This window comes from Puma concolor, chromosome C1, assembly GCF_028749965.1.
Source record: "Puma concolor isolate L17-30 chromosome C1, mPumCon1.1.hap2, whole genome shotgun sequence".
NCBI lineage: Eukaryota > Metazoa > Chordata > Mammalia > Carnivora > Felidae > Puma > Puma concolor.
Genome location: NC_141674.1, coordinates 18,840,937 through 18,982,445, shown reverse-complemented (window position 1 = coordinate 18,982,445; position 141,509 = coordinate 18,840,937). Strand labels below are relative to the sequence as shown.

Sequence of the window (141,509 nt, the reverse complement as noted above, 5' to 3'; positions counted from 1 at the left end):
AGCCACCCAGGTGCCCCATGTGGCCTTATTTTCTCACGTACATGATCAGGAGGTTGAATCTGATCCTCCATAGCAGCGGTAATTACCTTCATTGAATGTCAACCGTGTGCCAAGCATCGATCCAGATGTTTTACACATGTTCATTCCATCGAGTTTAGTAATAATAATTGCTACATTTACTGAGCACTTACTATGGGCCAGGCCCTGCCTTTGTGCCTACCCAGCATTAGCTCATCGAATCTTTGCCTCAGCCCTGCCTGCTATGTATTTTCCCCATGATTCAGATGAGAAGACTGAGGCTCAAAGAGGCAAAGCAACTTGCCCAAGCACTCTTCAATGGTCCCTTCCAGCTGCCACCCCCGCAAATTCACACGGAATGTAGGTACATTCTAATTCTGTAAGTTCTGTAAATTCCAATTTCATACAACTTTCCGTTTCGTCTGCCTCCCTTTCTCCTTCTCCATATTTGCTCCTGGGCAGTCCTGCAGGATGTTACCATCATGGTGGCCCTTGGCTTTGGCTTCATCAACTCGTCTTTGCGGAGATACGGCTGGAGCAGTGTGGCCTTCAATCTCTTCTTGCTGGCCCTGGCAGTGCAGTGGGCAGTCCTACTGGATGGGTTCCTGGAGCAGCTCTCCCCTAAGAAGGTGGTCATCAAACTGTCCAGGTAAGCAGACAGTGGCTGGATCGTTTTGTGGATCCTTGAGGTATGGGGCCCAAGAGGGCTGGCTCTAGAATAGCTGGGATGTCCCCTTGAAGCCATGCGATATTGGGATATACCCTCACAAATTATCCACTCTTTATCTAAAATTCAAATTGGGGGCGCCTGGGTGGCTCAGTCGGTTGAGCGTCCGACTTCAGCTCAGGTCACGATCTCACGGTCCGTGAGTTCGAGCCCCGCGTCGGGCTCTGGGCTGATGGCTCAGAGCCTGGAGCCTGCTTCCGATTCTGTGTCTCCCTCTCTCTCTGCCCCTCCCCTGCTCATGCTCTGTCTCTCTCTGTCTCAAAAATAAATAAACGTTAAAAAAAAATTAAAAAAAAAATAAAATTCAAATTGAACTGGGAATCCTGTATTTTCTCTGACAACCCCGGGCTCAGATCTACAGCCCTCCCCAAGTCCTTTCTTTATTATCGACTGTGATTTTGTAAAGTTACACAAGCAGCATGGGTTCAAAGAAAAATGAATAGAGATTACAGAAAAAAGAAAAAGAAATATCACAGTCTCTTGAAAATACAAAAGTACTGCTAGTCCTCAAATGTTGGTGAGCAAGAAATAGCCACGCCTTTCAATTAAGGTTGATCCATTTGGCTGTATTTGTATGAAACTCTTAGAAGTAGCAAAATGACCCATGTTGCTAGGAGTCAGAATAATGGTTACATGGGGAATGCGATGATTACTGAATAGGAAGGTGCAGTCGGTAGAGCATGCAAACCTTCGTCTCGGCGGCATGAGTTCAAGGTCCACGTTGGGCATGGTGCCGAGCCCCCCGCCAAAAAAAAGACAAAAAATTTTTTAAAATTAAAAAAGCCGTTAGCCCATGACAGGAGAAACTAGGTAGAATTTACCTTGAAAATTGGTTTTTGGTTTTCTCCACCTCTGAATCTCTGTCCTGCCCAGATGATGATGGTAAATCCCATCTTGGGGGACCTGTCAGCTCTCCAGGCCACTCCACCCTCCCCTCTGAAGCCCTGCATCTCTGAGCACCGCTGTTGAACATCTCCCTGTGAGCCAAACACTGTACCAGGCAGTGCACAAACATGGCTTCGTTTAACCCTTCCAGCAGCTGGCTAACTGGTGTACAGGCTCCAAGAGCATAAGGCACTTACCAAGGGTCACACAGTTAAGGGGTGGAAAATGGCTTTAGCTTTTAACTATCCGTATGCAGCCCTTCCCACACACTCCAGGGTGGTCAGAACATGAAACATACAGAGCCCGGTCGGTTCTCTACTGACCCTGATAAAAACCTCCACATTTTTTTCTTCTAACAAGTTTTAGGCTAATCCCCACGGGGATTCAATCTGTCCCCACCCCATCCCCCCAAGAAACACCTGGGAAGAGGCAAAGGGCACTCTCCGGAGGAGCTCTGACAGCGGTGGCCCTGGTCTGGCGTTTCTGCTGCCTTGGCTTCAGGTCGCACAAACCTTCAGCCTCCTGCACCTACTGTCCAGGCATCTCTGGGCTGCTCCTTCTAAGGTCCCCCGCCCACAGGGACCAACTTGTTCTTGACTCAATCCAGGAAGACAAGAAGAGGCCCTTTGCAGCCTGAGTGAACTCCCCTGCCCCGCCTCTGACCTCTTGGATCCTCCCAGCTGTGACCCCCACCCCCCACCCCCACTGGGACTGACTTCCCAGATTGGAACAGAGAGCTTCTTCCCGGGGCTTCTTCCAGGGGCTGGGCTGGTGCAGGGGACGGGGCCAGGCTTGCCTCCGGTATAGCGCCCTCCCCTTCCCCCTGGGCCTCCCCTGCGCTGTGCAGCCTGACTTGGCACTGAGTTGCTTTGAGTCACCGATGACCAGTCCCTTCAGGGCAGGGGCCTGTCCCACTCAGCTTTGTCCTTTGTTTTCCTCACGTAGTGAAGACTTAGTAAATGGTTACTGGAACAAAATGAAAATAAAAAGAACCCTGAAAGTTATGATATTTTTAATGCTGTATTTTGAAAGGTTCAGGAGGCCTCCACCGGAGGATAGTGGCGATAACCAACCCTCTTATTGTGCTTGAAATATATCAACTCAGTTTACCCTTAGAATAGCCTCATAGGCCTTGCCTCCACCTTATAAGCGAGGACACAGAAGCACAGAGTGGTTCAGTGATTTGCCCAAGGTCACACAGCCAGGATTCCAACCTAAGCTGGCTGGACTGGAGATGGCACTCCTAAATACTGTACTTCCCAGTCTCGACACCTCCCCAGTGCCAACTGGCCCCTGGGGTCTGGAATCCTACCACTGGCACATGTCCTCTTGCATCAGGCCCTTGCCAGTTAAATGAGTGCTCACCCAAAAGACATAACACGGCCAGTCGTGGTGAAACTTTGAGTAACTCCAGTTCTAAATAATTCCTGATCCCTGTGAGACTCCTTCCCAGGCCCTTGGTCCTCTCCTGATCTTCCCTCTGAAGTCCTTGAGCCTTAAGCAAGACACTATGTTGGCAGCAAATGCCGAGGAGGCTGTGTCCAGACTTCAGAGCACAGGCTTTGGATCCAGGCCAGCTGGGTTTGAGCCTCAACTTTTGTTGTTAACTAGCTTTATGGCCCAAAGAGTCACCTCTTCTAGTCTCAGTGTCCTGTTCTGTAATGTGAAGGTACTGACTGGTACCCTAGCATTGTTTACCGAAGGCCACTTAGAAGATTAAAACTTATTCACTTATTTATTTTAAAGGTTTATTTGAGAGCGAGCGAGTAGGGGAGGGGCAGAGAGAGGGAGAGAGAGAATCCCAAGTAGGCTCCACACTGCCAGCACAGATCATGACCTGAGTTGAAATAAAAAATTGGACGCTTACCTGACTGAGCCATCCAGGTGCGCCAGAAGATTAAAATTTAAACGAGGGGGTGTAGTCGCAAGGCTGTTATACATAATGCTTAACAAATTATGTTATTTTGTACTGATGGTGGTTGGTGGTAGCATTAGGGAGGGGAGGGAGTCTCTGAGCAAGGTGCCCAGAGGAGGGTGAGTTGGTTTAACCACCATGGATTGTTCTGCTTAGTGCCACCTCCCCCAGGAAGCCCTCCCTGATGAACCCAGTCCACACTGCTCTCTCCCTCCAGTGAGCCACCCCCCTAGCCACATGATATCACGGATAGTCTTTGTGGACAGACTCACAGTGTCAGCCCCATCTCCTCAGCTGGATCATAAGTACCTTGAAAACAAGTTGTTTTCTCCTCTTGAATCCCCACACTGAGCTTGCTCATTTGTCAAGGCAAGGAAGGAATCAGCAATAGTGCTAACAATGCAGGCTCCTACTCCCGAGTTAGTCCTTTGTGCCAATCACGGTGCTAGACACACATGCACAAATTTTCCTTCTAATCCCCACAGCACTACCATGAGATAAATATCATCGGTCGTATTTTACAGAGGAAGGAACAGGCTCAGTGAGATTAAAGAGCTGCTCAAGTGGAAAAGCTGGGACTGGAAGCCAGGCTTGTCCTACTTCTAAACCCAGGCTCCACTACCAAGGAGAGGGTGGCGGGTGCTTGAATGACAGGCAGGCCAACAGGTGAAGAGCGCCCTCTATTGAGCATCTTTGCGAGATGAAGGCAGAAGAGAAGCTGGGGGCGCAGCGCCCCAGTTGTCAGACCCCAGAAGGGGGCCCTGAGGGAACAATCAGCCCCTGTAACTCACGACGACATTCCTACAAGAAATTCCTACACCGTGAATCGGAGTGTCCTCAGTAGGGATGAGTATGTGTGGATCAATTTCTCAGATATTGATGCCCCCTGATGGGGGAAGGAGCCCAAGGAGACCCTAGATGGGGCATCATCAGTCCCCGCGTGGGTGGAATCTTGTCTTCTTGTTCTCCTATCGCGTCCTCAGCTTCTTAAACAGCACCAGGCTGGTTGAACGAGGGAATAAGTGAATGCATGAATGAGAGGATTCTTTTCAGTCATCTCTCTCTCTCCCCCCCAGTATTAAGCTGGCCACCATGAGCGCCATGTCTGTGCTCATTTCAGCGGGTGCCGTTCTAGGCAAGACCAACCTGGTGCAGCTGGTGCTGATGGCACTGGTGGAGGTGACAGCCTTTGATGTCACGAGGATGATCCAAAGGAAGTACTTCATTGTGAGTAACAGCGCTGCGAGGAGGGGACTTCGGGGAGGAGGGGTCAGGAGATGTGGGGGGTGCGGAACACCACCTCCATTTGGTGGGTTTTCTGGGATTAAAACAAAATACAGGCCCAGATGGGGGTCCGAAGTGTGGTCTATGCTAAACGTTTAAACATAGCAACCTAATGGCTTTAACCAGAGGTGGTACAGTTGCTGGTGATGACAGGTCTAAGGTTTGACAGGGGATGTGGGTGACGGAAGTGTAATGCAGGAGAAAGATATTAGAAGAAAGAGGATCAAGGAACAGATAGAGGGGGTTGGATGGACCAAGATGATGACCTGGGGGAGTGATGGAGAGAAAGACTGTAAGGCAGGTGCTGAAATCCTCAGCGACCAAGAGGCAGGTAGATAATCAGCAAGGAGCATAGTGTCCGCTGGCAGGTCTTTTCAAGGGAGCTGGAGACATTTGGGGAGGGAAAAGGAACAGTTTAGAGTGGAAATTTAGATAGGAAGTTCTTACCATTTATTAATTTTCGGTTCTCCCCATCTGTCTATAGGACTTCATTTTAACCCCTACTTCAGTGTATATTTCCTATAAATAAGGGCATTCTATTACATAACGGTTGTTCAATTAACAAACTTTGGAAATTTACATTAACACAATATTATCTTATTCAAATTTCACCAATTTTCCCAATAACATCCTGTTACAGCAAAGTTTAAAAAATATAAATATATATATATAAAGTTTACATATATATAAAGTTTAAAGTTTATATAAATAGAAATATATAGTTTATATATATAAAGTTTAATATATATAAAATATATATAAAGTTTAGTTTATATAAATATATAAATATATATAAATATATAATATTATATATAAAGTTTGAAAAGTTTATATACATAAAGTTAAAAATATATAAATATCGTATTTTTTTCTTTTGGGTCCATGATCACACTTTCCATTCACTTCTCATGTCTCCTTAAACTTCTTTGATCTGGAACAGCTTCTCAGTCTTTATCTCTCATGAACTGGACATATTTCGAGGTTATAAGCCATTTATTTTGGAAGGCAGCTATGTTCACCACTATCTCACCAATACTGCACCTAAGCCAGTTATTTTGTCGAATGTGGCTTTGTGTAGTGTTTCCTCACGATTAGTTGAAGAATATGCATTTTTGGCAGAAATTACACGGGAGTGATGTTATGTCCTACTCAGTGCGAAGAATCAAGAGACACATGCTGTCAATTTGTCCCATTACTGAGGATGTTAACTCTGATCACCTGTTAAGATGATGTCTGCCGGGCTCTTCCACTGCAAAGTTACTGTTTTCCCCTTTATAATTAATAAACATCTTGTGGGAAGATAATACCCTGTTTCTTATCATGTTTTTCACACACTGATTTTAGCATGTTGATTTTTTTCTTTTGCCTGAAACAGTACGATGATTGCCAGTATTTTTTTCTTTTTTTAAAAGACTTTAAGTAATCTGTTTACTTAAATTATGTATTAAATAATCTCTATTTAGAGATCTCTAATCTCTAAACCCCAAGGTGGGGCTCATACTTAGAACCCCAACATCAAGAATCACAGACTCTACCAACTGAGCCAGCCAGGCGCCGCCCCCCCCCCCCCATATTGTTTTTTCTGATTCCATCTTCCCTTCCACACTCATTAGTTACCGTTCTGCTGTAAGAAAGAACTTTCTCTTCTTCTCCATTCATGCTTTTATTTGCTTGTTTATTTATTTAGATCACTATGGGCTCAGGGATTCACCCAGGCATACTTCATTTTCTGCCGCTTCTCTCTGCTTACTACAAGGATTAATTCCCACCCCTTACTTTCAAGGAAGAAAATTGCACTGGAGCTTTTTTACACAAAACGAAGGGAATTTAACATAAGGACCACCAAGGGCAAGGGGTGGCAGCCAGTCTCAGGACTGGAACTGGATCTGAGGAGTCTTTAAGACCCCAGGCAGTTCACGCTCTCCATCTCTGGGTTCTGTTCCTCCCTGTACATCCAACTTCTGTGCACGTCAGCTTTCTCTTTGGTGGAGACCACGTATCTCTCCTACCGCTCTTGTTCATGCGCCTCTAAGGCCCGGATCCTACAGGAAACAGCTCTCTTTGCTCTCAGCTAGTCCCAGGTCTATGGTCCAGTAAGATAGAATCTGATTGGCTCCCGCGGCCACATGTCTATTCTGGGCCAATCAGCTGCAGCCAGCGTGGGTGGTCACAGAGTAAACACGTGGCTAGTCAAGAGAAGGGGTGAATTCCCAGAGCTGCAACGCGCGTTGTGTGCCGTTCGTTGTTTGTAAACCTGTGCCTGCTTTGCCAGGGTCCCCGTAATGATTGTTTTAAAAGGCCGCAGTTTTTCAAAGCCATCTCCTCTCCTCTCTTCTCTGCGGCTTTGAATCGCTAGGTGAGATGGTGCACAGGAGGATTTAGTACTGATTTTGAGAGGTGGCCGCTTCACCTCGGAACTTCAGTTCAGCCTGGGTTCTTGAGTGGAAAGACTCAGGAGGAAACCAGAGGCAGCAACCAGAGCTGTTTCAGTGGAGGCAACTCGAGAAATGGGTACAGTATTCCACGCCAACAATCCCCACTTGTGGTTCCTGGATTCCTGGGGGACCTCACACAATTTTTACAAGGCACTATCACAGACTTTCGTTTTCATGTATAAGTGAAATGTGTGAAGGTATCCTTCCCGTTCACTCGTTCGTTTCACATGTCTATTCCATGTCTATTATGTACCAGGCGTCTTTTAGGCAATGCAACTGTTGGGGACCTTCCATTCCAGAGGGAGAGGCTGCCAATAAACCATCAAATAGGCAAACGGTATCGCGTGTTAGAGAGTGTTAAGTACTACAGAGAAAAAATAAAATGGGAAAGGAGATATGAAGAGTTGAAAGAGGGATAAAATGTTAACAAGGTGGCCAGGGAAAGCTTCCCTGAGTAAAAAAAAAAAAAAAAAGAAAAAAATTTGAGTAGAGACATGAAGGCAGCAAGTGTACAAGCCACGTGGGTGTCTGCCTATAAGGGCAGGTCAAGGGCAGGGCGGTGGGAGTGGCCTGCCTCTTCCAGGAGTATTTTATTGCCCACGCTGTTTAGAATTGTTGGCGCGTGGTGATAATAAAAAGACAGGCTTTTAATTGCTTTTATTATTGTTTTAAATTCTCTCCAGACAATGCACCCTCTGCCTGCCTGCACCCATGGTGGCTCACTCCTTTCACCTGGCATTCCAGGCATTGGAAAAGCCAGTGTGAAGTGGGACTGACATGGGAGCATATCTGTGGGTTTGAGAAAGAGTGAGAGTGTGTCAGGAGTGGAGCAGGAGGTGAAGCCGGGGAGGTTAGGGAGCGAGCAAGTCACAGAGGGTTCTATAGGTCAGAGCAAGAACGTGGACGTGGACATTGAGCGAGACAGGAACCATTGGAAGATTCTGAACAGAGATGGCCATGCGCTGACTGAGTTGTTCACAGGGTCGCTCTGGCTGCCATGTGGAGAGGAGTCAGTAGGGGGACGGTGATTATTGCAATAATTGGGGGTAGGGGTGATGGTGGGGCCAGTGAGGCATGGTGGTAAAAACTCTGCCAGTTCTGGATATTTCTTTGAAGGCACAGTTGACAGGACTTACGAGTGGTCCACTAAGTGAGTTATTAAGGATGACTAACTTTGATGTTCATAAAGCAAACTTAGCGTACGTCTAGCATTTACTAAAGACTTTTAGTTCAGCATTATAAAGTCTGGCTGCTTTATGCTGCAAAATTTATATTGCTCACCTCTCCATCAATTCTGCCAAAAGTAGGAAGCAGTGGGGGCGCATGTCCATGTGGCTTTTTGCCTCACCTAAGTGGATCCCAGCCAAAAGCATGTAAGAGCTACTGATAAGGCCAACCAGCAATTTCCTTGGAATAAGTACATGGTTACTCCCAGGTCTCCTCTGAGAGGGGAGCTGCTGGGCTGGCTAAGCGCCAAACGCTGGTCTCATGACTCCCAAGTCACACCTTAGGGTGAAGCTCAGAACTGTCTCCCGGGGATTGGCCCCTGGGCGGAGGCTGTGGGCATTCACTGCCTTTGTTGCAGAAGGACAACCACGTCAACATGATGCACATCCACGTGTTTGCAGCCTATTTTGGGCTGATGGTGGCCTGGAGCTTCCGGAGGCCTCTGCATGAGAGAGTGATGGAGAAAGATCAGACAGCAAAGAGCTCCAGTTTGTTTGGCATGCTGGGTGAGGACAAGGTGGGGTGGGGTGGGGTGTGGGTGGGTGGGTGGGTCTCACCCCTGGAGTGAGCCAGAGGTTCCCAGATGGCTCTGGGGAAAAATCTCTCTCTCCTTTACCAACCCACTCAGGGTCCTCGGAGCCCCTCCATGATGACTCATTTCCCTGAGTGGTGTTGAATGGATTCACAATCCCTTCTAGGGCAACGCCCTTCATTAATATCCAGAGGAGAGGGAAGACTCATGTACTTGAGTTTAAATCAGTTTGCCCAATCCTTTTGTCCTCCAGTTAAGGGAGGGAAGTGGATTAGTGGAGAAAGCGGAGGCCAGCAGTGGAGAGAGGGACAGGGAGGGGAAGAGGACGGTCATCCTGGTGTATCCTGCAAAGCTGCAGCGGAAATGCTGAACCCTGACTCCCGGGAGAGGCTGGGAGGAAATCAGGCAGTGAGCTGGGCAGCAGGTGACCCAACAGCCAGCTATGAGGCCGAATGAAATTGGCACATTACGTTCTCAAAATAAGCATTGGGCCATCACAAGTCGGACTCAGGAGGCCTGGGGGTTGGTGATCTCAACTCTCTGGGCCTTAGGTTTTTTGCTTGTAAAGTGTGTTAGTTGGGCCCTATCAACCTGAGAATTCAGAGGAGACATGACTTGCCCAAAGTCACATAGCTAGAAAGTGACCAGGCTGAGACTGACTTGCCCACTCCAGGAAGCACCCACAGGCTCAGGCTTTGGAGTAGGAGTGCTGGTTCTGGGAAGTGACCCTTTCTGGCCCCCAGGAACCCTCTTCTTATGGATATTCTGGCCGAGTTTCAACTCTGCTCTGCTGCTGGACTCTCCAAACGAAAGGAAGAATGCCATATTCAACACCTACTATGCTCTTGCGGTCAGCGCGGTGACAGCCATCTCGGTGTCGTCCTTGGCTCACCCCCAAGGGAAGATCAACATGGTGAGGAGGGGGCTGTCCCTTGGGGAGCACTTGGGTCTTGCAGGCTGGACACATCTTCACGCTTCCTGTCCCAGAGCTAGCCCCACCGGGTGACAGAGTCTTATCTGCAGTATCACGGAGCATCGGAGCATCGGGGAAGGGCACTGGCTTATCAAAGGGAACTACAGTGTAGAGACCATGAAATGATCAAAGGCTGTCTTCGGGGAGTGATTAAATCTATCAGTGTTGACATCAAACAGACATAAGTTTGAAACCTGTTTCTGCTAGTTACTAAAGCCAGCCACCATGAGGAAGAGTCAGCAGAGAAGAGCTAGAATAGAATCGGTCAGTCTCTCCCCTTCCCCTAAGAAATTTCTAGAATGGAATGAATAGAATCAGAGGTAAAGGAGTATGTTACTTTAGCCATGTGATCTTGGCTAAGCCACTTAAACCTTTGGAGCTACACTGGCTCATATGTGAAGAGGGACTTACAAGAACATGCTCATAAAGTGCTCCATGGCAAACATCACTGGCTATTACCAATGTGGCCAGGGAGTCTGTGTGTGTGAGTTTGGGGGGGAAGAGACGTGTGAAGAGGTAGAGCTAAAGACAAAACGGTTTCCCATGAAGATCAGGTATGGGGCCAACCAGCCAGGGGACATGGGAAAAAGTCTAGAGAGACAGCAAGGCCTGGGGTGGACAGAATGTGGCCATCCATGACAGGTTAAACACTAAGAGGCATGAGTGTCCTTCTGGGAGAGCCCCATGGTGACAGGGAGTCTAGGCTCAGACAAGGGGGGGACATCTAGGGAGGCAAGTGTGGCCGGAAGGTCAGAGAAGCCAGAAGCTGGTCCCAGGGCCCAGATCTCCCAAGACCTGGTTTGAGTGGAGGGGAGCAGAGGGAAGTAGCAAGAACCCACCCTGTTCTAGAGGAACAAAGGACATAACCGAAATGTGACCCAGGAACAAGGGCTAGCTTTTTTTTTTTTTTTTTTTGAGAGAGAGAGAGTGTGTGCGTGGGGGACAGAGAGAGAAAGAGAGAATCCCTAGCAGGCTCCACACCAGCAGCGTGGAGCCCAACATGGGATTCGTACTCGTGAACCGCAAGGTCATGACCTGAGCCGAAATCGAGAGTCGGATGCTTCACTGAGCCACCCAGGCGCCCCACAAGGGCGAGCTTACTGACGTTAGGTCCAGTGGTACAGAGTGGCAGAACCACTAAATAGCCAATAATAATGATAAAAATAGTAAAAGCAATAATGATGGGTTATATTTCTTGAGCCTTTACTCACGGTCCCTGCTAGCTAGGCCCTGGGCTCAGAGTTGTACATGTGGTAACTCATTTAATCTTACCGTAACCGTATTAAGTAGGTACTGCTAAAAATCCATTCTTCTGGTGGAAAAGCTGAAGCACGAATGCTTAGGTGGCCAAAGACACATCACTAACAAGCGCGAGGGTGACTGGGATGCGCTTTGAAGTTCAATGCCTCCCAGTCAGGTTGCCTGCCCCCTGAGCCTGAGAAGTGGAGTAAGATTAAGACAATTGATGAAGGTCATGGACTCTCAATGGAGAGGAGGGGGTGTGAAGCAGGGAAGATATTAGGGTGTTGCTTGCTACCAGCTTACCAAGCAACCCTGGGCGAGATGTTGTCCTCTCTGTGCCTCGCTTCACTCGCCCACGAGCTGTTTCTTTGCAGAATCATATCCACAATGCGGTACTCGCCGGAGGTGTGGCTGTGGGTGCCTCGTGTTATCTGATCAGCTCTCCTTGGCTTGCCATGGTGCTGGGCCTTACGGCTGGACTGATCTCCACCGGAGGAGCCCTGTGCCTGCCGGTAAGAACTGGGCAACCAACACCCTGATGTGCCTTAGACCAGCAGGGCCCCGGGAGCATGGTGGGGCCATGCAGTGCCATGGGCTGCATTAGGCAGGCACGGGCACCTTCTCAGGCTGGCTTCAAAGCTTGGGTGAGATACCCACCGAGGTTGGATGGGACATTTGTTAGGATCTGGGGAGCAACTAACAGAATCCACTCAAGTTTGCTCAGGCATAGGGGGGGATATTAGAATATGCTGCTGGGAACCCAAGAATGGCTGACACCAGGGACAGGAGTGTTGTAAGGAGCCCAAGAAGTCCCAGCTCTTCTTCTTTCTTTGCTTCTCCTGAATATCCGCTCTAACCTCACTCTGTAGACTTCCTTCCCCCTCTTCTTCTCCTACCCACATGGTGGAATGTAGTCTTGCTGTTCGGGAAAGCAGCCAGGTAGAATCTCTCGGCCCTATACCCAAGTGTTCTGGAGAAGGGACTCCTTGGTTTAGCTTGGACAGCGTGCTTATCTTGGGCTGGGGTGTAGGGGGGGCTGGAGCATAACATACATACGTGGCCGCTGCCCATGAGCCACATGAATGAGGGGGGGAGGGCAGCAGCCAGAAGAGGGACGCTGGGCCAATCCAGGCCATGTCCACTTCTGATTGTTTAGTTCTTCTAAGCAGATGGACTTTTCTTCCTTCCATACTCAGCAGTTACTAATAATGCCCGGATACCCCATAATAGCCACTTTGTTCTAATACGCTTCTAAGAGAAATATTTAGGAGCAACAACCCTTCATGGGTTTGAAGGCTTGGGAGGAGAAAAAGGAGTAGATTTTTAAGAAGCTGAACTTGGATGAACAGTGGATATTCCGGGAGGCAGTTTCAATCCAAGATAGGGGAAAACGTACCGACAATTTGATCTGACCAGCCGTGAGTAGTCTGCTCTTCACCTTTGGAACTGGAATAAATGTCTTGTAGCTCTTCTGCTCTGAGGCCCGATTCTGAGAGGAGGAGCATACAGCCAAAAACTGCGTAACGAGTTCTCATCAGGCTGGGTGTCCATTGCTTCCTCTAGGCCTGTTTCCTTGACTCTGTCACTGGGGGAATGATTCAGAGATGATTCACTCCTTCGTTCGTTCGTTCATTCAGCATGTATGTTTTCACATTGATCCTGCTTCCCGGGCTGTAGGGCAGTGAGGGAAATGGACAAATGAACACACAACCACGTGGCAGCTGCTGCGAAGCCCATCTAAGCCAGCCTGGGATGGATCAGGAAATGCCTCCTGGAGCAGAGGGTGTCTCAGCAGATGTTGACAGATGACTAATATTAGCCAGGCAAAGCGAGGGGCAACGTATTCCAGACAGAAGGCACAGTGTGTTCAAAGGCTCAATGGTGAGAAGAGACACCAAAGCATTGAGCTCACCTGGGAGTGTGGTGGCACCACAGTCTTGAGAGACGAGAGATACTCAGGTATATCCCCTGGGCAGGTTGAGGAGTCTGGGTTTTTATTCTGACGGCAAAGGGGATCCTCAGGAGGGAACTGGCCTGTCTAATTTGCATTTGTATCCGCGTATGTTGGCTCATGGCCCCCTGGAAGGCTTAAGCAGCAGAGGGGAAGGAGTGGTGAGGATAAGTCTGGAGGGGTGGTCACATTCTTTTCTTCTCATTAGCCATGCTGTCTTTGGGGTGGCGGTTAAGTTTGGACTAGACCAGTGGGTCTCAGTCACCCACCATAGTCCCCTCCAGGGACGCTTGACAGTATGCGCGGACATTATTTGGTTGACACACTGTGAGGGGATGCTCCTAGCATCTAGAGGGAGAGCCCAGGGATGCTGCTTCACGTGCTACGACACACAGGACGGACTTTTCACAACACAGGGTCATCAGGCCTGCGCTAGACCCTTGCTTCCCAGAGGCTGGTCAGCGGGCCCGTAGCCTTGGCATCACCCGCAACTTTGTTAGAAATGCAGAATCTCAGGCCCCAGGCTCACCGTATCTACCTCTGCGGTCTAACAAGCTCCCCACGTGATGCCCGGGCACCTGCAGGTCCGAGACGCGCTTCCGTAGGGGAGCCCCAATGCCTACCCCCTTTGGGTGGCCCTGGAGGCCAAGGATCTGTGGAAAACCCGGGGGGAGAGTCCCAGTCCTGCACGTACATCTGCTTATGTGACGCTTGTTCTAGATGTATTTTAACCACGTGCTGGGGATCCACGACTCCGGTGGCGTGTACTACACCTTCGGCTTGCCGGGGCTCCTCGGAGAGATCGCCCACATCGTGCTGATCACGTATCAAGTCGACCAGACCAAGAGTGCCATGTGAGTCACTCGGCTCGTCCCCTTCACGCCCCCATTCAGCTCGGGGTGAAACGCGCCCCCCGCCAGCGCCCTTCGCTGAGGCACACGTGTTCAGAGCCGGGCACTCAGCAGGCCTTAGCAAATATTTGTCGGCAGATGGATTAGTAAACCCTGCAGAGCCCCTACCTCTCCAGGCCGTGGCTGCTTTCCAGGAAGGACAGCTTAGGGGCGGGGCAAAGGCAGACAGGTGTGAGGCTCCCCCAGATGACCTGACAGAGCAGGTCCATCAGGCCAAGCCAGCCGAGTCTGTTTTACAGCCGCTGGTGGTTTGGGTCTCGGGGAAGATTGTGTTGTGCAGTTGGACTTGTTCTGACCTTGTACCAGCAGGCACGCTACCTGATCTCTCTAAGCCTCATTGCCTGATTATGAATGCAGACACTGATGGCGCATTCCCTCCTAGGGTTGTTGGAGGCGACTTGAGGCCAGGCGCCTTGTGGTTAAAAGGATTTAATACTTTTTTCTTAAACATTTTTTTAATGTTTATTATTTTTGAGAGAGAGAGAGAGAGAGAGAGAGCGCGCGCGCACAAGCGGGGGAGGGGCAGAGAGAAGGGTAGATACAGAATCCAAAGCAGATTCCAGGCTCTGAGCTGTGAGCACAGAGCCCGACGCGGGGCTCGAACCCATGAACCACGAGATCATGAGCTGAAGTCGGATGCTCGACCGACTGAGCCACCCAGGCGCCCCAGGATGTAATACTTTCATGTAAGAAAACACTAAGCACAACCCTCCCTGAGGCCTGGGGAGAGGAGGAGCTTGGCCAAGGTCTCACTGTGAGGCAGGAACGTGGGTCTCCGGACTCGGCTCAGATCCTATGTCCTCCAGACAACGGATGGCGGCGACTAGTTTCACATACCCGAGCCCTGGCCATCACCTCCCGGGGCTTGCGTGACTATCTTCCAGGCATGGTGCACATAAAAGGAAAAAGTGACTTGGGCATGATACGGGGATAGGTTTTTCCGGATGAACTGATATAGTGATCGCAGTAATAGTACTGATAACAATCGCCGCTGTTGATTGACAGCTTTCTAGATGCCAGGCACTCACTACGCGAAAATCATCGTATGCATCATCTCATGGAATCCTCACGACCGCCCTGTGAGGTATTATCATATTCCAAGAAATGATACGTGTGGGGTAGTGATCTGCCCTAAGTCACTTGGCTGGAGCCCATCTCCAGGTGGGGAGACACCTCACTGGGGCTCCGATGGTGTGTCTGCCACTGTTTTAACAGCTGTGCAACTCAGCAAATCCTTTCCCCTCTCTGGGCCCCTGAGTCCCCTCTGTAAAGCTCAGGTGCCTGCTGGGGCCGGGCCGATAAGGTCAAAAAATGGGAGCAGCGAGGGGAGGCTGGAAAACAGTGGGAAGTTGCTCCTCAGCACCAGGCGACCATAACTGCGCGGGGACCAAGGCTCAGTGTCCCCAGATGTGACTTTTCAAGAGAAGCCAAAACTCCAGAGCTATGCACCTGCACTCCCAAGCATCGGCAAAAGATTCAAAATCGTCAAGACACATCGTGTGGCCCAAATTCTGCTCCAGGGCGGCCAATCTGTGACTTCAGAGCCGCCGGCCCTTCTAGCTTCCTAAGTCTGTGATTCTGTGGCTCTCCTAGAGCAGTAAATCCTACCCTACCCCAGACCTGCATGGTTAGAAATCTGGTGATGAGGTAGGCGCCTGGGTGGCTGTTGCTTTTAAGTGCTCAACTCCTGATTTCGGCTCAGGTCACGATCCCGGGGTCATGGGATCCAGCCCGGCGTGGGGCTCCCCGCTCAGCACAGAGCCGGCTTGAGATTCTCTCCCCCGCCCCCATCTCTCTTCACCCCGCAAAATTTATTTTTTTTTCTTTATTTTTTTTTTTTCAACGTTTATTTATTTTTGGGACAGAGAGAGACAGAGCATGAACGGGGGAGGGTCAGAGAGAGAGGGAGACACAGAATCGGAAACAGGCTCCAGGCTCTGAGCCATCAGCCCAGAGCCTGACGCGGGGCTCAAACTCACGGACCGCGAGATCGTGACCTGGCTGAAGTCCGGCGCTTAACCGACTGCGCCACCCAGGCGCCCCTTCACCCCGCAAAATTTAAAGAGATCTGGCGATGGGAGCCCGGCAATCTGTCTTCCACCCAGCCCTCTAGGTGATTCTCCCATAAACCAGTTGGAGACCGCTGGCCTATAGCAAAGAACAGGAAAACAAAGGCCGGTTGACCAATGGGGTGCTGCTAAAGGGTTAACAAACAAAGCCCTGACTGCAGTGGTACAAATACTCCCTTCTGTGGCCAATTGCAAGCCATCAAGGGGCTGTCACTGAGCGGGTACACTTAGGAAGGGTTGAGAACACGGCCTGTGCACCCACCCTGTGAGCGGGCTCTAGCACACCTCTGTGAGTCAACTCTGACTGCAAAACCTTATCACACGCAGGGACCAGGCAGCAGAGAGAGGGAGAGAGGGTCTGGAACTGAGACTATGTCTTTGGGTTTGTAGTGGTGGGGTAATGAGTCGGGGGAGGTCTCCGGCTGGGCAGGAAGAGAAAGCATATATTAGAGTTTGTGCTTGGGCGGGTTGTAATATGAATTTTGCACTCCCGTGAAAGCTGACTGGTGGAGAGAGAGGAGTAAACAATTTCAGCTGTTAGTTGGGCCCAGTGATAAATGAGTGCCAAGTAGACAAATACTGAATCCAAGAAACACAGTTAAAATCAGTGTTCTATTGTATGAATGCAGCACAATTTATGTATCCACTACTGATGAGCATTTGGGTTCTTTCCAGTTTGGAGCTATTACGAATATTCTAGTGTTGCCGCCATGAACATTCTAGCACTTTTTTTTTTTTTTTAGAACATACAAATGCACTTCTGTTGAGCAAATGCCTAGAAGCAGAATTGTTGGATCGCAAGCAGAATTGTTGGATCACAGTATTCCCATGATCCCTTTTAGAGGAAACTTCCAGTTTTCCACCATAGTCTGTGCCGGTTTCTTCACCTGTGGCACCCGAGAGTTCCCCTTACCCTATATATTCTCTAACACCTCATGTTTTTCTTCTTTTTAATTTTCTCCATTTAGGCATCAAACTTCTCTTTTTTTCTTTTAAAGTAGGCTCCACACATGGTGTGGAGCCCGACGCAGGGCTTGAGCTCACAACCCTGAGATCAAGACCTGAGCTGAGATCAGGAGTCAAACGCTTAACCAACTGAGCCACCCAGGTGTCCCTAGGCATCAAACTTTCTCATTTTATTATTATTATTTTAAAAATGTTTTTAATTTTTAAATGTTTATTTATTTTTGAGAGAGAGAGAGAGAGAGAGAGAGAGCACACATGGGGGAAGGGCAGAGATAAAGGGAGACACAGAATCCAAAGCAGGCTCCAGGCTCTGAGCTGTCAGCACAGAGCCTGATGTGGGGCTTGAACCCATGAACGAAGAGATCATGACATGAGCCAAAGTCGGGCACTCAACAGACTGAGCCACCCAGGCACCCCATCTATTATTATTACTTTCTTTTTTAATGTTTATTTTTGAAAGAGAGACAGAGAGCATGAGCTGGGGAGGGGCAGAGAGAGAGGGAGACACAGGATCCGAAGCAGGCTCCAGGCTCCAAGCTGTCCGCACAGAGCCCGACACGGGGCTCGAACCCACGAAGTGTGAGATCATGACCTGGGCCGACGTCAGATGCTCAGAAGTCAGATGCTCAGCCGACTGAGCCCCCTGGGTGCTCCTAGGCATCAAATTTATCATTTTCTGATTATTTTCTTACTGTTTATTTTTCAGAAAGAGAGATCACACGTGTGTGAGCACTAGTGGGTGAGGGACAGAGAGAGGAGACAGAGGACCCAAAGCAGGCTCTGTGCTGACAACAGACAACCCTATGTCGGGCTCGAACTCAAGAGCCGTGAGATTGTGACCTGAGCTGAAGTTGGATGCTTAATTGAGCCACCCACTCAAACTTACCATTTTAATTTTAATTTCCCTGATAACTGATTAAATAGGGCACGTTTCATATGCTTTTTGGACATTCGATTATCTTTTTTTGTGAAATGTCTCTCCAAGTTCTTTAGTTCTTTTGCCCATTTTTTTTTGTTGTGCTGTTCTGTCTTTTTCTTACAGATTTGTAGGAACTCTGGTTATAGAGCCTTTGTCACATACATGTGTCATGAATATCTTCTCGCATTTTGTAGGTTATCTTTTGCCTTCTTAATGGTGTCTTTTGATGAACAGAAGTTCTCCATTTTAATACAGTTCAATTTATCATTGTTCCCTTTACATTTGCATGTTCTGTTTAAGAAATGTTTCTCTATTGTAAGGTCATATAGATGTCCTGCTAGGCCACTTAGTAGTTTAAAGCGAGGTCTCGGGGTTGTCTTGAAGGAGGGAGGACAGGGAAGTATGTTCAACAGGGGTGGGCAGGGGAGATGAGCCTTATAGCCAAGCTATGCTCCGCGTTGCCCTGATGGAAAGAGAACTCATCTTTAATTGCCTATGAGGAAACCTGGGGCTCAGAAAGGTTAAGTGACTTGCCTAGGATTATGCAGCTAGTGACAGTCCTTGAACATGAACCTGGGCTTTCTGCCTCCTGATCGAGTTCATCACCCGTGGGTTCTGAGAATTGAAGTAAGCCGAAGAGGATCTTAGAATCCCCCCTTCCCTTCTTACATGTCTGCGGGGCTTTGCGGGAATGTGACGGGAATGTGTTGCCAGGGGAGAGGACGTTTGTTCTTCTGGTAGCCCTTTCTGACAGCATCATTACTGATGCAGACAGTCCTTTTTGATCTCTGCAGTCTGATGCCTGAATGTGACTGTATTCTGCTTTGTCATTTCTAGGATTAACTACCAGTTGCTCTTGGACATTGGGGCACTGAGCTTGGCCATGGCTATGGGTCTGCTAATTGGTCTTTTGACAGGTAAGTATGAGACCACCCTTCTTCCCCAGGGTGCAGGGCACAGGCCCCAGGGCCAGAGTGCACCTGCCCATGGCTGGATGTGTATACCCATCCCCTTCTCTGTGAACCCCCTCAGCTCCGGCCAAATGGGGCAAAGCACTCAGACCTTGATTAACAACAACAAGAGAATCACATCATTTCAGCATGGGAAAGGCCCTCAGAGGCCGCTTGCTGTAGGTGTGGACTCTGAGGGCCAGAGAAAGTTAAGAGACTTTCCTGAGGTTGTAAGTAGGGGTGAGTGGCGACACTGCAACCTTGTGTACCCAGGGCTGGTGGCTTCACCCAATTTTGTGCATAAAGCCAAGGAAACCCTTATGCCAAAAAGCTTACCTTTATTCCCTGAGAATACTCAAAGTATTATTTCGTTCAGCAAATATTTATTCAGTATCTACTATGAGCCAGACACTATTCTTAGGCACTAGGGACACAACAGTGAACAAAACAAGTTCCCTCATCCCATGGGGTTGATATTCTAGTGGAGGGGGGGGGGCAATAAATAAACGAAGAAGTAGAGTATTTGCTATGTCGGAGACTCAGGGTACAGGAGCATAGAGTCAGTGTGAGGGTGGGGTACTCTTTTAGAAGGGGATGAAGGGTGAGGCCCCTGGGTGGCTCAGTGGGTTAAGTGTCTGACTCTTGATATCTGCTCAGGTCCTGATTTCATGGTTGTAGGATCCAGCCCTGGGTCAGGCTCTGTGCTAAACGTGGAGCCCGCTTAGGGATTCCCTCTTTTCTTCTCTCTCTCTCTCTGCCCCTCTCCTGCTCGCACTCTCTCTCTTTCTCAAAATAAATAAACATAAAAAAAAAAAAAAAAGCATGGGAAGGAAAGGTCTATCTAATAAGTTGACCTTTAAGCAGAAACCTGAACAGAGAGAGGGAACAAGACCTACCACCCACGTGTTTATTTGGCAGAAGAGCATTCCATGAAAAGGGATAGCAAGTGCAAAGGTCCTGAGGCAGGAGCAAAGAATGCTCGGGGTGGCTGATATGGATATAGTGAAAGGGAGAGTGGGAGGGGTTGAGAACAGAGTGGTAATAAGGAGCGAGATAATTCTGAGATGGGAAGCCATTAGAAATCTTTAAACAGAGGATTGAAGTATGCTTTTGCTCCTGCAATATGACAGAATAGCGAAGAACCTCAGGGAGTTACTAATTTGCCAGTCTTGTTTATATGCTAGGTGAAAAGATGCTTTCTGTCCAGAACTGCTCACCTTTATTCAACAAGCAAACAGCTTTATTGGTTAGACATTCATATATTGTTTCCCTAAGCAGGGAATGAATGCCAACTAAGAGAGAAAATAGCATTAACAGACGTAAAAGAGTTGTATGGCCTTGGGCATATCAGTTTACTCTCTCTGAGCCTGGGCCTTGGGAGGCTTTTCTGTAAAATGAAAGGACCGTGGTAGCTGATCATTGGGCTTCTTTTATGCTCCAAAGCAAATATGAAGGTACTTTTTGGAATTGCCTGGGTGATTTTAGACAGCAAGACTGACTAGAGTCACTTTAATATACCAACTGGCCTCAACTTTCATCAGAGTCGAGGAGATTAAATACAGATGAGAAAAATGCCTCCCTCTGTAAGTTTGCGTTCCATCTGTGGTGGCAGTCCAATCCTGAGTAGGGTTACCAGATTTAGCGAGTGAAAATACAAGGCACCCGTTTTTTAAATTCAAAATTAACTGAGCATCCTAGATTACTTTATCTGGCAACCTTCACCCGGACTATGACACCATTCACCATCGTCACTAGTATTCACAAAATGACACTGATGTGCACTGTCTTGTAAAACCCCTGGGAGGGCCTTTTTTTAATGCTTCACTGGAGTCAGAAAATGGAGGAAAAGACACTCACAGTGTTCCTTTAGGAGTCAAGACCAATGAGCGTCCGTCTTTCCATGTAGCTTTGAACATAGGAAAGCTGGTGAATAAGAAAAACGTGAACAATGGAAGGGGAAAGAGGCCACTAAGCAGCCAAGATAGCACCTGACTCCCTAAAGCCAAGCATTTCACTTGTCAAGAGGGCCCTGATTTGGGGCCTGTCTACATTTACTTAAGAAACAATCCTGTGGGGGCACCTGGGTGGCTCAGTTGGTTAAGCGTCCAACTTCGGCTCAGGCCATGATCTCACCATTCATGAGTTCAAGCCCCGCATTGGTCTCTGTGCTGACAGCTCAGAGCCTGGAGCCTGCTTTGGATTCTGTGTCTCCCTCTCTCTCTGCCTCTTCCCTGCTTATACTCTCTCTCTCTCGCTCTCAAAAATAAATAAACAGTAAAAAATTTTTTTAATAATACTAAAAAAAAGAAACGATCCTATCAAGCATGGTTATTGGGTTTCTGAATTCAGGCAGATTAGAAAAGGCAGGTTAGAGGTGGGATAGTTTTCTCAAAGTAAGGCACACTGGTAGAAGTTAGAGGTCAAAGTAGACAGCCTAACAGAAGAAAAGAAATTCTTTAAGCCAGACACTAGAACATGTAAAGCTTGGGCTGCTGAGAGAAGAAGCCAACAACCCCAACAGCTATATACTTTCTCTGCATTATATAGTGCATTTCATAAATGGATGTTCCTAGCAATATTTCCAATAAAAAAAAAAAGTCTGTGTTTACTACTGTCTCATAAGACACGAAAATATAGCATATTTTGAATGGATTTTCATCAGCTATCTGGAAAGTTCATGTAGGTGTTAGAGATCGTTTCTGAGTAATTCTAGCTAAATGAAGGGTGCTGGTTGCCTCCTACATGCCAATATCAGTTAAAGGTGTGCCCTACAAAAGGAAAATGTGACTAAGTACATGCCTACTCTTGTTAATCTTAATATTTAATGCATGAGGGCCGATCATCATTAAAAATACATAGATAGGGGCGCCTGGGTGGCGCAGTCGGTTAAGCTTCCGACTTCAGCCAGGTCACAATCTCGCGGTCCGTGAGTTCGAGCCCCGCGTCAGGCTCTGGGCTGATGGCTCAGAGCCTGGAGCCTGTTTCCGATTCTGTGTCTCCCTCTCTCTCTGCCCCTCCCCCGTTCATGCTCAGTCTCTCTCTGTCCCAAAAATAAATAAAAACGTTGAAAAAAAAATTAAAAAAAAAAAAAAAAAAAAAAAAAAAAAAATACATAGATAAGGGGTGCCTGGGTGGCTCAGACAGTTAAGCATCTGACTTCGGCTCAGGTCATGATCTCACAGTTCGTGAGTTTGAGCCCTGTGTCAGGCTCTGTGCTGACAGCCTGGAGCCTGCTTCGGGTTCTGTGTCTCCCTCTCTCTCTCTGCCCCTCCCCTGCTCATATTCTGTCTGTCTCTCAAAAATAAACATTAAAAAAAAAGAAAAAAGGTGAGCAATCACTTCATGTATCCTGGGAAATTCGGCCAACTTTGTGCAGCTGGAGGAAGGCACAGGGCCAAGGTCTCTGGGCAGGGGCGAGATGGGTGGAGAGAAGAGTAGGCACAAAAGCAAGTTGGTATAAACTACTTTCCTAACTAACAAGTGGAATCTTGAGCTGAGGTCATGGAGAGTTTATTGGAGCTGGTGACGCAGGACCTACAGGGCCACCTAATTGGAGTTGCTGTCCATGGTAGTTCCTGTGTTCTTAAAGGATCCACTTTTAGGTAGGGGCACCATGTTCTATTCCATCTTGGGAAGCATGTCAGATCCGTGGCTATTGCATACCTCTCACTGTCATCTTAATCCTTTGGAGATATAATTGCACTTGCCAGTTTCCTTTAAAAGGTGTTTATAGAATTAACTAAGCTGGTCCAGGAAGGACAGCTCTCCAATTTGTCTGTCTCCTGGTTGTAGAAGAAAAAGGGATTTTTGTGGAGATAAGCATGCCTGGCATAGGATATTTTTATTAATTTTGAGATAACAAACGCTGTGCCCTAAATGTTTAACACGTAATTTTGAATTTTAACAGGTTTGGTCTTAAACCTCAAAATATGGAGAGGACCTCATGTATCTAAATATTTTGATGACCAAGCTTTCTGGGAGGTAAGATTTTTAACCTAATGTCATAGATTTTGAGTGAATGAACTCAAAAAGATATCTGGTATATCTGTTTATAGGTCGACCTGGTGTTTGGAGAACAAAATAAAAACAAAATGTGCGTGTGTGTGTGTATACATGTGTTGGTGAGGGCTGGGGAGGTGGTAAAGGTTACCATTTCCCTGATGCCTCAAGGTCACTGAAGGTCAGAGATGTGAGAATGGCCGCTGGCCACACTTCTCCCATCTGGAGTCATCAAAGTGGGCAAATAGTTTGACATGAAGGTGATAGAATCCTGCAAGGCAAGGGCCAGAAGGCCTGCAGGGGCCAACAAATCTATTCCCCTCATTTGACAGACACACTGAGTGGAACCATGACTGTTCAAGTTCCGAGTGAGTGTGTGGCACAGCTTGATCTAGAACACAACTCTTGATAAATTATAGCCAGTGGACACAAGAAAACTTATACTATAGGAGTCTGGGATCATTTAGCCAAAGAACAGAGAGCTCAAGCAATGCAGCTGCTGCTGTGGGTCTCTGTGTTCCGTGTCGCATTTGTTCTCATGAGTAGGCCAGAAAGAGGGTCAGGGCTCATTTCCTGTCATCCTCCCTTTGACCTACACTCTCACATTTCACTAAGAACTCTGATATGTGTAGGACGTCTGGGTGGCTCGGTTGGTTAAGAACTTTGATACGTGTCACCTTAGGTAACTTCCATTTGATGCTGAGGTTGAGTGGGCAAACATTGCAAAACTATAAATGGGAGGTTGGGGCTGACAGAGGTCAGGCTAACGCCCAACATCATACCATTGTGAGTGGCAGAGACAGGAACCAGGCCTCCTGAGTCCCAGGCCGATCCTTTCTCCACCTGCCATGCCAAGATACTGATCACGAAAGGGACAGAGAACCAGCCTTATAATGGATGGGCCTTGGCATTAGCATTTGTAGAGGCAAAAAGGAGAACCGGCCTCTTGTCCTTTTCCTCCCTTCTTCATCGCTTCTCTTTCCTTCTCTTCCTCTTCAAACAGCTTTATGGAGGTGTAACTGACAGCAAACACATATTTAAAGTAATATAATTTGATACATTTAAACATATTTATATGCCCATAAAACCGTCACCACCATGTTTCCTCATGCCTCTTTGAAACTCCTCCCTCCCCGCTCCACCCCATTCCGTCCCCAGGCAAACACCTAACTGCCTTCTGTCCAATAGATTGGTTTACATTTTCTACAGTTTTATAAAAACGAATCACACGGAACATTCTTTGGTATCTCTTCGCCAGCGTAATTATTCTGAGAGTCACCCATTACATGGGTGCTTGTAAAGCGTCTCATCTCGTACCAGCTTTTCCCTCCAGCTGGTCTCTCCCAGTCCCTGCAAGGGTTCCTGCCCCTCTGGCGGCAGCAGGGTGATCTAGTGAGTTACTCAGAAAACTGGTTTAATCCAGCCATTCATTGGGCAAGTATTTATTGAGCAACTACTATACGCCAAGCATTCTGCTGATTAACCAGATATGCCGCAAACAGGACAAATGTCCAGCTCAATTATTTGAGTTGCAATAAATATTTGCTAACTAAATGGGGGAAATCTGAGGAACCCCGCCTCACACTGGCCACTGTGGCAGTGGGCGAGATGGAACAATGAATGGAGACCAGTTCTGCAGGGTGTCACGTAGGCCAGTTTCTCAACCTCTCTTACTGGTATCACCAGGTTGTTTGGGAGACCAAACGAGAGGTGACAATGTCCGTAACTACATTCTGTAAAATGCAAAGCAGCACATGAATGTGAAACGGGGGGTTAACCAACCACAAAGGAATGCGTAAGCCTAATACTTATCGTTTATCGTAAGCCTCCGGTGTCCGATTTTGTGCTAGATGCTTTTCAACATTATCTGACTTTTATCCTCGCAATAACTGTGCCCAAGAGTAAGGATCCCAGTCTCGAAGATGAGCAGTAACTTGTCCAAAATGATAGAGCTAGTAAGTAAATGGAAAAGGAGGAATTGAACTGGTGTCTGGCTCCGAAGACACAGCACGTGTGTGTGTGTGTGTGTGTGTGTGTGTGTGTTGTGGGCAGTTGCTGGAGGACAGTCACTTCTCGCCCCGCTATTCTGATTTTAGTTTCTTACAGCTGAGTAGAGCCATTTACTCAGCAGTGTAACACAGCTTTCATTTGAAAAGCCAAATATCCATTAAAGAGGCAAGAATTCAAACTTCCAAAGCTGATAAATCCAGGGGTGATTTTTTTTTTTTTTTTTTGTAAACCATCCAAAAAGGATTTTAAACATTATTGAATCTCCTAATGCACTTCAGGGAACCAGACTCCTGGGGGTTGGAAGGGACATTCCTCTGCTGGTTGCCCAGACCATGCCTGGAGGTTTGGGGGTTGGGGTACTCGCTATTCCCCAGAGGTCCCCCATCTCATCCTCGGATGGTTCTATTACTAATTGATCATTTATTCACTAATTAATTCCATTTAAAGTATTACCTGATCTATGACAGAGCTCTTGGGTGGAGAGCCAGGGAGACGAATCTAAACAAAATACAGTTCTAGGTCTCAAGAAACTGCATATACTAATCCCGTCTTCCTGTAGATGACAATAATCCTAACTCAGATACTGATTTACAAAAATTCAGTTCATAACGCAAGATTTCATGTGGCTTGTGCCTTCACTAAGAGAGTAAATTCCTTCCTTCAACTTTTAATTTCAATAACCCATGGATTTTATTTTGTGCTTTCCAAAGCACAAGGACTCACTGACGTCCACTTATTCAAATTAATCCCACAGTTAACCTTTCTGCAGAAAATAGCTTTGTTGGGAGTCTGCCGCAGGCAAGCCCCTGTTCTGGGTACCGTGGGGGAGGAGGGCATCTCAGAGAAACTAGGGCTTTCACCCCTTGGAGGGACTGGGTCTTTCTAGGTGCATAGCTCTGTTCAGAACGGAGTACGTGATCCTCGCAGTAGCTGCTGGAAGGAGAGGAGGGTAGGGTCCTGAGTCCGGGGAGGTCAGGGAAAATGGAGCTTGGAGTTGTGTTGGATTTGGGTAAGTGACAGGAAGTGAAAGACATTGCAAGCAAGGGGAACAGGAGAAGCATGAGGCCATCTGGCTCAGCAGAGAGTTGGTGAAGGGAAGGATGAAAGGTAGGTTAGAGCCACTTGACTTACCCTTCAGGCAGCTGCAAGCTCCCAGAAGTTTCAGTGGGGAAATGGTACAGATAATGTTTGAGAGTCGAGTAAAGTAAGTTTAAGCTTGTAGAATGGATTCTGAAACGAGTGCAAGTATGCTGAAGATCATCCACTGGCTTCTGAACAAGTATCTGCAGCTTATTTTTAACACGATTTCATTGCCAAGAAATACAAACACCACCACTGATTTAGCATGAAAATACCTCAGAATGTGTTATGAGTTCCTCCTGCTGTTTTGTAAAATTCTCGAAACCTAGCCTTGTCGCACGGGTATCACCCCAGCTTCCGATTAAAATAAATGTTCTAGACACACAGTAAGGATCCAACAAATGCTTGCTCAACAAAAATGAGGAGAGGCGGTTTTTAGAGCAAAGTAGGAAAACAGATTAGGAGCCTGCCAACTGACTCCTCTCCTCCTGGAGAGGCCCCTGAAAAAGAGCATTGTTCTGGAAGGTGGATCCGAATTCAAGTCCTAGCTCCCCCCGTGGCAGGCTAGTGCCTTCAGGCAAGTCACCTTCCTTTTCTGGGGCTGTTTCTTCGTTTGTAAAATGGGCTCAAATTCCACATTCTGGAGGCAGATCTGGGTTCCACCACCTCTTGTCCTGGGGTCTCTCCGAGCTTCAGTGCCCCCATCTCTGAAATGGACAGAGTGATAGCAGTATCTCACTAGGTTGTTGTAGGATTTAAAGGAGATACTGTGTGGGAAACGACAGCACACGGATCCATAAAAAAACGCCACATAAATGTTAGCTCCTCGGATTTCCAGTTCTAGAATTCTGTGATCCAGGTTACTCAACACGCAGTGATGTCTGGTGGGTGTGACACAGCACAACCAAACAACTTGGTATTTTCAGCTTGCAGAAGAGAACACCCAAAGGGGACCTAAAGACAATCTTCAGATACTTCAAAGACTGTCATGGAGAAAAAGAAAACGATGTTCTTCTATGCTTCTCCAAAGAATTTAAGTAGGCCCAGTGGGCAATGCTGTGTAAATGCCGAACAAGTTGAACTTGTCCGCAAAACGGAACGAATTGCTTTGTACGGTAGTGTGTCCTCCGTCACTGGAGACATTCAAACAAAAGCCGATCACCGTGTATCCACGACTTGTGCAAAGAGCTCTGAGAATGAAGGTCTATCGAAGAGCTCTTCCAATTCAGATTTTATGAAAGACCTTCTAAGACCTTTGTGATGAGACAGCATTTTGGTCCAAATAGAAGTTTCCAAAGACCAGACTCAGTATGTGTCCACATTTCAAAAGTCTAAGGGCTCATCTGTTTGCTTTGCTTTTACAGTTTCCTCATTTGGCTGTTGGATTTTAAGCAAAAGCATCCAAGAAGCAGAAGTCCTGTCTGAAATCGAGACCACCTCCTTTCATGGTTATTCACCCTTTTCGTGTGTACAACAGACACTCTTTACAGTGAAGTCTCCCTAATTACATACAATGAGACAAGGTCAGAGATAAATGCGATATTTAAAAAAAGATTAAACATTTGTTTAAATGGTCATTCCATAATAGCTTAAAATAAATGTTTGGTTTCCTTTTTTTTTTTTAATTTAACGTTTATTTATTTTTGAGAGAGAGAGTGAGACAGAGTGTGAGTGGGGGGAGGGCCAGAGAGAGGGAGACACAGAATCGGAAGCAGGCTTCAGGCTCTGAGCTGTCCGCACAGAGCCCGACGCGGGGCTCGAACTCATGGACCACGAGATCATGACCTGAGCCGAAGTCGGATGCCCAACCGACTGAGCCACCCAGGCGCCCCTAAATGTTTGGTTTCCTTAAAGATGATGCTATCAATATTTTCTTGGGTGCAGACACATAATTGAGATATTGGTTCAACTTTTTGTTTTAAACATACACATTTAACTTTATTTCATTGGTTTAATTTTTTAATGCTTATTTATTTTGAAAAAGAGAGCGTGTGCACATGTGCGAGCTGGGGAGGGGCAGAGAGGGAAAGAGAATCCCAAGCAAGCAGGCTCTGCGTGGTCAGCATAGAGCCTGACACAGGGCTTTATCTCATGAGCTATGAGCTCATGACCCAAGTCAAAAATCAAGAGTCGGACGCTCAACTGACTGAAGCACCCAGGTGTCCCAGTATTGGGTTCAATTTTATTGACAATTCTTAAGATTCTTTCTCATGCTCAACAAAGTGTGTTGTGCCACCCAGTGAACTCTTGTCTACATCAGCAGAGCAGATGATATAAAACAGGGAAAAATTAAGAATTCACTTATATTTAGTCCTATCATGTGGACACTGTGTTTCTATTCCAGCAGTTTCACAAAGTAGTTCTTGTTCCCCGAGCACAGGGGAAGATGTTGTGGTCCATTGTGGAGGTACACCGACTCAAGATTTCAAAACTAGTTCTATGTACGACCTTGAGAAATTTAAGTTTCCACCGTCTGGCTCCTCCATCTGTAAAAAGAGAAGGTGGACCTTCAACCTCTAAGGTGCCCTCCAGTTCTCTAAAAACCCGCCGTGAATGATTGGCTGTGGGATGGCAACAACACGGCCATTTCTTTGAGTGTGTGTGGATGCCCAGGCAATATTCCAGACCATATGTGCTAGAAGACCACATGGCTGGTAGGGAAAAAGAGTACCACAGATTTAAATCATCTAAGAGGTATTTTGTGTTTCACGAAGGGCTAACTGTAGCAAGTTTTATGAAAGAAAACATTTCGAGCTGTAGTTCTGAAGAACACGGATCCCATAGTTACCTTTAGATTTATCCCATAGTAAATCTTTAAAAAAAGATTCCCATTTTGCCAAGATTCAGGAAGAGCCTGACAGATAATAGGGTTCCAAAGAGAAACAGACTACGAGAATTCGCGGTAGTTAATGTTTGTAATTATAATGGACCTTGCTGGGTCTATCTTGAGGTTGGTGGTTCAGTACAGAGACACGATGAAACTTGGAATCCAAATGACTGTCAAACCAACAACATAAAATCCCATCGCCAGAGTAAAGCCTAGTGTCAAGTCTCTATCCTCTTCCTCTTTCCTTCAATGGTGGATGAGAACTGACCGTTGGCGTCCCGCCAGGACCATGTGTCATCGCTGAGTGACTGCCAACCCCTGCCTCCCCCATCAGTGGTACTGAAGGGACACTTCTGAGCAGCCTCGTGGCTGAAATCAGGAGCTTCTCTTCCGACAGGTTCACTCCCCCTTGGGAGACCCTCAGTGGCGACTGACACTGAAATGTTTGCAGAATTTTTGGCAAAACTGTAGAAACCAAACACAAAGTATAGCAAGAAAGAATTCTGGCCACCGTGTAGATTTAAAAACATGAAAATGTTTATATCTTATTTAACATCTGACACAGAAGAAGCCACATTTACACAGACACATTAAATCTTCAGAGCACTTGAATCACAGTTTTGGACCTTAGATATGACAAATGCTCATATGAGATGTATCCGTAATTTCTTCTGTAATTGATTTTTACAAGTTATACCATGATAAGACTTAAGTTACTCGTGGCATATTTTCAACATTTTATAAGTAAATCCAATGCTTACCACAATCGATTTTTGTTGCTTACATAGGAAGTTCTCATGATTTTAGTATTACACAAATTGAAGCTGAGACCACACTCAAAAATGAGCTTAGAAAATGGCATTACAAAAAACTGGGAGTGAGAAGTAAAAAACCCATGCAGGGCTGCTGCGCAGAAGTAAATCGGAGGTTTTCACTGCCATAAGTCTTCAGTGCGGCCAAACTTAAAAACCAGTCCCCTGCAAATGAAATCAGAAACATCACACCTAGTTGAGTTTGGGGCTAAACTGAGTATGTGAGATTTGGAAAATGGTGGGAAACTGGCAACAAAGACTTGACGAGTTGTATGAAAAAAGCCATGGAGCGTATCAGAATAGACACTGATCATGTGCAGTTACCCACCAAGTCCACCACTGCCTTAGCTTCCAGGGGCTGAAGACGTATGTCACCCTTAAAAAGTTAACCAGAGTTTAGTACGTAACCATACTATCATATTCATTCAACAAACCTTTCTTGAGTGTAGACGTGTTAGATGCTAGGGCTACAAAGATGAGTAAGATACAGGGTCCCTGCCCTCAAGTTGTTCACGTTCTTGATGACACAGCGTGGTAATGGCGAGAGAGGTGAGGAAGGGGGAGGAGGTATTTATACCACATGTTGAGGGAGCACAGAAGCCTATAGAATTTATTCGGCCTGAATGTGTTAGAAAAGGAGTTACAGGGGCAGTAATATTTGAGATGGGCTTTGAGGGGCAAGCAGGAGTCTGAATGGGATATTTGCAGGGACAGAAGCTAGTTTGATGAAGGAAGAGGTTTCAGGAGGGGAAACAGTAGATCAAAAGGCAAAGAGGAAGAAAAGACCACGGGGCCTCGGGAAGAGCCCAGGAGGAAAAGCCCAGGGGACTGTGGCGTCAGGAACACGCACACACAGAACGTACAATCCAGGGTTTAGGGGCGGAGCTATCTACAGCTCTCTTCAAGGTTTCAACTTAAGAGGGGCAAGAGGGCAATTACACACATAAGAAGATACCTGTCTAGGTCTAGATCTGCAGATACACATAAAGGTGTCTGAGGTGCAGAACAGGAAGAGTCCAGTACAGCTAGATTAGAGCTTCAGGGGTAAGAAAGAGAGGGAATGGAGGTGGCCAGGATTTGGTAAGCCAACTGACCAGGGTGGCAAACTGCCCACAGGGGCTTTCCGAGTCTTAAGTGAGTCAAGAGGGCAGTGCCAGCCTGTGCGCTCTACTCCAGGGGGCAACAGACCCCCCTCTCAGCCGATTTCTGAAATGGGGTTATGCTGAGCCGCGTCCCCTACTTGAAAGGAACAGCTATTCGCCTCCAGCTGATGGTTGCCATGCGAGGCTCAGGATCGTCAGATCTTCCAGTTTTTGAAGAAAAGCCAAAAATTCAGATTTTGATGTAAAAATCTCTTGATTCTGAACCGTCGGCTCAATAAAGCAGAAAATACCGTACAGGATAAACAAGACAGAACTGTGGACAGAATCTTGCGGAATGGCCGCTAGTGTTGAGTTCTTCTGGAGACAGCTCCAAGTTTTGAAAACTTTTAACAAGGGAAATGACAGGATTAGAGCCATGTTTTTAGAAGGAAAAGTGACACAGGAAAACTGGATTCAAGGGAGGAACCAATCAGGGATGTGAACTGCTCAGGACGGGATGGTGGTGACCGAACAGGAGAAATGGACAACAAGGGAACAAGTGTAAGACAATTCAGAGGCAGGTTCACTGGGCCTTGGATGTGGGGGGCCAGCGTGAGGGCGAAACTGAAGACGGAAGCAGACGCCAGTGGCATATGGAGGTTTTCATTTTGTTTTCTCATCTGTTTACCACTTAGCAGTGTATACTTAAGGTTAAGCCTACAATCCTAATGATCAGTTTACCCTTAGAAAAATAAACACTTGAGCGTCTTTTGATGAAAACAAAAATGCAACCAGGAAACAGTCTATACACTCTCGCAAGTATGTTAATTTCTCTTTATAAAGGATTTCCTAAATGCTCCAAAAAGTGATCTGGTCTCTATCTTCTGGTTAGGATGAGGGAGGCCTCCACCCTCCAGAGAGCCTGAATGCGACACACTTCAGAATACTACCCAACAGATGTAAATTGTAATCTGAAGAGTTTCTTGGGCAAAAGCCAGTCCCTCCTACACTGTCAGATGGTCACCTTTGGTACTGACATCTGTGTCTGATTTCTGAAACCGTAATTTCTCAGCTGTTGCTGAGTACTGTTCTGTTATGAATCAGAATGGTAGGCAATCAGCTACAACTATCCTAGTAGCAGTGCCTATTTGCTGAATTTGATTTCACTTTGCTTATAGTATTTTCAAAAATCCGAATTCCTTTTTAGACTTAATAGGGACAACAGGACCAAATGAGAAACTAACCAAACTTGTTGCATATAAAAGGAATTTATCGTAATTTGGGACGAGTCTATGACTGGTTTCCGAGGTTTTGTGACATATGAAAACTGCTGTATGAACTTAGTGTTTCTTCTCTCATTGGAAGAGATACACATTTCCCGAAAATCTTCCCCCTCAATCCTCTGTTCCTCCGTGCTGTGACAGAGTGACTTCTGTGCCACAAGCAGCATCTCAGCGTGGAAACTGTTTCATCCTTTATCACTGCCAGAGTAAATAATGATAAAGAAGGCTGCTGTTTCCCCTCCCTGGCTGGTTCTCAGTAAATCCCCTCCCTAGGAAGCTTTTCTTACGCACCCTTATGCTGCCTTCCTTTGGCTGAAGTTGTGGGGTACTTAGTTCTCGGGGCACCTCTACCCCTGGGGACATACGGGAGTAGCGAGCTCAGGGTGCTTGGTCCTTCCTTACAGATGCCCAAGCCTCAGCACCGCAGCTTGAAATGACAAGAAATCCTAACTGTCAATGCTGTCTTTCTCATAAGCATGCTACACTACCCTAGAAAATAACAAACGTCCTCAAATTTTATTTCATACGTTGAGGAATGAGGTTTACTCATGCTGCATTTTTGAAGTCTAGTGTTACACTCTAAAAAAAGGACGGGGGAGGAGGGAAACGGAACTAACACGAAACAACCAGTTGCGGACAGCAAAAGGAGAAAACGCCAACTGAATTCACCCCAGATTTCAAATGTCATCATCCCAGTAGCTGGAGCCTGAACTCGAGTCAGCCTCAGTTCTAGCCGGACGATCTCAGACAAGGAGCCTGCCTTCTCTGTGCTTGTTCTCACATATAACATGGGGATGACGGGGTGTCCTCCAGAGCTGTGCCGGGGATTGGCTGAGAGCATACAGGTAAAACACTAAGAAAGGTGCCTCATGGGGCGCCTGGGTGGCTCAGTTGATTGAGCGCGACCGACTTCGCCTCAGGTCATGATCTCACAGTCTGGGAGTTTGAGCCCCGCGTCAGGCTCTGTGCTGACAGCTCAGAGCCGGGAGCCTGCTTCGGATTCTGTGTCTCTCTCTCTCTCTCTTCCTCCCCCACTCATGCTCTGTCTCTGTCTCAGAAATAAACATTAAAAAAAAAGAAAAAAAAAAGAAAGGTGCCTCGTGCATAATACTTGCTCAATGAACTTTGGTCATTATTATTTTCCACACAAAATCAGTGGCTTAACTTTGTGTTATTGTTGTTTATTGTTTGTTTATTTTGTTATTGTTGTTATTATTGTATTGTTTTGTTATTGTTGTTGTTCTTTGGGTTTTCTCCACTAGTTTTATAAGAATGACCCAAAGATGTTGTGCCTCTTGCCACTCCTAAGTTCACACTTTTTTTTTTAAGGTTAATTTATTGAGGGGGGGCGAGGAGGGAGAACCAGCAGGGGAGGGGCAGGGAGAGGGGGACAGAGGATCCGAAGTGGGCTCTATGATGACAGCAGAGAGGGGCTCCAATCATGAACTGCGAGATCATGACCTGAGCTGAAGTCTGATTCTCAATGAACTGAGCCATTCAGGCATCCCTAAGTTCACACTTGTCTTATTTCCGAACTGATTTTATAAAATTCCAAGAATTCCTGGTGAAGGAAGAAGTCTGAATATCACTGCTGAATGTTACTGAATGGCAACAATTAGCATTTCACGAATGGTTCAAGTAGATACGGGGCTTCGATTTCCCCTTTTGGGGGGGTGGGTAGGAAGGAGCAGAGAAGGAAAGTCTGACCATGGACTGTCCTACAACATACAGTAGTGTTTGAACCTGTTTTGGATTAGGGACTTCTTGGAATATCTGGTGAAAGCCATAGATCTCTTCCCAGAAACAAGCTGAAACACCAGTGTCTTGCATACACAAATGTCTGGTGGTTCCCCATCTTCAGATCCCTACTCATGGTATGATGGTTAAGAATCCCTGATGCAGAAGATAAAGAGAAGCTGTGGTGGGGCTGGGGTTGGGGAGGCTAAGGGCAGGGAAAAGGGCAGACCCTTAGTTTTCCTAAAGAGTGAACATTGAAGAAGATTATTGATAAACGTATTAAGGTTTTTAGGGGATTTTTAAAAATTTTTTTAAATGTTTATTTATTTTTGAGAGAGACAGAGACAGAATGCGAGTGGGTTAGGGGCAGAGAGAGAGGGAGACATAAAATCCGAAGCAGGCTCCAGACTCCGAGCCGTCAGCACAGAGCCCGACACAGGGCTCGAGCTCACGAGCTGTGAGATCATGACCTGAGCCGAAGTCAGTCACTCAACCGACTGAGCCACCCAGGTGTCCCTTTTTAGGGGATTTTTTAATCTTTTAATTTGTCATTGCATCAGAAGGATAAAGAATGTTAGGACTTCTCCACACCTCAAATCTCATGCATAAGTTCTAGTAACACCAAGGATAGAAAGAACTATAAAATGCACTCAGAAACAAAATCGTAAGGAGAAAGGGTTTTAAGCAGGCTTTCACTGAAAGCAACTGTTAGAGATACGGATTTAACATGAACATTGTCCTGATGAATGGATAAAGAAGATGTGGTATATATACATATACAATGGAGTATTACTTGGCAATCAAAAGGAATGAAATTTTGCCATTGGCAACTATGCGGATGGAACTGGAGGGTATTATGCTAAGCGAAATGAGTCAGAGAAAGACAAATATCATGACTTCACTCACATGAGGACTTTAAGATACAAAACAGATAAACATAAGGTAAGGGAAGCAAAAATAATGTAAGAACAGAGAGGGAGACAAACCATAAGAGACTCTTAAATACAGAGAACAAACTGAGGGTTGCTGGAGGGGTGTTGGGTGGGGGGATGGGCTAAATAGGTGATGGGTTATTAAGGAGGGCACCTGTCAGGATGAGCACTGGGTGTTATATGGAAGTGATGAATCACTAAATTCTATTCTAAATTCTATTCTAAATTTTATTCTAAATTCTATTATATATATTTTTTTTTTTATTGGAAAAAAAGAATGTAAACACTCTTTTTAAAGAAAAGAAACATAGGCAAATAATAAAGAATAAAATAAAATGAACCTAGTCAGTGTTACGTAACTAAATCTACACAAATCATAGTTCTTCATTAAAGGGGACATGGTTGCAGTTTAAAAAACCAGTGTATGTTCCCAAGGTTGGCAACGAACCAACTCATGTATTAAAATATCTTTCTCAGCCTCATTCTTTACATGTTATGACACAGCATGGGGGAGGGGCACTGGACAGGGTAAATTTAAGCAACTAAATATAGTAAGTGACTTAAAAGAAACAATTATAAAAAAAGAATTAAGAAAATAGGATGAAGAATGCAAAAGAAACTTACCCAAAAAAGATGAAGGCATTTTGGAAAAATACAGCAATTCCAGGATATACGATGGCTTTTTCTGTAAAAATAGTTGCAAACATTTAGTTTCTGATATACTGGTGAACAGCGGTTTTCCTGCCTTACATAATTAAATTTTCTAGTAACCATGGTTGGTTTGAATATTTATTAAATGATGTAATACGTGTGACAGAGTCTAGCGCTGGTTTAGTAAGTGATTCCTTCAATTAACAAATATTTAGCAAGTGCATATTATGTTCAGCATCGTTATGTGCTGAGAATATGGCAGTAAATAAAACAGGCAAAATATTTTTCATCTTCATGAAGCTAAACAATGTAGAAAATAAGGAGAAACAAATGAAGTGGGAAAAGGTGAGAGAAGTGTAGTGAATGATGCCATTTAAAAAAAAATGTTTATTTTTTTTATTTTGAGAGGGAGAGAACACATGAGTGGGGGAGGGGCAGAGTGAGAGGGAGAGAGAGAATCCCAAGCAGGCTCCCTGCTGTCCACACAGAGCCCGATGTGGGGCTTGATCCCACAAACTGTGAGATCATGAGTGGAGCTGAAATCAAGAGCTGGACACTTAACCAACTGAGCCACCCAGGTGCCCCCAGCTGCCCCTTGAATGATGGTATTTTCTACAGGTGGCCAGGAAGAGCTCACAAGAAGGTGACGCTGGCATAAGGTCAGGGAGGATGTGAGGGTAGGGACCATGCAGAAGCAGCAGAACAGAGGGCACAAACACCTGGAGGTGGGAACATTCGGGCACATGAGAGGAATGGTCATGTGTGCAAAAGAGAGAAAAGCAGGAGACAGATCAGAAAAGTACGAGGGGCGAACTGGGCGCGCGCGTGTGTGTGTGTGTGTGTGTGTGTGTGTGTGTGTGTGTGTGTGTGTGTGTGAAGATCCTATAGAGCTCTGCAGTCGTGGTGAGGGCTCTGGTTTTCGTTCTGAGGGAGATGAGAAGCCAATGGAGGGTCTGAGCAGAAAAGTAACATGAGCTGACATATTTTAAGAGGATTCCTCTGCTGATGGGAGAGTAAAAGGGTAAGGGGAGAAACAGAGACCAAAGAGGAAGCTATTTCAGGAAGTCGGACAAGAGACTACAAGGGACTGAATGAGAGTGGCAGTAACGGAGATGGTAAAAAGTGGTGGGATTCAGGGGGCGCCTGGCCGGCTCAGTCAGTAGAGCGTGCAACTCTTCTTCTCGGGGTGGTGGGTTCAAGCCCTACACTGGGTGTAGAGATTACTTAAAAATAAAATCCACAGGGGCGCCTGGGTGGCTCAGTCGGTTGAGTGGCCGACTTCGGCCCAGGTCATGATCTCGCGGTCCGTGAGTTCGAGCCCCGCGTCAGGCTCTGTGCTGACAGCTCAGAGCCTGGAGCCTGTTTCAGATTCTGTGTCTCCCTCTCTCTGACCCTCCCCCGTTCATGCTTTGTCTCTCTGTCTCAAAAATAAATAAACGTTCGGGGCGCCTGGGTGGCGCAGTCGGTTAAGCGTCTGACTTCAGCTCAGGTCATGATCTCGCGGTCCGTGAGTTCGAGCCCCGCGTCAGGCTCTGGGCTGATGGCTCGGAGCCTGGAGCCTGTTTCCGATTCTGTGTCTCCCTCTCTCTCTGCCCCTCCCCCGTTCATGCTCTGTCTCTCTCTGTCCCAAAAATAAATAAACGTTGAAAAAAAAAATTAAAAAAAAAAATAAATAAACGTTAAAAAAAATTAAAAAATAAAATAAATCCATAAAAATAAAGTGGTGGGATTCAGGATACATTTTAACAGCAGAATCAATAGGATTTGCTGATGGACTGATGTGGGGTGAGAGAGAACAAGAGGTATCACCTTTGACAGGCCTTAATCACCCAGTTTTTGGCCTAAACATTTGGAGGGACAGAGTGGCCACTAGTGACTGCCAGGGGAACATTTGTTCCAATTTATCCCAGACTGAAGTTGAAATTCTCCTAAGTTTCTACTACTGGAGCCAAGGTATGATGAATAGATAAATTATCCACTTTTTCTCAGAATAGTTTTAACTTAATCTGATTACCGTAACAGCTGGTTTGCATAGGCCTTCACTACTACAAGGCCACATTAAATATTCCGTATTAGTGGTAACAATGGCTCATAAAGATCCTACAGAAAGGCAACTTATAAAATTACACATCTCCTGATAATAATTCTCAGAGCATAACTTGACTCCAGAAGCCTTTAGGAAAAAAAAATCACTAAAATCTCTAAATCTCTAACTCACTAAAATCTCTCTCTAGGAGATAAACACTTTCCTACAAAAAGGGGCTCTGTATTAATAACAGCTATGTCCAGGAAAGAAGAATTACAAATAATATTATTTACTTCTTTACGCTCTTTTATGTTTTCAGTATTCTACAATAAACAAGTATTATGGAATTCAGATAAAAAAGTAACATTTTTGTTTTTAAAATATGGTGATAAAAGATTTTGTAGCAGCAAGAGAACTACTTAAGGTATCATGTAAAATGCAGAAGCCTGTGTTCGAAACTTTATTTACAGTATGATTATAACTACACAAAAACACAAAAGAAGAGACCAAAGGAAATACACCAAAACATTTCAGAGCAGGACGTTATTATAGTCTGCTATAGTTGTTTTTTTTCTTTTCTACATTTTTGGTAACATGGTTTGAGTAATAACTTACATGAGCAACAAAAAACATACCTATTTAAAAAAGACTATCATTCCTGTCTATAAGACTTAAAAGATCTTCCTAAAAATTCAGGAAACCCACGATTTTGATCCAAGAATTACATTTTGTTCAAAGAAATAAAGGGTTAAAATATGGGCTAGTTTAGATCTCTGCTGGTCCAGTTTTTGCAAATCATTAATACCATATTTTTACTGTGAGAAGCATAGTCAATTTTACCTGGAACATTAAGGGATTTTCATATTTTTCCGGGGTCCCTCAAGGTGAAATTTCAACCAGGGATCTAAGAGCAAGCCTTTTCCTGTAGGCCTTGCTTTAAAGTGGCCTGATACTTGCACATTAAGTGCTCATTTACTTTCTATCTAGAAGGAGATGATGTCATAGTACCAGGGAGGCTAACCTCAATAAATTTTAATTATAGGATGTTAGAGCTTTGCATAGATATCATTCATCAAGTCAAAACTTGCCAAATAGCTTGAGAACATATATATTCTGCTTTTGAGGTTTTTGGAAGCCAACGAGAAGCAAGGTTTGGAGCTGTGTCCCATTACTTCTAGGCTCTATTCGAAGGAGAAAAAAAAAAACAAAACCAGAAGAAAGGAATACCGAAAACATACCAAATGAACAAAATACTGATAGGGTGAAGGGAGTTCCCAGGCATAAATGCTAGTAGCTGACCCATCTAGATAAAAAAAAAAAAAAAGCTTTATTCTAAAATAACCTGGGGTGTCCGGGTGGCTCAGTCGGTTAAGCCTCCAACTTCGGCCAGGTCATGATCTTCTTCTGGTTCGTGAGTTCGAGCCCCACATTGGGCTCTCTGTTGTCAGGACAGAGCCCGCTTTGGATCCTCTGTATTTCTCTCTCTCTATCCCTCCCCAGCTTGTTCTGTGTCTCTCTGTCTCTCTCTCTCTCTCGGAATAAATAAACTTACAAAAAAATAAATAAATACAAATAAAAATAAAAAAAACAACTTTTGAGGCGCCTAGGTGGCTCAGTCGGTTAAGCGTCCAACTCTTGGTTTCGACTCAGGTCACGATCTTACATCTCATGGTCTGTGAGACTGAGCCCTGGGTCCGGCTCCAAGCTGACAACACAGAGCCTGCTTGGGATTCTCTCTCCCTTGCTCTCTGCCCCTCCCCCGTGCACGCTCACTCTCTCTCAAAATAAACAAATAAAATAACCAACTTTATTGCACAACTTCAGTAATCCACTGAAGTAAAATGTAAACTATTTTCTCTTACCTTTAGCAACATAACCTCCAAAGAGAATCCACATAGATGCAATCAGAGACCCAAAGGCCAGCATGAAACCAATGAACAGCCAGATGCGAGCACCTTAAAAGAAATAACATTTTACCAGAATTGTTTCTCATGTGGCAGCAGTCAGTTCAATCAACTTTTCAAAAGGAAAGCAAAAACCAGAACAGAAAAAATGTATCATTGCCATTTAAAAATCTAAAATAAGAATGAAAGATGTGCTGAGTATCTTTCATCAGTGCAGACGTTGGCCTTCTTCCTGTTGGCTGGTCTGTATTCTAAGTGCCTATAATTAATCTCCTTAAATATGAATACTGAGAAAAACTCAACCATCCTATAAAAATCTCACAAAATATGTTTCATATTTACAGGCTCATTCTCCATATATTTTTAGAAATTGTACTCCAAAATTTAGACTCCTCCAGGAGAACTTTGAGGCAATAACATGTGTATACTGAGCAAAAAATTCATATTCAGTGATAGATGAATAGGTAAGTCAGGCAGCAAAATAAATTCAAACTTACTGTGACTGGCACTTAGGAAAGCTACATTAAAATTATGTTAAAAGAGGAGGACAAACAAGGTTTAAATCACATTTATAGAATATTTATGAAGATTTGCTATAAAATAAACAGCCCTTAGATGAACTGACATGACTTTAATTGGCACGAATACATTTTAATAAAAACACTGCCCTCTTCCATACAGCAAAGCAAATAGAATGCTGTATTTAATTTCTGATTTCATCTCCAAAACATAAGAGCATTACGAAAATAATAAGCTGACAGTTTTAGATATGGTATTAAATACAACGGACTCTGGCCCCCCGAGCTGTGCTAGCTAACCAATGTTAGTCAGAGATGCGAGGGCCACATTCTAGTCCTGGCTCTAGCTATCACTGGCTTAGCAGTATCAGCGCTGGCCGCTAACATCTGTCTGTTCGTTTACAGTTCACGGTTATGGCAGGTCAGGGCTCCTGTATCTCTGCTACTTAAGTTCATCTGCAGAGACAGTGAACCAGAGAGTCTGAGAGTGTAGTTCGGAGCTGACTCCTGCAGCTTCTCCTGTTTCATTAAAAAAAGAAAAAGAAAAAAAGTCACCTGAATTTTGCCTAAATGTATTTATTTGTAGGTTTCCTTTTTGTTTGGATGTAAATTTTGTTTACCATTTAAATTGCTTACTAAATGTGCCCCCCATGTCTTTGCGTATACTGGACTCTCGAGGAAGCCGACCCACACGCATGCTGAATTTGGCCTCCCTTGGGTGAGCGGCCCAGGAGTCTCAGTGGAGAGAGAAGGGAGTGGGTGAACCTAAGCACCAAAATTCTATTACTCTACTCCGTTTTGCAAGATGCAAAGAGTTCTGGACGTTGGTTACACAATGATGTGAATGCATTCACGACTACTGAACTGTATACTTAAAAATGGTTAAGATGGTACAATTTATGTTGTGTATTTCAAAACACACCCCAAATACTATGATTCTAAACTATTTCAAAAATGCCAATCCAATCAAGTGAGGCTGGCAAAAAAGAGAAGGAAATAATTTATATGGTATAGCTTAAAGTACCAGAAGTTCTATTTTGCACATGGATTCTTTTATTAGCTATTGTCTTTTACCGTCCGTGGTACATATTATTGCATGGGGTTATATACTCAAGACTGTGTACACTATACTATACAGCCGACTTCGATTAAATGTGCCTTGTACCTTATGCGTTGAAACCTATAACCTCTGTTCTAGACAGACCTCCATCCTATTTCTGATGTGAAGGGGTTAGACGAGTGGTCCTTCCATGTAGAATTCTCACTTTTAAGGATGTATACGGTAAGATGTCGTTTACACCTATTTACCTGTTTGACCCAGGCAACCTTCACTGTAACTATCACCTCGGACTTGTCCATTTGATACTGCATTAATCCTGTGTGAATAAAATAAAGCCAAGATATCACGGTCTTTGACTCCAAGAGGAAACTACCCACGACATCAAACCACCAGAGCCGATAAGCTAGAGTGCCTCAAATGCAAGGTGAGGCCTCATGAGTCTTGAGTAATGGGCTCACGTAAACTTAAGCAAGTCCCTTGAAGCAGATACCGTCTAAGCAGTGGTGACAGCCGCCAGACCAGCAGAATTAACATCACCCGGGAACTGATTACAGAGGAAATTCCCCAGCCCCACCCTAGACTTACTGAGGCAGAAACTCTGGGCAAGGGGCCCAGCAATTTGAGTTTTCACAAGTCCTTCAGGTGATTCTGACGCTCACTAACATTTGAGAGTGACATTTTCAAAATTATGTCTCATTTGTTAAAGTTTGAGAGTGAAATCCTCAAAATGATCTTGCTAAGATGGAACCATCTTTAGCTGTGGATCTATCTAGCTTTCCATTTGTGCAAACGCCACCTGTAACATGCATGCTGACAAAACAGAGAGGGCATGGTCCCTAGACAACCCCAAAGTACTGAAAATTGGCTTAGGAATGAGGGGTTTTTTTGGTGATAATTCTGTACTAAGGTCCAATGTTTGGAGAAATAATTATACTTCAAGCAAAACAAAAGCTTTTTGCTCTGAAGACATTATCAAAGGGATTCAAGTGGTAAAATGTTGGGGTTTTTTTTAGCTCCGATACACGTTCCAAACAGGAAATCTTTCGTTAACTTTCACAGAGAACCACTCTAAATCAAGATAACCTGGCTTTCTTTAGAAGTAATTGTTCAAAAATTTAAACATCACAGGACAATGTTAACAATATATTAAGTTAAGAAGTTATAAAATTTTATACACACTATTATCTGTGTGTATATCTATATCTTTCCACTTGTGCATGCGTGTGTGTGTGTGTGTGTGTCTACCAGTAGAATGTAAGCTTCATGAGGGCAAGGACTGTGTCTACCTTGTTTCCCATTTTTATTCTCAGTGCCTGGCACAGGGCTTGGCACATAGCAGGTGCCCAATAAATGTGCTGACTATGTGAACCCTAATTTTTTAAATAATAGTATGAAGTCATAATTATTCATTCAAATCTAAGTTTTAGAATGATCAAAATACTCACAATAATGTTCAGTGATCTCTATTATCAACCACATTATCTGGTACACAAAATAAATACATTTTAAAACAAGCATAGGATTTTTTTTAATAAAAATTTTTAAAAATGTTTTACTTATTTTTTAGAGAGGAAAAGAGAGAGAGAGAGCGCACAAGCAGGGGAGGGACAGAAAAAGAGAGGGAGAATCTGAAGCAGACTCCAGGCTCTGAGCTGTCAGCACAGAGCCCAACGGGGGGCTCGAACCTACCAACCATGAGATCGTGACCTGAGCCAAAGTTGGACGCTTAACCTATTGAGACACCCAGGCGCCCCAAACAAGCTTAGTGTTTTTTAAAAATGCAGATGTTCTTGGGTTAGTGGTACTTTGCTCTTGTTTTTCTCCTTGCTGAGCCATCTCAATAAACTTTCTAGCCCTCTGTCAAACAGTCACGCCCCTGCCATGTCAGTCTCCACTATCAGGCACATTCTGAAATGAACAATCTCCATTTGCTCTCTGGCATTACTAATTTCACATATAATCTCAAACTTACACAAAAGATGTCAAGTACAGTTCAAGTAAATTTTGAAAGTTGCCAACCTGATGCCCCATCACCCTAGAAATGTGTATGTGTTTCCTACAAACAAGACAGTGTCAGAGAACAATACAAGCCTCAAAACTGGGATACTAACAATGATGCATTACCACCATCTAACCTTCAGACGTCATTCAAGTTCCCCAGTTGGCCCAATAATGCTCTTAACAGCAAAAGAGCAGAATCATGAAACACATTTCGTTCTCATGCCTCTTTAGTCTCCTCAGTTTTCTCTGGCTTTTATGACCTTGACCCTTTACTCCAGCCATCCTGGTCTCCTTGCCATGGAGCCTCTGTCCTTGCTATTCCATAGGACTGGAATGATCCTCTCTCATATAGCCCCACAATCACCTCCTTCATTTCTTCGAGTCGTTCCTATGAAAGTGCCTTCTTCATAAGGCCTTCCTTGACTCTACTGAAAATTTCTGTACCCTTGCTGACATCTATCTGCCTTCTCTGTAGCACTTCCTGGTATCTCACAGGCTATATATACAATTTATTTCTCCTTGGTTACTCTCTGCCTCGCTCATTTGAGTATAAATTCCATAAGTGCATGGATTTCCTCCTGTTTTATTCACTGCTGTATTTCCTGTACCTAGAGCAGAGCCTAGAACACAAAAGCTTAAAGAATATTTGTTGGCTGAGTGAATAAACAAACGCTTAGACAAAGGACACAGTTTCTGACCTAAATGTAAAGTTACAAACATCAGCAGTACAGAAGGAAGAGGAGACAGGAGAGAAGCTGGGGGTGGGAGTGGAAGAGGAGAGGTGGAAGGGAGAAGAGGAAAGAAAACGGTTGCTTTTCTTTGTAAGTCCTCCTCTGCGAGTTGACTTTTAGTCCATGTCCAATACGTTGATGACATTTAAAAATATGAACTCTACTCGACTACATGTAAGACATTTTTATTTTGTGGCGATCTATGTAAGTAGCGTGGACAGTGACACTTACATGAGGAAGGCTATGGTTGCTATGACACCACAGGCGTGGTACGAGTGGTTGAATTCTTCCATGGTGGGGTAAATGACAGCTGCATCTATGATAATCCACCAGCCTGTAAAAAACTAAAGCAGACACACACAAAAAATGTGACACTAGTGAGAAATTACAGTAACTTCCTATCTTACTAGCTAAAAAGAAAGCAAAGTATCTAAGAGACCCCTTCGGATGAATTTCAAAATTTTCTTAAATGTTCCGGCAGTTTCTCGCATATAATGTGCACGTGGCTTAACCCCTGAGGAAATATTTGATACCCTTAAGTCGGCCAGCAATTACCACGTAACACAAACTTCTTTTCTAAGCTCACTTTGGTCATTATTTTATATTGTTGTAATAAAGTCTGTCATCTTATTGTGTGAACTGGAAATAAGTTGTAATAATCTCATGGCAGGAGACAGGAAAAAAGTGATTCACATGCCAATCGACAGAAGGAGTGGCTTGTGGCTGATGTTATAAGCTTCCAGAAAGATGTTATCACTGAAGACAAAAAAAAAAAAAAAAAATTCAAAACAATATGGGGAATAGTGATTGTTGGCAGCATTTGAGCTGTCCTCTTGGTGTCGTGAGATAGGTAAGGGCCCCGCAGTCCGCTTTTCCTTTTGATGCATTATAGTGCGGTGTATGGATGCTTTTACGTGTGAGGTTAAATTCAATTTAAACACGAAGTTATCATTTATCTTAATTGAATTTGGTTCTGGATATTATCCAGGGCCAATACATAAGGAAAAACATTAAAACTACACAAATATTAGCTAACCACAAACTTAAGAGTAAAATATTAACCAAATTCTGGTAAGTAACTGAGAAGCTTTTGAAAATAACACCGTACCCTACCCCCATTCCCAATCATGACCCAGTTAGCTCTGGGAACTGCCATCTTCTGGCAATTCTTTAAAAATAACTAATTTAGGCTAATCAAATTATTTTTATCAGGTTACAGACAGCTCCATACTCTATTAATGACATTTTTACCGGCTAGCCCGAGTACCTCTTTCATTTTTTTACCCTCATCTCAATGCTTTTATTCAAGATATTTTCTTCGTAAACTAAAATGTAAAGTTGTTTTTTTTTTTTTTTTGGATGTTTGTAAGAGCAGAATTTCTACAGTTTTTTTTTTTTTTTAAGATTTTATTTTTAAATAATCTCTATGCCCAATGTGGGGCTTGAACTCACAACCCCGAGATCAAGAATCCCATGCTCTACGGACTAAGCCAGCCAGGTGCCCCTCTACAGTAGTTTTATACTTTACTGTTACTTTGGAAAAATATAGGGTAATCATTTTTCATAAATTATAAATGTCAGAGACTAGGCAAAGAGGAGATATTTGAACTCGGATTTTCTTTTTTTCAAGATTTATTTTTAAGTAATCTTAACACCCAGTGTGGGGCCTGAACTTAAACCCTGAGACCAACAGTCACATGCTCCACTGACTGAGCCAGCCAGGAGTCCCTAAACTTAGATTTTTGTTTGTTTATTTAAAATCCATTATTTAGAGCACATGACCACGTAAGAGCATAAAACACAAATATCAGATGCCTTGAGGGATTTGCAATGTAAATAAAAATTTTACACTATAGATTACTTCTCGGCAATACACTTTAATGAGTTTCCTGTTTGGTTTTTGTTTTTCAATGAGATTGAGAAGAAAGTTAACTCTGGATTATGAAAAAAGTGCAACCATCTCTCTCCACTGGTTTTGTTTTTTTTTTAATTTTTTTTTTAACATTTATTTATTTTTGAGACAGAGAGAGACACAGCATGAATGGGGGAGGGGCAGAGAGAGAGGGAGACACAGAATCGGAAGCAGGCTCCAGGCTCTGAGCCATAAGCCCAGAGCCCGACGCGGGGCTCGAACTCGCCGACCGCGAGATCGTGACCTGAGCTAAAGTCGGACGCTCAACCGACTGAGCCACCCAGGCGCCCCTCTCTCCACTGGTTTTGACCTGTTTCTTTCTTAAACACTTTCTGGCTACTTAATGTACTGACAAAAAGGAGGCATTACTCATATAATGAATAAATGTAGAAACCATTACTGTCTTATATACCATGCATTTAAAGAAAACCAACCATTCTACTAATCAATATCAAACCATAAGGTCAACTCTTAAAATGGGTAAACTCAATCCCCGCATAAACAAAACATCAACATTTGTTAAAACAAATTTAGTGGTCAAAGATAAAATAAATAGTACATATTTAAAAACCTCATACAGAATTCAAAACACATAAAAACAAACAAAATAACGAACGGCCAAATTACCAATGACACTTACTAGAACACCAGCAGCAATGGAAGCAATAGTATTGCGCTTTTCCCCCCAGTCAATGCATTCTGAGCATCTCAAGCCTTCTAGAAATCCAGACATTTTTTCAAGTCACTTAAAAAAACAAACAGAAAAATCAACTAAATAAAGTACTTCTATTTACTTGCTTCAAACATGACTTCTGTTCCTAGAAGACAATTAACAGTTCAGGGAAAACTGAATAAAAGTGAAAGACTTTATTTTGGCTACATATACTTCTTCAGAATATTTAATTTTTGATGAATTTCCACATCAAAACGTTGGAAAACAAAATTTAGATTCATTTAGTTTATTATTTTTTTTAATTTAAAAGACGGTTTGGGTATATTTAAGAACTAGGAACAAAGGTGGGTATCCAAATATTGAAAAAATTTGTAACCATGATTAATTTTAATTCCAAACTAAGTTACTATGTGATTTTAACATTTACAATCCAGGGGCACTAACATAATGGAGAGACAATGATAGACTTTGGCTGAGGTAAAGCATGCAGTGAGATGAAAAAATACTTGTAGTAGTAATTTTCACATTTTGTCATAGGACATGTGTTTCTACTCAGATTAAGAAGTTAAACACTGCCCTACGGGTCTTCTACTCACATCCCGTCCTTTCACTTCATTATTTTTTCCTTCTCCAACCCTTTGTGTTAGTGTCACTTCCAGTAAAGAACACCAATTTCATTTTAATATGTTTCTGATTCTAACAGATGTTTTCCAGCCAAAAGAAAGCACAAAATTGAAGTTAATACTAATTCAGACACGAAAACATCCGCTGTGATGAATCCCGACCTAACAAATCACATAAAACCATTCCTGCGAGCAGACCTACGCAGACCTGGCCTAGAACCCATCCGGATTATCTCTATTTCAGAGCATGAAAAAGCCTGAATTACGTATAACTTGCGAATTATCAAGACACACCCAAACTCCTACCAGCGACTCTGAACCCGTCTGTTCAACTACTCTTGTAGCCAGCAATCCTGATTGTCCAAAAACATGACATTCTAAAAAAGAGCAATGAGTCCAATCGTAACATCCCTTTTAAGCATTAAATATTAAAAACTGAGATTGTAACCAATACTAATATGTTTTTAAGACAAGCCCAGTTTTGACCATTCACCTTTGTTTTTCCCTGGGAGGAAGAGCAATCCAGTTTGTGTTAGTTTCGGTTCGTCTCAATGTCCCCGCCCCGAGCCCATCCGAGTCCACTTTTCTCAAGTTTATTACCGTCACACTGCCGCACAAACCCCGCCCCCAGGCTCGGGATTCTCGGTCCGCAGTGGACACGGGCTGGGAGGATGTGGGAACTCGTTCTAGCTCGGCCACCCCCTGCCGCGTGAACCCGCCGGTGACACTCCCTCTCGGGGGCTGTTTCTCCAACCCTAAAGGAGGGGACCGCGGAGACGCCGGAGGGACCCCGCGACGTCCCGGGGAGAGGCGCGGTCCGGCAGCCGGACGGAGGAAGCGTCCGGGAAGGGTCCAGGGAGGCACAACCCGAGCCCGCAGCCTCCCAGAGGGCGGAGGCGATGACTCGGTCGGCAGCGGCCGGGCAGACGGCCCCGGGCCCGAGCCCTCTCCGGCCTGTGGCGGCGACCCCCTCCCCCACTCCCGCCCGGCACTTACGGCCAGCCCCGCCAGTGCAGTGAGTCCCGAGCCAGGTGTCACGCCGCGCGCGGCCGCCTCACTTTCCCCCAGTTTGCAGCCAAGAAAACAAAACAACCACCCGCCGCCGGGTACCCGGATGAAGCAGCACCGCCCCCCGGGGCTCGGTCGCGCATGCGGAGACTGGGGCGGAGGGGGCGGCGCGGAGAGGGAGGGGAAAGGGCGGACGGAGGGCCGGCGGGAACGGGTGCCCCGCGCCAAAGTGGGCTGGTGCTCCGGGCGCTCGTGGCGTTTCGAAGATGGGCGGGCTAGCCTGAGTACGCCTTCCCGGCAGAGGTGTGAAAAGTCGCCCTTGGTCTTCAGCTTTCCGAAAAGGGAGGCGTCTGTTGGGCCCTGGATCTGTCCTGTGTGAGGTGGTAAATTTTCGAGGGCTGCGGAGGGCCCTGCAGTTATCTCGGGCCTGCGGTGGCGGGAAAAAGTGCCGGTCCGCGTGGGGCAAAGAGTGGCTCTGGGTTTGCAGCCCCCGCCCCAGCTTTAAGTTGTTGAGGGTGTTTGTTTCTTTCTTTTTATTTGGTTGTTTTAGAGAGAGAGTGGGGGAAGGGGCAAACAGAGAGAGAGAGAGAGAGAGAGAGAGAATCCCAAGCAGGTGTCATGCTCAGCACCGAGCCGGATGGGGGACTTGAACCCACAACCCAAGAATCAAGACCTGAGATGAAATCAAGAAGAGGCTCAACCCAGTGAGCTACCCAGGAATGCCCGAGTTCTAGGTTTTTAAGTCTTATTTTCTCAGTGCCTGATCCGGCCCTCATTGTAGCTCCGCCTCCAGAAGGGGCGGGGTCAGTCCCAGGAGGCAGGGACTACCCAGGTGAGGGCGTGGTGTACTGTGCAGTCCAAATCCCCGTGCTGACCCTCTTCTGGGGCTTGGCCTCCACCCCCCCTCCCCGCCCCCACCCTTTGCTTTAAGGCCGGGTTTCTCAGCCAAGCCACTGCTGACATTTGGGGCCTGATAATTTCGTATATGGGGGCTTGTCCTGTGTACTGTAGGGTGTTTATCTGCATCCCTGACCTCTGCCCACAGGACGCCGGGGTTATTCCTGCTGTTGTGACAGCCAAAAATGTCTCAAGACTGCCAAATGTCCCGTTGGGGGGAGGGGAGTCATCTAGGTTAGAGCCGCTGTTAATACCGGTTTGGGGGGAGTGACCCTTTTCAAAAGCAGGAAGCAATGAAGTCTTGATTACAAGAACCACTTGTGGCCTGGCTCGCCTGCTCTTCTCCCAAGAAGCTCTTGGTCTTGCTCCATCGGCTCTAGCCAGAGGTTCTCCCGGAGTCGGAGCCGCCCCAGAGGAGGAGCAGGTCCAGGTCCAGAAGGCGCCACCAGAAAAAGCACGGGCGCCACTCGTGGTCTTACTCGCTGAGCGGGTGGAGTTCTCGCAGCAGGTCCGGTCCTGAGGGAGGGTTGTATTACTATGGGATCACTCGGGGGCAACAGTACTATGGCTTAGGGTATAATATGATAGCCTAGGGTGTACCCGAAAGAACGCAGTGGTTGGAGGAAGAAATCCAGCAAGAGGTCGCAGAGCAGAATCCCGTTTTGCTTAAGTTAAAGGTTGCGCGGGTCATTTGTCGTCAAGAGGGGCGCAAAGTTCACCTTTTTTACATGTGGGGCTACAGTGTATGAGTAAGCTGGGAACCAAGGTTGTTGTGTCGTTTAATTTCTTTGATTTCCTTTGATGCATACAATGTAGCTTTGTGTTTTGCGGGGGGTGGGGGTGGGGGCATTAGCTGATTAGTAGGCAAAACTGTACAATACAATCCATAGCGTATTTTTAAAGGACATTGCTTTTACCCCTTAGGACTAAAGATTAATTGTGACTGTTAAATGGCTCCGAGTGGAGGATTCTACTGCAGGCAGTTCTTAAGAGAAACTTTTTTGGTAATGTTTATTTATTTTTGAGAGAGAGAGACAGAGCATGAGCAGGGGAGGGGCAGAGGGAGAGGGAGAGGCAGAATCTGAAGCAGGCTCCAGGCTCTGAGCTGTCAGTGCAGAGACCCATGTGGGGCTGGAACTCACAGACCTCAAGATCACAACCTGAGCCAAAGTCGGAAGCTTAACCAACTGAGCCACCTTGGCACCCCCATAGGAGCTTTTTAATCAACTTTTCCTTTCTCGATGTTTTCTCTCTCCACCCTTTTTTACATTTACTGGGGTTAACATGATTGTCAAATATTTTATAAACATAAGTAAGCATCTTTATATGGCTTTTATAATAAAGCACATGCTTAATTTGTCATTCTTAGCCTTTTTTGGATACGTTGTAGAATGAGTGCTTGTTTTTGTCCTTTGTAGGTACAATGGAGCTATTAGAAATAGGAAAAGCCAGTGCAGCTGGATTTTGGGGAATGGCCAACATGGCCTTGCCAACCAGTCTCAGAACTGGTCCTGTAGTTTAAGAAACTTAGGAGCAGCTGTAACAAATAATGCAAAGTTCAAGACAAACCAGATTAACCTAAACAAAACTTTCCAAAAAACTATTGCCTGAAAGTCCTGGTTAACCATTTTTATTTGATTTGCCTTAGACTACACTTCCAGAAACTCTAGCTAAGTATAATTTGCTAATGTCAAAATAGCAGATCTGAAAATACTAGACAAGCCCTCACTCATGAAAATGGGAGAGTAATCAACTTTATATTTGGTGACCAACCATACCAGATTGGGACTGTCCTTGAAAATCCCACGTTCCAAGAAACCCTTCCTGGATGTAACAAGCCCGGGTTTTCAGCAAAGAGTGCCATAGATTGGGGGATAGAAAGAGATACAAAACCCATATTATGTCCCCTCCCCCCAAAAAGGAAGACAACATCATTTTTAGTGACAAATGAATAGGGTGATTATCTGCCTTATGTTGACCACTGACACTGGCAGCCATGATTTGTGGTTGACCATAATGTATCTATTGTGGCATTTTCTCAGAGCAATTTAAATTCTAATCACGCGCCTTCATAGTCCACGTAACAGTTGCGCTTTGGGTGGAGTTAATGCTAGTTTAATTTTTAACTTTGTGAATATTGTGACCATGTTTGTAAGAGTTGAGATGATGAAAATGCAAGAGTACAATACCAATGCCAGCAAGACCCAGCCAATACCGAAAAAGAAGACTAAACATCTGTGTTGTTTTAATGGCAGGCGGAAGGACAGAGGCAACTGGCTTTGGAAAAATGATCCAAAGAGAGCGTACTGCACAACTTGCAGAAAAGAATTTGGGGTTGGGTATGGTGGAGGGGGGTGTGAAGAAACATATGGAGACTGAGTACCACAAGTGTGGGATGAGACAAGCAGTACTTTTGAATCAAATACAAGTGTCTTCCTCTCCTAAAAAGACACCAGTGCCTGATGGAAGATAGAAGTCACTGAATTAGCGTGGGCATAACCCCCAAATGAACATGTGTTACATTATTGCTTCCTTGATTGCTCTATGAAGCGGAGTGAAGTTACATTTCCTGATTCAGAGGTTGCAACTAAAATGTCCTGTGGAGGAACAAAAGGGGAACTTTTGATTAGGATGTATTGGTCCCTTCCAGCATGGAGCCCATTCTGTCAGATCTCACCAATAATCGTGCCTTCTGCAGTATGTCAAGTGATGTGTTGTATCATGGCAATAAAAAAGAGTTCCCCCTACCTCTTTGGTTCTTTGATTTGAAAAGTGGGGTTTCAAATAGGCTGCTTGGTTGCTGTGAAGATTTTAATGACACCTCAGGAAACATTAAACAAAAGAGCATTGATAATCCTGTCCAAATACAATCTAGACGTGGCTCACTTATTTGCATATTCAGCAGATAGTACGGATGTAAATGTCAGCAACTTCCATTCAGTCTGAAAAATGGAAGCCTCTTACCTGTTAAATGTCCTGCACACCTTGTACACAGACTGCTAAACAGGGATGTGATTTACTTTCTTGTGACATTGACTCTTACGTAATGAAAGTTTTTGGTGACACTTCAGTTTCAGAGGAGCAGTTAATGAGACTTCTGACTTTGTAGAAATGGAAGAGATAGACTCCTTAGACATATGCCTACGAGATGGTTGTCATTGTTGCCAGGCTTAGAAAAGATGTTAAAATGTTGGCCTACCATAAAATCCTATTTTCAAAGTGTGGGAAAAGACGAATGCCCTTCTCTAGTTGGGAAACACACTGAAGATGAAAATGGAGAAAAGGATTACAATACAACAGAAATTTATATGCTGTTACTCCACAACTGCTTGGTGGTCTTTGAAAACAAACCGGTTCATGGGATGGAGCCCCACATTGGGCTCTCACTCGCTCTCTCTCTCTCTCTCTGCCCCTCCCCTGCTCTCTCTCTCTCTCTCTCAAAAATGAATAAATTAACATTTTTTAAAAATGACAGACATTTTAGACATGGATAACCTCTGTGATGAATTTATGGATGCAAAGAACCTGATTGACAAATAGCTGGTCTACCAAAAGAAGCCTATAGATAAATGTGGATGGACATTTTGGGAGAGCTGGAAACAAACTCCTACAAGCCTAAAAACCTGCTGTTGCTAGTAAGTAAGATCCTAAGTGTACCATGCTCAAATATGTTTGTTGAGAAGCTGTTTCAGTTGATGCAATCACATTGGACTGACACCAGGAATCAGTGTAATGTGGGTTTGATAAGAGCACAGTTGCAAGTCAAGATGATTTTACGTTTCATTGTATTCAGTTTTACCACTACATAAAAGAAAAGGAGGGCGTTCTAAAGTCTGCAGGCAGTTTAAGAAGTATTATTGGAAAAGGAAACTGAAAGAATAAAAATATCCTGAATTACAAGATAGAAAGAAATATGCCATTGCATATTTTATTTTTTAATAAAAATAGCAACGTCTGGTGCACCCAGGTGGCTCAGTTGGTTAAGCGTCTGACTCTCGATTTCACCCCAGGTCATGATCTCCTTATTCGTGAGATTGAGCCCCACATTGAGCTCTGCACTAACAGCGTGGAGCCTGCTTAGGATTCTTTCTCTTGACCTCTCTCTCTTTCCCTTCCCTGCTCATGCTTGCTCTCTCTCTCTCTCTCTCTCAAAATAAATAAACAAACAAACACTAAAAAATGAAAAGAATAGCAATGTCTGTTTAGTTAATCCTATTGAATTTAGTTTCTCCTTTTAAAAAGTCACATATTTTTGCATCTTAAGAATAAAGATTAGGGGCATCTGGGTGGCTTTGTTAGTTAAGTATCCCAACTCTTGATTTTGGCTCAGGTCATGATCTGAAGGTTCATGAGTTCAAACCCTGTATAGGGCTCCACAATGACAGTGTGGAGCCTGCTTGGGATTCTCTCTCTCTAAAAATAAATAAATAAACTTAAAAAAATGTTTAAAAAAAGAATAAAGATCAATATAACCTTCAAAATTTAAATATTCAAATTATTTTTAAAAAGTTAATTAACTTGTATTAGAGGAGACAATAAAAATATTGTTACATGTTTTTCATATGTTATTTGTTTAATTAGTCCTATTATTACTAATTGTTAACTATTCCTATTTAAATAATAGCATTTATGTAACTGAAAGATAAAGAATGGAACATATATTTTCAAGTCTTTCATATTTTTATGTTAAAGTTATAATACTTGTGTATAATTATTTTCTATTATGGTGTGTGTGTGTGTGTGTGTGTGTGTGTGTGTGTGTGTGTGTGTGTCTGTTTTGGTTTGTTTTAGTTTTGTCCAACATTGGCTGTCCCTAAATCAGTCCTTTTATCCTTCTTAATTATGGAATTTTGGTCCTTGTTTTAAGTGGATTCTCTTTGGGATTTTACCCCCTCAGTACCAATTATCTTTTGCTAAAGAGAACCACCAAATAATTACTTTTGGTTGAGGAGATAAGGAAGGGCCTTGTAGCTAAATTGGTCTGTTGAAATAAAATGGATACTAGGCTTGTGAATTTTAATTTAGGCTATGTCTTGTAAATGCCTCTGATAATCATAAACAAAACTTAAATTGTTCTTTTAAAATGGTGTAAGATAATCACTCTTAACCAATCCCCTGCTGTCAGGAAACCCCCATTGTAATAATCCATCATTGCAAAGTTAAACAACTTCCCCAGTCTCCTATTATAAGCATCCTGTAATAACATACCTTTGAAGTTCTTGCCATTTTTTGTTTGAAGTCTCCCACTTTGTGAACTTTTTTCTTGTATGTATGATAAACTCAACATTTTAATTTGATCTGATTTTATTTTTGACAGTTTCTGGTGTCAGAAGTGGGATCTGAACTAGTCCCCTGAAGAGCCCCAAGGGTGGTAAGTAACCGGGTGCCAGTACCTACCGAGCCCATTGTTCTCACTGCTTTCTCACCAACCACGGAGTTCCAGGTAAGTCTCTCCTGGATCAGAGCTCCATTCTCTTTGTGTTTTCAGCTCTCTGACTTTATTGTGCATATCTATGTTTTGTTCCAGTTTCTTGGTTACCCTTCTGTCTGTAAGGGGGGAAAACCCATGATTCCTTGAGTTTCTAGACAGGAGTAAAATTCTTGAGATCCCTATAGATACAGCCATTTTAGAGACTCTATGGCAAAGATTCATTCCAATTGGCCTAAAACTCTTTCCCTACTTCTTTCAAAAACTCCTACTTCCTATATGTATATTCACTTAATAACCAGGATCTTGTGCCTTTTGGAAAAATGGGTGCATTCTATATAGGATAACTTGCAGTTACAGTGGCCACTTTGGGGGACCTTTAACTTAAGTAAGATAGTCAATAAGATAGTCCACCTATCTTAAGGATAGGGATACTTAGTAGGGATACTCCTGAAAGAGATGATCCTGAACCTTGCAACAACAATAGAATGTATTCCTTGTTTGGTATGGAGGCCTCCAAAAGACAAAATGACTCTAAAATAGACTCCCTAGGGGGGCCTGGCTTACTTAGTGCATAGAGCATATGACTCTTGATCTTGGAGTTGTGCACTCAAGTCCCATGTTGGGTATAGAGCTTACTTAAAAAAGAATAGAAGGGTGCCTGGGTAGCTCAGTTGGTTGATTGTCCGACTTTGGCTCAGGTCATGATCTCACAGTTTGTGAATCTGAGCCCCACATTGGGCTCTGTGCTGAGAGCTCGGAGCCTAGAGCCTGCTTCAGATTCTGTGTCTACCTCTCTCTCTCTGCCCCTCCCCTGAGCGTGCTCTGTCTGCGTCTTTCAAAAATAAATAAACACAAAAAAATGTTTAAATAATAAAAAAGAATAGAATAGAATAGAATTAAATTTAAAAATATAAACTCTAGAGGAATCATTACAACAAGCCAATGAAAACCTCAAGGGCAAACCTCTGACATGAGAGACTTAAGCAACCTCCAGCTAATCCCTCTGCTCCTCTTTATCCTCCTTTACCTGATTATTCTGAACCCACTAACCACTTTTATCTTTTACCCTTTCCCTCCAAGCCCCTTAAATATTAGACGTCCTAAGATAAGACCTTCTAATGAACCAGGGATCTTTAGCCTCAGCAGAAGTTAAACTGTGTTCTCAAACCAAACTTTGAGCCATTGTAAATGATTTTCCAGAATCTAAAAAGGACAACACTAAAAAGACAGAAGAATTGAAACATTTTCTTGGTGCCTGTGATCCTGGACTACCTGATTTTTACTAGTTCGTTAGCATGATAGTGAGTCCAAAAGATGCTTAAAAATGGCTTCAAGAACTATATTGGAAAGTCCCTACCTAAGAGTTTGAGGATCCCACCAAACATGCTTCCAGAGATAAATAAAAAGAGGAAAAAAATGAGTCAACTGCTTCAAGAAGCAGTTCTCAAAGTTTTTCCTATGAGAACATACTGGGCCGCATACAACCCTGGAAACAGAAAAAGGATGAGCCAGTGGCAGACTTCTGAATTTATTTAGAGTTAGTATTTAGACAACACCCTGGCCACAAAAGACTCTGGGGCTAGTTTTGCCCTGTGTGCCCATTTTGTTAATGGGCTTCACGCAGACCTCAATGATTTGTGGAACGTGTCCCACAAATTTGTGGGACACAAATGATTTGTGGAACGTGTCCCATTTCCAATGGGACATCACTCCTCTCCCAGACCTTCAACCTCTTGTGGAATATTTTGAAAGAATAATAGAACAGAAAAAAGGTTATCAAACAAATAAAGTCATGGTCCTACAGCTGCAACAATTATGAGGACCCTGACCTAACTTCAAGGGATCTTGCCTCAAGTTGACAGAGATTCCTGTCAATACTGTAATCAAAAGAGACATTGGAAAAAGAATTGCCCACTTTTAAATAGAGCGCCTGTTAAACAATCCAGTTGCCCTGTAAGAGAGTGCCCTCAGCTCCCAGATTCTGGTGATAACTGTCAACACTGATAGAGCTCTGAGAAGTTGCCTGGTAAGCTACTTCAATAATCCCTTAAATCATCAGGGAAAATTAACCTAAACTTAAATGGAGAAATTTCTACCTTGTTGATAGATACCGGAGCAACTCTATTTCCTTTAAACCCTACCATTATGCATGAAGAACTACCTTGGAGTAATAAAAATATCTTTGTGGTGGGAGTTTCTAGTCAAGTTCAAAGAGTTCCCTTACTGGAACCCATAGCTGTTACCCTTGGCCCTCTCTCTGAGTCATACCTTTCTATTATGTGATACTGCCCCTGTGAATTTCCTAGGTAGAGACCTGCTTTCTATATTAGGAGGCCACATAAAATTTTCCTCAGGAGAGATAGAGTTTCCAGACTCATCAGACACTGAAGCATGATGTGTTCTCCAAGTCCAAATTGATTGTCCTGAGGAGACTATTAAATTCGATGGAAGTGTAGATGCTATAGATCTCTCTGAAATCCCTGCTACTCTGTGGGCCTTTTTCACAGATGTGGGGGAAAAAATCAGAAGTGTCAAACCCATTAAAATTCAGATTGATCCTTCTAAACCGCTTCCACGGTACCCCTGAAAACCCGAGGCCATAAAAGTCTCACCCTTATAATAGAAGATTGAATAAGTCAGAGGCTTCTTATTGCCTTCATCCCTGCAAACCAGTTCTTGCCTATGAAGAAACCTCATAGTTGGGGATGGAGATGTGTATAAGACCTTAGAGCCAGAAGTGAGGTTGTGATATTGAAGCTTCCAGGGGTAGTGTTGCGTAGTTGAGCTATGTCCGCATATGCTGACCTACAAGAAGACGGTGTAGAAAAAAGAACAATCTACAAGCTGTGCCACCTGCCCTTCCCTTCATCACTTTATTGCTAGCTAGATCCTATTACTCACCAGGCTTGTCTTTTATAATGTAAATAATAATTATATTTTTTTAAACTTTTGATAACGGAAAACTCCAGACATACACAGAAGTACATATTGCAGGATAATAGACCCTCATCTGCTCATCATGTAGCTTCAACAACTATCAACGCTTGGCCAATCTTGTTTCATCTATACACGTATCCAACCCTCCTCACTGGGTTCTTTTGAAGCAAATCTTAGATGTGATATTATTTTATAGGCAACAGAGAACTCCTGAAGAAAACCGCATGCACAAAGACTTAGCCAAATACTGCCAGTTAGCACCAGCGCCTACGGGACAGCAGAACCCACAAAACCCTGCACCTCTATCCAGAAACGTCTAATAACTTGCTAAAGTTTAAGTTTCCAACTTTGCAGTTAAACTTATACTATGGGTTATCACCCATGCCCGTGAGATACCAAAGCCAACTTGTACAACGATGGTGTCTGGAAAATTCTCAATATCTTACTGAAGTTCAAGTTTACAATGTTTTAAAGTTCAATCCATATGGATAATGGAATGAGAATTGAAATGGAAGTAGATGTGGGTTAGCCCCAGTTCTCCTGGTAACTTTAGCCTGTCCGAAAGCGAATCACGAAAAACTTGGAGACCGTTCCCTCGGAGGATGACTGCGATAGCTCAGTTTTCTTCAATCTCTCTGTCTCTAAGTCTTTAACAGATTGACTTTGAGTAGCACTACCTCTTGTTGGGGTTAGAAGAGGAAGCTAAAGTGCTCTTCACAGAGTTACTGTAGTTGAAAATGCCCTAAGAATAAGGTTAATATGTAGTAGCTGTGACAGTTTCTCAGACTTCCCTTGTTTTTGATGGACAGGTTTGAGGAGTACCGGTCATGAATATTGTAGGTGTTGATGATTTCTTATGTGTAACATTTTGTGATTAAAAATTACCAATCAGGGGGCACCTGGGTGGCTCAGTTGGCTAAGCGTCCAACTTTGCCTCAGGTCATGATCTCGCAGTCTGTGAGTTCAAGCCCTGCGTCAGGCTCTGTGCTGACACCTCAGAGCCTGGAGCCTGCTTTGGAATTTGTGACTCCCTCTCTCTCTGTCCCTCCCCCGCTCATGCTCTGTCTCTCAAAAATAAATAAACGTTAAAAAAAATTACCAGTTATAGTAACACCTGCTGTGATTACCTTAAATGCGCATGCGCACACGCACACACACGCACACCACCTCCATGCTATCATTTTAGTGCAAGCCACCATCATTTCTCACTCTAAGCACTCAGTGGTCTCCCTGCTTTATCTTAGGCCTCCACTCCCCCATCTTTTCTCCATAGAGCAGCCAGAGAGGGTTTAAAATATAAGATTCTACGACTTCTGTTCTCCAATGCTTCAATGGCTTCTCATCTTGGAGAATAAAATCCTACAAGAGCATTCATGCGCTAGCTCCTGGCCACCTCAGCAGTACCATCACTTAACTACTTTACCCCCTGGCTCAGTTGCACTGGCTGCAGACCCTGAAATACCCCGTGCTCCTGCCCTAGAGTCTTTGCACTTGGCCTCTCTACTGGGAACGTTCATCCCCCACGCACAGTGAGCTCCTTCACTCCTTTCAAGTCTCTGCTCAGATGTTTCCTGTTAAGAGAGGCAGTCCTCACACCCTATCTTGCAGAGCAGTCTCCCCCACAAGCCATCTTTTCACCTTCGCTTTGTTTCAAAATACTTATCACTACCTGACATTATATTCTTTATTTGCTTATTGTCTGTCTCTTCCATGAAAATACAAGTTTCATCACACCAGATACTTTATCCAATTTGTTTATTGCTATACCTTAGGCTCAAAGTTAACACTCAATAAACATTGGCTGAGTAAGTTAATTAATGAATAAAATACTTTTTTTTTTTAAACAAGCAAGTTGAGTTGTTAAATAAGGTAGCTCAGGGGTGCCTGGGTGGCTCAGTAGGGTAAGCGTCCAGCTTTGGCTAAGGTCATGATCTTGCTGTTTGTAAGTACGAGCCCCATGTCACGCTCTGTGCTGACAGCTCAGAGCCTGGAGCCTGCTTTGGATTCTGTGTCTCCCTCTCTCTTTGTCCCCCCCCCCCCCCCCCCCGCCAAATAAACATTAAAAAAATAATTTAAAAAGTTCACAGTCTGGGACTCCTGAACTGCTAGATGTCTTTGAAGGTAGCAATTTTCTGAATTTCTAAAGGTCTGGTCACATTATGAGCTAAGAACAGGGGCATTGGTTCTTTCATGGATATGTCCCAGAATCTGGGGCAGTTCCTGGAATACACTGAGCACTGAATAGACCTATCTTTATTATAATAAACTGGGATGGAATGGCAATGTGGGAAATAAGGAATCACATTTTCTCAGTCTTTATGATAGTGTATTTGAAAGGCAGAGAAATACTGAGAAAGTTTATATACAAAGACAATAACCACAAATTAAAATTATCTTTCTACCAAATCTGTTATGGACTAAATTGTGTCCCCCTCTCCCAATTCATATGTTGGAGCCCCAACCTGAATATTTGAAGATAAGACCTTTAAAGGAGTCATTAAGGTTCAATGAGGTCACAAGTGTGGGGCCCCCATCCAATAGGACTTGGTGTCCTTATAAGAAGAGGAAGAGACACCCGGGGCACACATGCTCACAGAAAAGGCCACGTGAGCACGCAGTGACAAGCTAACCATCTGCAAGCTAGGAAAGAGAGGCCTCACCAGAAACTAACCCTGCCAGCACCTTGCACTTGAAATTCCAGCCTCCAAAGCTGTGGAAGAAAATAAATTTCTGTTGTTTACACTACCTAGTCTGAAATCAATCACCATGAGTGAAGATATTAATCACTTTAGAATGTGAAGGATAATAAGGAAGGTACACCCCCCCCCCTCATGTTTTGGGGAGTGGCATCAAATTCATTATTTTATGTACTATATGAGGAAAAAAATCCATAAAATAAAACTGTATTTCAGTTTTAAACAATAGAGGGGCGACTGGGTGCCTCAGTCAGTTGAGCATCTGACTCTTGATCTCAGCATCTCAGTTCAGGTCTTGATCTCAGGGTCCTGAGTTCAACCCCGCATTGGACTCTGCACTGGGCGTGAAGACAAAAAAAAAAAAAAAAAAAAATCAATAAATTGGTTCTCTTTCATTCAAATAATGCTCATAATTTAAAAGTCCCAGAAAAATAAATTCACAAATTTTTTAATCTATAATTCTTAGTTATAAAAGTGAAACTTTGATAATTTGATAGCGTGTTCATTTTTATTTTTATTTTTTAAGGATTATTGGAAAAAAGAATCTTGATCTTTCAGAATTTTCAATGAAAATAATACTTGGGTACTAATACCAGGGTTCCCCCACAGTAACAACCTATATACAGGCATGTTCGGGGACTAAATTGTGTTTATGCTTTTCTTAAGCAATGGAGTTCATTTTGACCGTTTATTAAGAATTGTGCAAGAAAACTGCCTATTCATTTTCCATGTCCTGTTTGGCAAACACACTGTGACAGAGCAAGAGAAAAATATCGTGGGATGCATTTGCAGTGTGGAACTGTGGCATCAGCATTTAAACACTGCCACACACCGTCCATCTGTGTGTCCTGCGGCCAAATGATTATGGGCTTCTGCCCTTGGACTCCATGAAAGTCTGAAACACAGACACTACTAGGTTCACAAAACCGTTGATTCTTTGAAAGGCTCTTCAAAAAGGAAAGTATAAAAATCTTAAGACTGTAATAGTATATTCTCATTAAGATTCCATGAAGCACATGATTGTGGTTGTGACAAAGCAGTCTTTAGGAGTACACTGTTGACAGTTAAACAAGTAGAGATCCTCCCAGAAAGATTTAAAATATAAAGGAAGTAAACTTATTGATGTCTTTGAAATTTTTACTTTATAAATTTCATGACATTCTTTATCAGTGCTAATTTTCTGTGATGCTACATAGAACCAAGTTCTCTAAAAGAATTGGTTGAAATAAAAGTGTATCTGCCTTTTCTAAAAACAGTGTAATATCCAGATGCCTGTGATGTACTTCACGGTAGGAATCATATTTAATTTAGTTTCATTTTGGGGGTGCCTGGGTGGCTCAGTTGGTCAAGCATCCGACTTCACCTCAGGTAATGATCTCACGGTTCATGGGTTCAAACCCCCTGTCAGTTGTGCTGACAGCTCAGAGCCTGGAGCCTGCTTTGAATTCTGTGTCTCCCTCTCTCTACCCTTCCTTCCCTCTCAAAAATAAATAAACATTAAAAAAATTAGTTAATTTAGTCTCATTTTTCGTGTAACTGGTAAAAGAGGAAATACTGAGAAACGTCTTTTGACTGAATAAATGAATGGATGATGAAGCATAATTCAGAATTCTAGGAATTTCTAGAGAATCCCAGATCCTTAAAGAAGTTACCATTTACTTCTCTTCTCCTTTTCTGAAAAAAATATGTAGATGGAAAGATTCAAAACTAGTCAGTTTCACATTCTTATTTTTTTTTTTTATTCAGCAACATTACCCTCAAGAGAAATAACAGCACTAAAATAAAATCTTTGCTTATTCTAATTACCTTGAACAGAAAAACTGAACCAGGGTGTGCTACTCTTTGCTATTATCTTAAGTCGTTAATTTTAATAAAATCTAGCAGGAACCAGTTCCAATTAACAGAGAAGTAGCAAATTAAAAAGTGTATTTTGTGCATGTAATATAAACTCAATATTAACTCTATTTATTCATTCATTTAAATACTGAAAACTTCTAATATGGTAAGAGAAGATCAGATGCTGGGGAAAATACTGACTGGTCTCATTTTAAACTAATGATCACAAATTCAAGTGGGTTTGAATGATGCCTCACTGTCCTATTATGTCTAGTCAGTGTCACCCTAGATGACTGTGCTGGCCCTTCTCCTTTCTCTTCAGACCCTAGTATCTCCTGCCTCTCTTCAATCTCAGCTAAGGGGGTAAAATCTCAAGGGGATTTCCACAAGTGTTCACCACCGAGCTATCCTACCTCCAGCTGTAGTCATGCTCTGCCTTCCCACCTGTCCTAGGTCATACAGACTGGGTGGCTTACAATAACAAAAATTTTCTTCCCATTGTTCTGACGGCTGGAAGTCCAAGATCATGTGGCCATATGGTCAGGTTCTGGTGAAGACCTATGGGTTATAGACTGCTGACTTCTCACTGTGTCCTCACTTGATGGAGGGGTGAGGGATCTCTCTGGGGTCTCTGTTAGAAGGGCACTAATCCCAATCATGAGGGCTCTACTCTCATGACCTAATAGCCTCCCAAAGGCCCCACCTCCTAATTCAATCACTTTGGGGGGTAGATTTCAACACATGAATGGAGAGGGCACAAACATTCAGACCATAGCACTACCTTTTATGTTGGATAAACTGTCTGTGTTCCCATGTAAGGCCAGATCCTCCACTTGTTCACCAGACCTATCCTCACTCCTTCTCAATGATGTGGTCCCCACAACTGTCCAGTCTCTCTCCCACATCATCCATTTTCTCCTTTCTACTAGATTATTTCCATCAGTATATGAATACACTATAATATGGCCCCTCTTAAAACAAATGAACAAACAAACAAAAGCTTGATTCAACCACCTTCCCTAGCCACCACCCCAATTCTTTTTTTCTCTTTACAGTAAATCTCCTCTAAATTCATACCCCCTGTAATTAAAAAGAGAGAAAATATAAGGTGTTGGCAAGGATGTAGAGAAATTGGAACCCTCATACAATACTGGTGGGAATGTAAAATGGAGCAGCCATTGTAGAAAACAGTCTGACAATCCCACAAAAAGGTAAACATAGCATTCTCAAGTGACCCAGCAATTCCACTCCTAGGTATTTACCCAAGAGAACTGCAGACATATGTTCATACAAAAATTTGTACATGGATGCTCATAGCAGCTTTATTCAAAATAGCCCCAAAGTAGAAACAACCCAATGTCCATTAACTGATGAATGGATAAACAAAATGTGAAAAAAATATAATAAAAACCCTCCACAAAATGTGGTATATCCCTACAATGGAATATTAGTCAGCCATAATAGGGAATGGAGTATGGACACATGCTACAACATGCTAAACTGAAAGAAGCCAGACACAAAAGACCACACGTCACGTGATTCCTTTTATATGAAATGTCCATAATAGGTAAATCCATACAAACGGAAAGTAAATTACTGGTTGCTGGGGACTGGGGAAGGAGGGGGATGAGGTACAATTACCAATGGGTAGGGGATATCTTTTGGGGGTGACAAAAAAGTTCTTGAATTAGTGGTGATGATTGCACAACATTGTAGATATACTAAAAGCCACTGGATTGTATACTTTAAAAGGATGAGTGTTCTGGTAAGTACATTGCATTTCAATTTCAAGAGTTGTTTAATTTATCTAAACCTATCTTGACGCCTCTTTTCCCACATTTTTTATTGAGCCTACTGGTTTTCATTACCACTATGCCATAGAAATTACTATCGTCAGTGTCCTCTATGCCCTGTTGTTTCCTGTAGTGTGTGTGTGTGTGTGTGTGTGTGTGTTTAAAGTAGGCTCCACACCCAGCGTGGAGCCCAATGCAGGGCTCGAACTCATGACCCCGAGATCAAGACCTGAGTCGACATCAAGAGTTGGACACCTAACCTACTGAGCCATGCAGGCGCCCCTCATGTAGTTTTAATCAAGATCTTTTCAGAATGTCAAGGAAAAATAAAGAGTTTAACATTCCTCTAGTAAATTAATTTGTCATGACAGAGGATTCTGGAAGTTGTAGAAAGGAAGCTAAATGTGTTCATTAAAGACAGTATTTTATCGTTGTATTCTATAGTGCATAATAAGATGTGGGATTATGCTTTTTGTAGTATAGCTGACTGTTTTAAGTATTTGTTTAAGGAGAGCATATGTAACTAAAAGCCTTTTGATTTTTATTCCTCAAATCCTGCAAGTATTTCTTCTTTCCAATCCAATTAAGTACAGCTATTTACCTATTTACTCTCCAGTTTTATCTTCTCAAAACTCCCCACCACAAACTCTGTGCTCTAGCCAAGGTCACTTACTTTGTCCCCAAATAATAAAATGGACATTTCCATTTCTGAGATTTTTCTAAGACCTTTGTTCTTCTCTAGAATAGTCCCTTTCTTTCCCTCTGCATATCCTTCAAGACTTACTTGAGATTCTGTTTCATTTGTGTATTCAGTAAACACTGAGTGCCTACTATATGCAGTGCACTGTCTGGAATGATGGAGTTCAATAAAAACAAGCCTGTCCTTATGTAATTTATGTTCTACCAGGAAAATGATACAAAATGAATTAAAACTAATTATTACAATTGTGATAAATCCTAATAATAACGAGGCACAGGAAAATAGGATAACCTCTAATGGGGAAAATGAACTTGGTCTGGGGTGTTAGAATGGCTTTCTCTCCTATGTTGTGACAACCTCTTGGGAAATTATATGGCAATATATTAAATCACATAGACCCTTTAACCCCAAAATTCATTCTTTTTGCTTATTCGAGTATAATTAACATACAGTGTGATATTCGTTTCAGGTGTACAATATAATGACCCAGCAATTCTATACATTGAAGTGTCAGCAATTCCACTTTTGGGATTTTATCATATAACGGTAAAAGTGCCAGTACTTAAAGTGGCATGTGACTTTGGTTTAAAATCCTACCCAGCCAAGCTGTCCATGAGGTCAATTTCCCAAGCCAGGCTTGTGGACAGAGGAAAGGAAATTCAGGTAATCTAATGTGCCAAAAAGTACTATTGAAGTGGGTGCACTCATCATGAGATGCATGGAATATTCCAGAGAAATCGGCTTTAGGTCCAATTGCATAATACAATGGATCCAGCACATGAGACCTTACTATAAGATCCTGATGGATGTCTCCCAGTAAAAACTTACCCATTAATGTGCTTTGATGAAATGGTTGTTGAAAACGGGGGCAATGGCTGGGGTGACTACTCCAAGAACATGTGTTTTATTGGCCAGACTGCTTGATATGTGTCATCCTTTGTCTCTGGAAGGCAAAGCGCTGTAAAAGATCCTGTTCCACTGGTAAAGCATCATGGCTTCACTGCATTGTACCTTGAAGTAAAGGTCAGTTGTTGTTGGGTTGAAGACAGAATAGTTCATCTTTACACAGGGCCAGACAAGTGCTGAGTCTCCTGAGACAGTAGCTGGGATTGGTTGTTGAGCCAAGGTCGCAAAAATCGAGCATGGTCACGTAAAGGCTGTGAAAGGACTTGGGGGAGCAGGCATACAGTAGACTGCGTGATATGTAACCTTTGAAAAGGAAGTCTTTTACAGCATGGGTAGTGTAGCCTTGTGCAGTACTTTGCCTCTTTCCATTCTGGACCAGTTGACATTCTCTAGTTACTTTGCCTCCCATGATGTGCCATTATTGAAGTCAAATTCCTTGTGAAGGTCATGTAACATAATCCACATATGGTTAATTATGGTTCCTCTGACATTCAGGGGAGAATGGCTGAGACAGCTTGTCTGATTAAGTAGCAGCACCCTGGTGAGCAAGGTGTGCACTGAAGAGTTATATTGCTGTGTGGAATGGAGTAACTCTCAAACGAGTGATATAGGCGGCCATTAGGCATGGACACAAATGTTACATTCTTAGCTAGGCACCCATCAGTCCTTATACTGTAATAACACCACTAGTAATTGCACCTTTGTGGGTTATTGGGAATGATATTGGCAGATACACATCTGGATCTGTGTGCTGGTCGCTTGCTTTCCTGGCTTCTTCAAAGCCAAATGACAGTACAGAATCCCTAACACCTCTCTATGGCGGCTGCCATGGGGACAGAGGCAGAAGCTTCCGTGGTGATGTCACAGATAACATCCTCATGTGGTAAGTCTTCATGGCAGGAAACAGATATAAGCTGGATATATCGAGGGGTGCCTCTTAAACAGCATTATAAGTGTGATATTTCCAGGCCAGAGCTACCAACCTGAGACATAGTCATCAGGAGGAGCTGTAGGAGTAACAGCTCAGCCATAGCGCGGCTCAGTAATTGTAGGCAGTGGAGGCATGAGCCCACATGGGTGATGGCTGAACCAATGGCAGGAGTTCCTTGGGACATACTAGAAGGAATGTCACATCAGACTGGAGTTTATTGATCTTCATGTTACTTACCTTGAATGCTGCACTGGTGACTATTCGCAACCATTCTACAGCAGCTCTAACAACAGAGATGTCTGATGTCAACTCGTCTGTGATGTAAGGTCAATGGATAGGTCTTCTTCTGTGTCACAATCACTCTGCACTTTTTCCTCTTTGCAGCTCACTCTTTAGATGAGCCGCCTTGGTTGAAAGCTCCTCTGATCCTCTTGGTCGGAGAGAGCTGAGTTTACACCTGAGCTACGATGTCATGTATCTTGGAAGTGACTCCTCAGATAGGGCTGGGGTCTTCATTGCAATCAGCTGCTCCAGGCTGTATCCTGAACATAGCTCTGTTGACCTTAAAAGCATGGAGTAGGAGCATTCAGAGGAGCTCTGCTACCACTGCTGTTTTCAGAATCCAACATTGGTTCCAAGGCGTAGTTTTCAGTGGTGGAAAAACTGGATACCACATGACTGTCCGTGAATAAGCAATAGGGGATAGAATATTAATTTCTGGTATTTCCAGACTCTGGAATATTATACAGCTGATAAATAGAAAAAAATTAGACCTATATGATTTATCTTAAAGACTATTGGTTATAAAAGCAAGTTTTAAATAAATTTGTTTAGAATGAGCCCAGACTCCTAAAAATCCACAACGGTGCTTGCTAACTGTTAACATTGGTTACCTCTAATTTATGGGCAAAATAATGGGGACCTCTTTTGGAGGATGCCATATCTCCAAGGAATGGATTATTAGCTTTTATTTTGTATATCTTTGGATTTTCTCATTTGTTACAAAATTAGCCGTCATGAAAATTAATGAAAGGGGCACCTGGGTGGCTCACTCGGTCAAGCGTCCGACTGTGGCTCAGGTCATGATCTCACGTTGTGACTTCAAGCCCCGTGTTGTGTCTGTGCTGACAGCTGAGAGCCTGGAGCCTGCTTCAGATTCTGTGTCTCCTTCTCTCTCTGCCCCTCCCAGCTGGTGCTCTCTCTCTCTCTAAATACACATTAAAAAAAAATTTTTTTTAAATAATGAAAAAAATTTAATTTTAGTAGGAGAGCCACTAAATTTTTCTTAACCTACCTAACTGCATCTAATACAATAAACATTCTATAAATATTTGTGGAAGGAGACAGGAGGGCAGGAGGAACAGGTTTAAATGTTTGGTAGAGATTAAAAAAAAAAAAAAAAAAGGTAGCCAGGAAACCAGTAATGGCATGGTAAAGCATTGCAGAACCTCTAAATGAATAGTGGGAGGGAGGAAAAAGAAGAAATTTGATCAGGCTGGCAAAATAAAATGGGAAAAAGTGAGAAAAAAAAAGCAAAGTAAAATAAATAAGATACACTACTGAAGTGATGTCATATTGCAGCTACTCTAATAAGTGTAAATGAGTTGAATTTACCTATCAAGTGAAAAAAATCTTTCATATTGGGTGTAAAAATTTGGTTAGGTGTTATGTACATGAAACAAAATGAACCTGTAAAAAAAGGATTCTATTCACAATCTGCAAATACCATTAAAATATTTCAGAATACACCTAGCAAGACAAGAGCAAGATGTGGATGAAAAAAGCTATAAAATTTCAGTGGAAGTATTAGTTTTCTATTGCTTCAGTAACAAATAACCACAGGCTCAGTGGCTTAGATCAAACCAAGTTTATTATCTTACAGTTCTGGAGGTGAGAAGTCTCACCGGGCAAAAGTCAAGATGTCAGCAGGGCTATGTTCCTTTTGGAGACCAGGGGAAAATCTCCAACACCCTGCTCATTCAGGTGTTGGCAGAATTCAATTCCATGAGGTTGTGGGACTGAGACCTCTGTTACCTTGGTGACAGTCAGCTAGGAGCCGACCTTAGCTCCTAGAGGCTTCTCAAGACCTTGCAGATAGCCCTCAACATTTCAGATGCAGCAAAAGGGTGTGGCATCCTCAGGCTTTGAATCTTTCCTGTGATTGGATTGGGCTGACTTCGCCCAGCCCTGTATGTAATTCAGGATAATGTCATCACCAGGTCCTTAGTTTTAATCACATCTGCAAAAATCCTTTTGTAAGGTAACCAATTCACAAGTTCTGGGAAACAGGGTGTGGACATCTTTGGGGGCTATTCATCTGCCTACCACAATGAAGGACCTAAAAATTTTTAAACAAATGTATTAAAGTGTCACATTCTTGGATGGCAAGATGTGCTATTGTCAAGAGATGTCATTTCTGCCTGCATTAGCCTACAAAGTCTCTGCAAGATGCTTTACTGATAACCAAAACTGGATTTTGAATCAAGTGAGGGGATAGATGATCAGAAAAGACTATATTGCTTAGAAAAAATAAAGAAACACTGACATTCTTTGCAGACTTTAACTCAGGTAGACTACACATATTCTAGATACAAACATACCAATATTATGCTCAAGGGCAAGGTAATGCTTTCCATTGCGTTTCCAATATTCTTACTGTTAACATCTAGGATTTTTCTGGTCCCCTTATTTTGGGCACACATTTGACTGATATTTTGAATCATTTACAGAGACTCCTACACCCCTGTCCTTTTCAATAACCAAAAGCTTAAGATGCCATCATCTTATAACATTTATTTATTTCTGAGACAGAGAGAGAGACAGAGCATGAACGGGGGAGGGGCAGAGAGAGAGGGAGACACAGAATCGGAAACAGGCTCCAGGCTCCGAGCCATCAGCCCAGAGCCCGACGCGGGGCTCGAACTCACGGACCGCAAGATCGTGACCTGGCTGAAGTCGGACGCCCAACCGACTGCGCCACCCAGGCGCCCCGGGATGCCATCATCTTATATGTAAGTTTCACATTATTTCCCCGAACACATCCTTTTTACACTTGTCAAATCTGAAACTCATTTAATTTTTCCATCCACTCACACAGCTTCATGACAACTTTCAGCAAAAGTTCCTGGCAGATGGGCACTGTGTCTTCTCAGTTTACTTGTGATGCCATTTAGAAAAATGTTTCTAAACATTTCCTTAAGAATGATTTCCATCGTGGGGCGCCTGGGTGGCGCAGTCGGTTAAGCGTCCGACTTCAGCCAGGTCACGATCTCGCGGTCCGTGAGTTCGAGCCCCGCGTTGGGCTCTGGGCTGATGGCTCAGAGCCTGGAGCCTTTTTCCGATTCTGTGTCTGCCTCTCTCTCTGCCCCTCCCCCGTTCATGCTCTGTCTCTCTCTGTCCCAAAAATAAATAAACGTTGAAAAAAAAATTTAAAAAAATAAAAAAAAAAGAATGATTTCCATCGTGATGCTGCCTTGGAGATGTTTGTGATACTGTGGACAGTGCCAAGGCAGATCGCGTGGGTGGGTGCAGATTCTGTAATAAGGTTTTTATTCCCTCCATTTATTTGCCTGTTTGGGAATGTGGGGTGAAGATGAACAAGGGAATAGTGAATTTGTATCCCCCTCCAAAGAAAGTAACTTTTGTAAAACTGCCACTCTTTTGACTTGCAAAGAAGCTCTCAGAATGGCTCTATTTACAGATGTGATTAGTTTATTCAATGAAAAGTTATTTTAAGGCAATTGTCATGCTTTATTAACCGTAAGTATGTTTGGATGTATCCTATTTACAAATCCTGGAAATAAATGTCACAGTTGTTTAATCCCCAACACCAAGCCTCGGAACTGACTTCTCGGACGTCATTCTGACTTCTCAGATTTTAGGTCAACTGTGGGTGTCTCCCATTGTCTGTCTCCATCTTTCTTAAACTCTAGTAAAACGTGGGCGCGAGCAACCTTTTCTAAGTTAATACTGCACTGACAGAGATAACCCGACGTCCGCTGAAGGGCGCTGTCCCGAAGCCTGGCGGAACCCCACGCGGTCGCCCTCTCCAGCCTCTGGACACAGGTCAGGAAGGAGTCGCGAAGGCTCCAGGAAGGTTCAGCCCGAGTCTACAACTTCCCAGGGGGTGGAGGCAATGACCCTGACCCTGCCTGCACCGGCCCGGCATGAAGCCCGAGCCAGTTGCCCCGCCGCGAGAAGATCTCTCACCTTACTGCTTTCAATGAAGAGAACATAAGCCTCCTCACCACGCAGCATAGGCTCCCGAGTACCCGGATGCAGCAGTTCCGCCTCCCGGGCCACGGTAACGCATGCGCGTCTAAGACTTTGCGCTAGTGGGCGGGGCGCGGGAAGAGAGGGGGGAAGGGCGGCGGTTGGGCCAGAGGGGAGCCACACCCACCGCGCCAACGTCTTTGAGCATGCTCAGCGCGTAGGCTTCTGGTACTTCTGTTGCGTCTGCCGACACCCACCTCAGTTCGCGTCCGGAGGTCGGAGGTGGAGGTCTTCGGTCCGGCTGTCGAAAGTGCTTTGCAAAAACGTCTTTTCGTGTTCAGCTTCGAAAGGAAGGCTTCCGCTGGTCCTTTCTTTTCGTCTTCGGTGAGGCGTCGACTTCCTGTGGTGGTAGGTTTCCTGTTGGCGGGGGTCGGTCTCAGATGCCTGGGGTGCGGGGGCGCAGAGTGGGGGCCGCTGGTGGAGCGGGCAAGCCAGACCTGGAATCGGAGTTTTTTGCTTTGCGGCCCGGCCGCCCGCGCGACTCACTTCCGTCCCCCTCCTCTCCCCCCCAGTTTCCAGGAGCCGAGTTTCCGGGCGGGGAAACTTTTAGTCTTGGGTCGTCACGTCCCACTACGTGAACGCCATGTGGCCCGGCTCGCAGCAGGACGAGTCCCCCTCGACGTCCCGGTCGGGGCAGTCCAGCCGCCTGTCTTCGGCGTCCAGGAGCCGATCTTCTTCCCGAAGCTCTCAGTCCCGCTCCAGCGTCTCGAGCCGGGCGTCGTCGCGGAGTCGGCCCCGGCCCCGGCGGAGGAGCAGGTCCCGGTCCCGGAGGCGCCACCAGAGGAAGTACAGGCGCTACTCGCGCTCCTACTCGCGCAGCCGGTCGCGCTCTCGCGGCCGCCGCTACCGGGACAGGCGCTACGGAGCGCCCGGGAGGTCCCGCCGCTCGCCGTCGCGGCCCCGCTCCCGCAGCCGGTCCCGCTCGCGAGGACGCTCGTATTACCGACGGGCCTACGCGCTGGCGCCGGGGCGGCGCTACTATGGCTTCGGCCGCACCTTGTACCCGGAGGATCGCCGCAGTCGGAGGGGCTGGTCCAGGTCCAGGTCCAGGTCGCGGAGCCCCACCCCTTTTCGCCTGAGCGAGAAGGGTGAGTCATCTGCCGGGAACTTGGCCTTCGCACGCGTATACGTGGCTGGCGACCGCTCGCGCCTGGAGCCGCGGTGGCTGTGTATTTTGGATACTTTTATTGCTTTCGGTGGCTGTAATCCTAGTTGCTTTGGGAGGAAAGAGTGAGGTTAGCAGGTTAGTGGTTAAAACCGCTCTATTTGGCACCCAGTTTGATTTTATTTTCAATTTTTAATGTTTATTTTTGAGAGGGACCGAGCGTGAGCGGTGGAGGGGTCGAGAGAGACAGACAGACACACAGAATCCGAAGCAGGCTCCAGGCTCCAGGCTCCGAGCTGTCAGCACAGAGCCCGCCACGGGGCTCGAACTCAGGATCCAGCGAGATCCTGATCTGGACCTGGGCCACCTAGCCCGCCCCAGGCTCCCGGTTTTGAAGTGAACGCTCTTTGCTCCTTGAGATTAGAAGTCAGCTGTGGTGTCCAGTGGGTCGGGGTGGAGGAAATCCTTTTTCCTAGGGGCTGGCCCTTAGTGAGGCCTTTTAAATGTTAAGGGTGACTCAGTAGTTTATCCGTTTTAAGCTTTTGTTACCTACTGAGCCGGAAGAAGAGTTCAAAACTTTTTTTTTTTTTTTAAACAAAACCGGATTTTGTCCCAGTATTTTAAAACAAATGATTTGTTTTGCTGTTAGATAGGATCACAGAAAAAGACACAGAAACAAAAACTTATAGATAGGAGTCTGAAAATGGATTTAAGCAATGTATCTGTATTGACTCATTAGCTGTCACAATTGTGGTATCTGTAAAATGTACAAAGGAACTTGTTCAGGATACACAGTTGAAGAGAAAGCAAAAACAACCATGAAATAAAGGCCTTTAGTAGTTGTTGAGATTATTTAGGGCTTTTTTGCTTTTCTCAGCAAAAAATGAGGTAGAGAATTTTGTTTTAGTGCTCAGAGCTGTGTTTTATGCTCTAAAATAAAAGATTAAAACCTCTTTCTATTCATCTAAATAAAACACAACTTTATTTTGCAATTCAGAGTTCTTCAGGGAAATGTACTACAGATTAATGAATGTCTTGTTTTGTTTTTGTAGATCGAATGGAGCTGTTAGAAATAGCAAAAGCCAATGCAGCAAAAGCTTTAGGAACAGTCAACTTTGACTTACCGGCCAGTCTCAGAACTGTCCTTGCACCTAAAGAAACAAACCGCAGAACAGCCGTACCAAACAATGGTGCAAAGTCTGAGGTAAGTATTCTAGGCTTAGCCAAATAAGATCTTCAGAAAGCTGCTGCTAGAAAGATCTCATGAGCCATTTTTACTTTTTACTTTACAAAGCCTAAATACAATTTGTTAGCATAATAGCAGCTCTAGAGAGGGTTTCTCCCCCATGAAAATGGGAGATTAGTGAACTTTATTTTCATGTGACACAGCAGTAATTACTTTCATAGTTGTAGGCGGTATTTTTGGCAGTTTTTATGCAGCTATCAAATTTTTTTATCTAGCTTTTGCAGAGTATTTTATCTGTAGCTTTCTTTCATTTGCAGCGCTGTGTTCCCGCAAATTCTATATTCAACATACAGTATAGTTTATCTGCTTTATTTCTGTCTTATAGAAATCATGAATGTGGTCTCCAGACATTGATGAAGAAAATCTGTTGGTAATTGATACATGGGCAAAAGCATCAGAGGTTTAACTAATTTGAAGTTTATGTTCACAGACTGAAAGTTTAGTTTTTTGTTGGTAGATCCATTATGCATGCTAGAATTTGGGACAGGTAGCTGTTTTGATAAGATACCGAAGACAATTTTTTAAAAGTAAACACTTTGTCATGGTGGGGCATCTGTCCCTTTCATAATATATGCAATATATTCCAGATGTTTTGAGAGATTACAGAAGAAGAGGCCTGCTTCACTTGCAGATAAGTTTATTATAATTCTCCAGAAATGTGCAGGATGTGCATTGGCAAATTGCACTGTGGTCTTAAGTTAATGATATGAGATCCAAAGTAGAAAACTCATAGCCTTTGAGGTTTAAGGTAGTTAGGAGTTTGATAGAATCATTTAACACAGGAAAGATGTTCTCTAGGTGAACCTATCATTCAGACCCAGATGTGGGTTTGCTTAAGTGTTTAGTAGTGAACAAGATCTTAGGTGAGTTGCTTTTTCAAATGATTAGGTAACCAATGGCAAATGCCTTAGTTCTTTGAAACTAGGTATTTTCTGGTATGACTTTACTTGCAGAGTTAACTTGAATTTGCACTAGGGGAAATATAATCCTGCTTTATGGGGAAGAGTATCTTAAGCTGATTATTAATTGATTTTGTTATGGGGAAAGCTGGAGTACTATGTCGTTTCTACTGTTAACTGTATGATTAGATCCAGCTCCATTTGTGTCTCTATAACTAAATTTATATACAGTTGGGCTGCATTTTATGTGGTATCATAAACCAAGGGTATGGTTTTTTAAAAATAACACTTTCTCTTACATGTCAAGCTGTCGGAAAAGCTAACAGAAGATGGAACTAAATATCTCAATGAAAAGTATTGCCAGCAAAAGAGCATAGCTTTTAGCTCTAATGTAAGTATATCTAAGCATTGACCCCTCAAAAATTGGATTTAGAATATAATTATATGGGCTTTTATTTTTGTTGGAAGGCTCATTGTTTTTGTGCACATGGTAATAATTTGGGATCTACTAAGCCACTTTTGATAGAACTTTTCATAATTTTTTGTACCATTACAAATGGCTAATATAATGGCTGCTTCTGTATCTGATATTCACATTTTTTTTGAGAGCGTGTGCGCTTATGTGCAGGCAGGGAGGGGCAGAGAGGGAGAGAGAGAATCCCAAGCAGGCCCTTTGCATTGTCAATGCAGAGCCCAATGCAGGGCTCAGTCCCACACACTGAGATCACGACCTGAGCTGAAATTAAGAGTTGGATGCTTAACCAACTGAGCCACCCAGGTGCCTCAGTATTCACGTTTTTGATATCAGTATTTACTTTTCAAATACTCCTCTTACACTTGTTGAACAATTTAAAAAGTAAATCTCAGAAAACCCTGTAATCAGAATATTTTAAAAATCAGCTAAGAGCTTAAAAATACTAAGAACTATTTTAACATTATTTTGTAATATACTTTGTATCGACGTCTGATTTTTCCCAGTAGTTTTCTTGGCTTTATAGTTTGAATTGAGTGATGAATATGGGGTCTTTGCTTTGCGTTTTAATTTTTAATGAAATTATTTAGTGTGTTTTGTAAAATGCAAGTCTTTTGAATACAATGTATGTGTTTGTATAACTGACTTAAGAATTTGTTTTCTTCCAGAATTCTGTAGCAAAGCCAATGCTTCAGAAATCAGCTAAAGCTACTGAAGAGACCTCTACAGGATCTCCCAAAATAAATGAGAAAAAAAGTCCATATGGACTGTGGGTACCTGTCTACGAAAAGAAAACTGATTTATAAGGTTGGCTGAAATGCACTTTGTTGCAAGTTTTTTTCCAAGCATTATTCCATCTCTGAGAGTCATTTATGGTTGTTGCAATTACAGTGATACAGTAATATGTAAATCCTTAATATTTAAATATTAACATTTGAGATTTCTCTTGTAGATAAGAGATAACACACATGGACCAGAGGATTCGTACAGGTGGGAGTTTTGTACATAATACTTGTAAATGTTTTGTATAATACCAATGTAATGTAAAAGTGAAATTTGTAAGAGAAACAGTAATTGAACTGTTTATATTTGTTAATAAATTTTTTGTTTTTTTAATTATTTGTGTCACTTTGTTTTGTATGTATATATTACATAATGAGTGTTTATTTAAAGAAGCGTAACGTGTCTTTTGTTTAAAGCCTTGCTAATCCCAAATCCAAATCCATGGACTGACAGCATAGGGTTCACTGACCCTTACCTGGTGTTTGTGAGAAATGTTGAATCTGTCTCCACCCTAGACCTGAATTTGAACCTGAAACTTAATACTACCAGTTGATATGGGTCTTCATTAAAATTTGAGAAGTTAGGCCTAATATTTATGGAATTTTGGCACAGTGTTGTGCTGGACAAGTTAAAATGCAGTTCTTTAGGGCAGGAAACTCAGCAGGAGAGGGAGAAGTGGAAATGCCTCATTGAGCTCTAAAATCTGAGGTTTTGTTTATTATGCTTTTCTAGTTAAAGAATAAAGTTTTTTTTAGTATTCGTTTATTTTGAGAGCAAGGGGGGAGGGGCAAAGAGAGAGAGAATCCCAAGCAGGCTCTGTGCTGACAGCTCATCTAGTTTGTTTTTTCTCTTTCTTTTTTTTTTTTTTTTTAAATGTCTTATTTATTTTTGAGAGAGAGTACAAATGGAGGAGGGCAGAGGGAGAGAGGGAGACACAGAATCCAAAGCAGGCTTCTAGGCTCTGGGCTGTCTGCACAGAGCCCGGCGTGGGGTTCAAACCCATGAACCATGAGATCATGACCCGACCCGAAGTCGGACGCTTAACGGACTGAGCCACCCGATTGCCCCTAGTTTCTCAGTCATACTAACCACTTCTGAAGTTAAGGCTAGTGGCTGTATTATTGGAGAGAACAGATAGAATGCTTCTGTCATAGAACATTGTATAGGAAAGAGCTGCTCTAAAATTTTTTTAAGTGTGTTTATTTTGAGAGAGAGAATAACTCAGCAGGTGAGGTAGAGGGAGTGATCAGATCTCAGGCAGGCTCCCTGTGCTGTCGGTGTGGAGCCTGACTAGGGCTCAATCCGTCAAACCAAGAGCTCATGACGAGCTGAAATCCAGAGTTGGACATGAGCCACCCAGGCGCACCCCTGACCTTACGAAAAATTTAAACAGTGACCTAGATACATTCCTAGACATGTAATTCCTATTATGATGCCTTGGTTGCATTCTCATCCTTAAGGCCAGCAGCACTCCTGTGTGTGTGAACACGTCCAGTTTATATCTAGGTTAACCATAGTTATTGGGAGGGTGACCTGTGTTCATAAAGGAGTAAGAGTTTGTGGTGGGTTTGTTATTCTAAGGAAACTCGAGAGAGAATATCGGTAGACTGGCCTGGTTATAGCAAAGTCCAGTAAAACATTAGGATTTGAGTTGTAACTGAAAATGTTAACATGATCACCTGGTTAGTGTATTTAGTTGGTATCCTTAGCCCAGTTGCAGAACTCAAAAGGATTTCTTTGCGAGGGAGACTTTGGGAAAGAATGATGTGGTAACGACATTTTTTACCTTCATTTCACTGGTAGCAACACTTACCGTGATTATGACCTGTATTCAAATATACTAGCCCTTACGAGCTAAGTCACTGGACATGTCCTATAATTCTTCAGCCAAACCCCTTCACATATAAGAAAGGTCTGCACCTACACCTTCTGACATTTGCTTCTATAGTGATCCTCCTTAACCATTAGCTTTTCCTTCAACCTTGTTAGCATGTTTGAATGGCTTTGCTATTTCCTCTTTGATTTCTTAGTCTGTTGGCTCATTTTCTCTTTATTTCTAATGCCCTGAAGAGAGTATAGTTTATATCCTTTTTTCTTTTTCTTTTTTATAATTGTCCTGTCAGGTGTACTATTACTGTTGTCTAAATTGACCTTGTCTGTTGGGCATGGTCAGTTTTTGGGCTTTGTAACACAGAAGATAACTTACAGTGTGTGTGTGTGTGTGTGTGTGTGTGTGTGTGTGTGTGTGTGTGTGTGTGTGTGTGTAAACCGAGACTGGCCATCATTAGTGGGAGGCAGTTGCCCAGGTGTGATAGATACCCTATCACTGTATAACTGGTGGGCAGCATAGATGGTTCTGATGGTGAAAAATTGTACCAAGAGACAAATACAGTGCTATCCAGGGGAAATAAGAACCAAATTGCAAAAGGTAAAACGGGGGCTTGGGTGGCTCAACTGGTTAAATGTCCAACTTCAGCTCAGGTTCGTGGGTTTGAGTCCTGCATCGGGTTCTGTGTTGACAGCTCAGAGCCCGGAGCCTGCTTCAGATTCTGTGTCTCCCTCTCTCTGCCCCTCCCCTGCTCACACTCTGTCTCTCTCTCAAAAATAAACATTAAAGGGGCGCCTGGGTGGCGCAGTCGGTTAAGCGTCCGACTTCAGCCAGGTCACGGTCTCGCGGTCCGTGAGTTCGAGCCCCGCGTCAGGCTCTGGGCTGATGGCTCAGAGCCTGGAGCCTGTTTCCGATTCTGTGTCTCCCTCTCTCTCTGCCCCTCCCCCATTCATGCTCTGTCTCTCTCTGTCCCAAAAAAAATAAATAAACGTTGAAAAAAAAAAAAAAATAAACATTAAAAAAAAGGTAAAAAAAAAGTAGTTAATTTTTTTACCCCAGTGTATCTAAGATAGCATTTCAATGTTACAATAAATAGTGCTCTTTTGCTTTTTTTTGTACCAAGTATCGGGATCCGGCATGTACTTTAGACCTAAAGCACACCTGAATTTGTCCTGGCCACTTTTTCAGGGGATCAGTAGATGATCATATGGTGGGTGACCACCATTTTGGAAAGCACATCCCTGTGTATAGGTTCAGGTGTTAACGCTTTTTTTCTTAAGGCGTAAACTAGAGAAATCGTGTTAACTCACAGTAGCATGCTGTTCTTTTGCCTTGTTTGCCGTAAACCTCTATTAAGTTTAGTAAAATGTCATCTTTAAGAGTGCTTACTTTTAATGCTTTCTTTATAAAAGTCCTCAAGATTTCCTTCAGGGATTTACACGCATTTGTTATTTTGACCTCTCCCATTTTCTACACTGGCCCTTTGTCCTTCGCCCTGCCCGTTGTTAGGATTCATCCTTGGCCTGCTTCTCCCTCTACAGGCTCTCTTGGCAACTTCCTCCACTGTCTGCCTTTAACTACCATCTACTAACCGAAGATCAATTTCCTGAGCTCTTTTCCAGTGCCTACCCCATCAGCTCTTCAAGATGAACTTTTCTTACCCTGAACTTATTACTGTGTATATTAATTGTTATGATTGCTATTGCCTGTTAGAATGGGTGACTTTGAACATCCAGTCACCTTCAGAGTAGTCCTCAAATCACACATCTCTTGCTTGAAGCAGCAGTGGCTGTTGGGAGTGCTTTTCTCCTTTAGAGAAATCTATTTTTCCTTTAAATCCAGGTTATTAGGACTTCTCTGAAACCTATCCCGACTAATCTTTCCTTCCTCTTTTCCCCTTAGTACTATGGTATATGTTTTCTTTGAAAATACTGGAGAACCTCATACAACTGGCAGATTATTACCTTTTTGAGAAGATTGGCAGGCAGCATGAGTATTTGTCTTGAATTGTTTTGAAAAGGAAGTCAAAGTTACTGTTTCTGTTTGCATTCTGCAGAGGCAAGTGTAAATAGTATGTACATCTGGATTTTTTTCTCTGCCTCCTACAAGCCTCTAGATGGGAGCATCTTTCATGTTCATAAATACTGGTTCACTAAACACTGGTGTGCCCAACTTACTGATCCCAGTCCTAATCTTTTTAGTCACGTAAACGGACACGATCTCTACTTTTATGGGATACTCCAGACGTTCAGGTTTTCCGTCCCTATTTCCCATAATTACTACTGAAACTACATGTCCTAATTAACAGTTGAAATAAGGTTAAGATTTCAACTAGGCTTTAAAAAAAGATTGTACTATGTATGTTTTACTAATACTTTGACCAAATGTTTTAATTTACCTTCTTCCAAGGAAATTTGCTTTTTGAAAATGGTGTATTTACAAAATGTCATTAGAGAATCAGGTTCCTACCTTCTGTGCTTGCCCCATAAATGTACGTGGGCCATGGGGTAGAGCATGGGATAGGCAAGCACCTGTTAATTGTGACTGCTGCCTGGTAGGGGGGCTGAAGGTGAATTTCCAGGAGCCACTGTCCCCTTCCTTTCACCACCTACCATAGCTTACAAGAGTTAGTACCAATTTAACATTCTATCTCTGAAGCTCCCAAGTTCAACTGTAGGTCAAGTCCAACAAGACGAATCTAAGGACGATGATGATTCTATTCACGTTTGTAACTAGGAATAAAGCCCAGCAGGATGCACACACGAAGCACACACTTTGAATACAGAAAACAAAAGACATATTTTTTTTCTGAAACAAGTGAATAATAAATATATATATAAGAGTGAAAATGAATAGCCATAGCACACATCTTTACAAATTATAAAAAGAGAGCTAATAGAGCCCTGATTTACTGTTATAATTTGACAGTCAAAACAGTTCCTGAAGGAGATTAGACTGCTGTTCCTCTTTCCAAATTCTGTTTAATTTCAGCTGTATATTTCCCATAGAATCTTTCTGCTTTCTTGTTGAATTTAGCATTCCTTTCATTAATGTAGTCGATGTCTGCATCATCATTATAAGGACGTCTCCGGCTATATTTGTCTCGTTTTTCAATTCTAGAGGAAGAAAAATTTATAACATTCAAAATTACTTTCTTTTTTGATATTAATAAAACCTGCTCAAATAGTTAAGAATATAAAATTCAGTAATGGAAACAAATATACAAAATTCCAAGCTGCTTTTTTTGTTCTCATAGTTAAGATGGAAGGCAGTATCGTTAGGAAATTCTATATAAAGAAATGGGTTCAGTGAGCTTTCCTGAATTTATAAGTCAATAGTACTTTACTTCAGATCTAGTCTTCAGATTGGGAAATAACCCAGGGTCATGTTGAAATACAAGGGCAGTGATATATTACACTACTTTCAGAGTTTATAGTATACTGCTGGTTCTGCCTAATAATTATCCTATTCAAAACAGAAATACACAAGTGATGGTCAATGGGACCACTCTTCAAACTAGTAATTCAAGTCCTCCTTACTCTCTACCCCATTGCTACAATTGAAGACCATGAAGTTATTTTTGTCAGGAGGCATGAAATCAGTACAAAGCTGAAGGCTGCATTATAGTACTTACTGCTTTTCCAAGTCTATGACCATCCTATCAATTTCTTCTGTGGAAGGCATGTGTGTTCCGTGAAGAAGACTGTTGGATGTTGGGTAGAACTCCTCTCCACTGAGAAAGAGCGGGGTGTAAGTAATGCCATAGAGATTCTATGCCATCAGAACTGGACAATGTTTAGTGGGCAAAAATGGAAATCTTTGTGATCAGAGTTGATTTCAAAGAAATAGAAATCAGACCTAAAAGAAGATATTTAAGAAATTGTATACTCCAGTACCCAAAAGAGGTGCCAGCTGAGGACCAGAGGCTAATGGACACAAAGGGAGGCCGAGTTCATACAAATGAAAGAGCTTGAATGAAAACATGGTGTCCTCTGCCCAACTTAGTGCTCTCTCCACACTGAAACAGTCTTGACCTTAAGCACACTACCTGTCTTAGGGAAAGAAAGTGTAGCTTAGCAATGCTTACTGCACAAGTGCACAGGTAAGGGACACAGAATAGCAACAATAATAATCATGAGGATGATGACACAGTACTATGTGTCAAACATTAAGTACGTTGTATGAACACATTTCATCTTCACAATAATCCTAGGAGATAAACACTACTATTATTTCCTGTATACAGATGAGGAAACAGGGAGAAAAACTGTATGACAGGTCTAGTAAGTGGTGGAACCAGAACTCAATGCCAGGAAGCAAAGCTCCAGAATCAGCACTCTTAAATGCAAGCCCTTCCAGTAACATAAAGAATACGCTATTGGGGTGCCTGGGTGACTCAGTCGGTTAAGCATCCAACTCTTGATTTTGGCTCAGGTCATGATCTCAGGGTCGTGGGGATCCCAGGGTGATGGGATTGAGCCCCATGTTGGGCTCCGTGCTGGGCATGGAGATTTAAGAGCATTTCTCCCTCTCTCTCTCTCTCTCCCCCCTGCTCACACTCTTTCTAAAAAAAAAAAACAACAACAAAAAAAACACATTAAGTCACACTGACTTACTGTTTTTCTCTCAGTCTTTCATATGTCTCCATGTCAGGTTTGATCTGCTTGGTCAGCCGATGATACTGGCGTAACTGGGCAGCAGCATAATCTAAAATGAGAGCCCAGACTGTTTTAGATGGGGCATTAGTAGCCCTGTTATTAAGAGGCACATTCAATGAAATAAAAGCCAGCTTTACCTGAGAATCCCAGGTCAGGGTTTTTCCTCTTCTTTTTCCTCTCCCATCTTTCCGCATCTTCCGCACTGATCTCCAGCAGCTTCACTTTCTCATAGTCTTCCCCTCTTGCGGCACATTCCTAAAAAGGGGGAAAAACATGACTGCTATCAAGACTGTAAGTTGATTAGCCTGAAAAGAAAACTGTGGAATTTGCTACGATCTCTAAAAAGTAATACGTCTGTAACGGCACCAAAAACAGCTGTGGTGGACACAGGTGTCTACTGAAATGCTTTCTCCCCTCCTTCCTGGGCTCAGGGCTGCCCATTTCCCAACCTCCCCTGCAGCTGGATCAGGCCAGGTCACTTGGGCTGCTCAACCAGGAACTGACACAGGGGAGACGCATGAGCTTTACGGTTTCTTAAAAAATTTTTTTTTCTTAACGTTTATTTATTATTGAGAGACAGAGAGAGACAGAGCATGAGCATGGGAGGGGCAGAGACAGGGGGAGACACAGAACCCGAAACAGACTCCAGGCTCCGAGCTGTCAGCACAGAGCCCGACGAGGGGCTCGAATTCACGGACCGCGAGATCATGACCTGAGCCCAAGTCGGACGCTCAACCGACTGAGCCACCCAGGCGCCCCTACAGTTTCTTATTGTTGGAGCTTTTGTTACTGTAGCTCACAGACACGTTGTTAAGTGTTCCACGTATTCTATTCTCACAGCTCTCTAAGGGGCAGCTGAGGAGACCGGAGCCAGAATGCTTACCCCCCATGCCCTACGCTGTCGTGACAAAACACAACACGCCCTGGAATCCACAGCTTGTTGAGGATCGGATTGTACTTACTTTTTTCTTTTCTTCTTCCTGTAACTCCCATTCGAGACGAGCTTTTTTAGCTTCCCAGTTTGCAGGCAATTTAAGTCTTTTGTCTTCCTCCACAACTTCTTGGTGGTTTAACTTTCGAGCTGCATTCTACCACCAGGACACAAAATTTGTCAGCCCAGGTATGGAAACAAATCTAAGTAGACATGACCTGTCTCCTAGTATGGCAGGCGTCCAAAGCAAACTTTCTGGATTTTATCCTGAAAGGAAGAGAGTCACTAGAGAATTTTACGCGGGGATCCGTGGTGGGGAATTTTAGGGAGCGGGAGATTAGGAGGTAAACACCTGTATCTACAGCTTTAAATATTCTTTTCCTACCTTCAAGGAACCGTGTGGTAGGGATGGAAAGAACGACGGTTTGGGAGTAAGAAGCCTGAGGGATATACCGACTTGACTCTCTCTGGCTGTGAGACGTAAGCAAGTTTTTTACGACCGGATGAAACTGGGCCTCCCACAGTATTGAGTTCCATGGTACAGAGTTACTCGAGAGGATGCTACATGCTACTGAATGCCACCAAATCACATACCGAGAGTCACACGCTATTTTCATCTCTTTAGTTCAAACTGGGTCCAAGACAAATTCTCAGTGACTAATGAGTTTAACACCTCCGAAAACACTTAAAACATATTTTTTATTTAAATGTTTATTTCTGAGAGAGAGAGAGAGAGAGAGAGAGAGAGAGAGTGAGTGAGTAGGGGAGGGGCAAGGAGAGAGGGGACAGAATCTCAAGCAGGCTCCGCGCTGTCAGCACAGGGCCCGACGCAAAGCTCGAACGCATGAACTGTAAGATCATGACCTGAGCCGAAACCAAGAGTCAGATGTTTAACCAACTGAGCCACCAGGTGCCCCATGAAAACACCTTTCTTAACACCTTTTAAAAACAAGTGGGGCAGGAGACACCATCAGAATGCAACCACAAAATCTTGACTGGAAAACTACAAAAAAACCAATCTTTTTACCAACCAAATTAAACAGAATGACTTCCCAGAACTCAAAACAAACAAAACACAAAACTCAAAGACAAAACAAAACCTAGAAACAGAAAAGATGAAAAGCAAACCTACAGATTAAAAAGACATAAAACTTTTAAATTACCATTGAAATAGTAATATTAAATTTAAATAGCAATTTAAAGAAAAACACTGAACAAGCAGACAGGTGGTCACATGTATAAACCATGAAGGTGATATGAGGACTCCAACCTAATTCCCCTATCGTTTATGAAGCTGAGAAAGTTTTTAGCTCAGAGTTAGTGGCAGAGTTAGGCCAAGACTCAAATTTCTTGATTTCTGACGCTTTCCCCTCCCCCCCTACCTATAAGTATTTTATTTTATTTTTTATTTATTTATTTATTTATTTATTTTTTAACGTTTTTATTTATTTTTGGGACAGAGAGAGACAGAGCATGAACGGGGGAGGGGCAGAGAGAGAGGGAGACACAGAATCGGAAACAGGCTCCAGGCTCTGAGCCGTCAGCCCAGAGCCCGACGCGGGGCTCGAACTCACGGACCGTGAGATCGTGACCTGGCTGAAGTCGGACGCTTAACCGACTGCGCCACCCAGGCGCCCCAATATTTTAATACCTCTTTAACAACAATACCATCATCACATTCCCCAAATCATTAATGCCTTAGTATCAAATATGCTGTAATGTTCATATTTCCCTGATGGTCTCAAGGCTTCATTATTTTGACAGTTTGAATTCAGACAAGTTCCATATATTGGGATTAGTCAATACATCTCCTAACGTTTATTTAATCTATACTTTCCTTCTCCATCTTTTTTTGCCCTCTGCTTTTTTGGGGACTGTGAAAATGATCAGGTTGACAGTCCTCTGTTTCTCAAAGTGCTAGTTGCCTTCCTATGATGTCCTTTCGCATACTCCGTTGACCCCTGTATTTACTGTAAATTTTAGGTCTGGTGGTTTCATTCAATTCAGGTTATTTTTAACAACTCTATTATATGGAACTAGTGTTCTATACTTCTACCAAGACACAAGCAATCTCTGATTTGCTCCCTTTTTGTGATGTTTGCAGTTACTGATTACCTAGATCCAGTGATTCGTTAAAGACTGCAAAAGGGTGAGGTTCAAATTGTATTATTCTTCACGCGTCATCCACCCTATTCTCTACAGAGGGTTTCAAATGAAGTATGTGTGTTTGACTAGTTTTCAGATGGAGTTCTTCTGGACAAATACGGGTAACTACGTTCCTCACGCATACCCTGTCTCCAGCTGCCTGCGGCCCCCCCCCCCCACCCTAATGAGGACTCTGCCTTTCTACTAGTTGCTACTGGTTGGAAACCTCTCTCTCCCATCTCCTCGTCTGATAATATCCTACTCATCTTTCAAGCAGCTTAGTTGTCCCATCAGTCTTTAGTTCTTTTTTTTTTTCCTTCTCTGTATTTGAGACACTTTGTTCCCCCCCTCTAAAATGGCATTTACAAGTCGTGGAGTCATTATAGGTTATGGACCTGCCTCCATAACCAGGCAGAAGACTTCTCCTATTTGCCAAAGTACCCGCACTATCTTGTTGGCTATGGCACATTAGAAGCTGGGGGGACGGTGGGGGTGGTGGGCACTTTTTGTACAAATGAATGAGTAGCCAACTTGCTGTGTGACAACAAACAAACTCCTTGGACCATTTCTGGTTCGCGATATCCCCCCTCCATAAAAAGAAGGGTTTGACAGAATCACGGGCTGACAGGAGGGTCCAGGGAGAGGTCGATTAAAAAGAAGAATACCAGGGGCACCTGGGTGGCTCAGTCAGTTGAGCATCTGACTTCGGCTCAGGTCATGATCTCATGGTTTGTGAGTTCGAGCCCCGCGTCGGGCTCTGTGCTGACCGCTCAGAGCCTGGAGCCGGCTTCAGATTCTGTCTCCCTCTCTCTCTGCCCCTCCCCCGCTCATGCTCTGTCTGTCTCTCTGTCAAAAGTAAATGAACATTAAAAAAAAATTAAAAAGAAGAATACCAATGTCTGGGTCGAGAAACTGATTAAATAGGACACTGGAAGTGAGGCCTAAGCATGAACATTTTTTAAAAGTTCTCCAAGTGATTCCAGTGTGCTCCCGGGGTTGCGGTTCGCCGGGAAAGATCTTCCTCTGCCCTGCGGGTCTGTCAGGCGCGCTGGTGCGGCTTCCCCGTCCCTCCGCAAACGCGCACAGGCCTGCCTGGGTGACGGGTCTCGGATGCCTCCGGGGCCACTCACCCGCTTCAGGTGCAGCTCCCGGAATTTGCGCAGCCTCTGTTCGCGCTTCTGGGCGGCCAGCTCCGTGGCCGCAGCTGGGGGCAGCTCCCCTTCTTCCGCGCAGTCCGCCGGCACCTGCGGCGAGGAGGACCCGCTGGAGCCGGGGCGGCCCAGGCCGATTCCCCCCGCCGGCCCCACGGTGTGTGCGCCTCCCTCTCTGGCATCGCCTCGACGTCTAGGCCAAACCTCTACCTGCAGACGCTCCTATCCCAGACCCCTGGACAAAGCCTGCCACCCACCTTATCCTCAGCCTCCGCAGCCATCACCCGACAGCGCCTTATCCTCCACACTTCCGGCGACAACAAACAACTTTTCTGACTCTCTTGCTCACTTCCGGCGGCCAGGCGCCACAGGTTTCCGGAGAAACCCCTCACCTTTCTGCTGCTTTGGGACATGAGGAACCAATCCCCGCCCGCCGCAGCCCCGGGTGGTGTCCGATTGGGCCAGGCCTGTGCGCAGGCGCCTTGAGTGGAGCCACCAGGTCGACGTGGGTAAAACCGGAGACTGGGCGTCAACGGCGTTGGGGAGGTAAAGAGGAGGAAGAGGGAAAAAAGGGAATAAGCCACCAAATGTATGAGAAAGCGACCTAGAGCATAGGTTGTGGCCGTCAACTGGCCAGCCTTGTTGTTCAAATTTCTGAGTAACGAATCGAAAAAAAGGAACAGATTGGGGGTTATTTGGGATCTCGAGCATCTTCATGATGCGGTAAGATTTCTTGGATTAATTTGAGGCTTTGACTTTCTTCGGAAAATTCTGCACAGAACGCCGTTCTTTGTACATCTGTCCATTCATTCAATAATGAACTGTATAATCGCTCTTATTTATTGACAAATTATTCTTTGGTTCATCATCTATGAAAAATAATACAGCAATACCCATGTCAACATAGCAGCTTGAGGACAAATTAGATAATATGGATGAAGTATCTGTGACTAGTCACCTGACCCGCAGCAAATGATGAGAACTGCTGATTTTTAATCAGTTGGCATTAGATGTGTCCCCTCCTGTCTGAGATTTTCTTAAGTGTCTTTCTTCAGGAAAGCCCTAACCACCACCACCTGAAGGGTCAGTGTCCCTCTTGTAGCTCTTCATGCTTTCTGCTTTGTTGCGTTTACTTAAGTGTAATTAAATAAGTGTGGAATTACTTGTTTGATGCTGTTGATTTAAATGAGACAGGTTTCTTAACCAGCTATAAAGCAGCAAATGTAGGCCTTTGTTTTTTTCTGTATCATGAATGAATTGACAGAGGAGTCTTACAAGTATTTCTATTCTTTAGGAACACAGAAATGTCAGTGGCAAAATTATTTTCAGTAAGATCACATCAGAATTAACAGGTTTTGCAAAATATTTTGTCAGAGCCCTAGAAACCAAAACCAAGTACTTAAGGAGAGTTTAATGAAAGGGCTGTTTACAAAGCTGTAGACTGGGTTAAGAGAAACCAGCAAAAGAAAGTGAAGCCTTCCGGGGCTAGAAGCAGGGGGAAGCCATTCCTACCCCTAATCCTAAAGAGGCAAGGGAAGGACAGGATGGGGGAGGGTCTTCAGACAGAGGCTGTGAGTAAAGAAATGCAACCATAATCCAGGCAGGGAATAAGTATCCTGACCTCATTTCTCCCAGACTTCTCTTCTGTAGATGCCACTCATTGGCAGGACCCAATGAGAAGAGAGCAATAAACAAGAGGGCTTATTGATGTAGTCCATTCAGGCCAGCATTTGTGGGTGTTCTGCACCCACAAATGGGTGGGTGGACACTGGAGGAGGGTGGTTGTAAAGGAGCAAACAAAATACCCAGCACAGTTCTTTTCACGGGCCATGGTAACAATTTCATAGTGTTTTGAAGTCTTTAAAAAAAAATTTTTTTTTAACATTTACTTATTTTTGAGAGACAGAGACAGAGCATGAGCGGGGGAGGGGCAGAGAGAGATGGAGACACAGAATCCAAAGCAGGCTCTGGGCTCTGACCTGTCAGCCCAGAGTTGATGTGGGGCTCGAACCCACAAACTGTGAGATCATGACCTGAACTGAAGTCAGATGCTCAACCGACTGAGCCACCCAGGTGCCCCTATAGTGTTTTGAAGTCTTAAAGAATTCTTTGTTCAAGTTGTATTTACATGGATTTAGTAAAAAGAAAGAGTTGCGTGGACAATTGAAAATTTCCAGGATGATAGAAGATCTTCCACTCTATGTGCTATTCTTACAATGTGACATTGACACGCCTCAAGGAAAGGTATGACCTATGTCCCTATCCTTGAATATGTGACTATGGAGGAAATGGCACTATGTGACTTCTGAGGCAAAGTCATAAAAGGTGAAACAGATTCCACCTGGTTCTCTTGGGATCCATTTTTTCCCCCTGAGTTTCTATTTATTTCTTTAGTGATCTCTACACCCAACGTGGGGCTCAAACTCACAACCCTGAGATCAAGAATTGCATGCCCTTCCAACTGAGCCAGCCAAGTGCCCTGAGATGCTTGTTTCTTTGAACCCAGCCACCATTCTTTGAGGAAGCCCAGGCCAAATGGAGAGGTCATGTAGGACTGGGGTAACTCTTAGGGAGTGCAATTTGGCAATATCTATACAAATTACAATGGCATTTACTCTTTGGCCCAGCTATTACATTATTGCAGTTGTCGTACAGACCCGTGTTGGTCTTCGTGTCTCTATGTCAAAATTCCTAAAGCGTTACCTTCACGTTTGTGAACAAAGAGGAAGAAGGACAGTTGATCATTGGGGTGCCCCAGAGCAGGGATGGAGTGAGCTGTTTCACCTCCTCAAAAGCCTGTGGTTGGTTTTTGAGGAAACCAGTGGAAGGGCTCTAGGTTGGAGTGCCTTAAGTAAGATATTTAAAGATTGAGCAATAGCAGAGAAATTAGGAATCCCACTTCAGCAATATCCAGCTGGTCCCAGGAATCCCCACAACTGTTGTTTGGTTTGATGAAGGGGAAAGGAGCTAATGCTTCTTATTTCAGGATTGAAGAGAAAATCCATGTCTGCTAATGACATATCCCAAATATTTAACTTGGGGCATTTTATTTATTTTTACATTTTTTCCCAATGTTTATTCTTTTTTGAGAGAGAGAGAGAGAATAAGCAGGGGAGGGGCAGAGAGAGAAGGAGACCCAGCATCCAAAGCAGACTCCAGGCTCTTAGCTGTCAGCCCAGAGCCTGATGCGGGGCTCGAGCTCACGAACCGTGAGATCATGACCTGAGCTGAAGTCGGATGCTTAACCGGCTGAGCCACCCAGGCGCCCCTATTTTTTTTCTAATTTATTTTTTTCTCCACCTCCACCCCCATCCTCCGGGTTGGGGCATTTAAAATTTTTATTTTTGAGAGAGAGAGAGACAGAGTGCAAGCTGGGGAGGGAATTTAGGGCATTTTAACTTGTAATTTTTTCTTTTGCTACCTTCGTCCTTTTTTAGCTATTTTAACAGGTGGATACTGTCAATTGGACCCACTCTTTATGGAGGGGAGCAAAGAAGAGGTGCACATCTTAGAATAAGTAGAATTTTGCGGGAAGGTTACATCAGTGACATCTGCTTTTAAGATTTGGGGAAAATAAGTAGGGCTCTCAGTGTAACCTCGAGATCTAACTGTCCAGGTATATTTTTTTTCCTTCCCAGCTGATGGCAAACAAAAATTGGCTCTCTGCGTCCATAGGCGTACTGAAGAGGGCACTACACCAATCCACTACTGTGATTTGCTGTCTGGGGGGATAGCGGAGAATAAAGTGTGAGGGCGAGGCACGAGTGCGTGGTGTGAACAACAATGTTATTTAGTGCTCCGAGGTCCTGTACAAACCTCCATCCTCCACCACGAGGTTTTGGTATGGGAAGAATTGGCATTTTATAAGGACTCGTGCATGGAATAATCAAACCTATATATATATTCCTCAATTATAGGCTTAATCCCTTTCAATGGCTTCAGACTGTGTAATGTCAGGGAGTGGTTTGGAATGATCAATCTGATCATCCGGATGGAAGGGGCAGAGTGTATATGCGTCTGATGTCAGCAGGACTTGGACCAAAGGGTGTCAGGGACAGTGTCCAGGGCGGTGGTGGTGGTGGTGGGGGGGGTGCTATAGGTTTTGAATTACAGAAAAGCAAGGTATTGATGGAGGCTCCTTTTGTGTAGAATTTTTTGTGTGCTGTTTTGCTATTTCCAAAAACACCCTCTGTCTCCCCCTCCCCAACTTTCTAAGAAATCTCTACACCCAACATGGGGCTTGAACTCATGACCCTGAAATCAAGAGTTGGGTGCTCCGCTGACTAAGCCAACCAGGCACCCACTTTTGATTTATTTATTTATTTCACTTTTAAAAAGTATTTATTTATTTTGAGAGAGAGAGAGAGAGAGAGAGAGAGAGAGAGAGAGAGAGAGAGGAAGAGAATCCCAAGCAGGCTCTGCCCTGATGCAAGGCTCCTTCTCACAAATGGTGAGGTCATGACCTGAGCTGAAATCAAGAGTCAGGAGCTCAACATACTGGGCCACCCAGGCTCCCCAGACTTTTTTTTAAAAAAGGATTTACCCTTTTTGAGAGAAGGAAATGTGTGCCTGATAAGTCTCAAGAAAATTGTGGCCTAACAGGTGAATTCCTATTCAGGGACCAGAAGGAATCCATGAGTGCCTTGTAAAGGCCCCAGCTGAAAAAGGGATAGGTTAGGATTTAAAAACTGTCCTGGGGTATTAGCCACTCCCACCATTTGTAGTGTTTCTGTACTCTGAGGAAGCAGGACAGAGAGGCTGGTGGGTTTGAAAACTGATGGTGTTGCTCCCATGACCATAAGAGCTCCTGTCACCTCATTCCCAGTAATAAGATTTATTTCCCCTAAGGTGTGAGTTTGAAGTCATGGGAAGACCCCCTCCTGTCTTCAGAGCCACCCTGTTCTGCCATATGATCATTCTTCCCCAGCTGCTAGTATCCTTAGAGGGGAAAGTGCTCTGAGGCTCTTGCCACTGACTTTGTCTGGACGTTTTGCAGCAAGCCTCTTCCAACGGCCAGGTTCTTCTGCAGTAATTGCAAACACCTTTGACATGAGAAAGACCCTGAAGATTTTGGGAATTTCTGGGGATTGTTAATTGTTGTAATTGGAGACACATGATCTGAGAAGCTTGGACTTGTGTGTCCTTTCTTTTTCGCTGCTCATTCTGTGGTGCGAGATAATTGATCAGCCAAATTAACCAGATCATGAGGCTCCATAGTGGCCCGGCTGAGTTGTTGTCATTTAACTAAAGTACTGAGTTCACCTTCTAACCTGTTAGCAATGATGGAGTTAAATTAAAAGGAGATTTCATGGTTAATTTTGTCAATATCAGAGTATTGTTTAAAAGTTTTTTCCTGTCTATCATAACAATCAAAATCAGGTTCATCTGGCTGTGGAGTACATTGCTGAATTTTTCTCTAATCTGTAGTCTTTGGAAAAACCCAGGAATAGTTTTATGTAATTCTTCAGTTGGCTTAAAAGCTTCTGTGTTTTTTTTTTTCCTGTAGCCTTTTCACTTAGAAAAATCATCCAAATACTATGTGTAGCCTAGTTTTCCCATCCATTCTCTTGCATGGCCACCATTCACAAGCATATAGATAAGTCAATAAAGGTTACAATAACCAGGTTCACAGATCTAAATAACTAAGTTGAATTCCTTAGCAAATCCTGGAGGGTCTTCAAAGGCACTGGCAAGCCCTTGGAAATGGCTTGTAATTCTGCCTTAGTCCAAGGAGAATAACTAACTGATGACGTTTCAGAGCCTCCTTCATTAGGTTTAACTTTAGAAGGAGTTTTGGATGACAGGAGGATCTAGGGGAACCCGTGGGATGTCATTATAGAATGGGAGTTCAGCTAGGCTGGGATTTTGTATGGGTGGAGAGCGGAGGGAGAAGGTTGAAGACGAGCAACAAGGGTTAGCTCAGAAGACTCCACAAGCTTTCCTAGTTTAGATCCTCTCTGGAAGTGGTTACAGTTAGCTTTAGAAAGTTTAGCGTTATTATAAGGAAGGAAGTTTAGAATTATTTAATTCTTGGACACTCCAAATCCCAATTTAAATAATGCCTCCCACCCTAGATGCTTGGTTTTGTTTTCATTTTCCAGTTGTGCATGCAAATACATTAATTTTGGAATCTCCAAAGATGCCCAAAGTGGCCATTGTAACAAGTCATTTTCAGTCAGATTGGGCCAACGAGCCAGAAACTTACAAGAAATGGACCCACAAGACTTGAACATAAATACACCTGGGCTTCCAGACAGGGGCTGGTCTCCAGCAGCCATCTTTGAAACCAAACACCCAACTGAGTAATGAATCACCAGAGAAGAGAGCGTATCTCTGTAAATCAAAGAGATAGAAACTGGCACCAGAAAGGCACCTCAACCAAAAATGGGAGATTGGGAACCAAGAAGATTTGCCACCAGAACTCAGAGCCGGTTGGGGAGAAGGCAGAGCACAATTTGCTCAGGAGGGTACCCTTCCTGAAATCCAACTGCGGCCTGGCGCAGGAGTCAGAGTGGTTTGTTACTTCCATCCCACACCATTCTGACACCAGAAATGTTAAATGAGAGGGGCGCCTGGGTGGCTCAGTGGGTTAAGTGTCTGACTTCAGCTCAGGTCATGATCACGGCTCCTGAGTTCAGGCTCTGTGCTGACAGCTCAGGACCTGGATGCTGCTTCAGATTCTGTGTCTCCCTCTCTGCCCTCCTCGGTGCTTACATACAAAAAAAAAAAAAAAAAAAAAAAAAAGAAAAGAAAAAGAAAAAAGTTAACCGAGGAAAATGAGGCAAAATTAAAAAGTACAAAGGCCTTTATTTGGGGTCTCAGAATTGCAATTCGGGCAGCACAGAAAAATGTGTCCCTTGTGTGGGGAAAGCAAGGGATTTTTATGAGAAAGGGGAAGGGGGACAATCACATGACTTGGATAAAAAAAAAAAGTCAATTGGTATTAACAGGCTGAACGGCTTTTGGTTACATTTTGATGGACTGATTTATTGCTGTTCATAACGAAAACTACTCCTAGTATGCGTTAATTACTCTGTCTTCGTAAAGTCCACACTGACAGTTTTATGGGGGCAGACGCCAGTACCCCTGTTGTCTTTAGGAACGACTTGCTCCTAAGACAGTTGCTGTTTCTGGCCCAGTCCAAGGGTCTTTCTGCTCAGTTCCAGAGTTCGTTAGCTGTTTGTTTTATAAAGGAAAATGGAGCTTCTCTCAAAATGGAGTCTCTCACGTCCAGAAACATTATACAATTCTACAGTGGGGGAAAAGGAGAAGGCACAGAAGAGAAAAATATCTCACACTACCCAAGAGAATTAAAATGCTGCCACGTGACAGTACCAAGGGCCTACGTGAGCCAAGGTAGTCAGGGGACGCCTGCCTCGCAGGAGGTGACACTGAGGCTAAGCGCCGAATGGGAAACACGTTTCATTCGAGGGAGTAGCACGCAATCGGGACGACCTTCTACCAGGAACCCTTCGCAGCCACTCGCTTCTGAGAGCTTCCGGGCCTCTTCTTCCCGCCTCACCCCTCCCCGCCCTTGCCTCTGCGGCCTTTTGCGGCTGCGCAAGCCCCTACCCAATCGAAAGCTTCCTACTGCTGAAAGGGGCAGGGATTGGTCCCAAGTTCCAGAGACGGCCAGGAAGGGGCGGGGCTCATGGTACGTTTTTAATATGTATCGGCGGGGCGGGACAAAGGCAGACGGAAGTGTTGTGTGTTGTTGCCGGAAGTGGCGAGGGAAAGTTTGTGATGGCGGCTACAGTTTTAGCCGAAAAGGTAAGTTCCGCGGGCTCTGCCCAAGGATTTTTGTGTGTGGGGGGGCTCTGGGGGACGGCAAAGGCCAGAGGCTGAGGAGATGTCTGGGTGCCGGGCCAGGGAGGCGCGGACACCTAGGTCGGGATTGGAGTGAGGGCCTGGCCCGGCCGCTCGGGACCGGCGGGGAATCGGCCAGGGTAGTACGGGAAAAGCCGAGCCGACCCCTCCCGCAGCGGGTCTTTCTCGCCGCAGGTGCCGGTGGACAGCGCGGAGGAGGGGGAGCAGCCCCTGGCGACGGCGGCGGAGCTGGCCGCGCAGAAGCGCGAACAGAGGCTTCGCAAATTCCGGGAGCTGCACCTGAAGCGGGTGAGTAGCCCGGGAGGCACCTGAGGCTGGTCACCCCGTGCCCGTTCGTGGACGTACCGGGAAGCTGCAAAAGCGTGCTTGGCAGATCGTCTGAGTGGAATGAAATATCTATCCCGGTGCTTCTCAACCCTGGCAACAGATTGAAGTCACTTTTGAAAATACACACAACCCTCCTCCCACCCGCTTCTGATTTAACTCATCTGGGCTGGGTTTGGGAGTCTCTATTAACTAACGGCCTCCCTGCTGTGTAACAATTCGTTTTACCTAGGGGATATGTAGAGCTGGGGAAGAAAAACTCCTCCAGTGTTAGTAAGAGAGCTGGTTGCCTGTTCCTTCAAAGATGATCAGCAAATCTCTGCAAGCCTGTAATGTCAGTGGCTCACCTAGTTGGTGGGGAACTAGATGATTCAGATACGGCTTTTGCTCTTAAGGAGAGGAGACAGCTTTATAGCCAGGGCGTGCTAACGTGAGGAACAGAGTGCCCTGGGAGTGCAGAGGAGAGATGGATACAGTTTGAGGGGTTCCTGGGAGTGCCTCCCATAAGAGGTGACACCTAAACTGCTGTTGGAAAGATGTATAAGGTATTACCAGGCAAAGAAGCTGGAGGAACAAATGCAAGTAAGGAGATTCATAGCGGAGCTAAGAGTCCAGCAAACAACTGGCTGCAGTGGGAGCTGAGGAAGGAAAAAGCGGCTCCAGCCTGTTTCAACTTAGGGAGCCTGACTGCCAGCTTGGCTGTGGCCTCACAAACCTCCCACATCACTCTGACTGGTGGCGTGAGACAAACAAGACCGGTCAAACCACAGAAATGACCCCACATTCCCCTCTTCTGCTCACACCAGTGACTGTTAGGACCAGTGACAGCGTTAGTCCCCCCCCCCCCCCCCCCGTTAATCCTGTAGAAGAACCTACGACACCTGGTGGTCGAATGCCCTGCCTTTCTGACGGTGTCTAATCCAGAGCACAACCACACGCTCCTGAGCCTTATGCCCCTGCCCCAGTCACCTGACACAAACCTAAATCCTGTAGCTAGCCCCTCTTTAACACCCCTCACTGGAATGCCCACAGCGCCCGTGGTTTGCCGTCTCCTTCAGTGCAGCGAACACAACTTTGGCTGCAGGGTGAGCTCTTGGTGTCTTCAACCGGAGGGCGTTGCCAGAGCCAAGGGTACGAGGATGTAAGAGGGATGGTAGTTCCGAGCAGTGCCTCTCTTTGTCCAGAGAACATTAATAAAGGATTAAACACACTGAAGTGTTTACTCGGAGGGACTGTGTAAAATATATGTGGTTGGAAATTAGGAGACCTGGCTTCCTGGACTAACGGCCACCAACCTGTGACCTGAGAAACATCTAGCTTACGTTGTCCTTAAGATGATATGCTTATTATGCCTTGTGCAGTTAGGTTCATTTTTTTTTCTAAGTCTGTTTTTTAAGAGCGCACACGCATGTGCGAGGTGGGGAGGGGCAGAGAGGGAACGCCAAGCAGGCTCCATACTGTGAGTGCAGAGCCTCACGCGGGGCTCGATCCTACGAACCTTGAGATCGAAACTAAGAGTCAGCTGCTCAGCTGACTAAGCCACCCAGGGACCCCAGTTAAGTTCATCTTAAATCACACTCTTCATACAGTAATTAAAATGGAAAATACCTTTCCTTTGCCATAATGTAAACTATTAAGATATTTAAAAAAGAGGAGGGGCTTGGAAAAGGTTAGAGATATTAAGATCGGTGCTAAAGCCCTCAGCCCCAAGTTGAGGCTTTTTCCTTGAGTTAATCAGGATTAAAAGAGAATTGAAAGTAGAATATCTTTCTCCTCATATGATGTAATATTATTTCTTGCCATCTAAAGTCTCCTTAAGTACGCCTTCTTCACGTTTTGAACCTTGTCCGATCAACCCTAAGTGCAAAGGGGTCACGTGGCTAAATGGAGGCACAGCTGACCTTAAACTCCAGGCCTCTGGAAAAGCAAACCCAGTGCAGCCCAACACATTTCTTGACTGTGCACATACAGACCTAAGTAGGCTGTTCCCTTGCTTAAAATCCTTTGGCCGTCTCTTGCTTTTAGATAACACAGCATCCCCTTGTTAATGTGACTTACTTGACCTTCTCAAAGTGTGCAAGATTTTGTTTGGATTTATTTTTGTGTCTCAGCTGACGGACCTTTTGTGTCACGGTTTTAGAATGAGGCTCGCAAATTGAATCACCAAGAAGTTGTTGAAGAAGATAAAAGACTCAAGTTACCTGCTAACTGGGAAGCCAGAAAGGCCCGTCTGGAATGGGAACTGCAGGAAGAAGAAAAGAAGAAGGTTAGGATCTACTCTGCTGTCTCCATAAGTTGTTTCTTCAGTTATTCTGTTGAATCAAGACAGTAAGAGCCAGCCTGCTGGAGTCCACGTGGTGGTTCTGCTTTTTACTAGTAGCAACACTTTGGGGAGTTGTTGAACCTCTCTGTGCCTCTGTTTTCTGAACTGTAAAATGGGGACTGTAATAATTATTTGAGTTAATTACGAATTAAATGAGTCAGTAGGGGCGCCTGGTGGCTCCATCGGTTCAGTGTCCCACTTCGACTCAGGTCATGATCTTGGGGTCTGTGAGTTCGAGCCCCGCGTCGGGCTCTGTGCTGACAGCTCAGAGCCTGGAGCCTGATTCGGATTCTGTGTCTTCCTCTCTCTCTGCCCCTCCCCCGCTCATGCACGCTCTCTCTCTCTCAAAAATAAATAAAGATTAAAAATAAAAATAAAAAAAATGATTCAGTGCGTGTAAAACATTTAAAAGGGGGTCTGACACCTGAGAAACATTGAATATGTATTTTAAATTGATGCACTCACTTCTTACATACCATAGTAGATGCCCAGATTTGCTTCAAGTATTAATCATTATTTTTTCCTTGATATTTTTATTCCACGTTGATTTAAAATTGATCAAATAATTGCTTTTGTCATAACTGCAGGAATTAACATTTTCTTTCTTTTTAGGAATGTGCCGCAAGAGGGGAAGACTATGAGAAAGTGAAGCTGCTGGAGATCAGTGCGGAAGACGCGGAAAGATGGGAGAGGAAAAAGAAGAGGAAAAACCCTGACCTGGGATTCTCAGGTAAAGCTGTTATTTTCTTGAATGGCCCTGTTAGGTAAGCATTACCTTTAGTGTTTCTGGTTTTAAGAAAGGATACGCCCCTTCACGGAATATTCTCCCAAGAGGCTTGAACCCGAGAAAAATACAAACAGGTCTCATTAGGGCAGAAGTAAAAAAGGCTGTACTTTAATCACCTGGATTTTTTTTTTTTATTCTTTGTGGTAAGATAAAAGCCTGTATTATCAGCACCTTCAGGACAGACGCTCTGCTTAGTGTCTTGTGCAAATATTACTAATAATTTTGATATTCTGTGGATCGTAATGACGAAACAGGGAAATAGATTTCTCTGACTCTCCTTTTATCTTTAGATTATGCTGCTGCCCAGTTACGTCAATATCATCGGCTGACCAAACAGATCAAACCTGACATGGAATCGTATGAGAGACTGAGAGAAAAACAGTAAGTTGACAGGAACGATGCAAGCCCTGTTTTCATTCTGAAGGGACATAGGGGTGTGTGTGTGTGTGTGTGTGTGTTGTGTATACATACACAGACGCATAAAGACAAACACACGCGAATGTTTGGGTACCAGTTATCAACATCTGCCTCAGAATACTTTCTGGCCTTCACAGTACCATTTATTGCTCACTCCACAGCAGGTAAACTTACCACCTTGTTATTTTTCCAGCCGGGCGTTCAGTTTAACAACCAGATTATCATAGTTACTCAGATATTTTAAGAGGCCGAATGCCCAGCTGGGTGAACTTTTTCTGCAGATACTTTAGGCTTTGTGGACGCTCTGGTCTCTGTCACAACCGCTCCGCCCTGCTGGTGTGATGTGAAGGCAGCCGTGGAGGAGTCATGAACAAATGGGTGTGGCTGGGGCCCAGTGAAATGTGTGCCAGACCAGGTGGTATAGTTTGCTGAACCCTTCCCATTAGTGGGAAGAGAAATAACCTGAACCGAGAAGCAAGTCCTTTAACCTCTGGCCCTTGGCTCTTTCATCTGTAGAATGAAGGTGTTGGAGGAGGTGGGTGATGTCTTAGGTCCCTTCCAATTCTAAATTTTCTTTAAAAAAAAAAAAAAAAAAGTTGGGATCCCACAGTAAATATATGTATGCATTTTATCACTCGCCATGAATGGTGGTTCAGTTTGAAATTTGAAAATGTGGAACTGTGTAGTGTCACTCTAAAACTATTCTGTTTTTTCAGTGGAGAAGAGTTTTTCCCAACATCCAACAGTCTTCTTCACGGAACACACGTGCCTTCCACAGAGGAGGTTGATAGGATGGTCACAGATCTGGAAAAGCAGTGAGTACTCAGTACAGCGGCCGGAAGTTTTAAACGTTTAATGACAAAATGGACAGAGGGTGCAGAGAGAGAATTGAAAGGGCGGATATCGTGCTTGCTCATTCTGACTCAGCATCTGTAGTGATTTTGGGGACAGACAGCAAGTGTGAGTTGAGTCCGTGCGATTTGGGATGGAGATGCCAACTGTTGCTGAAATTGAGTTGTTATAATCAGGAAAGCAGGAAAAGGTCCAAAGAAAATTATTCTTCTTTAAGGGCTTTTATCTTCATAACCAGTTCATTATTCGAAGAAGTACAAATGTTCTAGTAAATGTACCTTTGTTATATTTGTGTTTCTTAATACTGATATGGGTGAATATTAGGCAGAGCAGAATGAATTTATATTTTAGGAGTTAATACATGTAAACATATGTTACATATGTGATATATATATTAAAATTCGGGGCACCTGGGTGGCTCAGTTGCTTAAGCATCCGGCTTTGGCTCAGGTCGTGATCTCATAGTTAGTGAGTTCGAGCCCCGCATCGAGCTCTGTGCCGACAGCTCAGAGCCTGGAGCCTGCTTCGAATTCTGTGTCTCCCTCTCTCTCTGCCTCTCCCCTACTCACACTGTGTCTCTGTCTCTTGCTTGCAAAAATAAACATTAAAAAGAATAGTACATAGTACATATGTATAGTATCTGGTACATTTGTGCTCCATGTTAGCTGTGGTTATTAGTAATATAAATACTGTAATTATTTTTTAAAGTAGAATTTCATGTGTCCCGTTGCTGACAATGTATCGCTGCTCTTTTAGAAGAATTCCGAAGACGAGTTTGTATTTATTGAATTTCAGGGTTCATACCCAGGGCTGTGCCGTCAACTAGCAATTTCAGCCTGATGTTGACGAAAACTGCCCCCAACCCCAAGCCCCAAGCGGGCTATTCTAAGTGTACTGGTTCTCTTTATAACTATCTGGCCATGTTTTATTAGGATAAAAAAAGAAGGCAATTTTGAATCCTGTAAATTTTCTTCTTCCACCAGAATCGAAAAACGAGACAAATACAGCCGGAGACGTCCTTATAATGATGATGCAGACATCGACTACATTAATGAAAGGAATGCTAAATTCAACAAGAAAGCAGAAAGATTCTATGGGAAATATACGGCTGAAATTAAACAGAATTTGGAAAGAGGAACAGCGGTCTAATCCCTTCAGGAACTGTTAGGAACTTTTTAAAAGTTTGACAATGCTGGCAAATTGAAGTTCTCTTCAAAGTTTTATCAGGAAACCAGCAGTCATTCTACGATGCCTTCCTCATCAGCATTTGGAAATAAATGTTTTTCTTAAACATATACTTCCATGTATATTCCCCTATTTCTGTGCTTGGATAGAAGATGCATTTTAAGATGTAGTGTACTTGGTCTGTAAAAATCTACTTTGTATAAATACTAATTATTTTTCTATGTATTTTAAACGTATATGACTAATCTTTGAAGCGTTTGGGCTTCAGATGATCGGCAGCATACGTAAATGCCGTCATTGTTGCTTTGAATATTGTTAAGAATTTGACAAAATCTAGAGCCGGACTCGGCAACCTTTTGAGCTTGTAGACTCCGAAGCTAAGTACAGCGAGGAGGAAGGAAGGTGGCCATGGCTACTGGAGGGCTCTGTCTGCCCATGGCTGCTTAGGACCAAGTTCAGGAAGCAGCAGAACTGTCTTCTATGAATATTGACATATACAGTTCCTTTTATAAAAAGCAAATATCCTATGGAATAGAATCCCTACTAAACACTAAAACATTTAAAACAAGTAAGTGTGTGTGTGTGTATATATATATATATATATATATATATATGTATATATATACACACATACATACTCGTGTGTACGTATATATATATATGCTGAAGTCTGTGCTTTCGCTGTATAAACATTAAAAAATTTTTCATTTATGGGGAATTCAAGACAGTCAATAGAAGACAGAATAATACAATCAATCCCGTATACCCAGTGTCTCTCTTCAGGAATCATCAACTAGCCAGCCTGTTTCCTCTTCATTTCTATCTACTTTCTCCTCCATGAGTCCCATGTGACTTTGAAGCAAATATTAGATGTATAATTTTGTCTGTAAATATTTTAGTACCTGAAAGATAAAGACTGTTATTATCACAACAATAGTTTTAAGAAAAGTCCAGAGAGACAGATTGGTATGGCTTTTTCTAGGTGTTGAATAAAATGCTGAATACCTAATGAGGGGCATTCCAAATCTGAAAATTTCATAAATATATCAGCATTTGTTTTTAAAGACAATTTAATACCACTGGTGATTATTCCCTTCTGACACGTATGTAGCCGTTGGGATCCCTGGGTGGCTCAGTTGGTTAAGCGTTCAACTCTTTTGATTTTGGCTCAGGTCATGATCTCATGGTCATGGGATCAAGTCCTGCATCAGGCCCTGTGCTAAACCTGCCTAAGATTCTCTGCCTTCCCCTGTGCGTGTGTGGTGCACATATGCTCTCTTAAAAAAAAAAAAATCATGTAGCACATTCTATTTTTGTATTCGTTTCTGCTTCTAGCATTTGTGCAGTTAATCAGGTCTGATCACAGGGCCTCGATACTGCCTCTGAGAATATATTGAATATGTTTCTACTTCCATTTAAACTATCTTGTTTAAGTGTTTGGTCCTGAATATTACAATAGCCAAAAAAAAAAAAAAAAAAGTCAAAACATTGTCAAATGTATTTAAAAGCATAGTTCACTATAAGCCAGCAAAGTTTATTCTAAGAATGCAAGAATAGCTTTGTAGACCTATTAGCTGCCTTTCCAATATCAATCACCTGTTCTTTGTTACCGACCAGAACCCTGATTATTTTGGTGAATTTGTGGTGAAATTTCTAGCTAACCGTTAGCTTCTCCAGATGGAACTACTGACGGTCAAATGTTAGAGTTCTGGCTAATAAGACGTCATCCAACTTATTCTGAGAAACCTTTTGCTTTCTTGGTAAGGGAGTTGCCACTCCCTGCTTCCTCCTCCTTTCTTCCTGCTTGGAACGGAGACATGAGGCCTGGAGTTGTAGCAGCCATCTTGTGCCATGAGGTAACCCGCAGGAGCACAAAAGTGCTGGGATGTGGAGCAGAGCTTGAGTCCCTGGTGGCATTGCCGAGTAGCCCTAGGTGCCTACATCTCGTCTTCCTGTTTCTCACCACTGAATAAGTTGATGACCGATGCGTGGTTCAATTTCCGGACACCTGTTGATGGATATTACATATACAAAAGTCAATATGCATATATAAACATATAAGTACCTAGGGATGGAGATGCGAGGCGATAGAATAATCATAAAAATTAGATATTCAGACAGGAACTTAATGAGAAGGAACAAGACCTGAAGAAAATAAAATCCAATTGAAGGAGTGAACAGGAGACTTCTACCTGCAACCCAGATGGAGTGACCAGAAACGGATTTACCTTGCCACTTGAAACAAACAAAAGGATAGTGGGTATGAAACAAGTTTTCAAAGTAGTGGGAATCAGGCAAGGAAGGCCAGTGGTCCCTAAGAGAGGAAGTAAGGGTAGCCTTATGATCACCCCAGCCCTACTGTCTTTAGATACTTCCAGGCTGTGGTGTGGGAAGGGAGAACCCCGGTGGAGCCCAGAGACTCCCTTGGTTGAGGAGATTGAGCTGGAAGTCTGGGGAGACCTCAGTGGCGAGAGCTCACAGTACCGAGTACGGGAGAGGAGGGAGCCACACACACAACTCTGCCCCCTCAAGTGTGAGGCTGAGCACGATCTGCATGTGTGTGAGCTGATGATGGGGGAGGAAAAAGAACCACCTGAAAGGAGTGGTGGGAATGGTACCTGGCACTCACGTGTGGCCAGGACCAGTGTTTACCCACCAGCTGGAATGGAAAAGTTCATAATCCATGGGGTAGGAGACTAAGGAGGTTTTGTGTCCATAGCGGAGAATAATTAGCTGTAGACTAAATGCTGCTTGGGTCTTGTCTAAAAAACTATCTTAAAAATCAAGACATGGGGCGCCTGGGTGGCGCAGTCGGTTGAGCGTCCGACTTCAGCCAGGTCACGATCTCGCGGTCCGTGAGTTCGAGCCCCACGTCAGGCTCTGGGCTGATGGCTCGGAGCCTGGAGCCTGTTTCCGATTCTGTGTCTCCCTCTCTCTCTGCCCCTCCCCCGTTCATGCTCTGTCTCTCTCTGTCCCAAAAATAAATAAACGTTGAAAAAAAAATTTAAAAAAAAATCAAGACATGAAGGAATCAAATGGTTTCCAAATAATTTAAATGCGTTCAGAACAAGGATCAAGAACAACCAGTTATAGGGGTGCCTGGGTGGCTCGGTTGAGTGTCTGACTCTTGATTTTGGCTCAGGATTGAGCCCCCCATGGGCTCCATGCTGAGTGTGGAGGCTGCTTAAGATTCTCTCTCTCCCTCTGCCTCTCTCCTGCTTGTGCTCTCTCTCTCTAAAATAAATAAAAAATGAAAAAATATTAAAAAAGAATAACTTGTTATAAGAAACATAGAAACTCCCAGTACCCAAAAATATCAAATTCACAATGTTTAGCATCTAATCAGAGAAACTAGAAAATTGGACTCAATGAATGAGGTGATATAGACGTTTGGATTAGGACACAGATCAAAGCAGTTATTATAACTACTACCGCACATGATAAAAAAAATTAAGTAGAGACATGAATAAAGATGAAAAGTACATGTCCAAGGTGAAAAATACACTGCGGGTTTTACTGCAGATCAGACATTGCAGAAGAAGAGATTTGTGAACTTGAAGACAAAGCAGCAGGAACCGTCAAAAATGCGACGTAGAGAGTAAAAAGTTATTAAAAAGCATGAACAGGGGGCGCCTGCGTGGCTCAGATGGTTGAGCATCTGACTTCGGCTCAGACCATGATCTCGTGGTTCAAGAGTTCGAGCCCCACATCGGGCTCACTGCCATCAACCTGTCAGCGCAGAGCCCGCTTCAGATCCTCTGTCCCCCTCTCTCTGCCCCTCCCCTATTGTGTTCTCCCAGAAGGAAAAAAAAAAAAAACATTAAAAAGCGTGAACAGGGCATCAGTGAGTTGTGTGCCCTGTATATGGAATTTGGAGTTTCCAAAAGGTGGAAACACTGCCGCCCATGAAGACTCTGGATCTGAAGTTTCAGTCTCTCTTTGTTCAAATCTGAGTGAACACGAAAGGCGTTCTAAAAGACATGTTAGCACCGTGCTGAGGCTTTCCCCTCGACATGGTCACCAGGTTGCAAAAGGATTGAAAAGGGCCCGTGTCACCCGTGATCACCTGTGGGACACATCTCCCCCTTTGGGGAATGCTCTGCCAGCAGACAGAGCCATGAGAAACTGGGAGATACTGGCAACATCTCACCTGGCTGAAACCTGTGTGTGCACGTGTGTGTGTATGTGTGTGTGATAGGTTGGGAGGGGCAGGTGTGTCTTTCTTCAGCTGGAAGTGGCCCCTTGGGGAGAGATGCGTCAAATACCCAACAATCTCAGAAATACAGTCTGGAATGTACGGAATCTTTCATACATCATTTATCACATACGTGTGATGGTTAAATGCAAAACCTGTAATGTATGCCAGAAGTTTTACAAAATCCTGTCTTGACATTTCTCATTCTTTAAATACGACAGAGGCCCTGGAGTAAGGGCTGGTCTAGACCTCTCTGTTTGCTTAGAGGCCGGTGTGCACAGGGACAGCCTGAAAGTCTAAAGGGGGTGGGGACGGAAAGCAGGGACAGTTAAACAGAGCCTCTGAGATCACAGCGGCTGTTTAGTGCGCCCCCTTGTGAGGTTTGAGGAGCATAGCTTCGAGTCAGTTGTGTATTAAAAAAAAACTTTTTAAAAAGTTTATTTATTTATTTTGATCTGTTTCAGATTCTGTGTCTCCCTCTCTCTCTGACCCTCCCCCGTTCATGCTTTGTCTCTCTCGGTCTCAAAAATAAATAAACGTTAAAAAAAAATTAAAAAAACAAAGGGGCGCCTGGGTGGCTCAGTCGGTTAAGTGTCCGACTTCGGCTCAGGTCATGATCTCACGGTTTGTGAGTTCGAGCCCCGCGTCCGGCTCTGTGCTGACAGCTCAGAGCCTGGAGCCTGTTTCAGATTCTGTGTCTCCCTCTCTCTCTGACCCTCCCCCATTCATGCTTTGTCTATCTCTGTCTCAAAAATAAATAAATGTTTAAAAAAATAAAAAATAAATAAAAAGTTTATTTATTTATTTTGAGAGAGACAGAGACAGTGCAAGTGGGGGAGGGGCAGAGAGAGAGAGAGAGGGAGAGAAAGAGAATCCCAAGCAGGCTCTGAACTGCCAGTGCAGAGGCCGATGCCAGGCTTGGACCCACGAAGCTGGGAGATCATGACCTGAGCTGAAACCAAGAGTTGGACGCTTAACCGACAGCCACCCGGGCACCCCCAGTTGTGTGTTTTTTTAAACCCAAGAAGCAAGCACTCTGTTTCTTCCTAGTTACGTCAATCAATCCATAGTCACTGTAGAAAATTACTTCTTCTGATTGAGGGGTGTGTGTGTATGTGTGTGTGTGTGTGTGTGTGTGATTTGATTGGTTTATTAAATCCCTAGGTATGGGAACCACAGGACAATCTTCAACTTCTTTTTAAAAAACTGATGTATAATTGACATACAGCAAAGTGCACAATCTTAAGTGCAGATATATAGACGAGGCTTTTTATATTTACAAACGTTGTGCGGCCACCAACCATGTCGAGCCATAGAGGGGTCTCTCATTCATCATTCATCCCCCAAGGGTAACAATTATTCTGACACTCTCACTTCAGATTAGTTTTCCAGCTTTGGGTCTTCTTATAAATGGCATCATACAGCAGCTACTCTTTTAGGTCTGACTTTCCTCAGCCAGCATCGTGTCTAGAGCAAGATCTCTCCAGATTGTGTGTGGGGCCTAGCTTAAACTTTACCTTGCTTTCCAACTTCAACATCATCTAATGCTATGAGGGAGGGGATGAGGGGAGAATAAGTTCGAAAGAGATCCTCTGCCGTAATCAAGTAGACACACTGAGGGGCTTAAACAACACTTACCGTGTCGCTGTTCTGGAGGCTGGGTGTCTGCGATCAAAGGGCCGGCCGGGTTGGCTCCTGCCGAAGGCTCTGAAGGAGAATCTGTTCCAGGCCTCTTCTCTAGCTTTGGGTGCCTTCCTGGCAATCTTTGGCATTTCTTGGCATGTAGAAGCATCACCCTGATCTCTGCCTTCCTAGTCACGTGGTGTTTTCCTGGTTAACATTTCTGTCTCCAAATTTCCCCATTTTATGAGGATACGACTTATATATTTTTTTTTTTTTAAATTTTTTTCTTTCAACGTTTATTTATTTTTGGGACAGAGAGAGACAGAGCATGAACGGGGGAGGGGCAGAGAGAGAGGGAGACACAGAATCGGAAACAGGCTCCAGGCTCTGAGCCATCAGCCCAGAGCCCGACGCGGGGCTCGAACTCACGGAGCGCGAGATCGTGACCTGGCTGAAGTCGGACGCTTAACCGACTGCGCCACCCAGGCGCCCCGAGGATACGACTTATATTGAATTAGAGTCTACCCTAATGACCTCATTTTAACTTGATTAGCTCTGTAAACGCCCTGTTTCCAAATGAGGTTCCCCGTCCGAGGTGTAGAGGTTAGGACTTCAACACATGAACACGTATTAGAGAAAAGGAACCAACATACACGCTTTATGTATGTATGTATGTATGTATATAATCTACATATATATGTGCGTGTATGTGATCTACATATAAATCTCTTGCTTGCAAGGTGGAGACACAGGACAGCCAGTGGTGTAATTCAGTCTGAGTCCGTAGGCCTGAGAACTAGGGGAGCCGTGGTGTAAATCCCAGTTCAAGGGCGGAGAAGACTAATGTGCACGTTCAATAGGCAGGGAGGAAGAGGATGAATCCTCCCTTTCTGTACTTTGGGTTCTATTCAGGCCCTCAGTGGATTGCAAGATGCCTCCCACAAGGGGGCGGGCAATGTACTTCACTGAGCCCACTGATCCAAACGCTAATCTCATCTAGAAACACCCTCCCAGACACGCCCAGAGATAATGTTTGATCTGGGCCTCCTGTGGCCCAGTCAAATTCACCATACAATTAACCATCCCAGTGCATAATGCAATCCATGGCAGGGAGGGCCCATGTTTTCTTTCCTTGAACTTGGGTGGGCCTCTGTAACTGTGATGAAAGTGATCCTGGCTCTTCCTTAGATGTTTGGTATGGAATCCAGCCGCCATGTTGTGAAGAACATGAAATAGGCCGTATGAAGGTCTCAGTCACTAGCCAGAATCAACTGCCAGATATTTGAGTGATATTTGATATTTCAGTCCTCATCTTTGAGTCTTGCCACGGAGGCACCAAATTTGTGTAGCAGAGTCAAACCATCCCTCCTGTGTCTTACCCAAATTTTTGACCCACAGAAGCTATGTGGGGTAATGAATTACGGTTATTGTTTTAAGCCGCTAAATTTTGGGATGAATTGTTACACAGCATAGATAACTAATATATGCTGCATACCTCACAGGGTTCTTGTGAAGTTTAAATGAATTCATAGTTGGAATTCACCTAGTATAATGCTTGGCACATAGCAACTCAAGAGAACTAACATTAGTAGATACATAAAAAAGTTGTAATTTTTTTCTTTAATCTCTACACCCAATGTTTGGCTTGAACTCACAACCCTGAGATCAAAAGTCACATGCTCCATTGGCTGAGCCAGTCAGATGCCCTGAAAAGTTGTAATTTTAAAGTATGCAGTAAGCTGTTCTATGTACTATGTGTAATTAGAAGAAAAAAGGTTTCCTTTTTTTAACATTTTTAAAAATCTTTATTTATTTTTGAGAGAGAAAGAGACAGAGCATGAGCAGGGGAGAAACAGAGAGAGAAGGAGACACAGAATCCGAAACAGGCTCTAGGCTCTGAGCTGTCAGCACAGAGCCCGACGCGGGGCTCGAACCCACGAACTGCGAGATCATGACCTGAGCTGAAGTTGGACGCTCAACCGACTGAGCCACCCAGGCGCCCCGAAAAAAGGATTCTAAAAGCCATTTAGAATTTAAACTTTTCATTAATTCTATTTGCACTTTTGCTCAAGTAGACCTATTTTTTTTTTTTCCTGCCAGACATATGTAGTGATGGGAACTTAGTGGCTGAGAAAATAGAATCATCTTTTCACTTATCGTGGATCCAGGCAATCAGTAGCATGTGAGTTAATCTGGTTTTAATTATCCTTTGTAAAAAGAATTTCGGTTTCATAATGTAGCCTCACAAAAGTTTTCAGAAAAATTAGCCTATACAAATATGCTTAAATTTATGACTCTCTCTCTGTGTATAAATATATATGCATATATATATGTGTATATATATGCGTATATATATGTGTGTGTGTGTGTATATACATATATATATATATATGTTTATTTATTTATTTTTAGAGAGAGTGTGAGCAAGGGAGGGGCAGAGAGAGAGGAAGAGAGAATTTTCAAGCAGGTTCCACATTGCCAGCACAGAGCTCAGTGCGGGGCTCGAACTCATGAACCGCAAGATCATGACCTGAGCTGAAATTAAGAGCTGGATGCTTAACTGACTGAGCCACCCTGACACCCCTATCTCTCACTCTATTTTTAAAAATTTTTTTTTTCAACACTTTTTTAATTTATTTTTGGGACAGAGAGAGACAGAGCATGAACGGGGGAGGGGCAGAGAGAGAGGGAGACACAGAATCGGAAACAGGCTCCAGGCTCCGAGCCATCAGCCCAGAGCCCGACGCGGGGCTCGAACTCACGAACCGCGAGATCGTGACCTGGCTGAGGTCGGACGCTTAACCGACTGCGCCACCCAGGCGCCCCTCTCTCTCTATTTTTTAAGGAAGATATACAAAGAGCCAAAAAGCACATGAAAAGATGCTTAAGACCATTAGCCCTCAGGGAAATGCAAAGTAAAAGGATAATGAGATATCACTTCACACTCACTAGGATAGCTCTAACCAGAGAGACAGATAATAATAACAAGCGTAGGTGAGGATGGGGAGAAATTGTAACCCTTCACACACTGCTGGTGAGAATATGAAATGATGCCGTCGGTGGCTTTGGGAACCAGTCTGGCAGTTCCTCAAAACGTTAGAAAAGAAAGCTACCGTATGACCCAGCAATTCCACTGGTGGGTATATACCCAGGAGAAACGAAGGCATATCGCCACACAAAAACTTTAAGGAAATGTTCATAGCGGCGTTCTTTGTAAGAGCCAGAGAGTGGGAGCAATTCACACTTTGTGTGTACAAAGCAATGAACACACATTGTGTTCATCAACACAATGAATGGATAAATAGAATGTGGTATATCCATATAACAGAATATTACTCAGCAGTGAAAAAGGGATAGGGGATACGCGAATGCCACAATATGGATGAACCTTGACAACATTTTGTTGAGTGACAGAAGTTAGATGCGGAAGACCACAACATTGTATGATTCCATTTAGATGATATGTCCAGAGGAGGCAAATGCATAGTGACAGAAAGTGGATTAGTGGTTGTCAGGGCTGAGTGGGATGGGGGAGGGAGTGATGGAGAATGACTCTTAATGGGTATGAGGTTTCCTTTTGGGGTGATGAAAATGTTCTAAAGTTATATTGTGGTGATGGCTGCCCAACCCTGTGAATACGCTAAAAACCACTGAACTGTGCAGTGTAAAAAGCGAATTTTGTGGTATGAGAATTATATCTCAATAAAGCTGTTATGGTTTCTGTTTGTAACCATCTCACGAGAAGGCTGCCATACCTGTTTGAGAGGCAGGCTTCACAAACTTCACTTGGGTGCGACTTCCAGGAGTCCCCTTGAGAAGACAAACAGCCAAAACAGATTCCCATGAGGCATGTGTGATTATCCATTGAGAGAAATATCAAGCACACTGTCCACGAGGCAAGGTATATTGAGCACCTATTATATGCTAGGAAATGTTCTGGAAATGTGATCACATCAATGAACAAAAATCAAGGGTTGATTTTAGTTAAGCTAAAGTTTGTTTCTCAAATCGATAGCTAAACTAATAGCTCCAGGGTGAGTAGAAACAGGTATTGGTTGGCTGATATCAGCAAGGATTTGTGACTTCCCCTCCTACTATTCTGGAAAGACCAGCCAACTTAAAGAAAAAAGAAGAGGGAGATGTGAAGATACAGCCTTTTTTGTCTTTTCTAGAATGAGAGAAAAGGAGAGAGATTGAGAATGAGTGGGGGAGAGGAGCAGAGGGGGAGAGAGAGAGAATCTCAAGCAGGCTCCGTGATCAGCACGGAGCCTGATGTGGGGCTCGATCCCACAACCCTGGCGTCATGACCTGAGCCAAAATCAAGAATCAGATACTCCACTGACTGAGCCACCAGGTACCCTAAATGATAGAGCTTTTGTAAGTTTTTTGGCCATACTTTAGAAAATCAATAGACTTAGGAGTGGCTTTGGCTGTGAATAATAGAAATCCCAACTAATACTGGCTTGAACAAAGAGATTGCTTTTCTCACAAAAATGTGGAGGTGGGCGATTGCTCAATGGCTTGATATGCTCATCAAGGACCTAGGATTAATCCTTCTTTCTGCTTAGGCATCCTCAGCATTTTGGCCTTTTGTCTTTGTGCTTGTTGCCTGTGGTCCCCAGACGATCCCCAGCACAATGTCCCCATTCCAGTGTCCAGGGAGGGGGAGGGAGGCAAGGTCAAAGAGTGTTTCTTTTCTGGAGGCTTCATTTATTCTGGAAAGCTTTCCCGGTGTATCGTTGACTAGGGCACGATCTTGATCAATATCGGCACCCTGGGTTGGCAGGAGCATGCTGATTAAGGCTGGATTCAGTTTGGTCTGGCTTTGGGCTGGCTCCGTGAACCTCATTCTGGGGCCCATTAGGACAAGGGACTATGCCAACGGCACAAGCACATCACAAGCCCCTGCTTGAATCACACGGCGAAACGTCCCATTGGTCAAAGCAAGTCACATGGCCAAGCCCAAAGTCAGAGCGCAGGGAAATCCACTCAGTCCACTATGGAATCGTGGTGAGGGTTGAGGTGTAATTCTACCACAGGGGAGGGAAGGCCACACGTGTTTTTCCCTAGACCACTCAGTAGGGTGTGGATGGCCATGGGTGACTTCGAGCAAGCCCAATGCATGAAGTCTTCTGGGGTAGTGGTGAAGAGCATAATCTTCGGAGAAGAACTTCTAGGATCAAATGCCAGCTTGTCTCCCTACTGTTTGACCCCGGGGCAATCAGTTTCCTGTCTCAGATTCCTGGTCCCCACAATAAGGGTCCTAATCGCACTTGCCTCATTGGGTTGTTGTGTTGATTATAGGTCCTTCTAAGGCTGCCTAGCACCCAGGAGGACCCCATTAGCGTTGGCTCTGGTCCTCTGGGGCCAGAGGAGAGGAGGGACTCGATGCCCCTGCTGTCCCCGGCAGCTGCGACCTTCGAGTCTGGTCCCAAAGAAGGCAGGGACTGCGTCCGTGTTGTTACCTCTGTGTCAGCCAGGGCATCCGTCTCGCTCTGCACCTTTCGCATTCTTCCAGAACAGCTCACCCACTCAAGTACGACAATTGCTTTTTCATTAGTAGCCACAGAATTCACATCAGTAGCTCTTGACCACGGAGCCTTGCAGTTAACGGTGGCCTCGTTCAAAGGAACACGAAGCCGAACAATTTGCTCCAGCTTGTGAGGCTGCAACCAGCCACTCGAGTAAAGAATGCCACCGCATTACCTGCTGTCCGGCCAGGCGGCAGGGAAAAAGCCTGTCTCGCCAGATGCTCCACGTGCGGGGCTCCAGCGTTCTCAGGGGTTCCAAGTGTGTACATTCCAGAGAATTCTCAATCAAAGCGCAACCCCAGGCAGACACATTTTCACACTCGCATGCCCACAGCATGTGTGGAAAAAGAAGGGGAGATCCGTGTAGATCTAAGTCAAACTAATTAGCTGTCAGCTGCATCACATCTGGAGATCAAATGTAAACTGTTGGCACCAAAAACCGTTCCGGTCCCTGTCATTTCCGTACTCCTGGTGCCACGCCATCCTTTGTAGCACAGCCCTAATATGTTTCTCCACGCTGACAAGACCCCAGCAGCTCGCCAAGCCTGGAATCCCAAGTCATCTGCCGTTGGCGACCGCAGTTCCCTTTATTTTGTGCCAGGTGGAGTTAGAGACGCAGGTCTTTTGCTCGGATGGCTGGGTGGGAGTGGGTCATCGCCTTTTGGGTATGTTGGCGTGCAAATATCTACACAGTTGTCCATTACCAGGGCCCTTTACCATCGCTACTGTTCTGTGCGTGCGAAGATCACAAAGTCCAGGGTCGGAAACAGGCTCATTTTGGCCCATCTCCTGCTGAATTTTATCACTTGCACCGGGTCGAGGTGGTTCATCAATAGCGGATTGGAAGGCTGGGGTGTGGATTGTGCCCTTCAGGAAAAGTGTGTGCATCTGGAAATGAGAGAGTGGCCAGAGAACAGAGCCAGCGGCGGCTTTATTCTATTTAGATATTTAAAGTGTTTTTCCCTGGTGGAAAATAATCTGTTTCTGGTTTAAGTTGATTTAAAATTGCCGCCATGTTGCTTTAAGTAATGTGACACCTTATGTCTTTAAAGAAGCTTGGAATATGGCTGTGGAATGCCAGTATACAAATGACAGATTGACTTCATGAATCTGACTCTTCTCCACAACAAAAGATTAATTTTTAGTACACTTCGAAATCAAAGGAAGAGATGGCATTGGGTACTTCTAATAACTATCCACTAGGTGGCAGTATACCTTCAGGATTTTGACACCTAACGCAGCATTGCCTTGGGAGGTTTGTTAGATCCCTGAATTCTTTGGTTCCGCCCCAGAGCTTCTGCATCAGAAACTCTGGGACTGGAGCTTAGTAATCTGCATTTTAACAAAGCCCTCTGGGTGATTATGTTGCACTCTCAAGCTTGAGATCTTTCTGCAATCTGAAAATGCCAGCGTTATAGGCAACAAGGTGTGGTGGGCTTTAGACTCATGTGCTGTTACTAAAAGGCACTAAAAGGTACCTGTGTCTTAGGTGTCTTTTGTACTGGACTTTCCCAGTGTCTAAAATGTCTCCCGCTGATCATGACTTAAAGTATGAAAAGCCCCAACCAGGAAGTAAGTAAGCCCCTAGATCCAACATATTAACCATTATAATCCATAAACACCTAAGAACTTTTAGATTCTTGGGCCAAATTCGGCCCCTCAACTGTTTTTGTGAGTAAAGTTTTATTGGGACACAGCCACACTCATTGGCATATTGTCTGTGGCTGCTTTCACACTGCAAAGGTAGAGTTGAGTAGTTGTGATCCAGACTAAAGCCGAAAATATTTACTATCTGGTCTTTAGATGAGGAGTTATCTAGCAAGACCTTGAGGGATTGGGTCTCCAGCCCCAGGACAGTTAAGGGACCCAAGGTGGGAGACCTTGAGTAGTGATATGGCCAAGAGTGTGGGGGATGGGGGGAGGGCCGAAAGGACAGTATGGGTAAGGCACCGAGAGGCACTGAGATGTTTCTGGACCACTCCGTAATATGCTAATGCCCACAAATGCAATACTAACCACCAAATCTACTAGCTAGAATAACCTTTACTCAACTGTAAGTAACAAGTGTTTATTCATTTGTAATCAACTAAGATGCTTCTTAAAAATTTTTTTAAAAAAATCTTTAGTTGTTTTTGAGAGAAAGAGAGAGAGAGAGCTAGCAGGGGAGGAAGAGAGAGAGAGAGAGAGAGAGAGAGAGAGAGAGAGAGAGAGAATCCAAAGCAGGCTCCAGGCTCTGAGCTGTCAGCACAGAGCCCAACACGAGGCTTGAACTCATGAACCGCTAGATCAGGACCTGAGCTGAAGTTGGACGCTTACCCCCACTGAGCTACCCAGGCTCCCCCAACTAAGCTGCTTCTTGTTGGGACTTTTCATCCACTTACTTTTTAAGGCCTAGAGGTGAATGTGCAGGTTAAAAGGGCAATGAAAAAGAAGATGCTTGCTGATAAAGCAGAAAGGACCATATTTGACAGACCTCGTTCCACGTATTTCCATCCTTCGTACCAGCTAGCTATTGTGCCGGAATTTCCTGAGCGATATTTTCCATGTATTTTAAGCCTGTTTCATCCTGGGCAATTTTCATAACAATTTTCATTCATCCATTGGATTTCCGCAACAGCCCTGACAAATATACCTCAATCCTTCCATTCATCTGACGGAGGAAACAGCTCGGAGAAGGCAGGCAACTCTCAGGTTGAATGCTGGACCCTGAGTTTGATCCCCCCTGAACTAAGCCTGGCATGAGTCAGAGCTGGGTCCACTGCTTCACGCTCCCTTTTTTTGAATGTCTTTGTAATCGTGCTATTCTGGGGATTCTTTTTATAAACCGGCCGCTAGGCCTTGCAGTCTTATTTAAGTTATTATATTATTATCCTTCCTAGTAGGACCCTAATTAATTAATCATCTAGAAATGGTTCCCTGTTTAGTCCATTAAGTGATATCGAGGTCTTTACCAAGAGGAGCCAGAAGCCTTGTCTGAGGCGTGGCGGTCCCGGGCCGTGGCTCTGACTGAACATCTGAGAGACACAGGGCACACGATCAAAGGCGAGAGGCCGATATTCAGAACAGATGTACCTGCGACTTGCCATCTTTGGGAGACGGGAAGGAAGTCAGACAAAAACAAGCTTCGTGGGTCAGGGTAATTTGTTAGAGCCTGCTCTGAGTCTTAACCTTTAATGTTGGCCTGTGGAAGAACAAATTACCCCAGCCCAGGAGTGGGCTCAAAATCCCCATCCCAAGACTGATTCGGGCAGCTGGAAAAAGTCCCTTTGGTGAACAGAGGATTGTACAAGGGCATCTGGAAATAAATGAGCAGGGAGCACATGGCTGTTTTATTCCTTGGAATTTTGTTTGTTGTCTCGCGAAGTGTTGACAGGTGTACAAATTAGAAATAATAGGAAAAGTGTGAGTGAATGTTCTCGTGAAAGAAACACTTTCCCTGAAGGTCTCAACACCCCCCAGCCTCATTTTCTGCAGGAGGTGCTGAAGGCAGAGTAGGGTCCTTGAGTACGTGGCGTAAGATGTTGATTTTTGGACCCTTTTTATGGCCTAAAATCTTCCCCTCTCCTTCCCAATCAAGGGTGGAAAACAGAGCGTTTAAAACCACGTTGCCTGGAGGGAAGGCAGGTTCAAAGGGCACATTCTCCGGGGATTTGTTTACCTGTTGAATTGACCTCTGGGAAGGGTCTGGAAAGCTTGTCCCCAGTAGGTGACCTCCAGCTTGTGTGGCGAAGGGTGAACACGGAAGCTGATGGCCTTGAGTGGCTGCGAGCTGCGGGGTTATCAACTGGATGGGCAGGTTCCTGGATGAGGGAGGCACGAGAGAGCAGCAGGCCCGAAGCAGGTTTAACAGAGGGTGGAAAAAAAGGGAGGGGGGCGTAGGAAGATGGCAAAACTTAAAAAAGATAGAGAGGGTGTAAGAAGGGCCCAAAGGTCCATGGTCCGGACACAGAGAGAACTTCCCATGCAGGGGCCCCGCGAGTGGGTGGTGTGGTTGAGTGCTCGACCACACGTCTTCTCCACTTGGCCTGCAGCTGACGCTTCTCTTACCCTGTGTCTGCGCTCCCGTCATCTGTCCCGAGCCTGTCAGAGCGAGGGTCCCACACGGCACTGCCTTCGAACGGGCAGGACTTTGCTGCCCGCCTGGGCCCCGCCCGGGAGAGCTCGGACTTGCCGCATCCTGTGTGCGTGCTGCTCCTTGGCACTGTTCTGGAAGCCTCTGGAACATGCAGAGAGCCGGCCGGGGTCCTTGGGGGCTCAGACTGGAGCTGAGGCCCTCGCATTCCTGCCGCCTGCCAGAGCCGTCTCCAAATGCCTGTCAGATCGTGAAGGCGAGGCGTTGCATGTAACAGCTGCAGAAATCAGGCTGGGTCAGAAGAGCTTAGTTCGCAGATAGAAGAAGATTGCTTCGGAAAGAAACAAGCTGCAAATAACCTGTCATGGCCAGAGCCGGGGCCTGCTGGCTTCGCTCTGAGTTTGGCGAAATGTCTCAAGATATATTTCCAAAGGCCTGGATCTGGCCAAACCTGAAATGTCCCTTGCCAAACGCTTTCCTTTCCTCCGTTTTTAAAGTCAAGCGTGTTTTGAAGCAATCTCCTTTGCTGTCTCCGAGTCATTTACTCTTGACACATCACGAGGCTGTCTGGTGAGCGAGGGCTGTTTACATGAGCAGCTATTAGGAATCAGAAGCCAAAGCAGGAAAGATGTGGTCCATCCTATTAGCATGTCCCCTCTGTAGAAAGAAATACATATTCCCCCCTAAGATATATTCCTCCAGAAATACATATTCCTCCATACTCCTCCACTGAGGAAGAAAGTTCTGGAAACAAGCGATTCGGTTTGGGCGCCCTCATGGATGAGTATTCCTCAGTCCCTCCTGGGGCACCTTAGTGACCCAAAAGACCCTCTCTGGTGCCCCAAAGCTTTCTCACTTGGCTCTTCTCTTGGTTTCTAGAAATGTCCCAGAACCCAAACCACAGATTCCCAGAAGCCTATCATGCAGTGAGCAGCTGGATCCCGGTTTCACATCAGCCGGGGTCTCTCCCTCCTCCCAGAAATTCTTTCAACGTGGCCCCTCAGGGCTTGGGGTGGGGGGAGCTTTGTGAGTGGCTTCCACTGGGCTGACCCAAAGCCCCAAGTTCTGTAGTTACCTCCGGAGCCCCGGGTCCACCAGGACCCAGAAATAGGATCCTGAAGCCTTCGGCTCCTGGTTTCTGGCGTGCCCCCTGGGATCCCTGCCTTGCTTTCCCCCTCATTCCGAATCTGTGGCGGAAGGAAGGGTTCGCTGCTCTGCTCACCGGGATGGCTTGGAGTCTGGGCTGCACTTGGGGTCACTGCTGCCCGGTTTGCTCCTTAATAGCAAGGCAGAGCTGGAGACGGTGAAAAGCAGCATTTCCAACACCCCTCCCCCCCCCGCCCCCCCCCCCTCCCCCGCTTCCTTTTGGCCTCACACTGGGAAAATCTGCAACAATGCCTTCTGAGTCAGGTCCACTGGGTGCTGGTGACAAACCACTTTGGCCGTGTCTGGTGGGTTACGGTCACCAGAGCCCTTTGATAGGATTATAGTGGTGGCTCTGTGCTGTCGCTGTCTCCCTGCCTCTGTCCCTCTCGGCCCCTGCTTTTTCCTCTCAACACAGAAAGAGCTGGAACCAAGCTGGAATGGGCAGCCTCTATCCTCAGTGCCCATGTGCTGGTGTTTCTTGGCAACGGGGACACAGAGTTGCCCCGGCCGGTGCCAAACAGATGAATGGGTAATTAAACGGAGTGTTTCTTTACTGATGCTCCGTTCTCTGGTTCCAAATTTATTACTTAATTAAAGGGCATTCACAGCCTGCCAAGAGATGCTAGATCTTTCTTTCCTTGTGCCAACGGATCGTTCGTATAACACTCCCTTTTGCCCTTAATTTCTCTGTCTCTGACACACACACACACACACACACACACACACACACACACACACAGAGTCAGATCAAATAAGACCTTTTGCTTTTGGTAATATGAGATTACTCCCTGGTTAAGAGTGCAATAGTTTTTGCCTCAGTGCGAGGCAAGAGGACTGGTGTAGCAATTGCTTTCAGTGGCCATTTGATGGGCTTGAGGTTGGGGTCCAGGGGGAGAGGAATCAAGGGTCTGTGGCTCAGACCACACTGTGGTTGGCAGGGCCGGTGGAGATAAGAAGAATCCCACCTTCCTGGTGGTGGCCTCTGATGGGCACTGCCCCCTGGCTCGCCTCCTGTGGCTGCCTCAGCTGTCCCCCTCCTCACCCCCTCCTTCCTCACGCGTTGCCCCATCGGAGATGAGTCCCAGTGCTTTGGAACACAGCAAACTATTGTTCCAAAGACAGTTTTTAAAAAGATTGGGAAATGCAGTGGCTGTCACTTCCCTGCATCCCCAAGTTAGAATTCAGTGCGTGTGTTGAGGGTGCCGTGGCCATCTTGCAGACTGAGGTAGAACCGACAAGAAGGAACAAGACAGAAAAATGAAAAGGCTGGGATCAGGCACCCTGAAAAGAAGATGAACAGAGGCGGCTCCTTCCTTAAACCTCCTGTGACAGATTTAGAGCTTCAGTAGTGGCCCACCCGGGGTTCTCAAACAGCGACTGCCTCATCATTGTGGCCATTAAGCAGAGCGCAAATGACCCGCCAGGGCCTTCGACCCGTCACGCGGCTGTCACCAGCGTGGTTTATGGCTTCTGAGCACCAGGTCCCTGATGGGCAACACCATCTCTTTCTTCCCTCGCCAGTGAAGCTGGACTTTGGAGCTCGTAAATTCAGCAGCGTTTCCCAGGGGCTGGCTGACGGCCTGGAGGTGCGGGTGACGATTTACGGCCGAGTTCCCGGGAGCCACAGGTCACCGGTGGAGGCCCTGGAGGATGCCGAGTTGGCCAACACGGCAGGAAGTGCCCACGCTGGTGGCTCAGAAAGAGTGGCATTTTGTCGGCATGAGTGGGGACGTGTGATTCCCTGAGGAGCCCAGGGGCAGCTGACTTCTGCCGAGGCGCTGGGCTTTCGATGCACTGTCTGCTTTCCTGCCCTCAACGCTTCTGCTCAGGGGCCCGGAGCAGGCTTCAAATCTCAGCCTGACCCCCTGGCCCGTTCTCCCCAGGAGCGTGGAGCAGGCTCTGCTCACGCCAGGCCCTTTTCCTGTTGTTCCAGCCCCTGGCGTGCCTCCATTCCCTCACGGGCTGGCTTTGGCCAGCTGGAGTCACCAGTTAGATGAGTCGTATCCACAAAGAGAGGGGTACTTAGCGTTCCTGAAGGGCGGGTCACAGGGCAGGGCCAGAGCCACGGTCTCCTCTCCACCCAGACTCCCCCTGCTCTGTACGGACATCTCCAGTGACCCCTGACTGGTCCCTGCCTCAGTCCTCTGAATCTTCAACCTTGACCATATTCATCTTCGATAGCCAGGTGATTGGGTTCAAAGCCTTGTTCTGTCACTTACCGGCTGTGTGATCTTGGACATGTTAGTTAACCGCTCTGGGCCTCAGTTTCTCATCTGTAAAGTGGGGGCTTTTACCGATTGCCTGTATCATAGGGTTGTTGGGAGGATGACAGGAGATAATCCACGTATGTGTCCAGCCACAGTAAATGGTCGCTAAATGTTACCTTTTATTGGTATTAGTGTCATCATCATGCCTACTCATCAAACACACACCTGCTGGGCTCTGTGGCACCATAACCTTCTGGTGTCGCACTTTGTGTGTGTGTGTGTGTGTGTGTGTGTGTGTGTGTGGCTCATTCCTGGAAGCCCCTTGCAGACTGGCTCCCACCTCTGTAACCTCTCGACAGGTATCCCATCAGGGGGAGCCTACGGCTGAGAGGCATAGGCCGGGTTTCAGGGTGGGTTGATCTGGGTTTCTCGGGGGACTTAAGGCCCCCTAGCAAATGTTTTTTCTGATCGTCTTTCAGGTCGTTCACAGGCGGGAGGGGCGTGGTGACCTAAAAGGCTTCCCTCCAGCCCTGGTGTCCTCCTCAGTGCCTCCCCAGTGCCAGCCGCCCACGGTTGTCACGCTGCCTGCTCCCCACCTCCATGACTTTGCCCGCGGGACCCTGCCCTGCCTCCGCCCCCTGTTTGCTCCCCAGGCCAGGGGGTGCCCGCTGGGCCGGGTGCACCAAGCTCTCCTGCCAGGGCGGGGTGGCTGGCCTGTGCTTCCTGCCCGCCTTGCACCCATGCTGTTTGTGCAGACAAAGGAGGATCGAGTTTTGGTTTCAAGGTGTGACCCAGCCGGGCACATCCATCAGGCTCCGCTGTCATCCTCTTTTCTTTTTGTCCCCTTCTCATTTCCGCTTCGGGCTCTGGAGGGGAAATTGCAATTGTGAAAGGGCCACCTGTCAAGATAAAAATCACACCGCTCAGTAATGCTGTTGTGCCACCCCTGATAGCCCAGGGATGTGCCGGGAGGGGGGTGCAGCACCAAGGCCACTGCCCAGGGAGCGGAGGAGCTGCCTTAGCCCCGCCCCCTGCGGCTGTGCTACCTCGTCGCTCTGTGCCTCAATTTCCTCCTCCGTCTAATGGGCTGCAAGGGAGGGTTCAGCGAGTCCATTTGTGCAAAGTGTCTGGAACAGTGCGAGTGCCTGGCCCAGAGTCAGCTTTCCACACGTGATGGCTATTTTATCAGGAATCAGGAAGGGGGTAGATTTGGCGGGGGGGGGGGGGGCGGGGGGGGGCGGGGGGGGGCGGAATCCAGCATCCACTGGAATTTTGGGTGGGAACACTGGCCATCTGGGATGGATATATTCAAATCCAGCTGTCCACCAGAATCACTCAGGGAACTTTAAAAATTCACCCACGCCGAGTGTCCACTGTTTCATTCATCGGCTTGGCCTTGGGGGTCGGCTTGTCTGGGTTCCACTCTGGGCGCCACCACTTAGAGGCTGATCACTGGATAAGTCGTCTGACCTCACCTCACCGGCCACAGCTCTGTTCCCTGCTAACTTCGCTTTGTTCCCCAGCCAGGCCAGACGCTGGCGAATGATTACAAGCATCAGATCGTCCTCCGGGCTCGTGTTCCGCAAGCCGGGTCTGTCCCTGAGTGACAGGAGGGCCAGCCCCCCGGTCCGGAGTAGGCGGGGGCGCAGTGGGCCGGGGCCCGGCCTGCTTCGTGGTGTGTGGCCCGATGCAGGGAAGGTGGTTCCCAGGGCCCCACCTGTGGGGTGGGATGTGAGAGTGTGTGTGAGTGTGCACGTGTGAGGGTGTGAGAGGAAGGTCGGGGATTCAGCCAGGGCCTGAAGTCAGGGGAGACAAAAAGGCCCCTGTGTGGATTTTGTCTGCGATTTCCACAGGCCCTGGTGTTGTCCCCTCGCCCCCTTGCCGGGTCATGCCCAGGGTTCTGGCGGCAGGGCTCCCTTTCGTCCCTTCCCCTGCCCCTTGTCCCGAGCGCTGGGCATAGAGGCTCCCAGGCCGAGCTCTCAGGGTCTTGCCTCCTTCCAGGGCTGAAGGCTTATATCTGCTCTCAGAGGCAGGGGCCCCTCCCGGCCAGCCTGTCCCCTCTGCCCTTACCCTACGCCTGAGGAGCAAGGGTTCGTCCTGGCGAGTGGGTGAAGGGCCCAGATCATTTTTGCAAGTGGACCGGGAGGTGGCTGGGGCGAGGGTGGTTCTTTCTGGAACTCTTGGGGAAGCCGCTCCGAAGTCAATCCAGGAAAGGCAGGTGTCCTCCATGAGGTCAGCCCGCTGGGGTGGAGTTGGGAGAGAAGGGGGGCCTCAGGACTCGAGGGGCCTGCAGGGAGGGTCTGGCCGAAGGGGGACAGCCAAGTCCCCCGGCCTTTGGGCTTTCAACGACTGGCAAAGTCTACCTGTCTCAATCTTGGGACCACCTCGGTGGTGGGGGGGGCAAAAGTTTTATTTTGTCTGTTGAGGATATTAAAACTAGGGCCCAAAATAGACTGCCACTGTATCACACAAGGAAGGACAGTTAAGAAAAGGGAAGTGACATAGTCTCAGTGTTTTCCAAGACAAGATACTTAGTAACTTTACTAGAACATGGTTTGCCTTGGACCAGAGGGAGCCCAAGAGGGTGGAGAGTGGGAAGGCAGCGTTCTGGGGCCCTGGGGTTGGGAGCCGCTGGTGGGGTGAGTGTGGAGACGGGCCAGGACCACCAGCCCTGGGTGGCGGGACCTGGTGGGGAGCAGGGAGTCCAGTTCTGGGGAGGGCTCTGGGAGGTGGGGGGAAGCCAGGGGGCGTGATACCCGAAACCACCTCAGAAGATGCTTCCTCCGCTCCAGTCCTGGCGCCATGACTTACTAGCTGTGTGACTCAGAGAAGTTACTCAACTTCTCTGGGCCTCCCTTTTGCACTTTACATAGTGACAGTATCCTCAGAATAATCCCCGAGGCACAAAATTCAGTCTGTGGTATCATCATCATCATCATCATTATCATTAAGAGGCCTGCTCCCATTTTGGGGGAAGAATCTCATGCGCAGAAGACATCGGACTTTCTCTCTCCGAGGCTTTGGAGGTCAGAGCCAAGCTCACCCGAGCGCTTGCTGTGAGCCAGGCCCTGTCGCAGATGATTTTCAATATTACCTAGCAGGGGGGGTTATCAGGCCCATTTTACAGGTGAGGAAACTGAGGCTCAGAGGTCGCATGGCTAGGGTGATGCAGAGCTGAGAGAAGGCCTGGGTTGGTCCGGCTCCAAGGCCCTGGTGTCATTTTGTCACAGGTGGAGTGGACTTTAATCTTCCCGATCACTGCTGTCCTGTGCAGTGTTCTCTGGGCAGCACCCCCCACAGTGCCTGGCATCGGGTGGGCACTCGGCGAGTCTGCGGTGGATGAACGACCAGGGGTAATGGGCTAGCTGCCAAGGATGCTGTGCGTGCGTTAGGGACCCTTTGGGCTTCTACCCCCGAGCTCTGTGAGTCTGTGGCCAGCCACCCAGGGGATGAGGGCGCTTCTGAGAGTGTGTGCACAGCTCGAAGCCCACGCACTTAGTACTCAGAGGTGCTGGTGTGTCCCTCCCTGAGGCCTCCCGGGAGCCACCGACTGGTTCCTCGTCACTGCAAAGGCGGGGGACCCCTGCCTTGCTGCTGCCCGCGTTGTCACCCACATCTGTGTCTGACAGGTGGCTTCAGTCACTGTCTCCCGCCACCGCTTCCAACCACAGGATTTGGGGACACGTGGGGACTTTGGTTTCAGTCACGCCCCCTAGCTGCGGCCCCGTGGCCATGCCGGTGCCGGCGAGGACCGGATCCCGACATCTAATTCTAGAGGAATTTTACGGGCAAGCCATCAGTAAAAATTAAATTGTATCAGCCAACAATGACATCGCATCAAAAACAAGCACATTCTGTCTCAAGACTAGCTGCTTCCTGACTATTCTCCGCCTGTCGGCTGTTTTCTGCGCTTTCGAGGCAATTGACGAGGGTCGTGGCGGGGGGGCAGCGCCCCGATTCTGTTCTCCCCAGTGTCTCTTCTCGGGTCTGCGCTCCTCGACTCGACTCGGGTAGCCTGACATCGGCTGCGGTGGGGAGTGTTTATACCACAGACATCGGGGAGCGTTACAAACCGGGCCTGCCCTCCCCAAGCGGCGGTTGTGAAACACGCAACAGCACACGGCCGACTTTGGGGAATCTCAGCAATAATGTGTGTGCATAGGTACGTTTCAGGGAAGTCGTGAGCCCGGCCGCTGCACGCGCTCAGGACTGGGAAACTGCCGGGCTTTTCCCCAACAGTGGCTTCGTGGATATTGTTTTATTGTGTGCAAATCATTTCCTCCCTTTTTTTCCTTTCACTCCTAGCGATCGAAAACTTAAGAAATAAATTCGGGGCGTGCCTCACATCGGACGTTCTGCACGCTAACTTTATTTCTAGCACCTCATTTTCCGACTTCTGTTTCCTCTTTGCCTGGTCCCCCCTTCTCCTTTGTACATTAATTTTTTTTTTACAGCTTTATGGACGCACAACTGGCCTGGGATAAGCGACACATATTTAAAGTGTCCAGTTTGATGAGTTTGGCCGTATGAGTACATCCGTTAAGCGGTCCCCACAGCGGAGATTCCCATCCCCTTTGAAAGTTTCTTCCTGCCCTCTGGAATCCGTCCCTCTTCTCCCTGGGCCACCTCTGATTTGCTTTCTAGCCCTGTTGATTAGTTTGCATTTTCTAGAATTTTGTATAAATGGAGACTCTAGTATGTACTATTTTTTTTTTTTTTCTTTCTGAGTCTGGCTTCTTTCACTTAGTATCATGTTTTTGAGATTCATCCATGTTGCTCATGTATCAGTAGGTTGTTTCTTTTTATTGCGAAGCAGTATTCCACTGTAGGCATACACCACAATTTGTTTATCCGTTCACCTGCTGATGGGCGTTTGAGTTGTTTCTAGTGTTCGGCTATTACGAATAAAGTCGTTCTAAATATTTAGGCTCAAGTCTTGACGCTTTCATTTTTCTTGGATAAATACCTAGGAGCGGAATGGCTGGGTTGCATGTTACATACATGTTTAACTTTTAAGAAATTGTCAATTTCAGTTTGTTTGTTCACACCGTGCTGTGTGATCTTGGACCAATGACTTAACCTCTCTGGGCCTCAACTTTGTTATAAAACTCAATGACGCAATTCCTATCAATTTCTACCTTTATAGAACTATTTAGGATAAGATAGGCTTTGTGAAGATGTTTAGGGCTCTCAGGGAGAAAAGTGACCTTGGAAGAGCCTGGATAGTATTATTACCACCGTCATCAAACCCTCAGAACTCTTTGAGTAGATTGCTTATCTCCCCTGTAGACCTGAGGAGGATGCTGGGGTGGGGTGGGGGGCACTTTAGATTCCCACCAGCTTTTACTCCCCTCCACCCTCCCCCCAGCCTCTGAACGGTGCTGATGCTGTCACAGATGACAGGTCTGTGAACTGCCAACTGACCAGGCCCTGGTCAACGGGATGAGTTCCTCTTATGTGTGAAATATCCTAATCAAGTTTCTTTCTTTCTTTTCTTTTTTTTTTTTTTTTAATGCTTATTTGTTCTTGAGAGAGAGAGAGGGAGAGACAGTGCCAGCAGGGGAGAGGTGGAGAGAGAGAGAGAGGGAAACACAGAATCCCAAGCAGGCTCCAGGCTCCCAGCTGTCAGAACAGAGCCCAACGTGGGGCTTGAACCCATGAACCGCGAGATCATGACCTGAGCCGAAGTCAGATGCTTAACTGACTGAGCCCCCCAGACACCCCTCCTAATCAGGTTTCTATACCCCTCAAGTCAGTTGATGACCCTGCCCCAGACGCAAAAGCAGTGTTAAGCTACCAAATACCTCCTTCCCGCCCCCCCTCCCCCCGCCAAACTCCAACATCCAAAAATTTGGTTAGAGGGAGAACACTTTCACAAAGGATCTGGTAGGCTTCTGTGGCCCTCTGAGGCCTGAGGTCTTGCTGTGCGGTGGATGGAGGTGGCATTGTCCTCAGCAGGTCTGTGTGAACAGGAGGGGAGGTGGTCAGGGAGACTTTCCTACCTTGTGTGACCAAACGTGTCTGACTTGGTCCGGTGGGGTTTCGGGAGAATGGGGCAGGGAGGAACTGGGAGAAGGGAGGGAATCAGCCGGCAGACTGGTTAAAAGAGACACCCCTGTACGACTCCAGCCCCTCAGGATGATGGGTACAGAGGCTACGGATTCCCCAGTTTGGCCAAACCTTACAGTGGGCGGTCCCTCTGGGTCCCCAGCAAAGACAAGTCAGGGGCCAGGGAATGCCTCCCCCTGGCCCTGACACATGATAACAGATGTGCGCTCCCGAGACGATGCAGATTCAGAAGGAAAATGATTTTCTAGATGAGTCATTTTGTCCGATCTCCCTGCCTCCTCATTTATCTGCAACCTTTCATTTTATGTACGAGTGACTGGGGCGGAGGTGGGAGGTGAGGGAGGGCACTGGGGAGGGAGGAATAATGGAAAAAAAAGAAAAACAGACAGAAAAAGATTTGTGTCAGCAAATGAAATTGCCAAGTTTTTCATGTGTTTCTGGGGAAATAAAATAGAATTCGTAGTGCTTACGCTTGACTGTAAATCAAGGCGGCTGCTTTGGGCGGCTTTTGGCCCTGTGTTTGCTCTGGGGGGTGGGGATGTGGGTGGGGTGCAGAGCCAGGCAGGGTGAGTCCTGGCACTGGGCTGTCGATGTGAAAGCGGCCTCAGGTACGGGGTCTGAGAGAAGACAGAAGCTGGAGAAGAAAATCAGTGGGCAGGGGTGGGGGGGTGGTGAGGGGCAAGGACGTCTGCTAACCCAAGGTGGTTCCCTATTTATTCCCTCTCCCACGACGTCCAAGCCGAAGTTCAAGTTCTTTGCTGTAGGCAGCTAATGCTTGAGCCTTCCTTCTGCCAGGTGATGTGGGAAGAGGTTGGGGAGATCCTGGGGGATGGATGGAATGAAAGAGGGAACCATTTTAGAGAGCGCTGGTAGGGCCAGGGGGAAATTTTGGAAGCCAAATTGGACTTCTGCGGGGCTAATGAGTTTGGAAAAGGTTTTGTAGAGCTGCTCCAGCTTGAAAGGCTCTCCCAGAGGTGCTGAGCATCTTGCTGAGTTTTCCAATTTGCTGAGTTATTTTGTAAAGTGGAACTGGCTGGAACCGGCAGCCCCCTCCCACCTGGAGAACTTCCTCTTGCCTGATCAAACCCCGGCCCACTCTACCCTTCCACGTGCCTCCGCCTCACCCCCCCCCCCATCTCGAGGATGTTGGGGGACTGTGTTAGTACCTGCTTACTCGTGTTTCTCTTTGGCTCTCTTATCTGGCTTGGAAGCACTCTGGGAAGAGCCCAAGCCCTCACTTAACCTGCATGAAGTCAATGGTCCGCTTCCCTCTCCCCTGCTTGCTTTGCAGGGGGGGAAGCAGGTGGTTTCAGCTTTGGGGTCTCTCTGGTGCTTCTGGAACCTTCCAGCCACAATATGTAGAAGCAGGAACCTGTGCTCGTCCCCCCTTCATCTCAAATTCCTGAGTGCAGCACCAGGAGGCCTCGGGAAAGACAAATACACACTCACATATACTCACATCTGCCCTCACACACTGTGTATACTCACACGCATTCACTCACACACATGCTCTCACAAACTCGAATTCACGTTACACACACTCCCGTATATTCACGTATTCACAACACACACACACACACACACACAATGTCCCCCCCCTTCCCGGTCTCCGTGAAACACATCTCCACCAGCGTGGTCGGCCGATGGGAGTGGCTCCTGCCTGCCTCTCTGTAAGTGAACCTGACAGGTGAGGAAAGGCCGCTCATCCACCTTCCCCGTGGCTGAGAGGCCCAGAGAGGCTGATTGAGAGATAGCTTTTCATTTGCCGGTCAGTTCTGAGACGACGGCGGCATGTTTGGGGGGGCATAATTAGTAGTCGTGTTATGGGAGAGGAGAGGCCCAGAGAGAGAGGCAGAACCCTGCATGGGCCGGGGCAGGAGGCCGGGGGGCCGACGGGCAGGGGGCTGGCCTGGGGACGAGGCCGTGGCTGAGGCCCCCACCAAGACCCCTCATGGAGGGGCCCCGGATAGAGCTGCTTTCGTGTTAAGGTAAATGAAACCGGTCTCAGGAGACGACCACCCTCTGTGGAAAGAAGGTGATGGAGAAAAGAAAGGGGGCTGGGCGGGGGGTGGGGGGGAAGGCCTTTGCATGTCGGTGGGGGCAGGAGGATGGCGGGGGGCGGGGTGCATCGTGCCCGCGGGTGGTGACCCTCAGGGGCTGCAGAACTGTGGCCGAAGCCACATCACCTCATGGGCCTTCAGTTTCTTCCCCTGTAAAACGGGAAAAAGCCCCCACCTCATGTGGTATTGTGAGCGTTTGATGAAACGGTGAAGGCAAGATCCAGCATCGTGCCCGGATCAGGTGAATATACTAGAGATGAATCTTGTGTGGACCCTTCGGCAGGCTCCCAGCACCCCCACGGGGAACCCAAGCTGGGTAACCGGGTTAGGTCCTCACAAGCGCCCAGGGTGCAAGGTGCAATGATCATCACCTGGGTTTTACACGTGAGGAAAGTGAGGCCCAGGTAGCTCGCCCAGGGTCGTCCGAGGCCAGAGCACGTCCTCCTGACCGTCGCGCTGAGTCACCGAGCAATTTCCGCCTTCCTCGTAAGAGGTGAGGGGTGAAAACAATTACTGTTGTTTTTAGGAAGGCAGAGAGGGAGAATCAGCTGGAATTGGCTCTTTGGCTTAAGTAGGTGTTCATATATCTTCCTCGTGTCACATTCTCATTATATGGCGTATTCTACCGCCTTCCGGAAATGCGGTGAGGGCCTGAGGGCCTGCTTCCTTTTGCCAGTGAGCTCGGCTCGCGGAGGGAGGGATGGGCAGCCGACCGTATTTTGCACCAAGAGATTGTGGGTTGATCTCACTTGTGCTTAAAAATTTATAACGTTTCCATCCAGACCTTTCCACACATGGCACATTCCCTCAATAGATGCTCCACTGTGGTTCATAAAAATGACTCATCTTTAGGCTGCTTTCATGTCACAGATGGGGGAAAAAAAAATCTTTCCTAGAACTTCCCAAGACCAGTAAGGAAGCTGCTGGAATGCCGCGGTGGGTCCAGATCCAAACAGCCCAGAATTCATGCCCCTGAGGGTGACTCAGCTCCCAGGAACAGGCTCCCAACTTGTACCAAGTTTGTATCATGCTATTGGGAGCCCGTGGTCCCTGCAGATATCAGTGATACGTCACCACCTTCTTCCTGCACACTGACCAAAGGGCAGAAGTGACACAGTACAGTCTTTCTTTCCTTTCCCTTTTTAATTTTCTTAATGTTTATTTTTGAGAGAGATACAGACAGAGCATGAGTGGGGGAGGAGCGGAGAGAGAGACACAGAATCCAAAGCAGGCTCCGAGCTGTCAGCACAGGCCCCGATGCGGGGCTCGAACCCACGAGCCTTGAGATATGACCTGAGCCGAAGTCGCACACTTAACCGACTAAGCAACCCAGGCGCCCCTACAGTCTTTCTTTTCTAAAATGATATTGTAGGGGCCAAGTGGGACCCTCAAATGATTTGATGTTATATGCTAAATGTAATTTAGAGAACTAGGTTTTCTAAATATTTCTAAAATGTGTTTCTAAGGCTTCTAAATATTTCCAAAAGGTCTAAATTCCCTTTCCAAAGTCAGTCAGGATATCCCAGGCTGAATAGGACTGATTCTTGATGTTTGAGTATTGTTTTGATTCCTGATTCAGATGGAACCCTTGGTGACGGCAGCGTGCACCTGGGTGGGTCTTATGTCATGCCAATGATAAGCCTTGGAAGTTGCTTTCATAAAGCGGGTGATTAGTAACCTTGTTCTCCTGAAAGCAGAGAGAAGGATTACTGTTTGAGCCACGAAACATTATCGCCTTTTGGTGGATGGCACCACTAAGCCCAAAGAAAAGCTACACCTTGCTTGGCTGTTTGGCCATCCTCCTGAAAATCTCATTTCTCCCTATTAGAGACTTTTTTTTTTTAAGATTATTTATTTTGAGAGAGAGGGAAAGAGTGAGACAGCGAGTGCAGAAGGGGCAGAGAGAGAATCCCAAGAAGGCTCTGCACTATCAGCACAGAGCCTGATGCGGGGCTCGAACCCACAAACCGCGAGATCATGACCTGAGCTGAAGTCAGATGCTTAACTGACTGAGCCACCCAGGAACCCCTGCATTAGAGCCTTTTGATTTTCCTGACTTTCCATAGGTCCCCATTATCGTCCTATCACCAGCCCCCCCCCAAACCCCTTCGTCTTCCTTTGTCGACCCCAGCCGTCTCCCCTTCTTTATGTTTCTGGAAGGGTGGGGGGGGGTACAGAGTGGAGAAGTAAGTCTCAGCCGCAGTGTCCATCAGGGACCCGCTTCCCAGCAGACACAAAGCCAGACCACCATTTCCCCTGGGTTGGGAACAGATTTTAGCTCTCAGCTGAATTTAGAGATTAAAAAATCCCGTCTGGTGAAGACTGGAGGTGATGTACATAAATCACACCTGGCACCTAACAGTGGAGCTATCATCGATATTATTCCTAGGCACATGGATGTTCAGGACAGATTTCCACCCACCCCCCCACCCCCTGCCCCCGCACTTCTATTGAGATGGAATTGGTACACAGCACTGTGTAAGTTCAAGGCATACAGCACAATGACTTGACTTCCATGTGTTGCCAAAGGATCACCAGAGTAAGTTTGGGTAACCTCCATCATCTCATGTGGATACCCATAATAGCATTTATGTGTATATATTAGTGCAACGGAAAGTCCTAGAAAGTGCCTGCATGACAGAATCGCTTTTCTTGAAAGATCCAAGAGCTTCTGTTGAAAAAAAAAGTTTTTACCTGGAGACAATTACAGACTTATGCAGAGTTGTAGGAAATAATGCAGAAGGAACCCATATGGCCTTCACCCAGTTTCCCCCAAGGTAACATCACGCGTAATTGTAGCACCGTATCGCGGCCAGGAAACTCACGTAGACACAATCCATTGACAGTTAACGTGAATACGGTTCATCCACCTTACTCAGATGCCACTGGGTTTACACGCCCTCATTTGTGTATGTGCCTATGTAATTGGAATAGCATTTTATATCGTAAATGATGCCGAGAGCTTGTAGTTTGGTCAGGGAGGCACTTTCTCATTTTCGAAAGAATGAGTGGGTCGTGATGGTTGATCTGTCTCTCCTGCGAGCCAGCAGGCTCCTTCGGGGAACGTCTGTCTTCTGGAGTTTTCCATTCCCAACGCCCATCCAGGGCCTGCTTCACATGGACCATACAATAAGCACTCACCGAGCCCCTATTGTGTGCCGGGCTGTGTTCCAAGAGCCTTATCCCGCAAGACACGTCCTAGTGTTACTATTCTCACTTTGCAGATGAGGAAACAGAGTGTTAGGGGCTCGGTAAATACTTGACAAATGAATGACAGAGTCTGTGAGGGGTTTGCCAGCCCAGCCATACCAGCCCCGGTTATCTGGCATGGCCCCTTTTTCTCATGATGGGCTCCCAAACGCCACAGTGTCAGAAAAGAAATGCTGCGCATGAATTCCACGTTTCCCCCTCTTCTGGAAGCATCATGTAGGAATTAAGCGCACAGTTTCCAGAGTCAAACTGTGTGAGTCCAATCCCGTCTCTGTGACTTCGCTGGGCGCTTACTGACACATCTCTGGGCCTCAGTCCTCTCATCTCTAAAATGGGGTGAATAGTAGAACCTGCCTCAGAATAGTAGAACCTGCACGCTAAGGTCTGAGAGGGGGGCTGGCGGCATTCAGGGTCGCACCCTTCAGCAGTTACGCTTTCTGTGATTTGGACACCACCTAAGCCGCTAAACTCCAGGAGGCTGAAACAGAGCCATGTGGTACCAATGTGTGGGTCATTCCCCTTATTATAGTTAAAATTCTTATTTCTCCCCAGTGCCTCCAGGCCCGGGACCTGAAGACTCTGGGTTTAGGGTGTAACAATAACATTTATCTTGGGAGGGCTGTTCTGGCCCACGCCAGTGGCTCCTTCCTCCTTCCCTCCCTCTCCTCGTCCCTCTTCTTTTCTTCCGTTCGTAAATATTTATTGAGAGCTGGTGAGGCCCTGTGCCAGGCAGATGGGGACGCGGTGGTAAGCAGAAACGGGCCTGGTCCTGCCCCGATGGAGCTCGCGTTCCAACGGAGGGAGAGCCATCGCTTCAATAATCACACAGCGGCAATGACCTCATGGATTCAGGAAGTGCGGCGGCAAAGGACAGGTGTGGGAGCATGCAGAGAGGCCCCACCCTGTTCTCCACTGACCAGGGGGTGCGGTGCCCGGCCTGGAAGCCGGCAGAAGCAGCCATGCTGTCAACCACCAGGCCGCTCGCAAGGCCAAGCCGGGGAGAAGGCCCCGGTCTGCATCGTAAGGATCATGGCTGACATTTGGGTGATTTCCACCTTGGCTGCTGTGAACGTTCGCGTCCGACTTTTGTGTCAACGGACGTTTTGATTTCTCCCGGGCACGTATGCCAGGAGGAGACCCGCTAGGTCACTGTGTTGAACCTCTGAGTTGAACTTGTTGAGGACATGCCAAATTGTGGCAGGGTCCAGCCTTTCCTGTCTCTTCCGTAAACACTTCTACTGAGGCATCGTTTATAGTCCATAAAGCATACCCATTCTAAGTACATGGTTTGATGCTTTTTAGTAAATTTACGGAGTCGTGCAATCGTCACCACAATCAAGCTTCAGAACGCTTTTACCACCTCAGTAAGATCCCCAGTGCCCACTTACAGTTAATGCCTGTTCCCATACTGAGCCCCAGGCAACCACTAATCTAATTTCCGTCTCTATAGATTTTCCTTTTCTGGACATTTCAGACACATGGAGTTTTACACTTAACTCCTGTCAGCCGGCATAACGGTGTTGCCAATCACCCATGTGGTGGTCGCTGTCAGTAATGCATTCCTTTTTCTTGCTAAATAATATTCCATCACGTGGCTATGCCATACCTGATTTATCCATTCCCCTGTTGATGGATATCTGCGTTGTTTCCGGTTTGGGGGCATTCCGAACAAATCTGCTCTGAACATTCGTGTCCAAGTCTCTGTGTGGACACATGCTTTCATTTCTCTTGGGTAAATCCCCGGGACTGGGGCTCAGAGATGTGAGGTGAAGTGCTCAGGCCGCCCGGGGAGGGGAACGCACAGCAGGATGGAAACCCCAGGAAGCAGGTTGGGCCCAGGGAGAGCAAAACGGAGAGAAGGTGGGGAAAAGAAAGTGGGGTCTGAGTTGGGGGCACCAGGCCCTATCCCTGTGGGGCCCGAGGTCCGGAAAAGCCTGGATTGTAAGGCTGGGAATGTTCCCTGCACAGCAGTGTGGAGAGTCGCCCTCCCCCAGGGAACAGGCACGACCTGGATGTCCAGCAACACTGAGGCCGGTTCCAGAAGCCCAGCCCTTCTGAGTCTCAGTTCCAGTTCCACGGAACGAAGAGACCCTCGTCCCCTGTGCCCCCACCCCCCAGGCTTGGGGCAACCACGGAGTGGGTGTCCGAAAGAAGCAGCATCCTGTTCTCCCCGGGGTTCGGCCCTTCTCTGCCCACCACCCCCCCCCGCCCCCGCCACCGTTAATCAGGACAAGATTCAGGGAAGAAAGTTCCCGTCCAGCGGGCAGCAGTAAATCACCCTGTTCAGTTGGCGTCTCGCTGGATTGCAATTACAATCCTTCAGGCCCGACACAAAATCATTGGGCTGGAGAGAGGAGAGAACCTGGCTAATGTGTTTAACAAAAACTAACCTGGTTAAGCCCTGACTCTATTGAAAATGAGAAAGTGCGGATGGGCCTAATGGATTTGGCCACAGCCCCATTTGCTCCAGAGCTGGCTTTGGGTTTCAGTTAAGTGGGCCGATCCGAAAACAGGGACACTCATTCTATTCAATTACCCCTTTGATCACCGAGTTCAGATTATGCAGAGTAGTTTTGTGTGGGGGCTGGTGGATGGAGGGGACAGGGCTGTGGGACACGCGTGTGCCTCCGTGCACTTGTCCCCGTGCACACCGCCCCCCCCCCCCCTTGCCCACACACGTGGGCACACAAGCCTGCAGAGGGAGAAGGGTCAGTAAATATTTATCGCCCCTCCCCCCCCCCCCCACCCAGGGACTTGAAAATATGGGTTTGATCAAATACTCACTTATTTCCCACCCACTGTCCCTCCCCACCCCCTTGGCCTCTTGACAGATAAATGATGTTATTTGAAGGTATTCTTGAAATTTCTGATGGAGACTGTTTCTTAAGTGCTTTTAGAGCAGGCCTATACTTTGCAATACTTGTCATATTCTGGCTAGTAAACTCCTGGCCTTTAAAAGCCGGAACCTTACTCTGTTTCCTGAATACGAGGGAATAGGTCATTAACTGTGAATTTCAAATGAAGCAGATTTACAGTATATATCACAGAAATATGTTTATGAGAGACAGTGAATACCAAGGAATCCATGGAACAGAAAAAAACCAAGAACCCAGAGAAAGATCAGCTGATCTGGGGAGCAGGCTTTCCCCCCCAGCCCAGGTTTTTGTGGCCGATTTAGCCAAGTCTGGGTCTCTTCTTCCAGGTTCCTGATAGAAACACCTTTCTGGTTCCATTCCACTCCCACCCCAGAGTGGAACCCTACTGTGTGAGGCCCCTGGAGATCTTAATTGTGGCAGTGCTGTTGTCTGGAGATTAATTCTGGGACTATATGAGCTCCAATAAGGATGGGGAGCTGAGGGGTGCCTGGGTGGCTCAGTCTGTTAAGTGGCCTACTTCGGCTCAGGTCATGATCTCACCGTTTGTGAGTTCGAGCCCCGCATCAGGCCCTGTGCTGACAGCTCAGAGTCTGAAGCCTGCTTTGGATTCTGTGTCTCCCTCTCTCTCGGCCCCTCCCCTGCTCACACACACACACACACACACACACACACTCTCTCTCTCTCTCTCTCTCTCTCTCTCTCAAAAATAAATAAACATTAAAAATTAAAAAAAGAAGGGTGGGGAGTTGGGGTGGATTGGGGACTGGGAGAGAGGGTAAGGGAAACACAACTGAGGTTGGGTCAGCTGGGTCGGGGGTCAGTGTTACATGTCAGCTTGGCTGGGCTACAATATCTAGTTATTTATTTTTTATTTTTTAATGTTCATTGTTTATTATTGAGACAGAAACAGAGCATGAGCAGGGGAGGGGCAGAGAGAGAAGGGAGACACAGAATCCGAAGCAGGCTCCAGGCTCTGAGCTGCCAGCCCAGAGCCCGACGCGGGGCTCGAACTCACCAACCGTGAGATCATGACCTGAGCCGAAGTCGGTCGGTCACTTAACGACTGAGCCAGCCAAGCGCCTCTCCAGTTATTTAATCAAGCTCGAATCTAGGTGTTGCCGTGGAGGGATTTTGTAGATGTGGGTTGGTATCTACAATCAGTTACCTCTAGGTAAAGGAGATTGACCTTGGTGGTGTGGGTGGGCCTCATCCAATCCATTGAAAGCCTTGAGAGCAAAAACCGGAGGTTTCCCAGAGAAGAAATTCTACCTCAGCTCCTGCCTGAATGTTCAGCCGGCTGCCCGATAGATTTGGGACTTCCTGGCCCCCCTCATTGTGTGAGCCAGTCCCTTAAGGTGAAGCCAGCCCCCCAGCCACCCAGCTACTCACGCTATCCTGTTTCTCTGGAGAATCCTGACGGACATCGCTGGCTTCTGGCAATGATCTTTGGACCTTCTCCCGCATGATTTCTGCATATCCTGCTTCACTTGCTGCCGTCTTGAAGGGCAGGAGAGCCCACAAGAGCCCCCGGAAATGCTTCGCCCCACACATGCACGTGTCCCGTGAGGAGAAGCTAGTTCCACTTTTATGACCCCCCCCCCCAGTTTGACTTTCGTTTTCGGGGTCTTCTGCAGTCATGGCAGACGCCTTTGGTCATGCAATAGCCCTCACCCATCTCCTGTAACTGAACCCCGGTCCCGTTCTGTTCCTGCCCCAGGGCCTTGGTCATGGTCTGCCTTGGCCAGTCATGGTATTTCCAGCCCTCTTTGGCAGGTGGTGGGTATTGGGGTGCACATGTGACCCCATTCTGAGCCAGAAGACATTTGGGGAAAGCTGCTGGGGGCCTCTGGGAAAGTATCCCCCCTCGACCAGAGAGGCTTTTGTAATGGTCCCTTTTTCTCTTAAAAAAAAAATTTTTTTTTAATGTTTATTTATTTTTGAGAGAGAGAGCGTGAGTGGGGGAGGGGCAGAGAGAGAGGGAGACACAGAATCTGAAGCAGGCTCTAAGCTCTGAGGTGTCAGCACAGAGTCCCATGATGGGCTTGAAACTCACGAACCCCGAGACCCTGACCTGAGCTGAGGTCAGACGCTTAACTGACCTAGCCACCCAGGCGCCTCATCTTTTTCTCTCTTTCGAGGCTTTGATTTAAAAAAAAAAAAACGGTAAACACATGCACTGTGAAGTGCACACATCTTGATGAATTCTTGCATACGTACTCAGGTAACTGCTACTCAGATCAAAATATAAAACATTGCCAGCATCCTAGAAGGTTCCCTCGTGCCCTATCCAGCCCCCTAGCAGCCCGTTCTCCTGACTTGTATCACCATGGTCCATTGCGTCTGCTTTGTGCTTCCTATAAAGGGAATCATTCGGTATGTCTTCTTTTGTGTTTGGCTTCTTTTTAAAAAAAGACATATAAAAGATACATATATTTAATGTGTATATTTAACATATGTTTTAATTTATAAAAATTTATAAATAAAAATATTTTTTAGAGTACTTTTAGGTTAACAGCAAAGGTGAGAGGAGAGTACGGATTCCCATAGACCCACCGCTCCCACGCATCCATGGCTACCCGATTACCAATAACCCAAGTCTGGCTTCTTTTGCCGAACAGCATTATCCATGCTATTACTTGTAGTAATACTTCATTCTTTCATTCTTTTCATTGCTGCGGGCTTTCCATTGATGAACGCATCAGGATTTATCCATGATGTACATTTGGGCCTCCTCTCCTGCCTTGGACAGTGTTGCCGGAAGAGGCAATGCCTGGAGCTGTGGCAGCCACGTTGCTACCGTGAAACAATAAATGCTCAGATAAAAGCTGAAAGCTGATTGGCTGAAGATGGCAGAAAGGAAGGGGAAAAGGGGCATAGGTCTTCTTGGAGCCCTTAAACCAACCCTGGGCCTGCCCCTTTCTTTGAACTTAACTTGTTGAGCTAACATAAACATCCTCAAGGCTTGAGCCACTTTTACTAAGGTTTTTTATTGTTTCCACCCAAAACACTCTGACGTGGAATGCAGACTGTCCTTCCAGACCCAGGCCACATGACATCTTTTTCCACGGAGCCTTCCTTAAGCACTCGAGCCCCACTGGGCCCCTCTCTCTCTTTGGCCTTCGGTACCCTATGCGTCCCACCATCAGTCGTGAGTTCTCTCGCACTACCCAGTCTCATTTTCCTCCTCCTAGGGCATCACTGGAATTCCTCCCAGGGCCCAGAGCAACAGAGCTGAGACTTTGCAGGTTCGACATTTATGGCTTTGACTCTTCATGGGCATCCAAGTAGGTCCACCATATAGAGTTATTTGCAGTATGCCTGAAGGACAAACTGGAGCCTGTTCGGTAGGGCTGATCTACAGGAATTTTTATACTCAGCCAGGAAGAGCACGGCCGAGACCCCCAGCCTTTGCTGCCCACCTTGACTTTGATCCCTACATGTGATGGTGCTGGCATTTGTGCAGCTGGGCTCAAATCTCTCAGCAACGCCAGCTGGCCCAGTTCAGAGCCCAGCTTCTCCAGGAAGCCTTCCCAGACCCTCCCTCCGAGCACATGATGTTCCCATGCCCAGCTACCACGGATTCCCCAACCCTGAACTCCCATAGGACTGTACTTGTGCTTGGATGAGCTTCATTTAGTTAGGTTCGTTTGGTTATTCGGTGCATATTTATTAAGCGCCTCCTGTAAGGGGCTATTTTGAGCCCAGGGGACAGATACAGCAGCGCATGAAAGAAGCCTGGGTCCTGCCCTCACGGTGGGTGTTGTCTAGAGAGGAGAGAGACGGCAGATGGGCCACAGGTCAGAAGAAGCACAGGCTATGATGGGATGGCGTGCCGTCAGGGGGACAGGAAGAGTGGGGGCAGTGGGGGTGGTTGGTATTTTCAATAGGGTTTTGGGGGGAGACTTCCCTGGTAAGTGGTGGCATGACAGGAAGGGTGTTCCAGGCAGAGGGGGTGGTGAGCGAGGAGGCCAGTGTGGCTGGTGTGCGGGGAGAGAGCAGGAGGGGGGCGCGTCGGGTCCAATCAGCAGCGCCCCACAGGTTATGGTGAGTGTTTCAGCTTTGGCTCTGAGTGACATGGGAGGCACTGGAGGCTTTGGACTTGACCCGACTCTCCCTTAAAAGAGCTCTCAGCAGGGGCGCCTGGGTGGCTCAGTCTGACGCTTGATTTCGGCTCAGGTCGTGGTCTCAAAGTTCACGAGACTGAGCCCCGTGTTGGGCTCTGCGTTGACCGCACGGTGCCTGCATGGGATTCTCTCTCCCTCTCTCTCTGCCCCTCCCCTGCTCGAGTTCCCTCTCTCTCAACATAAATAAATAAACTTAAAAAGATTAAAAAGAGTTCTCAGCAGGGTGTCCGATGGTGACAGAGGGTGGTGCCAGGGGCAGGAGATGTGGCCATGGGGGCGATTAGAAGTCCTCGGAGGGCAGGGTGGTGTGGCTGCAAGGCACAGGGGCACTGATGCTGCATAATCTGCCTTTGAATCTTGGTCCCATTATTTCGTGGTTACTTCACCTCTCCGTGCCTTAGTTTCCTCACTGAGTTTCCTCTCATCCTTACATGGGTGGGGATGAGAGGACCACAGAGTCAGTGTGAAGGTTAGATGGCTTAATATGGAAGGTGTTTAGGATAGTGCCTGGGACGCAGCGTGTGTGATACGTGTGACCTGTTATGTAAAGGTGAACCGGCCAGACCTGCTACGTTAGGATCTCCGGAGAAACAGAACCAAGATGCGGGGGACACACACACACACACACACACACACACACACACACACACACACACAGAAACTGTTATGTATATACAAGGAAACTTATTTTGAGCAGCTGGCTCATGTGACTACAGAAGGCTGAGAATTCCCACGGTCTGCTGTCTGCCAGGGACCCAGGAAAGCCAGTGATGTGACTCCGTCCGCGTCTGAAAGTTCTGAGGGCAGAAGAGAGGACATGGGAGGTCCAAGATCAAGCAGGGAGGAAGGAAAAAAGGGACAAATCCCTCCTTTCTCTGCCTTTTGTTCTTTTTTTTTTAAAGTTTATTTATTTATTTTGGGAGAAAGAGAGCGTGTGCACGAGCAAGGGAGGGACAGAGAGAGAGGGAGAGAGAATCCCAAGCAGGCTCTACGCTCAGCATGGAGCCTGACGCGGGCCTCGATCCCTCAAACTGCAAGATCATGACTAACTGAGCCACCCAGGCGCCCCTCTCCACCTTTTGCTCTATTTGGTCCCTCAATAGTTTGGATGCTGCCACTCCCAGAAAGAATGCTGAATCTGGACACCCTGTGGCTGGTCAAGCGGACACATAACATGGACCAGCACACTTGCTAATAATTCAGTGGGATTCAAAAAAGGGTCAAGGACGAGTCCAAAGTTTTAGTCCTTTCAGCTGGAAGAACGGCAAAGGTCACGTATGGCGGTGGGAAGGCTGTGCGAGGTGAGCTGCAGACAGGTCTGGGGTGTCTGTTGTGCGTCAGGTGAAGGGGAGATGCCCAGGGGGCAGCATCTGAGTCGGCGGTTCACAGGAGAGGTTCGACACCGCCTGGGGATGGTCCGCGGCTCATTTAGTCCGTGGCACCGTTTCCCGAGGTGGTGCCATATGTCACCAGTCTTACCAGTCTTACCTGCATCTTATAAACCGAGCGGGCTCTTCCAGCAGCGAGAAGTTTGACTCGATCTCAGTCAACTCGTCTCCTGGCTGTAACAAGAGGGGTTTCCAAGAGCTTCCGGTCCAAGCACAGCCCAAGGCCGGGTTCCCAGACAGATGCTGGACTGCCTGTGGCTTGGCAGCAAGAGACAGGGAGGGGCTTGCCCTTGTGGGGAGGGGCCCAGAGACAGACCTTGCTTCTGTTCCTCTTTGAGGCCTGAGTCTCTGAGCTTTATCCTGATTCCTGGAATGCCAGCCCCTGAGGAAGCCCCAGGGGTCTTACCTTTCAGCATCTGGTCCCTGGATGCCCCAAATGATAATCTCCCTCCCTTCTTTCCTCTCCTCTCCTGTCCTCTCCTGTCCTCTCCTCCTTCCCTCCTTTCTCTCTCTCTCTCTCTCTCTTTCTTTCTTTCTTTCTTTCTTTCTTTCTTTCTTTCTTTCTCTCTTTCTTTCTCTCTCTCTCTCTTTCTTCTTTCCTCTGGAATCAGCCTTAAAAGAGGACAATAAGCAGTTTTTAATCTATCATCTCTCCGTCTGTCCATCCAGCCACCCATCCATCCATCTATCTCTATCTGCCTAGCTGTTCATTTTAGGGAGAATTTGGGTATAAAATACATTATAGGACCTTAGTTTTGGGGAGACCTTCAGGTTCATGAAATGCACACTCTTTATTTTGCTGATGAAAGACACGAGGCGCAGCAAGGAAATGACTCACGTGGGGTAACATGGCTCATTATAATCAGTGCGGGTCCTCGACCTCTGGTCTCCTGGCTCCCAGTGCCTCTTTTGTGGCTCCGATCGCATTAATCCCAGCCATGCTGGCGAGCCTGGGGTGGGGCTGGGGTCCGTCCCAGAGGGTCCTTCTGAGGCCCGAGGGAGCCCACCACAACTGAGCCTGCCCTGGGGGTGCTGTGCCCTCTGCTGCCCTCACACCTCCTCCGGTTTCAGCCCACGCAATGCTCCTTGCCATGGGTGAGTTGGCTGTTGAGCAACAGCTCTCCGGTGGCCTGATTCTAGGGTGTCATGGTAAGAAGAGCTACCACCTGTGGACTATTTACCACGTGCCAGACATTGCACTTGGCAGTCTTGGTCAAGGTCGGGAGGCCGTTGTCTGCCCAAAGGTCTCAGCTACCAAGTGGTGCAGTTGGGAGATCTGGCCCTGGTGTCTCCACTGGTCTAATCGGGGTGGAAGCCTCCCAGTGTGGCTGGGAAGGGCACCGGATAAGGGTCTCGAGGGTCTGAGCCCTCTGGCCAGCTGTGTGACCTTGGCCCACTCTGATTGCACTTCCTTGCCTGTTGTGCATGTACCAGTACTGACCCTTCCTCGTGGTGCACCGTGTGCCTTAAAGTGCTGCGTGCGTGGGAAATGATGCCACCCCGTAGCTAGGTGCTTCTCTCGATGGGTGTGCAGCTGGTGTCCTGCCTCCCCCTCCCTCCTCACCGCCGAGGGAGACATGTGCCAAGGAGCCATTCCAGGTCCAGGGCTGGGCTGTGTGCTGTGTGTGTGGATGGCTGTTGGGAGCTTTGAGATCCTCTTTGATGTGAAGGCTGGAGGACCAGACGAGGATCCTGCTGTCCTGAGCCAGGACCGGTGTCCCAGACAGTCGTGTCTTTGTGAGCTCTGCCCTGGGGGATCCACCCACAGAAACCTGTCAACTCAGGACTGCCTCTTGAGGGGAAGGCAGCCTTCAGGAGAAGGAGAACAATGAACTTGTCATGTTCAGGATAGAGCAAAGTCTGGGCCAGGCTGGCACTGGGTGATCTGGAGGCAGACTGAGGAGCCCTGTTAGTGCTTGAGAAAGTAACAGCCTCCAGGCTGGCAGGGGTGGGAGCCTCTGGAATGTGCGGGAAGGGTGTTGTCTTCGGTGACTGTGTGATCAAGTCCCCACCTACTTCTCTCATCCTGTGCCACCTTGTCCTTTGCCCTCCGCTTTCCAGCCCACACTGGCTGTGCTTCATCCTGCCTCAGGGCCTTTGCACACGCAGAATCTCTTGCCTGAGATTTTAATTTTTCAAATACGCAGAAAGACATAGAACGCAATTATTTGATCAACTGGGTTCCCATCTCTGAACAAACATTAACATTTTGTTACTTGTGCTTCAGAACCCTTTCTTTTTTTATTACGGTAAAAAGAACCATAACAAATTTGTCGTCTTAACCATTTTTAAGTGTTCAGATAAGGAGTGTTAAGTATGTTTACAGTGTTGTACAACGGACCTCGAGAGCTTTTTTGGCTTATAAAGCTAAAACTCTATACCCACTAAACTTAAAAAAATGTGGAACGCTTCACAAATTTGCATTTATTCTCTGCCGATCTTCTCCATATCTTTACAATTTTAGTATAGGTGCTGCCGAAGCCAGCATGAACCACTTGCTTTTTAACCATTCATGTTGAAAATTCAAAAGGCAGGGAAGGGTGTGCAATGATCTCTTCTGTCCTTCAAGCACCTTGACCCTGTTAGAGACCTCTGGTGTTATGGTTTCTGGAGTGTGCTTTCTGAGCTGTTCTGTGCATATGTAAGCGTGCATGTATCACACTGTGTATGTGTATGATAGCATTAAATATTCATTAAAGTTCTGCCCCTTGCCTTTTGTATAAAAAAAACCCACCTTTTTATTTTATAACAGTGTCAGATTTACAGCAAAGTTGCAAGGACAGCACAGAGTTCCTGTATAGCCTTCACCCAGTTTTTCCTGTTGTTAACGTCTCAACATGAGCAGGATCCGTTTCCCACCACTAAGGAAGCGGCGCTGGTACACCGTTTCCTCAAGTCCACGGTTTATCCTAACTCACTAGTTCTCCCCTGAAGTCCATTTCCTGTCTTCACAGGCCATCCAGCGTGCCACCTTATGTTCAGTGTGTCATGTCTCCCTGCCCTCCGCTGGTCTGTGACAGTTTCTCGGATTTTCCCTGTCTTTGATGACCTTGACAGTCTTGAAGAGTATCGGTTAGCTATTTCGTAGACTGTCCTCAATTTGGGATTGTCTGATTTTTTTCCATAGCTAGACGGGGGTTATGGGTTTGGGGGAGGAAGACCACAGAGGTGAAGTGTGCTTCTTGTCACCTATGACACACCTATGACACCTATGACAGGCATGTGTTGGCAACGTGACTTTTCACTGTGATGCTGCCCTTGACCATTTGGTTAAGGTCGTGTTTCTAGGCTCTCCACTGTATGGTTACTTCCTCTGACCCCTTTTAATGTTCTTTGGAAAGAAGTTGAGATGTGCAACCAACACTTAAGGAAGGCATTGTTAATAAACTTCACCTCTTTGAGGTGGGGGAGTATCTCTGTAAATTCTTTGGACTTCTTTTGCATGGGAAGTTTGTCTCTTTTCCCCTATTTATTATTTTTTAAATTCAATCATTTATTTGTATCCGTATAGACACATGGATATTTATTTTATACTTTGGGTTATAATCCAAAAAATTGTAGGGGTGTGTGTATGTGTGTGTGTGTGTGTGTGTGTGTGTGTGTGTGTGTGTGTGGAGAAGATGAGGTTTAAGGAAGGAAACTAGTAGTTTCTTTCTTTTTTTTTTAATTAAGATGAAATTCATATAATATAAAAGGAATCATTTAAAAGTGAGCAATTCAGTGGCATTTAGTATATTTATAATGTTACGCAATGTTTGTCTAGTTGCAAAAGTATTTTCCTCATCCCCCAAGGAAACCTCTTG

The 141,509-nt window shown here is 45.7% G+C and overlaps 5 protein-coding genes, 1 long non-coding RNA gene and 1 pseudogene across 10 annotated transcripts in view; 3 read left to right on the top strand and 4 right to left on the bottom strand.

The window, feature by feature from the left end:
• The window catches only part of RHCE (Rh blood group CcEe antigens), a 56,495-nt gene extending 9,317 nt beyond the window's left edge, over positions 1 to 47,178 (top strand). Inside the window, exons 2-10 of one of the 3 annotated variants that reach the window (XM_086716076.1) lie at positions 481 to 667; positions 4,622 to 4,772; positions 8,853 to 8,997; positions 9,767 to 9,936; positions 11,613 to 11,750; positions 13,910 to 14,043; positions 18,892 to 18,971; positions 22,912 to 22,985; positions 46,946 to 47,178. In XM_086716076.1, the coding sequence (XP_086572202.1) occupies positions 481 to 667; positions 4,622 to 4,772; positions 8,853 to 8,997; positions 9,767 to 9,936; positions 11,613 to 11,750; positions 13,910 to 14,043; positions 18,892 to 18,971; positions 22,912 to 22,985; positions 46,946 to 46,978 (1,112 nt within the window). In that variant the 3' untranslated portion in view covers positions 46,979 to 47,178. Of the gene's footprint in view, positions 1 to 480; positions 668 to 4,621; positions 4,773 to 8,849; positions 8,998 to 9,766; positions 9,937 to 11,612; positions 11,751 to 13,909; positions 14,044 to 18,891; positions 18,972 to 22,911; positions 22,986 to 27,457; positions 27,671 to 46,945 lie in introns of those variants that run through there. The other 2 variants (XM_025912383.2, XM_025912384.2) reach the window with 2 other exon arrangements.
• TMEM50A (transmembrane protein 50A) lies at positions 29,436 to 48,019 on the bottom strand. 2 transcript variants are annotated; one of them, XM_025912386.2, is made up of 7 exons: positions 47,862 to 48,019; positions 46,210 to 46,314; positions 43,889 to 44,001; positions 41,174 to 41,241; positions 39,306 to 39,398; positions 35,391 to 35,451; positions 29,436 to 29,897 (listed from the first exon to the last, which is right to left on the bottom strand). In XM_025912386.2, exons 2-7 carry the CDS (start codon positions 46,300 to 46,302, stop codon positions 29,852 to 29,854), a joined length of 474 nt encoding a protein of 157 aa, XP_025768171.1. In that variant the 5' UTR covers positions 46,303 to 46,314; positions 47,862 to 48,019; the 3' UTR covers positions 29,436 to 29,851. The 2 variants fall into 2 exon arrangements, with proteins under 2 accessions (XP_025768171.1, XP_025768172.1); XM_025912387.2 differs by lacking the exon at positions 47,862 to 48,019 and adding an exon at positions 47,359 to 47,482.
• Positions 48,020 to 58,876: 10,857 nt separating this feature from the next.
• LOC147577845 (uncharacterized) lies at positions 58,877 to 70,388 on the bottom strand. Its single transcript, XR_015254542.1, has 3 exons — positions 70,210 to 70,388; positions 64,992 to 66,678; positions 58,877 to 60,172 (listed from the first exon to the last, which is right to left on the bottom strand). It is a non-coding gene; the product is annotated as an uncharacterized LOC147577845 (long non-coding RNA).
• Positions 70,389 to 70,461: 73 nt separating this feature from the next.
• Positions 70,462 to 75,110, top strand: RSRP1 (arginine and serine rich protein 1). Its single transcript, XM_025935220.2, has 5 exons — positions 70,462 to 70,620; positions 70,785 to 71,360; positions 72,430 to 72,581; positions 73,830 to 73,913; positions 74,663 to 75,110. Exons 2-5 carry the CDS (start codon positions 70,856 to 70,858, stop codon positions 74,798 to 74,800), a joined length of 879 nt encoding a protein of 292 aa, XP_025791005.1. The 5' UTR covers positions 70,462 to 70,620; positions 70,785 to 70,855; the 3' UTR covers positions 74,801 to 75,110.
• Positions 75,111 to 79,475: 4,365 nt separating this feature from the next.
• Positions 79,476 to 85,870, bottom strand: LOC112871809 (pre-mRNA-splicing factor SYF2-like). Of its 2 annotated transcripts, none has more exons than XM_025934859.2 (7): positions 85,748 to 85,870; positions 85,470 to 85,583; positions 82,226 to 82,351; positions 81,401 to 81,518; positions 81,222 to 81,312; positions 80,240 to 80,338; positions 79,476 to 79,721 (listed from the first exon to the last, which is right to left on the bottom strand). In XM_025934859.2, exons 1-7 carry the CDS (start codon positions 85,769 to 85,771, stop codon positions 79,556 to 79,558), a joined length of 738 nt encoding a protein of 245 aa, XP_025790644.1. In that variant the 5' UTR covers positions 85,772 to 85,870; the 3' UTR covers positions 79,476 to 79,555. The 2 variants fall into 2 exon arrangements, with proteins under 2 accessions (XP_025790644.1, XP_086572201.1); XM_086716075.1 differs by having other exon boundaries at positions 79,583 to 79,721; positions 80,240 to 80,390.
• Positions 85,871 to 93,169: 7,299 nt separating this feature from the next.
• SYF2 (SYF2 pre-mRNA splicing factor) lies at positions 93,170 to 100,214 on the top strand. Its single transcript, XM_025933812.2, has 7 exons — positions 93,170 to 93,260; positions 93,492 to 93,605; positions 95,782 to 95,907; positions 96,577 to 96,694; positions 97,042 to 97,132; positions 97,885 to 97,983; positions 99,004 to 100,214. The coding sequence occupies exons 1-7, from the start codon at positions 93,234 to 93,236 to the stop codon at positions 99,167 to 99,169; spliced, it is 741 nt and encodes a 246-aa protein (XP_025789597.1). The 5' UTR covers positions 93,170 to 93,233; the 3' UTR covers positions 99,170 to 100,214.
• A 39,886-nt stretch (positions 100,215 to 140,100) lies between these two features.
• Positions 140,101 to 140,194, bottom strand: LOC147577844 (U6 spliceosomal RNA; annotated as a pseudogene).
• Positions 140,195 to 141,509: the final 1,315 nt, after the last annotated feature.

Bases quoted from the DNA above. Each gene is read 5' to 3' on its own strand.
- TMEM50A (XM_025912386.2), bottom strand. From the start codon at position 46,302: ATGTCTGGATTTCTAGAAGGCTTGAGATGCTCAGAATGCATTGACTGG. The intron at 41,242-43,888 runs GTAAGTGTCACT...TTATTCACACAG, and splicing joins GCAACCATAGCCTTCCTCAT to GATTAATGCAGTATCAAATG. The intron at 39,399-41,173 runs GTAAATAGGTGT...ATTTCTTTTAAG, and splicing joins AGGTTGCCTGGGTCAAACAG to GTGCTCGCATCTGGCTGTTC.
- RSRP1 (XM_025935220.2), top strand. From the start codon at position 70,856: ATGTGGCCCGGCTCGCAGCAGGACGAGTCCCCCTCGACGTCCCGGTCG. The intron at 71,361-72,429 runs GTGAGTCATCTG...TTGTTTTTGTAG, and splicing joins TTTTCGCCTGAGCGAGAAGG to ATCGAATGGAGCTGTTAGAA. The intron at 73,914-74,662 runs GTAAGTATATCT...GTTTTCTTCCAG, and splicing joins GCATAGCTTTTAGCTCTAAT to AATTCTGTAGCAAAGCCAAT.
- LOC112871809 (XM_025934859.2), bottom strand. From the start codon at position 85,771: ATGGCTGCGGAGGCTGAGGATAAG. The intron at 81,519-82,225 runs GTAAGTACAATC...CCCCCTTTTTAG, and splicing joins AGGAAGAAGAAAAGAAAAAA to GAATGTGCCGCAAGAGGGGA. The intron at 80,339-81,221 runs GTAAGTCAGTGT...GCTCTTTCTCAG, and splicing joins GAAAGACTGAGAGAAAAACA to TGGAGAGGAGTTCTACCCAA.
- SYF2 (XM_025933812.2), top strand. From the start codon at position 93,234: ATGGCGGCTACAGTTTTAGCCGAAAAG. The intron at 93,606-95,781 runs GTGAGTAGCCCG...TCACGGTTTTAG, and splicing joins GGGAGCTGCACCTGAAGCGG to AATGAGGCTCGCAAATTGAA. The intron at 97,133-97,884 runs GTAAGTTGACAG...CTGTTTTTTCAG, and splicing joins GAGAGACTGAGAGAAAAACA to TGGAGAAGAGTTTTTCCCAA.